Source organism: Mchenga conophoros, linkage group LG1 (genome assembly GCF_057382185.1).
Source record: "Mchenga conophoros isolate Kocher_MC1m ecotype Shallow Benthic linkage group LG1, M_conophoros_male_GT1.1, whole genome shotgun sequence".
NCBI classification, from domain to species: Eukaryota; Metazoa; Chordata; class Actinopteri; order Cichliformes; family Cichlidae; genus Mchenga; species Mchenga conophoros.
Window position 1 is genome coordinate 36,867,716 of NC_140526.1, and position 121,896 is coordinate 36,989,611.

General features: G+C 43.2%; 3 protein-coding genes, 1 long non-coding RNA gene and 1 pseudogene across 5 annotated transcripts; 2 read left to right on the top strand and 3 right to left on the bottom strand.

Moving 5' to 3' along the window:
• The first annotated feature begins 10,218 nt into the window (after positions 1–10,218).
• On the top strand, positions 10,219–12,917 carry LOC146583744 (E3 SUMO-protein ligase ZBED1-like). The gene is made up of 3 exons (XM_085276725.1): positions 10,219–11,567; positions 11,744–11,996; positions 12,169–12,917. Exons 1-3 carry the CDS (start codon positions 10,450–10,452, stop codon positions 12,583–12,585), a joined length of 1,788 nt encoding a protein of 595 aa, XP_085132851.1. The 5' UTR covers positions 10,219–10,449; the 3' UTR covers positions 12,586–12,917.
• Positions 12,918–53,318: 40,401 nt separating this feature from the next.
• c1qtnf4 (C1q and TNF related 4) lies at positions 53,319–108,423 on the top strand. 2 transcript variants are annotated; one of them, XM_085276738.1, is made up of 3 exons: positions 53,319–53,444; positions 102,006–102,367; positions 103,439–108,423. In XM_085276738.1, the coding sequence occupies exons 1-3, from the start codon at positions 53,375–53,377 to the stop codon at positions 104,246–104,248; spliced, it is 1,242 nt and encodes a 413-aa protein (XP_085132864.1). In that variant the 5' UTR covers positions 53,319–53,374; the 3' UTR covers positions 104,249–108,423. The 2 variants fall into 2 exon arrangements, with proteins under 2 accessions (XP_085132864.1, XP_085132869.1); XM_085276743.1 differs by lacking the exon at positions 53,319–53,444 and adding an exon at positions 101,371–101,431.
• On the bottom strand, positions 87,612–88,296 carry LOC146583746 (uncharacterized; annotated as a pseudogene).
• Positions 108,424–109,502: 1,079 nt separating the features above from the next.
• On the bottom strand, positions 109,503–120,835 carry ndufs3 (NADH:ubiquinone oxidoreductase core subunit S3). Its single transcript, XM_085276756.1, has 7 exons — positions 120,704–120,835; positions 120,417–120,482; positions 113,258–113,355; positions 112,424–112,573; positions 110,082–110,207; positions 109,876–109,995; positions 109,503–109,788 (listed from the first exon to the last, which is right to left on the bottom strand). Exons 1-7 carry the CDS (start codon positions 120,756–120,758, stop codon positions 109,618–109,620), a joined length of 786 nt encoding a protein of 261 aa, XP_085132882.1. The 5' UTR covers positions 120,759–120,835; the 3' UTR covers positions 109,503–109,617.
• On the bottom strand, positions 113,628–117,701 carry LOC146583748 (uncharacterized). The gene is made up of 2 exons (XR_014892724.1): positions 117,366–117,701; positions 113,628–116,933 (listed from the first exon to the last, which is right to left on the bottom strand). It is a non-coding gene; the product is annotated as an uncharacterized LOC146583748 (long non-coding RNA).
• Positions 120,836–121,896: the final 1,061 nt, after the last annotated feature.

Consider the following 121,896-nt stretch of genomic DNA (forward strand, 5'->3'; position numbering starts at 1 on the left):
TATCACGTTATCCAAGCTAGAATTGATAAATCGATCATGAAAACCCACCCCTAGTGTTAAGTTTGTTTCCATGCTGTGTTTCATCTGCATTTGGGTGTGTCATGTAATTAATATATATTCTTAATGCTTATTTTCTGATTATATTGTTTTATGTATTTTAATAATACAGGCCTTTATAAACCAGGCCCAGAGGTGACAATAGGACTAGGTCAGAGGGTGACAAGTTGCCCTGGCAACAGACTTTAGAAAGGAGAAGTAAAGAAAAGGGTGAAGTTTAGTGCAGAGCTGCACCGGAAATCTGACACAAAGAAAGAGGAACTGAGTAAACTGAGGGGGTGTGCGTGACGTAGCCGAACTAGACACATACAGATTCATCTTGTGAATTTTTTTAGAGCTGTGGGTCCATGAGAGCGCCCAACAGTTCTCCGTTCCCGGGAATGTCAAAAAAGATCATTTTTTGAGTTAGACCACTTTGAGCCTTGAGTTTTTCTTCACTGCCAAAAGAATGCAAAGAACCGAATTTAATAGTGCATTATTCACACACTCCACACAGTCTGCTTCAACCACACTGTAACATTAGAAGTCTCGAAGTCCTGAAAGAAGACACCACCAAAGTCGGTCGGTTGAGCACAACAGGTTTAACTAAGGTCCTTTGAATTCAAGTTACTTAGACTGGTGTTAACTCATCATGACTGTCATTAAGTTTCCTAGAAACAACATATCTTTCATTAAAGTTAGCTGAAAGGCACTTCTTGCATTCCTTATTGCAGCATGGCTTGACAAGTAGTCGAACAACATTTCTTTTGTTACACCCAAATTTAAAGCTGATTTACTTTTTATTGTGGGTTCTGCGTTTGCACATTTGTGCCTGAAGATTCATTTCTGAGTATCCCAATGACCATCCAGTCGATAGCTGCTAGTCCAGGAGCCAGGGCTCAGCAGCTTTAGATGTCTCTGTCAGGTCTAATCAGTGTGATGGAGCAGAACACAGACAAACAGCACAGTATTATACCACAAAGGTTGCTGCAGCACAAGGAAAACGTCTCTTTAGCAAGTGTATATCGTTTACATCTGCTTAGAAACCATTTCATCTGACGTTTGTGAGATTTTCTGGCAACATAATTGCACTACTGTGCTCAGATAGTCTTTTAACATACTAGTTAAACACATACTTTAGCTGAATGGTGCATAACACTATCATACCATGACATGACACAGGTCAGGAACACAAGAGAGTCTTTATAAATGTCCACAACTGATGTCAGTAAGTTTGGTTTGATGTGATTACACTTAACCATAATCCCTGAGGATAATGATAAAGTGTTTGTCCTCAGCTCTCTGATCTTTGGTTTCTCTCATTGGGTCTGTTTTTTTGTTTTGTTTGTTTACAATATTATGCTTTAAGGTGATATATTGTAAACAGCTGCTATATAAATGAAACTGAATTGAAATAAACAGAACAAACCTAATGATCATACCTGATCAGGCACGTGCACAGACAAACCCCAGGTTCATCCAACCAGCTGCCCTTTAGGCCCTGTGATAAGTGCCTGTATGCAGGACAGCTCTTTGCTGATTTTACTTTAAAGCTTTATATTTAGTTTAAAATTTTGCACATGGTATCAATTCCCAATTGTATTTTTGCAGTTCTGCTAGACCACACGTTTGATCTTTGTTTGGAGCCGCAGTATATCTCAAAATTCCTTTACTGCTGACAGCCAGGTGACAAGTTGTCCAACCTGTCCATGTTTCCCATCATTAGAAAATAATGATATTACTACAACTTGTACAACTTATTATTTTATATATACAAAAACCAGCCTGGTCTTGGAACGTTTTCTCCACCTGCGGGTGCAGCTGCCCGCATCCCATGTGGTACCCCAGATACTCTACCTCCCTGCACACTTCTTCGGGTTGGCTGTGTGCCCCGGTTGCCTCAGGGACTCCAGGACTACGCCATCTGCTCCACATGCTCCGCTCAGGTGTCACTGTGCACTTAGAAAAATAAAGGTGCCAACTGGAACCAAAAGTGGTTCTTTAGACTGATGCCATAGAAGAACCTTTTTTGGTGCCACAAAGAACCTTTCACACAATGGTTCTTTGAAGAACCATTTCTTTCAGTGGTTTATTGAAGAAGCTTTAAAGGTTTAATGGTTTTTCAAAGAACCTTTTTTAAAATGGTTAAAGAACCATTTTTAAAAAAGGTGCTTCAAATGGTTCTTTAAAGAACCATTTTAAATCTTTCAAAATAAAATGTATCATAAATTGAATTTGAGTAGGGTAAAATAAATATTAGCACAGCATAATAATAATAATAATAATAAATTTTATTTATGAGCGCCTTTCAAGTCACCCAAGGACACTTTACAATAGGATAAAACACTTAGTAAAACAATGGCAGAATAAGAACAATAAAATAAAGCACAAGATAAAATGAACAAACAGTGGATTCACAGTGAATATGAAGATTTGAACAGATGAGTTTTGAGTTGGGATTTAAACTGGGGGAGAGAACCAATATTTCTTATTTCAGGGGGCAGAGAATTCCACAACTTGGGAGCAGAGCAGCTGAAAGCTCTGCTTCCCATGGTGGTGAGGCGGAAGGAAGGTACAGTAAGCTGGACAGAAGAATAAGAACGAAGTGAACGGGCAGAACAAGTGGTGGTTAACAGGTCAGAAAGGTAAGAAGGAGCGAGGTTATGAAGGGCCTTGAAGGTGAGCAGAAGAAGTTTGAAAATTATCCGGAATTTCACAGGGAGCCAGTGAAGTTCCTGAAGAACAGGGGTGATATTTTAATGGTTTGTTGCCATTTCGTAGTTACCAAAAGACAAAAAGGCATTTTAACCCTCAGCACAACATCACTACTAATACATGTCACATATTAGTGTTTTAAACAGTGATAATTAAATATATTTGCTATACTATAAATAAATATATATAAATACCATATCTATAGGTAACACAATTAATACATGTATTGTTTAATTGATAAAACATCAGAAAGTGATAAAAACACATTAGAAATAGCAATAGCTTCATAACAGACCAATAAATCAACACATTTTCATTAGCAGATATTTGCATGTTCAGTAAAAATATTTCAACAACAAGCTTTTGATTAAAATGATCAATGAACTTCAGCGTTATGTAAGGTAAGTTTCATGTTGGACTCGTGGTCTCTGACGTATGTATCATATCAAATAAATGTCAAAACATCAAAACAACCCCACACCTGCAGTTGTTTCAGTTTTTCACAGGTGTTTCCTGTCAGCTGGTCAACCTCACTCAGGTGGACATCCATATCAGCCAACCAAAGGACAAGCTCCTCCCTTTGTGCTTCAAATCCCTCCCACTCTGAGACAAGGAGCTGAGAGAGAGATCAAATGTATGCGATTCACAATCAATTCGCAAGAACACATTATAAAAAACAAGTCCAGTTCTTGCCTGATTTCAAGTGAATTCTGAATCAAAACAGGGTAACATAATTCAAACGAGTGTTTGCTGCAAATGTGAGCACAAATCTTCACTTTGTACAAGCCTGCTATTAAAGTTCTCCTCTATGCAGACAATGTTCCTGTTTTCAAGGCACAACTTGGATCTGCTGTACAAATCTTACGGATACACGCTAAATGAAACAATAGTGTGCACGACTCCAGATTCTGATCCCTCATCCTAATATGGTCCCAAAAGGCTCACAAAAAAAAAAAAAAACACATAGCAATAAAGCAAATGTTGAGGCTTCTAAATACAAAGTCCATAAACCAATGGCTGACATCGGTTTTATCATAAGGGTGATAAATATACAACATATGGTCTTAAGACTAAAAGTATAATACAGATTTTAGTCTGAGAGATTTGATGCAGGGCAACCTGCAGATGCCCTATACGTGCCTGCTCTGTGGTTTTCCACAATGTTTTGCACATCACTATTTAATACAGGAAGTAGGTGAACTAAAACAAGTCATCTTTCTTTGTGAGAGGACCATATTAATGAAAGCAAACCTCAATGACATCATAGAGATCCCTAAAGATGCTCCTGCTGCTTCTCTTCCTCCTCATCCTAAGCTGAGCGAGCAACTAGACCGGCTGCACGGGCGATGGGTCCGACATGATGAGCTGGGTTTCAGCACCACTGTCATCCACAGTCACCAATCGTAACACTCTGTCTGCTTGTGATTCGCTTTTATTTGGTTTCAGATCCGACAGTTTCAGTCCACGACCTGCCAGCTTTCTAGCTGTCTCCACCCTCCTCTCTCCAGTACCAATGTCACTGAAGAAGAGCCTGATTACTAAATGGGTTTCAGCTTCACTGCCAGCGTCAGTAGCACTGCCCCTTGAGCCTGTCGCACCATATATCGAATTATAGAATTTATTGGTTTTCTTTTATTATTACCTGATAGTAAAATATAATAAATAATATGTATTGCAATAAATAAAAAACTATGTATGTAAGCGAGTAAATGGTGTGCTACTATAAAGGTGCCTTTATTTTGGTGTCTGTTAGCTGCTGTGTATCTGATTATTCTACATCAACAGGCGTGTGTGTCTAATCCACATTCTGCAAAGGTAAAGCAGCCCTGAGTAGCTCCGTGCTGTGCTGGTCCATATTGAGGCAATCTGTCCTTGTTGCTTGTAATTTACATGGTAACGTGCTGATATTGAGGGAGCCTATCAGAGAACCCCTGCAGAGCAGTGTGGGAGCTCTGCCTTTGCTCGGTAACAGCAGAGATGTGCACACTCTGACCTTGAGATTATCTCTCCTCTTCACCCTCATCTGCTTGCATCTATCAGATTCTCTGCGGAGTAAAAGCTTGATTTTCTTTCTTTTGAAATAGCTGGAGGGCTCTGACATGACTCCATGCAAGTCTATTTTGGATGTTGGTAAAAATTACAGAGAAAGTGAAATTAGGCGTGTGATACATTTGTCACATTGGTAATAACATTTATAAATCCAGAACAAAGACCGAGGCAGCTTGGCAGATAAAATGAGAATGTACCTTAGTTCAGGATGGTGTTGGCACACTGAACCAATTACTACAAAGTGGGATTAATGGATTAGCAAGATTTCAGGCAAAACAAGGTTTTCGGAGTCACAAAGGTGACTCCTTTTACCGTCTAAATTACTGTGAAAACCTATACCAACACATAGCCTGGTCCTGCGTTTCACATTAAAATTGTCTGAACTTTGAATGAAGGACCATGTCATTGCTTTATTCCACTGGAAGAGGCAGTGCATTAAAGTTACCGCAGCACAGTCTGTATGTATTGTCATCATGGGAATTTCCACGTGTTCAGTTGCAGAAAATTGCAAATATATTATAATGATTGGTCTTTATTAGCTGGAAAATCTTATTTATACAGTTGAAACTGCACTGAATGAAATAACAATTAGAACATGTGTTGTAGATGATGTTACACATGTCGTCATTTCCACATCTCCTTCATTAGTATATACGACCATGTGAAACCTGAATGCACTGAGTGGCCCACGATGTGTAGCTGTGTCACATTTTACGTGACAGCTCTAATGTGTAGATGTTTCGCATGACACTATTCTGTCAAGGTAAAGCAGTACTGAGCACACACTCACTGGCAAAAGAAGCGGGGTATCTGATGTCCCCATATTGGCGTTTTTCTGCATCATCACAATAACGCTGGTCTGGGATCAGCATTATAAATGGCCAGTCGTGTTGTTGGTTTGGGAAAAACAAAACAAACAATCATCATTCTAATGAGTTTTTATGATATTCTGACTTTTTGTTTTGGATTTGCAGTTTTGGGAGTTTCACTTTAAACATTATTGTATGTCAGAGGTAAGATTTGGGAAAACCAGTACTACAAAACATCTCCGATAACTAACTAAATGTTTTTTTACATCTAGATTTATTTTTCCTTTAGTTATAACCTCGTATATTATCAAGTTCGGTTTGCTGTATGACACATTTAGGGGACTCGCGTTGTTCACTAATGAGTTTGATAGCATTAGCTAGCTTCTTAGCTAACGTCTCAGCTAATGCTCAGACAAAATCATTGCAATGTTGATCCTGGATCAGTGTTATTATGATGATATAGGAATAACACAGAGATATCAGAGTGGCACAATATTTCCAGCTGTGAATTCAAAAGTTTACCTGTAGTCCTACCAGCAGGTCAGCTTGTACCATGTTGGTGATCATCAGACGGGGACTTCACTCTGTTCAAAGTAGCAGTAAGTGTGATAAATTTTCTCCACTGTACCTGCAGCCACACTGGAAAGCTTAATGAAGGGCTTAATGAAGGACCAACTGATACTAAGGAAATAAATCTCATTAGTCTGGAAAGCTCAATAGTACATTTAACAATTATACGAGTAGGCTTATTGTCAGCAAATTAAAGCGACATGTTGTGGTGTGTTCTGCTCGAATCAGTGGATTCATCTGTGCTCTTTGGCATGTACTTTTTAACAGAATGAGAGGCGGTTGTGTGTCCCATTTGTGGATGTTCATTATCACTCACAGCTACTGGTAATTGTTCAGCCTGTCATTCACACAGTATTTGGGGGCGTCTGATTGTTACAAGGGGCAACACAGCTTATTATGTTAATGCCTGCATGCATTAGCAGTGACTGCATACCCTGACTTGTGTGTACATAACCTACTCTGAAATGTTTTGACTAATTGATATTTAATAAATTGATGTTCTGTCACTTCAGATTTAAGCAGCAGTACTCTGTCCTTAATTAATATGAATTTATTAAGTACTTACAGTTTAATGCAGCGTGATGATGCTGCACTTAATGTCAAAGCAGGTGACTTTTAGCTCGTGATGCATTTCCACTCAAGGTTAGATTTCTTCCCCCCATGCAGTCGAGGTGTTTTATCAAAACGCAGCAGTGTGGAGCACGTAGGTGGCTAACTGCTAACAGCAGGTATTAATAGGTCATCATTTCCTTCTGTCTTGTCATACCGCCGCCTTTTTTAGCTCTCTTGAGAGGAGCTTGTTGTTCAGGGTTTCATACAGTAAGAAAGCTATAAGCTGTTAACTTTCTGCTTGCCTGTTTACTCGTTAAGGAGGAATTCATCCAGATGTGAAGTTTATGTCAAACAGTTCTAGTTGGCATTAGTAAGCATGCTTAGTATGAGCTCTAAAAGGATTCAAAAGGCAGTAAACATAAGCCAGTGTTGTACCTTTTATCCATTTGTATATATATCTAAGGGCTATGAAATGGAAATCTGTCAAAGGGTTTATTTAACATAATGACTCAGTTCCAGTTTCTGAGATGAGTTAAAAATGTACCGTGGTTTCATTCATTCAGTTGGACGATCAACACAAAGATAAACTGTCAAATTCCATCCATCCATCTTCATCCGCTTTATCCGAGGCCGGGTCGCGGGGGCAGCAGCCTAAGCTGTCAATCTCCGGCTCCCTTCTCCCATCACTCGCGAACAAGACCCCGAGATACTTGAACTCCCCCACTTGGGGCAGGAACTCATCCCCGACCCGGAGTGGGCACTCCACCCTTTTCCGGCTGAGAACCATGGCCTCAGATTTGGAGGTGCTGATCCTCATTCCCGCTGCTTCACACTCGGCTGCGAACCGTTCCAGTGCGAGCTGGAGGCCCTCACCCGATGAAGCCAACAGAACCATCAGAGATGAGATTCTGAGGCCACCAAAGCGAAAGCCCTCCGCCACTTGGCTGCGCCTAGAAATCCTGTCCATAAAAATTATGAACAGAACCGGAGACAAAGGGCAGCCCTGGCGGAGCCCATCACCCACCGGTTCGCATTGCCGGCAATAACTGTCAAATTCATTTGTATTTATTTTCTTATCGTCCTAATTCATACACATTTTCTCCAAATAGCTCCTAACTGTTTTCACCTGTTTTCTTAATCCACAAGTAAAGACTTGAAAATGAATTCAACAGATTCTGGAGCTTCTTAAGATGCTCTTAGTCTGAGTGGGTACTCTTCAGTCTCTTGATCTCTTATTTCTAATATCATTTTAATGCTGTTGGAAAATGCCTGGAAAAAGCTCTGTTGTATTCTCAGCTTCTTTACGTACGTATATCATCTATTAGAAACCTGCAGACCAGCAAAGACTTTCCTTCTAGCAAACTCAAAGAGAAGCTCCACACTCCAAACCATATAACCTTTATACCTTTGACACAACAACCCTAACCTCTGCTGGCATGGGAAGAGGAAGAAGTTTTTATTGCCTCCTGTCTCTCCCGTCAAAGCCTGGGCATCCAGAGAGAAACAGCACAAGCAGAAAACCCCGGGGAAATATCAGGACACAACCTGAGAGATGAAAATGGAGAGAGGCAGAGAAAGGTGAGATGAGGCGAGAGACAGAATGTAAATGGCATCGAGAGAGAAAGACTGAAGGTGTGAGATAGGAGAAAGAAAAGGGAGGTTCAAGGAGGAAACAGAAGGCAGGAGAGGGAGGAGGAGAGGTGAGTGGTGATAGCAAAGCAGAGAAATTGCATTTTGATGGAGGCAAATTGAATCAAGTCAGCAGTGAAGACCTCGGGGCAGAGCGACAGATTGAGACGGTCATGTCAGCACGGAGAGATTACTACCGCCTGTGTGTGTGCGCGACGTGATGATTGCCTGCCGTCACAATCATAAAATGTCGCACAAGAACGTTTGTGCACGCACTGTGACAGCAACCCCCTATCATCAGGGTGAATGAGCAGGCACGCACACACACCTATGATAGTAACAGGAGACCAGGGAGACACTCGGAAATAAAAAGGAGTCAAAGACAGGTATATGAGATTGTCTGCTGAAAAGTCATCATCATCATTACACAGCAAGGATGCTGGTGCAAGAGAACTGAGCTCTGGTTTGAGGAAACTTTAAAAAAGCAGTCACACTGAGGAAATCTGTGTCACATTAGTCATCAGCGTGAAATAGAAAACGCATCTACCCGGGTGAGCACACGTGATCTGCTTTCAATTTACACGTCGAGGTTTTAAAATATCACACAAACAGCTTGGTCCACGTGAACGCTTTTCATATTGGACTGTCACGCCCTCTCTCTCTCACCTCCATCAATGTGGCTTTCAAGGCAGCGGCTTGGAGCCCTGTTTAAGTCATTTTAAGTGCAGTGGAAATTTTAAAAGCAGCATCAACCCAGTAATCTTAATGATGTCATGAAAAGTATGAAACTGTCACGGTTCTGGGTCATTTTGACCCAGCATTTTCAGTTTCTTATGTTTTTGGTATTCTTCTGTATTATGATTGATGTCTCATTCTTTAGTTATCCTGTTTTGATTATTATTATAAATCTATGTTTCAGTTTATTCTGGTTTAGGGTTTAGTTCTTAAGTTTTGTTCTTGTGCCGTCATGTTTAGTTTAGTTCTGTGTTTAGTCTTCTCTGCCCGTGTGTTCCCTCTGTGTAAAGTCCGTGTTTCTCAGTCTGCGTCTTTGTGAATTGTTTCCTGGTTTATTTTGAAGGGTTATGTCTGATGTCAGTGTTTCTAGCTTCGCTCCCCCTGACTCGTTACGTCTCATTCCTCCCAGCTGTGTTCCCCTTCTGTCTCTAATTCCTTGATGACTGCCTCGGTGTGTTTCTTTGTGTCAGTGTTGCGTTGTACCATCAGATTTTGCCTGTGTGTTTCCGGTCTCAGCTTTCATTGTTCTGTTCATGTTTTGTTCATTACCAGCAATAAAGCTGTGGTTTTCAGTTGCAATTTTGGCTCCATGAGTCCTGCGTTTGGATCCTCATCTCCGTCTGCCTGCACAGAGAGCCCTGACAGAAGCTGAAGAAGAATGGAGGGAACTAAAACATGTCAACACAGAGGGTGGAGCATGTTAGCAGAGCAGCATCTGTGATGTGTCATCAGCAGACTGAATTAGTGACGTGCGATACATCTGATCTGACACAGAGGAAGAAAATTTAAATCAAAAGTAGTGTTTTTCAAATTATAGCTTTCAGAGTGTTAAATTATGAAGAATTATCATAGAAGAAATACATTTTAAATATTCAAACATTTGATAAATGCATGGTATTGTGTATGAAATATTTTTGAGTCGTATTTTTATAATTTAAAGCCTGCAGTGGCTGTTTTACTGCAAGTATGTTTTAATGATACCTCTCCAGTTTGATTGCTCTACATCTTGACCTGACTAAATCTAGTCTGAATGAATTGTTATGAGGTGATTGCAGGGACGCACATATTACTCCAAGCTAAACTCATACAGCGATTTATTGTAGCATATATTTATGTTAGGGGTGTCAAATTATCGCGTTAATTGCGATTAATTAATTACAATGCTATTTAGCGCGTTATGTTTTTTAATCTCGTTAATCTAATTTTTAATCTCTTGACGTCATTGATTTTGTATGAGAGTTGCTATGTTATAAAATCCGTTTTTATGTGCTGGGCTCCTTGTGCTTGACTTGTTGGGGGTGGAGTCACGTCGTGAGGTCAAGGTGAGAAGTGGTGATTAGCTTACAGTGTGGATATGGAGGCGCATCTGAGAGTTGTTGGCCCAATGAACGGGAAATTTGTATTTCATAAACGCCCCGACGGCACCATTGACAAAGGTAAAGTGGTCTGCCTAGAGTGTAAGAAGGAGTTTGCTTACCACCGAAGCAGCTCAAGTTTGGCCTATCACCTCAACGCAAAGCACCCAGCTGCGAGTGCAGCAACAGCTAGCAGTGAAGACGTTAGCAATATAGCAAGCCAGAGCAAAGCTTTTCGCCAAACAAAACTAGAGAATACCCCTCGTATGAGCAAGTCTGCGACCGACAGGCTGACTAATGTTATTGCCAAGTGGATAGCGATGAACTGTAGGCCGATAAATATAGTAGAGGACGAAGGATTGACAGAGGTGTTGCAAATTGCGTCCAATGACCCGTCATACAAGCCGCCGTGCAGGACTACAGTAACGACCAAAATCAGCAAAATGTACGACGGCGAAAAGAAAAACAAACTTGAGATTTTGGCGGAGGATTCTCCCAACTGTGTTGCTATAACCGGAGATCACTGGACCTCAGCTGGCAACCACAGCTATTTTGGGGTGACTGGACACTTTATTGATAGTGAGTGGAACCTCAACTCATTTGCACTGACCGTCATGAGAACAGAAACCAGGCACTTTGCTGATAAATGCGCCGAACAGTTCCTCAAGGTAGCAAATGACTGGGGTATTGAAAACAAGATATCCACCATTGGCACAGACAGCGCAGCAAACATGCTGGCTGCTATGAGAGCACTTCCATATGAGCACATCGCCTGCAATGCTCACATTCTCCAGAGGACCATCACGGTATGTCTCGATAGCAGTGGTTTTGTCGGTGTACTGGCAAAGTGCCGCAAGATTGTTGGTCATTTTAAACAAAGCCCTGCGAGTACCACAGAACTTAACCAACAACAAGTAGCACTCGGAAAGAAGAGCGATCAACTTATACAGGATGTACCCACCAGGTGGAACTCGACTCTCGCAATGGTCTCACGCCTCCTATGTAACCGAGAGGCTGTCCAGGCTACGTTGGACCAACAGAACCACAGGTTGGTCTTGCCAACCGAAGCTGAGTGGGCGAAACTGCAGAGGCTGGAGCTCCTGCTTGAACCATGCAAGTAAGTTCAAATAAACACCTTCCCATTTTAATTATATAAACTACTGTTACATGTGTAAAATCAAAATTAATGAACATAACAAGGAACTTTTAAGGACAATTAAATTGGAAATCAGTTACACTTTGATTTAAATGAATCCAGCTAGGTTTATTTAGCAAACCTCTGCACCTCTGCAGGTATGTGACAGAGCTGCTGGGTGGTGAGGCCTACGTCTCTTGCTCTGTAGTGCTGCCTGCTTTTCGCCATCTGTACCGTGTCATGGACATTACTGATGATGATCCTGCCTACGTGGTGAAGTTCAAGAATGCCTTCCAGAAGGATCTGGCAGCACGACGAGCTAATGGCAACGAGATATGGTTCGAGGTGGCCACAGCATTGGATCCACGGTTTAAGGATTTGAAATGTCTTCCAAGAGAAAAGAGGGAACAGGTAGGACAATAAGGTTAAGCTGGACTAATGAGTCCAATTCATTATCAAATCAAACTTTTATTTATTATATGGAACACAAAGTTCTTTACAAGATTAAATAAAATTAAAAAAAGCACTTAGTTTTAATCACATTCATTCATTCATTCATTCATTCATTCATTCATTCATTCAGGTGTGGACCATTCTGGAGAATATGCTCCAGGCAGCAGAGCCCAGAAGAGCAGATAGTCTCCAGCCCTCCACAGAGGATGATGGACCAGCTCAGAAGAAGAGGAGGAGCGAACTCCTTCTGGGGTCTGACTCTGACTCAGAAGATGGAATTGAGTCTGGAGAGCTGCAGCGCTACAGAGCAGAACCCAGCATCAGTATTGATGACTGTCCCCTGCAGTGGTGGTATGCTCACTCAGGAGTCTATGAAAAGCTGTCAGTCCTAGCACAAAAGTACCTGGCCTCCCCAGCTACCTCTGTACCCTGTGAGAGACTCTTTAGCCTTGCAGGCCACATAGTGCAAAAGAAAAGGGCAGCCTTGCTTCCAGAAAATGTTACCAGGCTGGTGTGTCTTAGCGACTGGCTGAGGAAGAAAAAATGAGACACATGTGGTCAGCATAGCTGCTGTGTCATTTGTAGCCTACTAGAATAGATTGCTTGATGTTCAGCACTTTTTTTTGTGATGGAAGAATACTTTGATGTGCTAACTTGCAGCACTGCAATGTCAGTTTTATTTTTCATTATCTGAAGCAGAGGAATTTCAGTGCTGTATTGCTCAGAAAAGAGCAACTCTGATGTGCTAACTTGCAGCACTTAATTTATTTGATTTTATTTGTATTTATTTTTCCACTTATTTTACAAAAGAATACAACAGTATGTAAATGGTTGCATCTGTTTAACGTTTGTTAAACAATAAATGACTTTATAAAGTCACTTTCTTTGTTATATCAGTCTTTTGGTCTGCCACAATAAGTTGAGGGCTTTCCTCAGCTATTTTTAGGTGAGATTAAAAAAGAGATTAATTAGATCAATTAATTAAAAATCATAATTAATTAATCTCTATTTTTTTTTAATCTCTTGACAGCACTAATTTATGTCATTACTTTTTTCATAACCATATTTATTAATTTGAACAAATGGGTTTAAAGGATGCGAACAAAAACATAAAACCTAAGTCGCTGAAATAGCTCCACACATGACTCCACTTACAGTTAGCCATTATTGTCAACTGAGTGAGTGAGCACACATGAGCCGTGACGCATTTATACAGCTGTGTTTCACATATCACAGTGACAGGAAGTAGTTCCTACCAATCATTTAGACTACCCAGTGACATTTTTACTTCCCACTGTGTTCCTGTTAATGACACCACATGTCGTAACACAGGGCCACAGCTTCCAGGTCAGACAAATGAAACCAGTGCCTTAAACCAGTATTCTACAGAAACTCTGTGCTGCGAAATGAGTTCAACACACACTTTGTTATCGAGACATCCCAACATTGGGATGATAAGCACTCACATGAAGCTCAACTCACTAAGCTAACCCAGGATTCCCACTGCGCGTTCAACATGAACTGGGTGGTGTCAGCAACATCTGACCAATCCATAAGAGCCTTTCATGCATCCTATGACTGTAAGTGCCAACTTCTCCAATCAGAGACATGATCAGGTGATGTTAAAACAGTCATTTAAAAATCTCTAAAGAACAGGAAAAATATAACAGTTAAATGACCCCCGATTAATGCTGCAGAACACGATTAATCAGGTGATTTAATGCACAGATAAAAATTTTAATTAAATTTAATTTGCAAGGCAGTGCCAGCCCTGTCAGAGAGTCCTCAGGCCACCCTCATGAAGTCTGTTTGTGATTGTTTGATCACAGACATTCACAGCTCGAGCAGTGCTCATCCTGTTCCTCACTGCACAAAGGAGCAGATACCGGTCCTGCTGATGGACCGTCTGTAGCCCTGTCCAGCTGTCCCAGAGTAACTGTCCTGAAATCTCCTTCATGCTCGGTGCTGGCAGACACAGCAAACCTGGCAAACAAGGAACAAAGCTAAGATTGTATATTTACTACCAACGCTCATCAGGAAAAGAAAACACTGCTATTAAAAACTAAAAACATTAGAGCCTCCTACTTGACCCGTCAAGTCTGCGCCATCTTTGAGGAATTGTCATGCTATTTTGGAAAACTGGTCAGTAGGCAATGATTTCACATGCCGGTTTCTACTCTGGAACCTAACTTGCTCTGGATCAAAGGTTCACATCATAAATTACTATGGCGATATAGCCTGATAGGAAGTGAACCACCTTCACGGTAGTGATGTGTCGGTCGCGAACGAAATGGCTCTTAGAGCCGGATCTTTGACGTGAACGACGCAAGCCGACTCCTTATCGCGAGCCGTTGGGGTTTTTTTTTTCTTTCAGTTGCAGATGATAAAGGATTCAGAAAGTTTATTCATGCAGGCCCATGTGACAGAGAATGTGCATCTTCTTTTTGTTTTCATATTTTAGTTTATATTTAATTGTGTTGTGGTTTACAGTGTTTTGTGTTGTTTCGCTTTAAATTTGTTTAAAAGGAAGAAGCTGAAAATTTAAATAGTTAAAAGTTGAAATGTGAATAGTTGTTTTTTGTATTATATGATTTATTTATTACATTTTTATGTGGAGTGAATAAATAAAAGTATATTTACGGTGGCCCCTAGAGACAAAGCACATACAAACTTCAAAACACGTACAAACTTCAAAACACGTACGAACTCTGAAGCACGTACAAACGCCGAAAGAGCCGGCTCTTTTTAGTTAGTCGAGCCGAAAGTACCAGTTCTCTAAAAAGAGCTGGAAATCCCATCACTACTTCACGGTCCAGAGAGCCCAGGGTTACTCCTGACATTACCTGGGTAAAACGTCCTCTCTTGTAGTTCAGACCAAAGACTGTAGAAAACATGGACGACAGCGCCTCCTCCCATTGTGCAAAAATGAAGCCAAAATATCCCGCTTGTGAAGGCTGCCATCTTGCATTTTTGGAGCCAGAGTCTGCGTAGTAGTGACTTGAGGTGGAGCGACTGTGTCACGCTCCCACCCACACACGTGACCGCAAACACGCCCCCCTACACTTTTTACATAGCCCGGCTGCTCCATTATTTTGCTGATGGGTTTACCGCGAGTGACGACTTGTTAAATTAAGGTAAATACAACCACATCTGTCATGGTCCGCGGTGTCTGAGGAGCGGATGGGATGCCCACGCCTATGGGTGTGGCTGTCGTCTTCACACCTGCATCCCATTCCAGGCGATCATCAGGAGGACTATTTAACCCCGCACGGCTGGTTGTTCCACAATTCAATTCAATTCTGGATTTAACAGGAAGCCAATGAAGAACATTGGTGACACAAATGCCACTGTTGTAACAACATTGAAATACTGTGGTAAACCGACGGTCTTACTATAGGGACGTTGAAATGATGTTGATTTTTTGTCATTGATATTTGATCTATTTGTAGTCGACCAGGTGACGACAACAATGTCGAGAAAATGTCTATTTATAGTTGACCATCATTCGGCGCCGGTCACCATCAAAAAGCCATCGATTTGTAGTTGAGCGTTAAATTGCATTGTAACTGAGCGGGTATAAAGTACCGGAGAAAGTAGATTTATTGTTTTTTTCTTATCAATGACTTTGGTCTAGTTCACCAGCTTTAAAAAAATCGCGTCGACGTGCAATTTATGTATAGTTGACCGGAAAATTAAAGCAGCGATCACTTGGACTATTCCGCAGCACCCCTCTCAGTGGTACATCCCTCCAGGTAACCATTGTCTTGTACAGTAGAGCGGGACATTTGATTTACTCTCAGCGGAATTGACCGGAGAAGGCATCAGTTCATGCACTGCACTGGCCTGCACCACGATTAGTATAAGGTAAGAATGAATGACTTTTGTTCTATTCGTTATTTCCACGGTTGCATTTGAATAACAGTAAAAAACTCGTTAATGTACAGTTTCTGACAAAATGGGAGCCCGAAATTGTGTCTACTTTCATCTTACAATCCGGCAACAAATAAATTGCACTGCGAACAAAGTCTATCAACAAAGAAAACATTTTCGTTTCATACTTTTCTGTTATATTCCCTTACAAAGCTAGCTTTAACGCTTCAAGGTTCCTTTGTTCTTGCCGTCGCCTCGGCGCTTGACCCAGACTTTCGCTCTGTAGTTGCTTTTTAGCATAGTACTACAAAAAATTGTAAATCTGTGATATATGATTGATAAACGTAAAGGTAACTGTATAAATCTGTTCAATGACTTCATTACTTTTAATGATTGGAGAGCACCCGCTTCAATTCACACTCAATTCAAACTTTACGTTGCACACTCACCTAACTTTACGTTGCACGCTCACCTACCTTGCATTTGTACCTTTTGCCCACACGTAAACAGCGTTTTCGTTAACTGAAAACTGAGATTTTTAAAGACGCCTGCCAGGGTGGATATTTTCGAAAACTCCGTTTTAGCATTTACGTGTGGACGAGGAAAACGGAGTTGCCTATATACATTTTAAGCTATTATTTATTATTTAGTTCAGTCAATAGATCAAGTTTTGTAGTGACTATGAAATATATTGTAATTATCTGTTTCCTGTTTATCCTAGACAGGGCAAAAAAAGACAAATTTAAAAAAAGATAAAAATGAAAGACTGGTGCATTGTGCAGTTCAGCACTGGTGGTACAGAAATAGTCCCTAGTTCATGGATAAATGGGGAGAAATTGTCATGGCCTCCATATCCTCCGTGAGACACATTCAGGATCCACGACGCAGTAAAGAGGAGAGTTCATCCTGGTGCAACATGGCTCACCTATGCACCAGCCCGGCTTCTCATAAGCCATGGTGGGTATCATCTAGATTGGTGTTGTATAAATGTAACAATAACAAGTTTTTCGTGTCCTAATTTATGTCTGGCCATACATTTTGTTTGTACCTCCAGACACATTTTACGAAGCAGAACGCAGTCTCCAGAGATATCTACGTGAACACTGTGATACGTCTGACCTTCAGTCCGAAGCAGAAACACAGACCAGTCATAAAAGAAAGCACAAGTAAAACTGTTTTATTCACAAACATATCTTTGATTGTTAAGAATTTATGATCTTGTCTTTTGTACATATCTGTGATGCTTGCATACTGCAATATCACCACATAATATAGTCCAAAAAGTGGAAGTTTGTAAACTTTTTAAAAATGCAAAGCCGTGTACACTTGTGCACTTCAAAAATTCCTTGTATACTGTACCTTCTTACATATCTCCGTTCCCTGTGTGTGTTGTTATAAATCAAACTGTATCTTTAGGAAAAAATATGCCAAAAGCACATTTGTAATTATTTTTGACCATTTTTAACTTTTTTCCTTTAGACCAAATCCCCTGTACATGTATACTGACTCAGAGGATGAGCAGCCCACAAAAAAAACAGTTTCCTCAGGCCCCTCGAGTGACAATACCATGTAATAAAATACTGTCTAGTGTCTGTGTACATATCTGTGTGTGACACAAGGAAACTTTTTTGACAAGTTGTCTGTATTCTTAAATACTTAAAAAAAAATTTCTTTTTCTAAACAGCCCTCACCACTCCACAGTCTTCCCCCCCAGCCCACTGACAGCAGGCACCATAATGCTCCCCCAGCTTCCGGCACCTTTCGCCACTCCGGTAGAACACACAAAACGACACAGCTTTGCGATCACCCCAGCATGCAGAATCTGATGTCGAGGCCTTCCCTATAGATGGTATGCTTTTAAAATTGTTTTAAAGCTGAATCACAATGTCATTGTACTCTTATCTTCAAAACACCAATTTTTACTCTTGAATGTCATCTTGTTGTGATTTTTTTTCTGTAGATTCCAGAGACTCTGTGAGGCCACTATTACAAGGCAAGTTCGAAAATCTTGGAATTTCAGATTTTACATGGTATAAATAGTAAATGGCCTATATTTGTACAGTGCTTTAACTAGTCCCTAAGGACCCCAAAGCGCTTTACACATTCAGTCATCCACCCATTCACACACACATTCACACACTGGTACCTAGCAAGCTACATATACAAATATCAAATATGTGTGACAGGCAAAAACTAGCAAACACTTTTAGCAGTTAGAACAACTTATACTTGAATGCAGAATGTTACACCATCACTTATGGATATATTACAGGGAGTGCAGAATTATTAGGCAAGTTGTATTTTTGAGGAATAATTTTATTATTGAACAACAACCATGTTCTCAATGAACCCAAAAAACTCATTAAGCTGAATGTTTTTGGAAGTAGTTTTTAGTTTGTGTTTAGTTTTAGCTATTTTAGGGGGATATCTGTGTGTGCAGGTGACTATTACTGTGCATAATTATTAGGCAACTTAACAAAAATCAAATATATACCCATTTCAATTATTTATTTTTATCAGTGAAACCAATATAACATCTCCACATTCACAAATATACATTTCTGACATTTAAAAACAAAACAAAAACAAATCAGCGACCAATATAGCCACCTTTCTTTGCAAGGACACTCAAAAGCCTGCCATCCATGGATTCTGTCAGTGTTTTGATCTGTTCACCATCAACATTGCGTGCAGCAGCAACCACAGCCTCCCAGACACTGTTCAGAGAGGTGTACTGTTTTCCCTCCTTGTAAATCTCACATTTGATGATGGACCACAGGTTCTCAATGGGGTTCAGATCAGGTGAACAAGGTGGCCATGTCATTAGTTTTTCTTCTTTTATACCCTTTCTTGCCAGCCACGCTGTGGAGTACTTGGACGCGTGTGATGGAGCATTGTCCTGCATGAAAATCATGTTTTTCTTGAAGGATGCAGACTTCTTCCTGTACCACTGCTTGAAGAAGGTGTCTTCCAGAAACTGGCAGTAGGACTGGGAGTTGAGCTTGACTCCATCCTCAACCCGAAAAGGCCCCACAAGCTCATCTTTGATGATACCAACCCAAACCAGTACTCCACCTCCACCTTGCTGGCGTCTGAGTCGGACTGGAGCTCTCTGCCCTTTACCAATCCAGCCACGGGCCCATCCATCTGGCCCATCAAGACTCACTCTCATTTCATCAGTCCATAACACCTTAGAAAAACCAGTCTCGAGATATTTCTTGGCCCAGTCTTGACGTTTCAGCTTGTGTGTCTTGTTCAGTGGTGGTCGTCTTTCAGCCTTTCTTACCTTGGCCATGTCTCTGAGTATTGCACACCTTGTACTTTTGGGCACTCCAGTGATGTTGCAGCTCTGAAATATGGCCAAACTGGTGGCAAGTGGCATCTTGGCAGCTGCACGCTTGACTTTTCTCAGTTCATGGGCAGTTATTTTGCGCCTTGGTTTTTCCACACGCTTCTTGCGACCCTGTTGACTATTTTGAATGAAACGCTTGATTGTTCGATGATCACGCTTCAGAAGCTTTGCAATTTTGAGACTGCTGCATCCCTCTGCAAGATATCTCACTATCTTTGACTTTTCTGAGCCTGTCAAGTCCTTCTTTTGACCCATTTTGCCAAAGGAAAGGACGTTGCCTAATAATTATGCACACCTGATATAGGGTGTTGATGTCATTAGACCACACCCCTTCTCATTACAGCAATGCGCATCACCTAATATGCTTAATTGGTAGTAGGCTTTCGAGCCTATACAGCTTGGAGTAAGACAACATGCATGAAGAGGATGATGTGGACAAAATACTCATTTGCCTAATAATTATGCACTCCCTATAGTTTTTCGCCTCTCACTGCTTAAGCCATTAATCTTTCTAGAATTGTTCTTTGAAACAGATGCAACCTCACAAAAGATGTTAACGATGCTGTCAGACCTGACCAGAGCAGTTAACGAACTCCGTGAGGAGGTCAGAGCCATCCGCCGTCCCTGCTGCAATGAATCGGTAGATGCTGGGGTACTGCCTCTGGATTTGCCCTTGCACAACATTGAGGAGCTAAACAATGCAGAGGCAGCTCTTCAATCACAAGAGGCAAATAAGGCAATGGTAAGTATATAAAGGTTGTGTACACTTTGTAACTATAAAGTGTAATAGCTGTCAGATGTGATTTAAATACATAACAACGGCCTGTTGATTATACACACAAGCACTTGCATACACACTTAAGACATGAGACACGCTAATTCCATCTCTTAAAATGTGTCTATAGGTGAGACGCTTTGCCTTGATTGGAGGGACCACACTGGAGGTGCGAGTCCGCCGCGTAATGGCTTATGCCATTACAAACGAGCTGGCCTCTGTACTCAACTGGGCAGGGAAAAAAACCAAGGACCAGACAGAGCAAAAAAGGGCATTTAAAGATACAGCGCTGTGCAGATGCATATTTGGTAAATTTGACCTTTTGTTGTAGTTTTATGAGCCCAAAGTGAACAGTAAAGGGATCAATTGATCTTTCACATTTCCTATGTCCGGTTTTTGCTATATTACTTTGTCTTTCTTAATAACAAAACTTTCATGTCCGGTTAATCTGGAGATGGAGTCTTTGGTCTTCAGCTTGTTTAGTCCTCGGGTTGTACAGTTTGTGCAGCCCGAGGACCCCATGTTTATTTTGTTTTCAAATGCGGCAGTTTGCAGATTTACGCCTGGTGACTTTCATGTTTATCAGCCTAGGCGTTTACATACTTTCTCCCCGCTGAAGACAGTCAACAAGAGCTTATTCATGTGCTCTAATTCACTTTTTGTGTGTGTGTGTGTGTGTGTGTGTGTGTGTGTGTGTGTGTGTGTGTGTGTGTGTATTTTTGTCCTAGATGGCACAAGCAGTCCAGAAATGGCTCCGATACGCCCCAGATCGTATGGGCGGCGCAGGACGCACATCATCCATCCCCATCCCAGAGTAAAAATTACAAACTTATGTGAAACATAGAAATGTAAATAGGAAACTCTCTTTTAATAAAGTATTTAGCAAACGAAACATGTTTATTGACCTTTTTTTGTTTAGTTTTTTTTCTCTGTTACATCACATGCAATGCTTTCTTATTTTAGGATATTAATATTGACATGATACCTTGTGAGACATTTTTTTTATAAAGGGTGTCCAATTTGAGGAATAAGTACAATTATGTGTTTAGGTGGTTTAAGTATTGATGGAAACATGCAGTAGTTTAGTATTGGTTAAAATACCTATAAAGAAAGGTAGATTTCCAGTCATGATTTAACTGTTGTTTTAATAAAAAGCAACTGTGCAAAAGAGGTGGAAAATCAACACCATAGCTCAATAGTGTTTCAATATCAGAATCTGACATTGTTTCAATGTCAACAGTATTAGAAAATATAACGTTGAATCAATGTCAGGTTTCAACATTGATTCAATATCAAAACCTGACGTTGTTTCAATATTAAAAAAGGATGCAAGAGTGACGTTAGGTCAAGGTCACACCTTAACATTGATTCAATGACATCGCCTGATATTGACTAAACATTGTTTCAATGTTTCCTTGCCAGCTGGGTCTCTCCCTTTTTCTGTTGCAGCCTCCCACGGTCCTGATCAGTGTGTTCCCGAATCGTTTATCTCCCGGTCTCTTTTGTTCTAAAACAGCATGTTTTTCGTTGGTTATTCCGGGGCACCCTTAATTAAGAAATAAAGTTTATTCTGCGTGCATTCCTGCGTATTGTGTTTGCTTCTGGGTCTAGCTTGCGTGTTAGAACTACGGTTCTTGACAACGTCACTGTTATGAAAAAGACACAGATTGCCATCTTATAGTTCTACAACATCTAAAATCACTCTGTTTTTAATTCATTTGCTAGATTAGCGGCTAGCATACGCAATGTGTTGGGGGCTTGTTGCTAGCTAGTTAGCGATGCTACATACCTGTTACTCTAATAGTCTGTGTTATTGAAGGATTCAGGACTCCTTAGGTTTTGTTATCCATTTTTAGACAGCAATGAGATCAGCTTATACGTCCGGTTGCGCTGTAAGATGGCTGCACCGACGAGAGCTCCCAGCCATCTCAGCAAAAATGTTATTATTTATTTTGTACTGCTTTCTATTTCTGTGCGCACAGCACGATCATACACTTGGTATGACAGACAAACGCTTTTGGAGCTACATTTGTCAGCCAGTTCGGACTTTACAGCGGGTTTCGACTCCGTGGACGCTCTGCTGCCTGGGATCCTTTGTTTACCCGCGTGACGTTGAGGGAAAACAAAGAGGGGGAAACGCGCCGGAGTTTTGTGCCGAACGCGACAGAGAAACAGCAAGCCACGTCTGCCCAGCATCCTGCTCGTGAATCTCCAGTCTCTGGACAACAAACTTGACGAGCTGCGTGCACCATTAAACACCAACAAGACATCAGGAACTGCTGCGTTCCGGCCTTCACAGAGACATGGCTGGAGCCCAGCGTCCCTGAGTGCGCCATCACGCCGGATGGATTCACTGTTTACCGGGGAGACCGAACGAAGGACTCAGGCAAGAAAAGGGGAGGAGTGGTGTGCTTTATGGTTAACTCTTTGTGGGCTAGAGATGTGTGTATCTTAAAAACTTACTGCTCTCAGAGCCTCGAGCTACTGACCATTAATCCTGGAGAACCCATGGGGTCAGAGCCGACCCCATTGGTTTTCTAGGGAAACCATGGGGTCAAATTTGACCCCATGGTTTCCCTAGAAAACCAAAGTCAGGCCTTTTTACCTCCCGAGGGAGTTCAGCTCAGTTCTCCTCTCAGCTGTTTACATTCCCCCACACGCTGATAAAGCTACGGCTATGGACGAACTGTATAACATCATTACTGGACTTGAGAACAAAAGTCCAGAAGCTGCCTTTATTGTGCTGGGAGACTTCAACAGAGCCAACATGAAGAAGGTTCTCCCCAAATACTATCAGCACATCTCCTTCCCCACAAGAGGTGATCAAACACTAGACCACTGTTACACTCCATTCAAAGAGTGCTACAAACCCCTCCCTAGCTTTTGGCAAGACAGACCATTGTTCCATACTGCTGCTGCCTGCATACAGACAAAGACTAAAACAGGAAAAACCAGCTTCCAGGGTCCTCTACAAATGGGACAGTGAGGCTGAGGAGGTCCTACAGGACTGCTTTGACACAACTGACTGGCAGATATTTGTGGATGCAGCTGATGGCATATGTGGTACTTTAACCTTTGTACTGTTTTCATCAGGTAATTTTGCAGTTAACATGTGAACATGTTGGATGATCTGTCTGCTGTCACTGAGTGATGCTGAGGTCTGAATCTGAGGGCAGCCCCTGTAATCACAAAGACAACAGAACCATCACAAACTGAAATATAAAGTTTATCTCAAGTCTGAAATAAAGCTGATCCTTCTGTCCTCACACACTCAGAATCTGAAGCTCTTCTCTCACATTTTCAGTTCTACAGTTTAATCCACAGTTACAGATTAATGAGGAGTTACTGAAGTACAAGCTTAAAAAAAAATTGGTGTTACTGTCTTTACACATGTGGAGACTGAAAACATGCTGTTGTTTGCACATATTTAATAATCAGCTCTGCACAGGAGCTGAAGCAGGATGCAGCCTGTTGCTTTTACAGTATAATACTTGTAATAAAAGTACAGTAACAGTAATTAGTGACTGAGCACCCCGGGGAGTTTCTCTTGATTTCTTTAGTCAGGGTAAATTCATTCACCTGCACAGGTTAGCTAAACGAACCCTGACAGCCGAGTCCTCATCTTAGCTAGCTAGGTCTCAGGACCTAGCTAAGGACGGTAGTTACGGATTAGCTTACAAACACGTTTAACTTACCGAAAAAGTGCAGCAGGGCCTCGGGTCCTTCTGTCGGGTAGTCCAGTTTACTGAAGAACACCTCAGGCTGTCAGGTTAAAACAGTCGGTCGTGTTTTTGTAGCGTAAACGCTGGGCGTCCTCTCAGAGCCTACGCTCTATCTGCTATTCCCGAACAGAGATACGCAAGTTTCTCCGTGACTGCAGCTGCCAGTCAAAGCTCTTATGATGACGTTACACCCCAATTTAACATCACCGCGGTAGGAATTAAAAAATTATCTGAGAATTAATTTATTTTAGTCTGACCCCAGTCCCATCCACTAACATGGAGGAGGCGGACCTATACTCCAGCTGACCTATACTGCAGCCAGACACCAGAGGGCGATAGAGACGTTTTGGGTTCATTTTTGGGGAGCTGTTGCGTCGTCCATGTTTTCTACAGTCATTGGCCCTTTCTAAATTCTAAGTACGCGAGTACATACTGACGTGCTTGGCGAGACCGGACTTGCCGAGACCGCACGGGAGTACGGACTTGCCGAGAACACGAGCACGGACTCGCGATTTTTACAATTGGAACACCAGCGTACTTGATGATGTCACAGGTCCGGAGTTTTTACTGCCGTCCCCTCTTAATTTAACTGTGAGTAATATGTTATGAAGCTTAACTTTAATCACAGCCAAACCGGTTTACTCAGGAACAAATAAAACACTGAAATAAACCAAACATTAACATTTAGAAGTGATCTAAGTGACTTATATGTCATGTTTAACCTCAGTAGTGAAATCTCTAATAAAAATAGTGTACATGTACATACGTGTACATACCTTAATAAAAACAAGCAGGTGAGATGTTAGAACGCTTCTATTTTTATTTTAGTGGACACTCAATACAATAGACAGCTACTGGGGTTGTGGGTTTGTTTAACCTGAGTAGTGAAAAGACCGTGGGGGGGTTGAAAATGATATGCTGGGAGTCCGCTGTTCTCGCCGGCTCTAATGATCCTCGACCTCGCTGTCTGCTATGGAGCTGGCGGGTCACAGACGTCTCCGAAAACGTGATTAACACCCAACCTTGGAACTGGAACTTGTGACTCTTTCACACCTTAGCTAGCTACTTTAAGTGCTCACAGCCACCCATAAACTTAGTACAAGTAGGTAAGGTGTTTTCTCACATGCACTGAAGCTCTGACCTTTTCTATAAGTAACCTGACAGAGCTGCACAAATGTCCAGCACAGCTGGATCAGATTAAATGGGCTTTAACCTGATCCAGCTCCCTAAAAGTTTGATTTCCAGTTGCTCCCACTGACACGATCTCAGGCATGCCTAACAATTAGCTGTAAGTGAGGGTTTTCTGTGTTGTGCCTCCTGTTGCGCTATTATTATTCTTCAGCTTCCTGTTGTGTGTTTAATGTCAAAAATATGAATTTTGAATAATATCCAGACTGAATCTGAAGTTTGTGTTTCTGGTCGTGATTCTGCTGATCATTAATTAGCAGATACGTGCGTCTGCACAGGTTCCTGTCATCCAAATATGGTCACTCTTGGCTCTTAAAACAACAATGCTGACGCTTCTTTAAATCTAAAATAAATGGGTGTCAGTGTTTACATTCGTTTTTATACAGTGCATGTCATTCGGTGTTTCACACTAAATGTTGCTCCGAGGAGTCAGCTGTTCACTTCTTTTGGAAACGATATTTTAATTTAAGCCTGTTTTTGTAGCCAAAATCAGTGTCCTATGTAACTCCACTTCAAAACTGATAACCAGCATTAGGATACCTGTAATCTTTAACTGGGCTTTATAGCTCTGCCTGTTGGATGCCCCAGTATACGACGCAGGTCCCATGAAAGGAATGTGGGACCCGCACAGTGTCTGAATATTTAGACGTTCTGCTCATCTCCCTGATGTTTCGTCGTCTACTCGCAGAGCTCAACAATGCATCTGAGACAAATTCTCTTGAAGCAACTGGAGGAAAGTCGAAGAAAGAATCGTTTCTCATTCTGACTCATCCACATCACAGCGTCATCTGCATTTATCATCAGCAACAACAACAAGAGATGGTTTTGTTCTTTCCGCTGTGAGACTGAGCCCACTGTGCAGCTATATTTAGTTTGCCAGCTTGCTCCATAAAAACAGACCTAATGATGAAACTAGGGCAGCCCACAGTGGCAGAGCCCCTTGCAACCTGAAGCAATGCTCTCAGAAACCCTTGATGTTAATAATAACAACAACCCAGAGAACCTGTGCGCTTCATTTATGTACCAGCATTTTCTGCTGTGAAAGGCACTTCTGTGGTTCTGTTCTTTTCCACAGCATGTTTGCAAACAGCAGTTTAATCTAAAGATCTTTCCTTGAATGAGTTTCTAAGAGACAAATGTGAGCAGGATGATGAAATAACACTGCAGAGAGGCCACTGGTTAGTATGCAAACACAGCAACAAAGGTTCGGATGTGGGATGACGCACACCTGGCTGCCATCTGTGTTTTCACAGTGAGGAAGGAAAATACAAGATATAGATCCAAGATTTTGTTTTCAGACTAATTAATAAAAAATCTTCCAGATATAAATAATCAAACATTAAATATAACAAATCACCAGAGCAAATCAAAGACGATTCAAAGCTTCTTTAGCATATTTACATATTTCTGATATTCAGGAAAGTAAAAGACATCCTTCTGGTGACTGTGAAGGCTGAGAGTGCTCGTGGATTGCTGTGATGAAAAATTAAGCAGAGGGAAATTGGGATCTCTTTAATGAAACCAGACTGTTATATCACGGCCACGGAGGAATACTTGGTCATTTACGCGTCAGCCTCTACTCACACTTGCACATATTTCCACAGAGGCATAAGATCCAGGGTGAGGAATTATACTGTAGGCATGCATACACACACACTGCACTGATCATAACACTGCTATCCAACACTGCAGTCGGTAGCCTAGTGATACAGTCACAGTCTGCTTTATGTGACAGAAGTGAAGAAAAACTGAAACTGAATATAAATACTCGTTCTTTACAAAATGTAAAAATGGAGAAAAAACAGTAGATGCATAAGAAAGTCAGCTAACACTAGACCATCTCCTCTGTGATGACTCCAGACATGTTAACAGATAGAAAAAAGCAGCATCCGATTAGGGTCTTGAAAGTGGGGCCTCCCTGCTGCTGCGGAGTCGGGGCAGTCTGCTTCTCTCCACCCCAGGGAAAAGGGTAATACTACCTGGGTCTGGGTGCAGTTTCCCCCTCCAGGGGCAAGGGTACCTAGACCTGGGGTATAGAGTACGCTTGGGGAGTGTGATTGTGTGTACAGTGTCTCTTTATGTCTGTCTCCACGTTGGTTGAGTGTTGAGTAATTGCATATGAGAGCATGAGGGTGGGAATGGATGTTTGTATCTGTGTGTGCCTGTTTGTCTGTGTCCATATGTCAGGTCAGGTCAGACGCCACCTCTCTGGGGACATCTCAGGCCCTCTAAGGTATGGAGGCCTATCTCCCCCCACCACTTCCCCTGCCAGTGGCAGACGCCCTCAGACATCGGTGCATTGGTGGTTCTTTGTGTCCGGGGATGGGCATCCAGGTACACGCCGGCTCACTCCTTGGTGGCTGCTTGTCGGGGCCTGCAGCCTGGGGCTCGCTCGGGCCACTTCCGGGATGGGGTGACCTCAGCCTCTCGGCCTGGGGCTTGGTCACTCAGGCACAGCAGGCTGCCGGCAGAGCTCACGGGCACGTCACTGCAACCCCCCCTGGCTTCTGCTCCGCGGCTGCTGAGTGACCCCTCATCTGGGACTCTCCTCAGCTCTTTCTGGGACAGTGGCGCGGCTGCCCCTCTGTTGGTCTTCCTTGGTCTCTTGTGTTCTGGGGGCCTCTGGATGTCCGGAGTTTTGATCTCCTCCATACCTGCTTCATGCCCTGGTGGACGGGGCTGTGGCTCCCCACACCCTCTAGCAGATCATTACATGTAGGAACCTTTTAAAAACAAGCGCGCTCATGCTCACAGGTGTACACACGGGTGCTCACACACATAAACTACACCCTTTTTGGCTCCTACCTTAAAGCACACTGTGCGCTGTCGATCTTACGTGCTGCACAATAATGTTTAACACTTAGTATTTACTGTTATATTCCCATAGATCATCATGATGTTGTTTATCCCTTGTTAAATGCTTGTTTTCTTTTTTCTTTCTCAACAGGTGATCCAGGTGATTGATATTTGTATTTTTGTCTGCTTATTTTGTTGGTTTTTATTTTTTGCCCTTTATCCCCGTCCCTCTTCTCCGTTGTTTTTTTGTTGTTGTTTTTCCCCTCTTTCTTTCTCCCTTTTCTTTTCCTCATTCAAGTCTGTCCAGTATCTAGCAAGTGAAAATAAAAAATAAAATAAACAATAAAAGGTGAATCAAATAGACCATTACGGCAAGGATGGAATGGTCCATTTGGTAAAGTAAATCCGTTGGGCATCTTTTTTCGCCTTTAGACAATAATTCTGATGGCAAAAGAGCCAAACGGGACAGGCAAAAAAAAAACAAAAACAAAAAGAAATCCCTCGGTTTCAGCCCAGCTGACCTCGTTTTTGGACACACAGTGCACGGGCCTTTGCGATTGCTTAAGGAGAAGTGGTTGTCTGAATCGCATCGGGTGGAGCATAATGTGTTGGATTATGTGTGTGCTTTTAAGGAACGTCTCTCTTGTGCACGTCAGCTGGCCCACGACCATTTGAAGCGAGCCCAGGGCGGCATGAAAGCACGGTTTGACAAGAAATCTGTGGTTCGGATTTTTGCCCTGCGGGAGAAGGTGCTGGTTTTGCTTCCGGTGATTGGGTCCAGGCTTCGAGCTCAATTTTCTGGTCCTTACGAGGTAGATCAGAGAATAAGCAATACTAACTATGTCATGTCTATGTCTTCCTGACCGGAAGCAAAGGTTGCGGGTGTGTCATGTTAATATGCTCAAACGCTATGTGTCTAAAGAGCTTGCCACCTGTGATGTAGTTTGCCCCGTGGTTCAGTGTGTGCTGGGCCGGCTTAGTACCGCCCACAAGACGATGGTTTGATGGAGAAAAATGGTTTTATGCCGGGGGCTTGGTTGAGGAATTCCAAAATGTTGGCAACTTTGGAATCCTCCCTATCTCATTTGCCACCCTCTGCTTGTAGGGATGTCCTAGCTTTAGTGACAGCTCATCAACCTTTGTTCTCTGACCACCCTAGACAAACGTCTGTGCTGTGTCACGACATCACGGTGGAAACTGACAGGCCAATAAAACAGCACGCTTGTCATGTAAACCCCACAAAGCGGAGCTTGATGCAGCAGGAAGTTGAATATCTCATTGAGCATGGTCTTGCCATTCCCAGTCATAGCACGTGGAGCTCGCCCTGTATTCTGGTACCGAAAGCGGACAATATGCCCCGCTTCTGCACAGATTTCCGGAAAGTGAATGATCGTGTTGGTTCTAGTGATGTGCGATACCACAGATTTCCTTTCCGATCTGATACCAAGTAATATTCAGTATTCGACGATACTGATCCGATACCGATACTTTGTACAAAAGCTTATTTTATTTATTGTATCTCAAATTATAGCGTCATAATGATTATATCAGAATCAGAATACTTTATTGATCCCTGGGGGAAATTATTTGGACATCATTATTTGGACATAGGTCATCAGATTACTTGTTCTTATCACTTAATAATGCAGAGTTCATCATATAGAAATAAAAAAACTTGTGCGCTATTTGAACACCTTGCCTGCCTGCAGCACTAAAGGACTCCGTGAGAGACGTCTGTCTCGCCCTAGCAGCACCTGTCCCTGTCCTCCTCTTCAGTTCGTCTCAACATACGCTCGTCATATCCTGTGATATGATTTACTCTGAGGTGTTTGACAAGGTTAGTGATGTTGCCACAACCATACATGCCAACCCTCCTGATTTTTCCGGGAGAATACCGAATTTCAGTGCCCCTCCCGAAAATCTCCCGGAGCCACCATTCTCCCGAATTTCTCCCGATTTTCCAACAAAATTGAAAAACCATATCGCAGAATTCATATCGCGGCCCAGCCAATTTCAGTTTCCAACGGCGGCGGCAGCTACTTAGTTTTAATATCACAACTTTTAACATATTTTCAGGTGAGAATGTAGCTGTGTAAACTTCAAATATCTGAGCCGACCGACACATCGTCTTCAAACCCCCGCGGTCTTTCACTACTCGGGTTAAACATGATATATAAGTCACTTTGATAACTTAAAAATGTTATTGTTTGGCTTTTTCAGTGTTTTATTTGTTCGTGAGTAAATCGGTTTGGCTGAGATTAAAGTTATTAGATTAGATTAAATCGGGAGGGTTCCTCCGGGGTTTTCACACAGCTGAATAAAGGTTAAACAGAAAACTGATTAAACAGAAGAGTTTAAGTCAGCGCCGGTTATATTTTAGACAGCAAGGAGCAGACGGCAGAGTTTCACTCCACCGAGGGAGCTCGTGACATACTACCTGGCTTTCTCTAGACCATGAAGGCCAGGTCCTCAGGCGGAAGCAGCCTCTGAATTTGGACACCCCCGCTGTTTCCGGGCCGGCCAATAATAACGGTGACATTTAACGTATTTTATCCGATAAATAAACACTGTAAAATGTATTTATCACCCCCCAACAGCCCTTTTGAATGTCTTCCTAATTCTGAGGTCTCAAGGTTGGCAAGTATGGCTGCAACACCTCACTTTTTTGCCACATATATCGCAAACCACGTCTCAGCTGTTTGTGGAGGTGAAATACGTCCGCACAATTACGCTCAGCCATTGTTGTGAGCGCGCACGCCAAGGGGCTGCGAGACATTTATACAGCCGTATTTCGCACATGACTATGAAAGGCGGAAGAGGAAGTAGTTCCTTTGAATGTAGAAAATCCGAATGTTATAGTTTCTTTCCACTGTGTTCCTGTTAATGATAAACTACAATTTACCTTAAATTACTAAAATATCGATATTTTAATGTGAGAATCGATTCTAGAACATAAATGATTGGTATCGGAGGAATCGATATTTCAGGATCGATCCGCACATCACTAGTTGGTTCTGCTCAGTATGGGGTACTGGCAGGTTCCATTAACACCTAGAGCTTCGGAGATCTCTGCGTTCGTAACGCCCGATCACTTCCTCCAGTACACAGTGATGCCTTTCGGGTTATGTAATGCGCCCACAACGTTTCAACGCCTTATGCGGCAGGTGCTGTGTGGAGTGACTAAGTGTGAGGCATACTTGGACGGCGTAGTCGTCTATTCCTCCTCGTGGCCTGAACATGTGACAACACTTTCTGAGTTGTTCCAGCGGTTTAGTGATGCCTCCCTCACACTCAACCTTTCTAAATGTAAGTTCGGGAAAGCTACTATTACCTATCTGGGGAAGCAAGTGGGACAAGGGCAGGTACGGCCCGTAACTGCAAAAGTTCAGGCCATTGTTCACTTTCCTGTGCCACAAACCCGGGGCGCTTTGCGTCGGTTTCTGGGCATGGCCGGGTTCTATCGGGGGTTCTGTAAAAACTTTTTGGATGTGGTAAGCCCTTTACCCGACCTCGTTAGCCCCTCGAAGCCTTTTGTGTGGTCTGCTGCATGTCAAACAGCGTTCAGGTCGATCAAAGTGTTGTTGTGTAGTGCGCCGGTGCTTGCAGCACCTGATTTCGGTTGCCTGTTCAAATTGGTTGCCAGCGCATCTGGTGCAGGGGCTGTCTTGCTGCAAGAAAGCAAGCAGGGGATCGACCATCTCGTCTGCTACTTCTCTAAGAAGTTTCATAAACATCAGAGTCATTACAGCACTATCGAGAAAGAGGCTCTTGCCCTGCTATTGGCTCTACAACACTTTAAGGTGTATGTTGGATTGACAGTCAGGTATGTACTGATCACAAGTATGTACTGATCACAATCCACTGGTGTTTCTGTCTCAGATGCATAATTCCAACCAGCGACTGATGCGTTGGTCGCTGCTGCCAGATTTTAACTTGCAGCTTCACTACAAGAAAAGTAAAGATAACGTGCTAGCAGATGCTTTGTCTAGAGCCCTGGAGTTTTCTCCTTGAATTAAATATGTGGTGAAATGTTAATTCTTGGGGTATGGGGGTGTTACAGCTGCCGTCGTGGGCTGGGGTTCTGACATGTAAATGTGAGTGTGCAGGTGCGCCTCCAGGGGTGGTGGATCCCGAAGAGGGTGTGCCAGGATTGGATGCTGCTCTGGAGGTGGAGTATAAGACGGTGCGTTTGAGGACGGCAATCATCCATCCTCAGTTTTACCCCAACTGGCTGGGGCTGCGACATGCCCTGTGTTGTTTTGTGAATCCAGGAGGAAGTAGAGGTGGATCGCCTTTTCAGTTGGGCACAGTTTTCTCATGTTTAGTTAGTCAGGGAGGTAAGTGATTGTTGTTTGGTTATGTTTCTTTGGGGCTAAGTTAGTTTCCTTTTGTTTGTTATTTTGGCGTGGGTCCACCCCGAAGCCTGAGTGACTCCTGTGAAACCCATTTTTGTTTCGTGTCTGTAAATAAACCATTTCATTTTTTTTTTTTTTACAAGTGAATAATAATTAATTTAATTACATTAATTAAATCCCAGAAAACGTGCAGACATACTGAAAAGGAAAGAACAGTAAGAATTCAGCACGAGGCAGCAAAACCACCCGATTTAAAAAGTAAATTTCAGTTTATGTTCTTAAATAATCCTTCTTTACCGGTACCACTTTACTGTACTCAGACTTTTTTTTTTCTTAAATTTTATTTTTGCATTTAAATTAAACATAACATGCTTATACAAAATCAACCAAGAACAATTACTGTTTTTAACATTTGTGAACTTATAAGCATGAAAGGAAAAAAAAAAAGAAAGGAAAAAAGAAGAAAAAGAAGAGGAAGAAAAAAAACAAAAAAAACCCCAAATAAAATAATTCACGCAGAGAGTGAGGCATGAATTATGATCAGTTTTTTTTTTTTTAAGAATTCTAGAAATGGTTGCCAAATCATACAAAAACTCGCCAGTTTCCCCTCTCTATCAAATCTTATCTGCTCCACCCTGGCCACAGACACCATCTCATTAAGCCACCTGTTAAAACACGGGGCCGAAGAAGACCGCCACTGTAAAAGAATAAGTTTCTTTGCAGCCAGCATACCCATTGTAATTATCTGTTTTTGTGAAAAGGAAAAAGATTCGACTGATGCAAATGATCCAAGTATAGCCAATGTACCATCACGTGGTACTTTTTTCCTAAATTGGTTTGAAAACCACATAAAAATCCGGCTCCAAAAAGCATTCAAAACCGGGCAATGCCAAAATAAATGTGCAAGAGAACCTTCACCGACTTTACATCTGTCACATAAGGGGGATACAGAATTATAGATTAAGTTTAATTAATTAAGTTTAAGTTTAGAAAAGTGTAGTCTATGAATGACTTTAAACTGGATTAGTTTATATCTGGCATTTATTGAGCCTTTCTGAATATTGGACAAACAATTTGACCATTGGTCTTCAGACAGAGGGACCCCGAGGTCTTCAGCCCATGTTTTCTTAATTCGGTCGGAATCAACTGGGATTGTAAAGCACTTAACAAACTGAGATATCAAATGTTTAAAATCTGCTTTCCGAATTATATCAAAGTAAGTATAACTTCGTGGCTTCAGTGGAAAGTCTGAAAAGTTTTGTTGAACAAAATTCCTTATTTGAAGATAACGAAAAAAATGTGATTGAGGTAATTGAAACTTTTCTTGAAGTTGAAGGAAGGACATACAGTGGGGCAAAAAAGTATTTAGTCAGCCACCGATTGTGCAAGTTCCCCCACTTAAAATGATGACAGAGGTCAGTAATTTGCACCAGAGGTACACTTCAACTGTGAGAGACAGAATGTGAAAAAAAAATCCATGAATCCACATGGTAGGATTTGTAAAGAATTTATTCGTAAATCAGGGTGGAAAATAAGTATTTGGTCACCTCAAACAAGGAAAATCTCTGGCTCTCACAGACCTGTAACGTCTTCTGTAAGAAGCTTTTCTGTCCCCCACTCGTTACCTGTATGAATGGCACCTGTTTGAACTCATCATCTGTATAAAAGACACCTGTCCACAGCCTCAAACAGTCAGACTCCAAACTCCGCCATGGCCAAGACCAAAGAGCTTTCGAAGGACACCAGGAAAAGTATTGTAGACCTGCACCAGACTGGGAAGAGTGAATCTACAATAGGCAAGCAGCTTGGTGTGAAAAAATCAACTGTGGGAGCAATCATCAGAAAATGGAAGACATACAAGACCACTGATAATCTCCCTCGATCTGGGGCTCCACGCAAGATCTCATCCCATGGGGTCAAAATGATCATGAGAACGGTGAGCAAAGATCCCAGAACCACACGGGGGGACCTGGTGAATGACCTGCAGAGAGCTGGGACCAAAGTAACAAAGGTCACCATCAGTAACACACTACAACGGCAGGGAATCAAATCCCGCAGTGCCAGACGTGTTCCGCTGCTGAAGCCAGTGCATGTCCAGGCCCGTCTGAAGTTTGCCAGAGAGCACATGGATGATACAGCAGAGGATTGGGAGAATGTCATGTGGTCAGATGAAACCAAAGTAGAACTTTTTGGTATAAACTCAACTCGTCGTGTTTGGAGGAAGAAGAATACTGAGTTGCATCCCAAGAACACCATACCTACTGTGAAGCATGGGGGTGGAAACATCATGCTATGGGGCTGTTTTTCTGCCAAGGGGACAGGACGACTGATCCGTGTTAAGGACAGAATGAATGGGGCCATGTATCGTGAGATTTTGAGCCAAAACCTCCTTCCATCAGTGAGAACTTTGAAGATGAAACGAGGCTGGGTCTTCCAACATGACAATGATCCAAAACACACCGCCCGGGCAACAAAGGAGTGGCTCTGTAAGGAGCATTTGAAAGTCCTGGAGTGGCCTAGCCAGTCTCCAGACCTCAACCCCATAGAAAATCTGTGGCGGGAGTTTAAAGTCCGTGTTGCTCGGCGACAGCCCCAAAACATCACTGCTCTCGAGAAGATCTGCATGGAGGAATGGGCCAAAATACCAGCTACTGTGTGTGCAAACCTGGTAAAAACCTATAGTAAACGTTTGACCTCTGTTATTGCCAACAAAGGTTATGTTACAAAGTATTGAGTTGTATTTTTGTTATTGACCAAATACTTATTTTCCACCCTGATTTACGAATAAATTCTTTACAAATCCTACCATGTGGATTCATGGATTTTTTTTTTCACATTCTGTCTCTCACAGTTGAAGTGTACCTCTGGTGCAAATTACTGACCTCTGTCATCATTTTAGGTGGGGGAACTTGCACAATCGGTGGCTGACTAAATACTTTTTTGCCCCACTGTAAATTTGTCATCTGTATATAAGTCCTCAATGTATTTCAATCCCTTTTCCCCCCATTCTAAAACACCCTATCCATTTTACCTGGTTTAAACAAGTAGTTATGTATTATTGGCATTCCTACTGAAAAATCAGGTAGTTTGAGAGATTTCCTGATTTGACTTAATATCTTTAAGGAGTGTTTAACAACAAAATTACAACTGAGCGAATTGTTAAAAGAACCCGTGTTAGAAAACAATAAGACCGGTAATGAGGCTTCAGATACTGTTGCTGCCTCTACCTGGAGCCAGATCGGAAGCTTGTCATGACAATAATCAATAGGCGAACCCCACTGCCAGTGCAATAGAGCTCTTGAATTTGCTGCCCAATAATAATGTCTAAACACAGGGAGACCTAACCCCCCGCAGGAAGTGTTTTTTTGAAGATGAGCCATGGATATCCGAGGGGGTTTTCCTGCCCAAATAAATGAGTGAATCAATGAATCAAGCTGCTTAAAAAATTTAAGTGGCAAATGAATAGGAAGGTTTTGAAAAAGATATAAAAATCATGGCAAAGATACCATTCTAACTGCATTTATTTGACCGATCAGAGACAGAGGAAGCAGTTTCCATTTTCTAATATCTTCTTTGAGCTTATCCAGCATTTCCAGGAAATTCAATTTATAAAGGAGTTTGGGATTTTTAGAGATCTTAAGACCAAGATACAGTGGGGCAAAAAAGTATTTAGTCAGCCACCGATTGTGCAAGTTCCCCCACCTAAAATGATGACAGAGGTCAGTAATTTGCACCAGAGGTACACTTCAACTGTGAGAGACAGAATGTGAAAAAAAAAATCCATGAATTCACATGGTAGGATTTGTAAAGAATTTATTCGTAAATCAGGGTGGAAAATAAGTATTTGGTCAATAACAAAAATACAACTCAATACTTTGTAACATAACCTTTGTTGGCAATAACAGAGGTCAAACGTTTACTATAGGTCTTTACCAGGTTTGCACACACAGTAGCTGGTATTTTGGCCCATTCCTCCATGCAGATCTTCTCGAGAGCAGTGATGTTTTGGGGCTGTCGCCGAGCAACACGGACTTTCAACTCCCGCCACAGATTTTCTATGGGGTTGAGGTCTGGAGACTGGCTAGGCCACTCCAGGACTTTCAAATGCTTCTTACGGAGCCACTCCTTTGTTGCCCGGGCGGTGTGTTTTGGATCATTGTCATGTTGGAAGACCCAGCCTCGTTTCATCTTCAAAGTTCTCACTGATGGAAGAAGGTTTTGGCTCAAAATCTCACGATACATGGCCCCATTCATTCTGTCCTTAACACGGATCAGTCGTCCTGTCCCCTTGGCAGAAAAACAGCCCCATAGCATGATGTTTCCACCCCCATGCTTCACAGTAGGTATGGTGTTCTTGGGATGCAACTCAGTATTCTTCTTCCTCCAATCACGACGAGTTGAGTTTATACCAAAAAGTTCTACTTTGGTTTCATCTGACCACATGACATTCTCCCAATCCTCTGCTGTATCATCCATGTGCTCTCTGGCAAACTTCAGACGGGCCTGGACATGCACTGGCTTCAGCAGCGGTACACGTCTGGCACTGCGGGATTTGATTCCCTGCCGTTGTAGTGTGTTACTGATGGTGACCTTTGTTACTTTGGTCCCAGCTCTCTGCAGGTCATTCACCAGGTCCCCCCGTGTGGTTCTGGGATCTTTGCTCACCGTTCTCATGATCATTTTGACCCCACGGGATGAGATCTTGCGTGGAGCCCCAGATCGAGGGAGATTATCAGTGGTCTTGTACGTCTTCCATTTTCTGATGATTGCTCCTACAGTTGATTTTTTCACACCAAGCTGCTTGCCTATTGTAGATTCACTCTTCCCAGTCTGGTGCAGGTCTACAATACTTTTCCTGGTGTCCTTCGAAAGCTCTTTGGTCTTGGCCATGGCGGCGTTTGGAGTCTGACTGTTTGAGGCTGTGGACAGGTGTCTTTTATACAGATGATGAGTTCAAACAGGTGCCATTCATACAGGTAACGAGTGGGGGACAGAAAAGCTTCTTACAGGTCTGTGAGAGCCAGAGATTTTCCTTGTTTGAGGTGACCAAATACTTATTTTCCACCCTAATTTACGAATAAATTCTTTACAAATCCTACCATGTGAATTCATGGATTTTTTTTTTTCACATTCTGTCTCTCACAGTTGAAGTGTACCTCTGGTGCAAATTACTGACCTCTGTCATCATTTTAAGTGGGGGAACTTGCACAATCGGTGGCTGACTAAATACTTTTTTGCCCCACTGTAGGTAAAAGACGTAGTTACTAATTTGAATGGGAGTGAGCTGAGGAACTTTGGGCATAGATTATCTGTTATTGGCATAAATTCAGATTTATCCCAATTGATCATATATCCTGATAATTTCCCAAAGTGTTTAATACAATTTAAAAGATTAGGGAGTGAGATTTCTGGTTTGGAAAGGCAGATCAGTAAGTCATCTGCATACATGTTAACAAGACTTTCCACATTCCCAAATTTAACTCCCTGTATACCTGGGTGGTTTCTTATGTTAATGGCTAGGGGCTCCAGGGCTATATCAAAAAGAAGCGGTGAGAGGGGATCCCCCTGTCTCACCCCGCGTTGTAATTGAAAGGGAGAGGATTTATCTGCATTAGTGAGAATACAGGACACCGGACACAGATAAATCATTTTAATCCAATCCCTAAAGTACTCCCCAAAACCAAATTGTTTTAGAGTCTCAAATATATAAGACCATTCAATCTGATCAAACGCTTTTTGAGCGTCCAGAGAAAGTACTGCTGTTTTAACCTCTTTTCCATAACCTGAGTAAATTGTATTTAATAATAAACGGACATTATTAAATGACCATCTACCAGGGATAAAACCTGTTTGATTAGGATGTATAATTGTTGAAATATGTTTACTCAATCTTGTAGCTAAGATTTTGGTTATGATTTTATGATCACAATTTAAAAGAGCAATGGGTCTATAATTTGCTGGATTGCCTTCCTCCTTTCCAGTTTTATGAAGCAAACAAATATTTGCCTCGTAAAGTGAAAACCATTTCATATTTTAACTTATGGTGTGATGTGCTGCTTGGGGTCGAGCAGGGGATGGACCATCTGCCCAAAGCATAATCTGAAAGGCAAACATTGTGTTTACAGTGCGTATAAAACAGTTTTAGTTTTGTTTTTCCCTTTCATTACAGTTGTTTTAATAACCTCTCCATCTGGATAGTGTTAAAGCCTGGCCACTGTTTAAAGTTTTATCTCCTTTAATTCTGTTCACTGGACATCTTGGTCATCTTTGTGTTATTGGTATCTTTTGAAAACATTTTAATGGAACTGTCTGACAAGTGATATGTCACAGTGTGCTGTAACGTTTGAGCGTAAGTGGTGAGAGAAATTCCCCACTGTACTTAGTGTGCAACTATAATAAGCTAATTAGCACCACACCAACCCATACCATTTGTGGATACAGCTTTGCTCACATTAGCTTAGTATACCAACCTTTGGTCTACATGTAGTCACAGAAAAACCTTGTCAAAACCATCTCCAGCACAAACCCATAGGTGTTGTCACACTATGATGTAAGCATACCATCTGTCTAGAGAATAGAGACTATGTGCACCTTACCATATGCTACTTTCGGTGGGGAAACTCCTGTAGGGCGCTTCGTTTCCGGTGTGATATTCGCGTCTTGTTTACGGTCAGGTTTTCCAAAAAAAGTAAACCAAATGGACGACTCAAGCGGCGATTTAAATTTCTCAAGATGTCTTGGGCATTTACCAAATATATCTGTAGATGATGTTCATCGACTTGTCGATAGTTTTCCCTCGCACCTCAGAGCAGAAGAGAGAAAGGGTTGAAATTTCTCAGCATATACAGTTATGTTCTAAAAATAACCAGCGATAGGTGAAATCTGCGAAGTAGCCAACTTTATTTTTTACAATTATTTTAGATGTTTTAAGGCTGTAAAACCCGTCACTACACACTGCTAGTGATCGATGTAGCGATTCTGTACTGTACAGGAGAGCACGGCACAGCACAGAGGAGCTCGACAATGATCTACAGCCGATCGGGACGCAGAACACAATGCGCTTTAAAAAACACGGCGAAACAGCGAAGCTGCAAAAGGTGAACCGCGTTATAGCGAAGGACCACTGTAATTGTGAAGATACAGTAAGTCACAACATACCCTTCGTAAATACTAACATATAGAGACCCTTGCCAGCAATCATTCATGTATTTTTTATATCCTGTGGCTTTTTTTAACGGTTTGTTGACATGCTGTGTAGGTGTGTACTGATATCGACATAACTGGGAAACATCTGTCTCTGACTATTGTTCACCTTTAGTTTGAATGCTGAACATTTGCCTGTTTAAATCATAAGAACTGTCACAATACAGAGATGTGCTTCTGAATGTGGACGATGTGTCTTCTGCATGGTGAATGGTGAGTGTTCCCACCCTCTGCTCTTTGTAATTTAACGTAATCTTTCCGTTTTCGTATTTTGAGCATGATTTTTGAGTCCACCTTCGCAGTAGCAATTGACTGCAAAATAAAGCTACCGGAAATGTACAACCCTACATCCGGTCTTAACACAGGAAGTTATCATTGTCTTGTGTACAGGGTCTATAAAACATAAACTCTTAATGTTAAATGCTATGAAGTTATTCCTATCTATCATTACACACATAACATCCGTCCATCCACTCGCTTCTTCTTTTCAGGGTCGCCGGAGCCTATCCCAGCTGGCATAGGGCGAGAGACAGGGTACACCCTGGACAGGTCGCCAGTCTGTCGCAGGGCTAACATACAGAGACATTTACTCGCGCAGTCACACCTATTTTGATTGATTAAATTTTTGATTAATTTGGATTAATCAATTAACCTGTCCCCACAAACTGCATGTCTTTGGACAGTGGTAAGAAGCCAGGGTACCCGGAGGGACCCCACACAAACATGGGGAGAACATGCAAACCCCACACAGAAAGCCTGCTGCCTGATGGTGGAATTGAACTCATTACCTTCGTGCTGTGCGGCAACAGTGCTAACCACCATGCTGCCCATCATACACATACCTTTGTTATAAAATGGTGTGTGGATATGATGAAAACTATAAATGTTGAGGTTATACGTGACACTCACTATACAGTCATTGCATTACAGTTTCAATTTTCTTACACAAACAGTAAAGAGGACTCATATTCAGTTCAGCTTTCACTTATTGACTTTTCTGCACTCAACCTATATTAGATGTCTTTTAAATCATAACACAGACAGAATAGAGTTGTCTTTCACTTGGCAATATTTTTCCTTACCAGCCATTTTCCCTTTGTTTTTCTCATCTTATTGATTCCTCACACACTCCCTCTTATATGTTACCTCCCTCTTATATATGCATCTATACATCTCTTTGTTCTGTCTGTCTTTCTGGGCGCTGCACAGCAGTAACAAAGCATAATATTAGGGAGGATGAAGATGTCATGGCGGGCTTATCCTTGTATCTCTATTTCCACAGATGAAACAGAACGTTGTTATTAAACAAGGTTGCCTAGAGCTGCCTACGCACCGTGTCACCTGAAATATCCCCATATCCTCTACTTTTAAATTCTGCACTTTAAAGAGTTGACATTTCAAAGTTTTTTGTGAAGCTGTTCTCTAATTAACACCAGTGAAGACGACTCTGACATTCACGCACTGAGCCAACAGAAACACAAGCTCCCTCTTTCCTGCACTGACAGTCAGAGAGGCCATCTCTCCACATTGCTCAAGTACAACATGTTGTAGGTTAATTGGCTGATCCCAGGTGGATGGAGTGATTGATGACCATGAAGAAGCAGAGAGGGACTGAGTAACAGACCGACACCGATGCAGAGTATGGCAGTTGGGGGAAAGAGAAAATTGGGGGACACTGAGACTAATTTAGCATCCTTCCCATCATTACCTGATAGCTGGGGGTGGGTCATTAGCTGAGCCTGTCCTATATGCTGGCTTCATGGTGCAGGATGAGGAACACCTGCTGAAGGTGGCAGATGGCAGATACAAAGAGCCCTGAAATAGACACAGTCAGGAGGGGACTGGTTCACATGATTGAGCTCTTGTTCCATTTCCTGTTGTTGGTTTATGTGTAGAAAACTAAAAGGACAGATTTATTTCTTTTCATTTTTAATGGAAAGACTGGCATTTAAGATGTGGCTCAAATTGTTGCAAAATTAGATGCAAAAGAAAATGCATATAAACGGCTGTATATAAACCACTAGCTTTCTGTGGTAGGAACAATGGCAATAATGTACATTTTGGCATCCTTTTTGAAAATTGCTTTGAAATAAAATGTCAGCTGCTTGACATTTTTATTTCAATAGATTGTTGTAATTTTCACCTTGATTGTCTCATTTTTATCCCTTCCCCTCCCCAAAAGTAAAATATGACGCAACACAAAGGTTTTGAAGTTAGCTTTGTTAAAAGATCCAAGATTGTTATGAAGAGTGTGTCAGACTGAGACAGGCAGTAAAAGCATTAAATCAAAAAAGATGAAAAGAGTTTAAGCTGCTCTAATTTAGGCTCAACAAATACAGGAGAACGTGACGAAGTGAAGGTGTCAAAGCTCTCATTTGTTTTTTCTTTTTGTAAACTCATTACACCGAAGCTTTAAGCATTAAAGTTGTTACTTTGTGTTAAAACATCATTCAATAAAGACTATTTTATAAATTAAACCTTTTCTTTGTAACTATATAAGATAGCTTACTCAACAACTCAACAGCCTAAGAAAGGAGTGCGTGTGCAATGCATTCAGCACACACATAAATGACTGTATTTACTTGCATTAAGTCTAATATGTAGTTGCAGCTGACAACATTAGCATTTACTGCGTCTTCCAGAAACCATTAGACATGACCTCTCCCAAACATTTTTGTTTTTGTTTTGTTTTGGGATTTTTTGTAAAGCTTAGGAGTAAGTGCTTAAAAGGATCATTCCAGTGTCTGTTTCCCATTAATGTGGCTGCTGTGGCTCTCTAGGTCATGGTAATTTTACTCTCTCTGTCTCCATTGTAGAGATTGAAAAGGCTTCCTTGATGTTAGAAAAAATTACCATTGAAAGCGGGTAATTTATTTGTTTACTTTCCATCAGACTTTAAAACAAACATGAAAAGTGATTTACATTAATATTGTGCCTTCTGGAAAAGCTGCAGGAAGCTCGTGCTGTTTGTTCTGATGAAAAAAAGAAAAGCTCACATTATACAACTTACCTTGTCTATATTGGAGCATGCGTCTGTGTGTCTGGGGCTTTTTGACCCTCAGCCCCTGTGGGACGTGGTCATTGAGGGAGGGGCTCTCCACTGGATGCTGCATGTGGGTACTTGTTGGTTCAGTGGCACGTGGCTGCATGTTGTGGCGTTGTCAGGAGGGGGGGCTCTGCCGATGTTTGGGGGTCTGAAGCCATGGGACCTGTTCTTGGCTCGTACCAGGGTGGCCAGCCTCTAGCAGGGTAGCAGCCCATTGCCTCTGGTAAGTCCTTTAGCTTAGCTCCTGCCCTGCAGAAGCCTATCGTAAAAAGAAGAATTCATGGCGTACAAAAAAATATAATTTTTTTGTTTATTTTGTAGTGTACTCAACCTCAGTGAGAAAATCTACATCTTGCAGCTATTTTCTTTGTTTTTTTAACCATTCAGCCATAAAAGACTGATGGGGTTTTCTCATCACCTGATCGATGGGCAGTGTTAAATACCCCAATTCTTTGATCTTTGGGCTGAAGGAAGAACAACACTCGGTGTATAAATGACAAAAGCATTACAAAATTCCGGACGGGAGATGTGCATAGAGAGGGTCACAGCAGATCTGTCATGATCCTGGGTCCTTTTGACCCAGCGTTTTGTGTTTTCTCTTCGCAATTTTGGTTCTGTTCTCTAATTGGTGTTTACCCTGTTTTCCCCCCCGTGTGTTCCTGTTTTATTGTGAAGGTCTGCGTCTTATGTGAGTGTTTTCAGTTTGCCTCCCTGGTCTCGTCATGTTAATCACTCCCAGCTGTGTCTCCCACCTGTGTGTAATCTCCCTGTGTTCTGAGTGTATTTAAGTTGTATTTTCTGTCTCAGTAATCGCTGATTCGTCTGTGTTGTTTCCCCTCGGTCTCCCTGCGTCTTCCCGTATGTATTTCCCCGGACCTCCCTGCATCCTCGTTTCTGGTTTGTGTTATTAGTTTTACCCAGTTTAGGTTTTCCTGTTTCATGGTACCCACACCATTGCTGTTTGTATTTTCGGTTGTCAAATAAACACTCATCTGCACCAGAGCTGCCGCATTTTGGGTCCTATTTCATATTCCACACGGCTTGCCCCGGCAAACCGTGACAAAATCTGGACGTGTCTCACAGTTACACAGACTAATAGCTTCTCTCCCGCTAAACAAATACAGGCCATTTACCATTTATACCTCAGCAGGATAATGCATCATAAAACAGTGTGCACGGCCCCGCCTGCATTCATAGCCGCTGTCATCACAGTCATCCCTCGGTTCTTACGCTCTTCACCTCGCTGAGAACACCTCTGCTGAGTTGGGCTAGCTAGCTGCTGCTAGTTAGCTCCGTTGTCTGCCGACTTGAACTTAGCTTAACTGCCCCTGTTGGTGTTAGCCTCCACCGCGCAGTTGGTGTGTAGGCTGCCTGCGGAGCGCTAATTTCAAGTTTCCCCGTGCAGCGTTTTGCTTTGTGTTTTGGAATGGACTCCAAACCGAAGCGAGCAAAGCAGAAATCTTCTCTTCGCCCCTGTCCTCAGGGATGCGGTTTGTCTTTGCACGACAGCGACCAGCACGATGCCTGTCCTGTCTGCCTGGAGATCGTCCACGCTAGGAGAGCGTTGACGATGATGACGTACTGGACATCGGCCTGGACATCCATGGTTTGTCGGAGGATGAGCAGGAGAGCTCATTGTCGGCCCAATGTACCGCTGCTGCTGCGCCGGTCGGCCACGGTGACACCTCTCTTTTCTCCCTGTTTCATCGTGCTGCTGAGAAGCTGCAGGTGGACTGGCCCTCTCCTCCGCCAGCTCAGCCATGTGGTGAATTGAGAAAAGGATCCAAGATGCAGGCACTGACTGGGGTGCGAGTGAATGTTTATTTGCAGAGGTGATAAGCTGACAAAAATAGGAGGAGCAGAGCAGGGAGTAAACCAATCTAAACTGGGGAAAACTAAAGAACTCAACTTAAACCAAACACGCACGGGAGGAGGAACAAAATACACAATGAAAGATGGCGGAGAGACGCAGACTGAACACCGGGTTACACAGAATGATGCAGAGTCCAAAAAGGCCCAGACGGACAAGTTCAGGGGGCCGACCCGGAGGCCGACAGCGCCAGAGGCCAAAACAGTTCAGTTCCGGGGGCCGACCGTGTGAAAGGCAGCGGCAGTGGGGCAGGTCCAGAGGCCAGCCACGCAGTAGGCAGTGGCATGGAAACAGTTCTGGGGCCGACCGTGCGGACGGCAACAGCGGCATAAAAGAAGTTCTGGGGGCCGACCGTGCGGACGGCAACAGCGGCATGAAAGCAGTTCTGGGGGCCGACCGTGCGGACGGCAACAGCGGCATGAAAGCAGTTCTGGGGGCTGACCGTGCGGACGGCAACAGCGGCATGAAAGCAGTTCTGGGGGCCGACCGTGCTCACGACAGTGGTGGCAACAATGCAAGTCCGGAGGCCGGCCACGGTGGCGAAGATGCCCAACATGCGGCCTGGCAGATGACCGACGATGTTGAGGCGGCAGCTGGGGACCAGAAGGCTGCGTGGCCCCCCAGTACCAGGTGAGAAGGAGGCTGGACCAGACGAGGCAGAAGCAGAGGCTGGACCAGACGAGGCTGGACCAGACGAGGCAGAAGCCGAAGCTGAACCAGGCGGCGTGGGTGAAGCTGAAGCTGGACAAGGCGACGGCTGGACCAGGCGGAGGCGAAGCCGAAGCTGAACCAGGCGGCGTGGGTGAAGCTGAAGCTGGACAAGGCGACGGCGTGGGTGAAGCTGAAGCTGGACCAGGCGACGGCGTGGGTGAAGCTGAAGCTGGACCAGGCGACGGCGTGGGTGAAGCTGAAGCTGGAGCTGGCGACGGCGTGGGTGAGGCTGAAGCTGGACCAGGCGACGGCGTGGGTGAAGCTGAAGCTGGACCAGGCGACGGCGTGGGTGAAGCTGAAGCCGGACCAGGCAAAGCTGAGGCAGAGGCTGGACCAGGTGAAGCTGATGAAGCTGATGAGGAGGCTGCTGCGGACGAGGATGATGAGACTGCAGCTGGCGAGGATGATGAGTCTTGGGGCTGGACGGGCTCCTCGGGCCCTCCAGCTGACGAGGCAGGAAGCTGGCTAGGTTCTCCTGAACCTCCAGCTGACGAATCTTGGGGCTGGACGGGCTCCTCGGGCCCTCCAGCTGACGAGGCAGGAAGCTGGCTAGGTTCTCCTGAACCTCCAGCTGACAAGGCAGGAAGCTGGACGGGCTCCTCGGGCCCTCCAGCTGATGAGGCAGGAAGCTGGACGGGCTCCTCGGGCCCCCCAGCGAAGACAGTCTCAGAACCAGTGGGCACTGGTGGGCACTCTCACTATGAACAGCCCCAGAAAACACAGTCTCAGAAGCACCAGCGTCCTTAAAACTCACCACAGATGGTCGCACAGGAGTCCCTGAATCCGGCTGTGGGGTGAAGCGCCGGTGGCGCGAACGTTGCTTCCCCACCACTGACGGCTCCGACGGGCAGGGCAAAACCTCCGGCGGGTCGGGCCGTGAAACCTCCGGTGGGTGAAGCTGAGACGGCTGCTTCGGGACGGTCGTAGTCCACTGTTGCTGGGCAGAACCCGCCACTTCCTGAGCTTGCACTGCCTCCCGGGCTTTATGCAGCTCAGAGATTAAATCCGTAAATCCCCTGACCTGGTGGAGATAGGGATTTCCATCCAGAATAGCCTCAATGGCATTTAACCCCACAACCTTCGCTCGTGCGTTGGAGGTGTGGGTTACCCAGTCCGCCAGGCGTAGGGCGCGTGTGAGGTCGCTCTCCCCGGTCGAGGCCGCTGGATCCATCTTGTGGTCGCGTCGTACTGTCACGGCTGCACAGCAGTCATGTGGTGAATTGAGAAAAGGATCCAAGATGCAGGCACTGACTGGGGTGTGAGTGAATGTTTATTTGCAGAGGTGATAAGGTGACAAAAACAGGAGGAGCAGAGCGGGGAGTAAACCAATCTAAACTGGGGAAAACTAAAGAACTCAACTTAAACCAAACAAAATACACAATGAAAGATGGCGGAGAGACGCAGACTGAACACCGGGTTACACAGAATGATGCAGACGGACATGGAGTTAAACAGACGACACGACAGAGAGCACAGGAAAACACAGGGCTTAAATACACGGGGAGGAATCACGGAATGGGCCAAAGGAGGGAGACACAGCTGGGAGCAATTAGGCTAACGAGACAGGGGAGCGGTAAAACTGAACACACTGACATGAAACATGAACTTTCAGAATAAAACAGGAAACTAACAGACACAGAGAACCAGACAGGACACTGAACTTGACAGGCAGACTCATGAGCAGACACAATAACACCATGGACAGACAGAGGGAACACAGAGAAGTGGGAGCAGGCAGGCAAAGAACAGAAACCTAACAAATGGCAAAATCACAACAGAATACACACTCGGAATGAACAAAAGCATAAGGAAACACAAAACACTGAGTCCTCAGACTCAGGACCATGACAGTCGCGGTTCGCGGGGTTTTTCCTCCCACCGGAGCCTGCAACGGCCAAAAACTGCCTTCCCATGTTCCCAGACTTTCTCTGCGAGCTAACAGCATCATGGGACAAACCTCTGTCTACCCGCGTCACTATGGACAGTACATGGAATTGGACGGCGCCGAGGGGGCTGGCCTAGCTAACCCACCCCCTATGGAGCCGTCTCTGGCTGCTTATCTGGCCCCGTCCCATAACCATGGTGTCGGCGGCCCCGCAACTCCGCAACTCTGCCTGCTTCGCAGCTGGAGAAGATTTATCGAGCTCAGGCCGGCACTGCTCGCGCCATGAGCTCTGTCACCATGCTCCAGACGTACCAGGCAATGTGCCTGGCAGAGGTCGGATCGCTGGTTCTTGATGACAGCCCGCTGGCACCTCTTACCTTAACGAGGTCAGAGTCGCCACAGATTACATCCTCTGTGCGTCTCGCGGTGCAGCGCTCTCCCTGGGCAGAGGGATGACTTCGACAGTAGTGGCGCAGAGGCACCTGTGGCTAACCCTCTCTGACGTCCCGGATAGGGACAGGGCGGTATATCTAGACGCACCAGTGTCTGCAGCTGGGTTATTCGGACATTCACTTGAAGCCATTCAGGCTAGATTCGATCTGAGGAAGAAGCAGACGGAAGCTCTGCGCAACATCATCCCCAGACGTCAGCCCAAGCCCACAGCTAGCTCTCACAGGCCCGCCGCTCCTCTGCCGACTGGCAAGAGACCGGCGCCCACTGCTGAAGTGGGTGTTCCGCCAGCGAGAGCACATCCTCCGGCCCGAGCTCCACGCCAGTCGGCCTGGAGCAAAGGCCCACCCTCGGGACCCGACGCCCAGGAGGAAGAAGCCTCAGCCCTCCTAGCTGTGGTTTCGAGTGGAGAGGGGGTCCAGCAGCAGGGAGACGCTGTTTTTACCCCTCTGTTGCCGCACAAGAGGTGCCGCTTAAGTTCTGTTCAGGTTGTCAGCCCCAGAAGGCGCTGCACTTTCCTAACACTGTCTCCCAAGCACAAAACCCCTGCACACAAAATGCCTCATGCCTGTTCAGGTGTGTTAAATGTTCAGGTGACCACATCGAGTGTTCCCGCTGTTTTTCATTGTTGTGCCCCAGAAAAGGTGCCTCCAACAAAATGTATAAATGTACATTTTACAATTTTACAATCAATAAAGAGTGTTGTTTATTCTCAAACAATCACAAATGCTCAGCGTGCAGGCAGAATGAGCCAGTTCAGGCAGGTGATGCAGTCCCCTGCAGACACACTGGGGGGCGACAACGCCCCGCCGACGGTGCTGCAGGTCAGCTGGCTGGCTGCTCACTTCCCTCCGTGGCATGCTTGCGCCCCCTCTCCGTGCGTGCTGTGAACCATTGCCATGGGTTACCGGTTGCAGTTCCGGGTCAAGCCGCCTTGTTTCCAAAGAGTCGTAAACACGACTTTCAACACCGAGGCGGCCATGATAGGAAACAAAGGCGCTATTGCAGAAAAGAGCAATACGAGTGGTCCCCGTTCGGAGACAGACAAAGGTTGGCTTCTGCCAAGTCTTGCATGCCATTCCATCCTGACAGGTAGGTGTGAAAGCGATAGAGGTTCCACAGAAGACTGTCTTCCAGAGCTCAAGTTCGTCATTACTGGGGTCGGAGCTTGGGTTCTCTGGCCATGTATCAGGACTGTTGAGCAGAAAGGGGGGTCCATTAGACCACCAATTAGGCACTTTGAGCTCGGCCAGAGCCTTCCCTCTTGTCAGGTCATCCGCTGGGTTACTCTCTGAGTCTATGTAGCGCCAGGTACAGTGTTCCGTCAACTCCTGTATCTCAGCTACCCTGGCTCCTACAAAAACCTTGTTGCGGCAGGACTGTGAGCTCAACCAAGTGAGAACAGTGGTCGAATCAGACCACAGGACTGTTCTTTCAATCGCTGAGGTGAGTTCCCTATTCAGGGTACTGGCCAGCTGCGCTGCCAGCAAAGCTTCGCAGAGCTCGAGGCGGGGAATAGAGAGAGCTTGTTTGGGGGCTACACAGGATCGAGCTAGGATGAAGGTGAAGGGAACTTGCCCATCCTGTTCTACAGTCCTCATATAAGACACCTCTCCATAAGCTTTCTCAGAAGCATCTGCCAAAATGTGCACCTCACGGATGGCCCCCTTTGAGTTAGCACTGGCAGGAACATAGGCACGTGGGAAGGTAAGGTGAGGTAAAAACTGAAGTTCCGCCTCCCAGTCAGACAAAGCTTGCAGGAGGGTGGAGGGGAGATTCGAGTCGTCCCAACCATGCTTCTTATCCCATAGCTGCCTGAGGAGGAGCTTGGCCTGAGTGGTGAAGGGTAACAGATAGCCCAAAGGGTCGTACTATGAGGCTAGGACTCTATAGATGTTTCTGAGGGTTGGCATCTCATAGGACACGGGCATGTGCTTATACCCCAAGGAGTCGGTATTCCAGTCCAAGCTGAGCCCGAGCGTGGTCTCTAGCGGGTTGGATTTGTCCTCATCTAGCCACAGATCCAGACTCTGTGATCTAGCTTCTGGAGGCAAATGGCTCAGGACACTTGGATCATTACAAGCCCACTGACGTAGCTCAAAGCCGATTTCAGCAACTCTCTTAGCCAATCCACCAGATCTCTAGCTTCTTCCGGTGAGCGTAGTGTAATAAGCTACTTTTCTGACACAGTAATTAGATAAGTATTTTAACAATATTGACTAAGTAATTAGTAATTAGTAATTAATTACTTTTTTAAAGTAACTTACCCAACACTGCACCATAGTGATGGAAATTTATAAGGCTGCTATTTCTTTGTGTCAAGCTGATCTTACTGAAAGAAAAGCTCCATATAGTCTTACTTCGTCTACTTTGTTTTTCTTTCAAAAAACATGCAGACTGCTACGATGCTGTCTGTACTGTTGTTTGACCACTTTACAAAGGTAAATAAAATGCATAAAGAAATGCACCTCAGTTTATTTCAGATTTCCATAACAAGGTTGGTCGCAAAAGTAAGACCCCCATGGATGATTGGATCTTGAGTCAAAGATGGAAAGTGAATGATCATTCTGGAAAAATGCACTAACAGCCCCTACCTTGCAAAGATAAGGGACAAAGAGAGATGACCTTTTGGATCCCACACAGCCTCCACTGGGGTCTTCGGGATTGAATCACATTGTCCTCCATTGTGATTGGGGCCATGGGCTTGTTTCGTTACTTCACACTAAAGCAACTAGCTTGTCACAATGTCACTCTAAGCCAGTGGTTCCCAAACTTTTTTTGCTAGGCCCCCCTTTGTTCGCCCCCCGCGCACAAACACATCCTCCAACCACACACACCTATTTTGCTCCATTGCGGTTTATTTCACACCTCAAACATTTAGTAAACAATTAAGCAAATACAAGTAATCTGCAATAAATTACAGGTAGTAATAAAATAAACTACTAACTCTGTTACGCTACGTCCACACCTACACGGGTGATTTTGAAAACGCAGCTGTTTCGTCCACACGTAAACGGCGTTTCGAATCACCGAAAACTGAGATTTTTTTAAAACTCCTTTTTTGCGTTTCCGTGTGGACGAGGAATACAGAGTTCAACACGCAACGTCAAAGGTAAGTGCCTTTTTTCACGTCAGCTGTGCGCCACGTTATTGTTTACATGAGATGAATTGCAGAATGGCAGATAGACACAAAATACTGTTAATCTGACTATCTGCAGGTTTTACACACTTACATACACACACGCAGTTACTGTCCCTCCATTTAGAAAGGCAGATGCTCACGGTGTAATTATTTTACCTGTAGTTATTTTTTTCCTGTGTAATAATATTCAACACTGCTATCAATACATTTTTCCAAAAATGCCTCTCTGTGCAAAATGGGTTCAAAAACATAAACAACTGTGGGATACTGTTTGTCCATGTTTTGAACCAAGGGAACAAATCGTGGCAGGATCAGCCTGATGTTATTTGTATCCCGCTGTAACTTTACTGTATAAAGAGCTAATATCTCCAAAATGTCAGGAGTAGTTAGTCATTATGAGAAGTGTTTGTGAACTAAAAATCAAGAATGTTGGGATACTGTTTGTCCGTGATTTGAACAGCCCAGCACGTGCTCCTGACTAAGGGAAAACCAATTATGCAGGGGAGAGCTACCTTGGCACTTGTGCAGGTGAAGCCAAAGGGAAGATATGCTTCACCATATTTTCTAGTCTTTGGCTTAGAATGAAGTTGGTTTGGAAACATATTCAGCGATGCGTCATCTCCTGCTTTGCGTTTGTGTAGGTGCCCCGTGCTAGCAGTGTCCAAGCCTTTTTTCATACCACGCCCCCCTGCAATGGCTCTGCCCCCCCCCCCCCCCCCAAGGGGCGGGCCCCACACTTTGGGAAGGTCTGCTCTAAGCTTACTCACAAGATCGGCTGCCTTGAAGGCAAAAGGCTGTTACCCTTCTTCTAATTTTAGCTTCTGTCAGACCACAAGCTGGTCTCTGAGTCCAATCAAGGATCCTGAGCTTGGAAGCAGTGGGCAGCCATAGACATCATAGTTACAGTATTAATTGGTTATGGTTTTAGAAGCGTGGTTGGAGACATTCGAGGCTGTCTCAGTAACACAAGCCTCTCTAATGTTTCAAACAGTCAGACAAGATGAAAAAGAAGGCCTTTTCTGTCATGGTCCCTGTGCTCCGCTGGTCAATCCTCTATTGGGCAGGGCCGGCCCGTGGCATAGGCCGTATAGGCAAATGCTAAGGGCGCTGTCCATCAGGGGGCGCCACGCCAGTGCCACAAATGTTGGGAAAAAAAAAAAAGTTGGTACTATTATTTCTAAATACAAAAAATAATCCCACGTTAATTAAAATGCAAAGTAAAGCTTATTTAATAGAAATATTATTTGTTACAACATTACACTACACTGCTGATGTAGGGGGGCGCCACCTAAAATCTTGCCTAGGGCGCCAGATTGGTTAGGGCCGTTTCTGCTATTGGGCAATATGTTTGTGGTTTGTTTGCTCTCTCGCTCTCGCTCTCTCTCTCTCTCACTCTCTCTCTCTCTCGCCACGGCGATGCTCACTGCGGGCTCCCGCTGCTGGCCCACACACCTGCTCATCACCACACCAGCCGCTGATCCCAGCTGATTACTGCACTACTTAGATGGCGAGTCTGCACTAGTCTTCGCTGGATCGTTAAGCTATCAGTGTCAGTTAGACTTGTGTTTCTGCTAACCTGTACTTTGAGAATTTCTTATAATTATCCTTCTAACCCGACGTTTTGTGTGTAGATCGTTTTTGGAACCCGATGCGGAGAGGAGTGATTGAGGGGGAACGTTTTTGTACAGAAAGTATGGAACACCCTTCTCCCAACCCTGATTCCCAAGGACCCTGGCGACCCGGACCCGTTTCCCCTGCACGTTGTATATAGCCACTTGGTGTATGTGTTCACTGTAAATAAACGCACTGTCCTTCGCTTAAAGGAAAACCCTGGCCTGTGCCTGAGTCTCTTTCGGAAACCTTATCATTTTCAAACAGTTCTAGACCTCAAAAAACCCCAAAGACTCAATGAAGACAACAATATGGTGAGCTGACACCAGTTCTTGAAAAGCACAAACAAACTGGAGCTTATTTATTCAGTTGTTTGCTAACACCACAGTCTTTCTAGTTTTTCTGCGGTTATGTGTGAAAAGTTACAAGAATTTCAGAAACGCTCTGTCAGTGTCATCCTGAGCTTTGGTCCATTCACACTCATTTACCTTCAAAGTGGGTTGCATGTGTACTGCCTGACATTAGATCTGCGTGGCCTCAATGCCCACTCTTTTAGTTCTATATACGCGTATTGGCCAGTTTGCCGAGAAGCGTCCAGGAAGATGGAGAGCAACAGAGCACGGCAGCCTGCCAAAGGCTGACCGAGAAAAGCGAAAGCACAGGAGGGATTTAGTCAAGTGCTCATTTAAATATGAGTGAGCAACAGACTGTGGAATTTGAATGAGATTATAAAGGGAGACGGGTAGGATGAATTTCAATTTGAGAGCATTACACGTATTCTCTGTGTGTCTCTTCATCCCACTACCCCCGCGCCTTACCCACCATCCTCCCAGAGGTGAGAAAATAACTCCCAACAAAGAAGCGGGAGGGAGGAAGTTGGCAGCGCTGTCGCCAAATAGCGAAGCCCAACGGTTGTTATGGCACGGAGACTCCTCCCCTCCCATTATCTGTGAACATACACACAAACACGCACACACCAGAAAACACAGGTGGGAACACATACACACGCACGCACACACACACAGACTAGGATCTAGGTTAACAGAGCATCATATCCGAGTGCATCTCTCCAGCACTGCAGTGGTACGCATTGCACCTCATCTAAAAGCTCTTTATCAAATTATAGCCTCCAATAGCAATATAGCCGTAGAATATATACATATATATGTACAAAGACAACATGAGCAGCAGCAGGTTGATGGAAGGCACTGAAGTAGGGAGAAAAAGACAGATGGAGAAAACACAGTGAGATACAGGGAAAAAAGAGCAAAAAGGGAAAGCCGGGAGGGTGGGAGAGCAGACTGCGAGAGAGAGAGAGAGAGAGAGAGAGTGAGGGGGGGAGGTTTATCCAGCAGCGCTGATGAGACAGAAGTTTCAGCTCTGTGCGTTGTACACGGCCAGGACAGAAGAGACCTTCCGCATACATACAGGTGAGACAGCTCACTTCTTCTTCCCCTCTGAAGCACGGCTTGTAGCCTTTGTGCATGCTGAAACGTAATGCAGACATTCAGGTGCAACAGAGAATGCTAGGAACTTGGTGCTGGGAGCGCAGCCTAAGTTGTGAGTGTGCTGGCATTCATCGAGCGCATCACTCGGGGTTCAGCAGATGTCCCGAGAGACAAACAAGACAACCAGTCCAGAATGTGCTCTGATTTTTCTGATAAGTAATTTCCCAGATGAGCTCAAAAAGCAAGGGGCAGCGTAAGTGTTGGTGTGATGTTAATGGATGCTTTAAGTGTTGCTTGCTGTGTAAGTGCTGGGAGAAAAGAGCTATACTGCCTTCAGTGCGCATTCAGCAGTCATGCCGCGTCTGAGCAGCATGCATTATTTATCTGCACTGATCTCCAGAAACAGTGACACCTCACAAAAGCAGAGGGTGTAATGCATATAATGTCTATATAATGTCACATGTGGCAGCTGGGCTGATATAATGCACTGTGGGAATGCGAGCAGAGGGACAACCTGCAGCTTGCATATGTTTAGCTGAGCTACAGTTGCTTTGTCTTGTTTGTAACATCTTGCCACGGTGGGTTGCAGTGTGGCAAAGACAGCATGCGTGGATATCCTATGGTTTATTTATCTGCCATTATCTGCGGCAGAGATACAGGAGAGCAGAAGGAGGCTGTGAATTAGGCTGAGGAGATGAGATCTCTCTTATCTTAAGATGGGTTTTCTGCACAAAGGCGGTTGACTCCTTTTGTCTGCAGATACAATATCTTAATCCGCATCAGTGTAACATACGGCTGCGGCGGGCTACAGATTGATCCTCGTGCTCAGTGTGTGTGCAGATTACACATTTGTCAGGGACATATGCTGGTGTTATTTACAGCATCTGTGTGTGTGTGTGTGTGTGTGTGTGTGTGTGTGTGTGTGTGTGTGTGCCTGCATCCAGCTGCTTCTGCCTTCTTTTATTGAGGAGCTCTTGATGTCGTGAGAGCAAACAAAGAAACCTAGAGTTATGAGATATAAAAATATACACACTGCCAGCGCAATAAATTGACAAGTAAAGAATTGTCTCAACCAAACACAGCCCGGAGGGAGGGAGCATCAAGCGGTTGAGGAAAGTTTCAAGCTTGTTGCTTTGCAGTAGATTGCAGCTGTAAATGGTGTCGTTTTACCTGTTGTACGGTTTTACCATACAGGCAGAGCCTTCAGTTTTCAGGCCCCTCTTCTCTGGAACCAGTTTCCTGTTTGGATTCAGGAGACAGACACTATCTCTACTTTTAAGATTATTCATTACTAAGATTATTCTCTCACCCCAGCATGTCACAGCAGATGGCCCCGCCCCTCCGTGAGCCTGGTTCTGCCGGAGGTTTCTTCCTGTTAAAAGGGAGTTTTTCCTTCCCACTGTTGCCAAAGTGCTTGCTCATAGGGGGTCATATGATTGTTGGGTTTTTCTCTGTATTTAGTTTTGTAGGATCTACCTTACCATATAAAGCGCCTTGAGACGACTGTTGTTGTGATTTGGTGCTATATAAATAAAATAAAATTGAATTGCTGTATTAAGTCGACCATCCTTTTGACATCATACACTCTATGCAGACGATAGATGTAGCCACATGACATTACGCACTGGTTTGTGGACTTTTTGCTTTTTGGCTGCTGCTTTATCTGTGTCATGATCATGAAACACAAAAGCATGTGTTTCTTAGGATGCTTAACAAAGAAGTAAAACCAGCAGCTTAACAAGTTCTTTGGCTTAAGCAACCAAGTTTTATTCAAGTGAGCCCTTTTTTTCATAATAAATACAAGCCTGTAGCATTTAGTGACAATAGCATATGAAGACTGTAGCTTGAGGCGACTGCATTTACGTACTTCTGAGGATGATGTTTGGGGTTTTAACAGACAGACTGAGATTAAAATAGTTGCAGCTACACAACCCTAAAGCTTCTGTAAATAACATTTAATCTTCTGCATTCCTGCACCAAACAGTCAGCCTGTCTTGTTCATTTGTGCTGACGACCTTGGATTGGAAATCAACTTGTTGCATGCAATATTGTTGCATATTCAACACTAACAGCGTGGTTTGTATGAGTGTGTGAGAGCGAAAAGGCCGGTAACCCCTCTCAAATATTCAAAAAGAAAAAGCTCGAATGCTTGAAAAACAGGGCAAAGATTTATTCAAGTTGAAGCCATGCTGTTCTCAGTCAGTCTCCTTTTTGTCATGCTTTAATTCTCATTTAGAAAGGGCTCACTCTGCTGCTCACTGCTCCAACTGTGACAGGTGCAGCTTTTCCCAAAGGAATGCCTTCTGATGGGAGCTTTAAAAAAAATCTATATCAATGCATTCTTTTTTTCTGGATTTCTCCTGACACATGAAGGGTATAGGAAAGAAAAACAGTGGTCCATCTTTTCATTGACCACATCTACACATAGTTCAGGCGTTCAGTGTTAAAAGGCACTGAAGGCATAAAGAGCCGATCACTACAGATCCAGATCCATCATGATGTTACTGAGGTGTGACTCACTTTAAAAAGAAAACAGCAGAAATGCAGTTTACTTGTACTCGTGCTAGAGAGTTTTCTTTGTTTTCTTTGTATTACTGTGGGGTCTTTACTTTACACCTTGAGAGAACTGTTGTTGTGATTTAGCATTAGATTGATAAATTGAAGTCAATCATTTGCAGAAAAATACTGTATTTATCAAAGCCAACATAAATTATACTTTTTTTGTTGTCCTTTAATCATAGTTTAAAATCTCATAATCACATATAATTTAATATTAATCACACAATTACTGAGCAGTAAGCATCACTATTTTTATCCTTGGAAAATAAAAACACTTAGATGAACCAGAGATCACAAAAATAGATAATAAGATACTTTCTGTGTTTTTGTGCTTAATGGTATTTAACTAAGACACCTGAGTGATGTATGAGCAACTAATTATGTGAGCAACCTTCTCCAAGTCATCTGGGGTAGCAGTGTTTGATCTTTGAAACATCACAGCAAACACAACATTTCAGTTTGGAAATAGTTTGTGCAAATCCAAGCTCAACCACGAGACATTGCTTTTTTTTATTTGTCATGAATTGAAGAGAACAGCTTTGGGGGACATTAAGGCCACCGTCACAAAGAGACCAGCTGGCAACCTGCTGTCAGCTTGTCAAGAATGAGGGAGGTTGCTTGGTGTCACTAGGTGAAATCAGTCACAAAGAAGTATTTGCCACTGTATTGAAAACCTCATTGTAATTGCTGTGGTTGCTAGCAGATTAGTATGGTCACGTGTAATTTATGAGAGAGTTGCCAACACGTGCAAACACTTGTTAACGATTTGGTAAGCAGCAGTGAAACGGGAAACAGAGACCAACCATCTGTAAAGAAAACACCTTTGAAAAGTGGTGGTTTCAACAGAAAGGCACACATTTTATTTTGAAGGTGAACGCTCTCCATTCCTGATTTAGATTTTTCAAATTTCACTACTTGTCTGTGGTTATTTGGCAATTTGCAGACAACTTGTCATCTTCTATACAAACTACAGGCAACCACAGCAATCCAAGGAGTCACGAGTCCCCTGTGTTATTGAGGCTTACCAGGCTATAGTGTGACATTACGGCTGCCAGCACCTTCCAAATAAAACTGAATGTGGAATATTTGCAAGAGCCACTTCAGTCACTGATTGCCCATCTGTAAGCACCAACCAGAATACTCAAAGCAGGTGGAGATCTGTTTGTTCAGAGCTTGCCAATCTTGAAAGCACAACATGCATCCCACGCAGGAAAAAGTAACTACTAAGCCAATTACACGAGATTTTGACCAACAGCAGGTGAGCATGTTGTGGAACAGTGGAAGTGTGAATGCAAAGCATGATGTGAGAAGCACACAAGGAAAAAAGAGAGAAGCACTCCCAAAATAAGCCCCAAGAAGAGGAAAGTGACAGTACTGCAGCAGAGGATGTCTTTGAGTTGTACCGCGTCATCATCTGACAATCCCTCTGTTGCTGCACTAATCTGTCTCCAGCAACATCCTGACGATATCTCACACACACACACACACACACACACACACACACACACACACACACACACACACACACAGTTCACTCCACCCTGAACCCTTTCATACTTTCCCCAAAGCACAGTCCCCACCCCGAATGGAAAACAATCCATCTGTGGATTCTTCTGTTGTGATTATACAGGTTCACAATGCTTCAATGCTTTTGTTTCCTCACTTTCTCAGGCCATGGAAAAAGACTTTCGGACTGCCTCGAAGAGATTCTAGCAAACCATCAGGCAATTCAGGAGGGGAAAGCGGTGCTTTACCTCCACTGTGTATAGTGCGGGTGGAGTGCTGCTGACTTCGACTGAGAAAATTGTCAGGCGGTGGAAGGAAGGAATACACACCTCTATTGCGTGGAGATCAGGGGCAGTACCCTGGATTGGCAGACCAGGGTGGTGGTTCCCATCTTTAAGAAAGGGGACCCGGTGTGTGTTCCAACTACAGGGGAATCACACTCCTCAGCCTCCCTGGGAAAGACTATGCCGGGGTGCTGGAAAGGAGAGTTTGTCTGCTAGTCGAAACCTCGGATTCAGGAGGAACAATGCGGTCTTCGTCCTGGTCGTGGAACACTGGATCAGCTCTTTATCCTCTCGAGGATACTTGAGGGGACATGGCCCAACCAGTCTACATGTGTTTTGTGGACTTGGAGAAGGCATTCGATCGTGTCCCTTGGGGTGTCCTGTCGGGGGTGCTCCAGGAGTATGGGGTGACTGGCCCATTGCTACGGGCCATTCAGTCCTTATACAACCGTTGCATAGCCGGCAATAAGTCGAACTTGTTCCTGGTGGGTCAGCCAGGGCAGCCCTTTATCACAGATTCTGTTCATAATTTGTATGGACAGAATTTCAAGGCGTAGCCAAGTGGCAGAAGGCTTTCACTTTGGTGGTCTCAGGATATCATCTCTGCTTTTCGCAGATGATGTGGTTCTGTTGGCTTCATCAGGTGATGGCCTCCAGCTCACCTTGAATAGTTCGCAGCCGAGTGTGACGCAGCTGGAAATGAGAATCAGCACCTCCAAATCTGAGGCCATGGTCTTCAGGCGGAAAAGAGTGTAGTGCCCACTCCGGGTCAGGGACGAGACCCTGCCCCAAGTGAAGGAGTTTAAGTATCTCTGGGTCTTGTTTGCGAGTGATGGGAGAAGGGAGCGGGAGATCGACAGACGGATTGGTGCGGCGGCCACAGTGATGCGGATGCTGTACCGGTCTGTTGTGTTGAAGAGAGAGCTGAGAGTAAAAGCGAAGCTTTCAGTTGACCAGTCGATCTACGTCCCTACCCTCACCTATGGTCACGAGCTGTGGGTAGTGACCAAAAGAACGAGATCGCGAATAAAAGCGGCAGAAATGGGCTTCCTCCGATGGGTGGCCGGCCTCTCCCTTGGAGATAGGGTGAGAAGTTTGCCCATCCGGGAGGGGCTCAGAGTAGAGCTGCTGCTCCTCCACATCAAAAGGAGCCAGTTGAGGTGGTTCGGGCATCTGACAAGGAGGCCTCCAGGTATGTCCCACCATGAGGAGGCCCCGGGGCAGACCCAGGACATGCTGGAGAGATTACACCTCTCGGCTGGCCTGGGAACGCCTTGGTGTCCCCCCGGATAAGCTGGAGGAGTTTGCTGAGGAGACGGAGGTCTGGGCTTCTCTGCTTTGGCTGCTGCCCCCGCGACCTGGCCCCGGATAAGCGGAAGAAAATGAAAGAAAGTATACTTTATTGATCCCCATGGGGAAAGTCCTCTCTGCATTTAACCCATTCACTCAGTGAAGCAGTGGGCAGCCATTGGGCACCCGGGGAGCAGTGTGTAGGGATGGTACTTTGCTCAGGGGTACCTCAGGGTAGCCGTTCAGTGGATTCGAACCACCAACCTTCCGATCATGGGGCCACCACTACCTACTGAGCTATCCCTGCCGCAGTGGATGGATAGATGGATGGGTGAAATAAGTTATCCCACACTGAACAGTGTGCATGCTGTCAAATGCAAGCTGTCTTTAGAACAACTTTCAGTCCAGTTTCCAGAAATTCAACAGTCAGCACAAGTAAACATGACTCACTGCATTGTGTTTGTTTATGACCATCAAGCATTACACAGTGAGCTACCAACGTACAATCATGCAGTAAATGATGGGATGGGAATGACGGGAGTGAAAACTGGGTAAAGAGACACTGGTGCTGGTGCAGGTGTAGAGTCAGAAGGGTAAAACAAATAAACAGCAAGGACAGAAGCTGTAAATGGACTGGTTCTTAAGCAGAACTTTCCTCTCTGGTTAAGCACTCAAAGTGCTTCATTCAACTTGTCTTAGTCACATTCATACAAGCGCTTTTTTCCAACATCTAAGTGCTTTCTGTCTAACACTCACACACTCCAGTGAATGCATCAGGGGCAGCTCAGGGTTCAGAGTTTTGGTGAAGCATGCAGACTGAAGCAGCCAGGGATCAAAATACCAACCACCCAATTAGCAGATGACCTGCTGTGACCCTCAGCCACCCCAAACTGTGGTATGAGAAGAAGATTGATGCCCATCTACAAACTTTGTCAAACAGAAGTTCACAGACCAAATTTAGCACCACTTACTACAGGATAAAAACAAACTAGCAGCCACTGCTGGTTTTTACAGTGGCTCTTTAGGGACAGCACAGCTGCTCTTTCAGCTGGTGCGCCTCTTTTAGCCAACTGAAATATCTTTGTTCAAAATTTTAAAAATCTTAAGGAGACTTTTATTATCGCAACTCAGAAATACCAGGAAGGATATAGTCTGGGGTAAAAATAATTGTTTTCACAAGCAGAACAACTCATCTCTGTGCAGGTTGCCAAGAGATGAGTGGAAAAATTGAGTCACTAATCCAACTTAAGGTGGAAATAGGTGAGAGCATGGGCTGGTGCTAAATATAGTAAGCCCAGATGATTAATACTACTGACTTTGGATTCTTCGTCCATGAGGTTGAATTTCAATGTCACAAAGTTTACACAGCAGAATGAAGTGTGATCTCTTTATTGACCCGTGTTGTGGTATATAACCAAAGTGGTAGCTAAACGTGATGTGGACACCAAACTGACTGGACAAACACGACTCAGGATCAGCAGGTTCATCGCTTTCAGCGTGTTTAGAATTTAGTTCAAGAAATGCTTGCATAATCAATTCAATTCAATTTTATTTACACAGCACCAAATCAGAACAACAGTCACCTCAAGGCACTTTATATTGTAAGGTAGACCCTACAATAACACATGCAGAGAAAAACCCAACAATCATATGACCCCCTATGAGCAAGCACTTTGGCAACAGTGGGAAGGAAAAACTCCCTTTTAACAGGAAGAAACCTCTGGCAGAACCAGGCTCAGGGAGGGCGGGGCCATCTGCTGTGACTGCTGCAAGCTCACTAAGCCGCTAGCAAGTCTCTGGACTCTTCTGCTGCTTTCATTGTCTATTGTATACAGATGCATTTTCAGTTTGTAGAGAGGATGTGATCAGTCAGCACCGTGGATGTTTGATACACTCACTATTTAAGATACCATGGATTACACACCTCCGTTTATGATAGAAAGGGAACTGGATCAAACTCAAATAAGCATGACAAAGTTGGATATTTCTTAAGCATTAAACAAACGGACCAAAAATAAGTGGGTGGAGATTTCTAACTATATGCTTAGAAGTTCTTTGATTCTGAAGATGTGTCCTGCTAGTCTTAGATCATTAAACCCGTCCTGGTGGGCTGGAAACATCCTCCTGTGCTAATTATTCACCTTCCTCACAAGACCATAACAGCTGACCACAAATTGCAGGATAGTTTGCGACGGGAAGTTTGTTGGTGTTTAAATCTTACTGAAATCTAAACCAGCTCCTTACCTGACTACCATCTGTTTCTTCAACCCCTGTAATCGCACATATAATGGGCCGAGGCAGCAGTCAGCTCACTCCCACTGCTGCTTCACTTGTACCTCGTATGTCACTGATGAATCGAACCTCGCCATGTTTTCTGGCAAGAAACTAGGCTGCTGCCACAGCTGATATTCTCCTTGCTTTCTCTCTCTATTCCTTCTCTCTTTCTGTTTCTTTAGCAGGTGAATTGACAGGATTGAGAGAGCAGTGTTTCTGCTTTGGGTTTTCTTTGTACTCAGACACTGGCAGGAAAAAGAAGACACTTACAGGATGGATTAGAGTTCATAGAAATTGATCTCTTCTGTTGTTTGCTAGGGCTGACAAGCTTGGCTTACACCTCCAACTCTTTTTTTCTCTTTCATATTGGATCTGTCAGTTCTCTCTCTTTGTCTTTCCATCTTTCTTTCCATCCCTGCCATGCATCCCATCCCCAGGCTGGTCCGTGTGTCTACAGTTGAGCAGGCAGCTGACAGCTTGGTGACAAGTGCTGAGGAAGGGAGGAGGAAAAGCAGTGAAGGGAAGGAGGGAGGGAGAAGGATTAATGAGAGGGGCAGAAGCAGCAGAGGTCTGCCACTGCACCTCCAGATAACAACCCCCCAATTCTCTTTGATATGAGGCCCAGGTCGCCAGGCTGCTCCATCAGGCTGCTCCATCAGTTTGTATTTTTGAGGAAGGGTTGGGCTCTTATTATACCTTCCTCCCTTTATTTTCTTTGTGCATTTTAAAAGGGAGGAAAAGAGGAACCAGTGTAGGGTGGTGCCAAACCTCCGAAGAATAAAAAGCCAAAAGTAGAACTGAAAAAAACACCTTTGGGAAAGGACAAGAGGAAAGAAACTGGTTATCCACCCAAAGCACGTTCCCCCTGCTGTGCTGATAAATAGAGGATGGTGTACAAGAGGAACTGCATGATGTCTCAGCAGTGAGAGGTTGGCAAATACAACATGGGAAATGTCTAAACAACTCGACTACTAAATCAAAACTTTAATACAACAGATACAGACACACTGAGACTTGATATATATATTTGGCAATTACACTCCGATGATCCATCATGGGAGAACTGAATCCCAGCACTGATAGGCTTTAGGACACCTCCCCGGAGTCTGAGGCTTAGATGGAGCTATGACTGAGGTATCTGTGAGTTCGAGATGGGGGGAACGAATGAGTCTGAAAGGGACAATAATGGACACTTAAACCAAACAATGGGAGGCTCATTGGGTCAAAGAAGGTAGAAGGAAGATGATAGGACAAGAGTAATGATGTCAGACAACGTGAGAATTGATATATAAACATGTTTCTACACATGATATAGAAACATGTATAAATCATAGGTTTTAAAAGATGGATGTAACTTCTGGTTCTAAGAAGATTTAGGTACCTTAATCTTAATCTTTAGGAACCTATTCCTAATTAATACCTTAATCCTACAGTCCTTCCAGTGACCAGCAGGGGCAGCTCCTCATCCCAATCCTCTTGATGCAAAAAGAGTCTGATTGTATAGAAGTCTATGGGGAAGCGTCTCTAATGCTAACTTATCTATGACTTCAGTCAAGATTTTAATTGTGAGTTTGTGGTCTCTGTTCTTAGTTTCAAGTCTCATTTAATATGATATGATGTTCATTTTGTAATTTTTCCTCATTTATAATAATAAATTAAACACTAAACATGGAGTGATTTGGAGTGTGGCTATCTTCTGATTGATAAGTACCTCACTAATCAAATTAATGAGTGTTGTCATTCTGGCTACATCCATCTTTTCTATTCAGTCTGGGGTATAAATACATTCACATTCATTGTTTGTTTGTTTTTTCAAAGCTTTAATTTAAGCATATGTTTTTACTGCTCTGGGATTTATGCTCCCTCACTGGTCAGGAGCTGAGCTGTATGCACAGGGCAGTTTTCAGATGGGGGGGAGCAATGAAAGGACCTGTTGAAACAAACAGACCTTGTGATGAAACACTTTGCATATTCCTGCAGAAAACAAAATCCACCAATAGGCTTTATTTTTTATGTAAATAGCAAAGAACCTAATCCAGCCCTCCAGCTTTTCACTTTCATATAAACTTTACATGGATTTCCATAATACTGCTGTAGATAACGATGTGAAAACAAGGCACACATAAATCCCAATGAACCCGACCCTCTGACGTCGTAATGCCCCTCATGATCAGGGCTCTTGTGTGTGTCCTGCCCTTTGGCAGCATACTCTGTTTAAAGTTGAAGACATTTACTGTAGCACCAAAATATAATATCAAGTACCTCATTTACACTTAATTCAAATCTAACATGGCAGTGAACTGTGCCACATGTTTGGTAGAGCAGCAGATAATGTTAAGCTCTGAGTCATTCTTAGATAATCTGCCGTAGCTCCTCAGATAAAACATTACATTACAATAAAGATGTGCACATATCACCCAGAGGTTAAGCTGCAGGGATACAGATTTAATCAATGGGACTTTTCCTAACTGGTAATAAATTAATTTTGTAAGTCAAAATATTTACAATGAATTACCCAGTCCCAGTACACTCCCTTATTTAGATTTGTATGTACTGATGGTGGACGTGATGTTTGTTTGTTACATGAAAGCTCCAGATAACATTACCAACTATTGTGCTCATGCTTGGATTCACATTTGATTACAATTTGATTAAAATGTATATCTTAAGAGAATTTTGGAGCAACAGAAATTGCTCAAGTCATGTAAACTTGCACTATTTTATAATCTGCTACTAGAAGATTACGGCATGTCAGCTGAATGGAGCTGGTAGCTTTCAGTGTTTGAATGCAGATAATGCTTTAATAAGACAAGTCTTATAAATAACGACCCTAGACATCTTCTCAGAATGTGTTTAAGGACAATGAAATCCAGAGACATATTTGAATCCTTCATTTTACACTTTGTCAGATAGCTGTTGCAATAACTGTTTTAGTTAAAAAGCAGAAAGTCCTGCTTCTCAGCCTGGTTTAGAAGACAGAGTGAATTAGAAGCATTACAAATCTATAAAGGTGACTTTGAGGGCAACAGAAGGTTTTTTAGCTCAGACTCGGGTGTTACCTGTCATCATCCTGTCCAAGAGCTTCAGACTCATCTGGGATTTTGTCTGCACACTTCTGATTATACGACCTGTGTAACGCAGACATCAGTGGGGATGCTAAAAACAATCTTCTACAGTAGAAATCTTTGATCCAGTCCCAAAGGGCATAATCATTCAGGATCACCCCGTGACTCTTATTTCTTCTCCTGGGGCTGCTCCTTGTGATAATGGACATAATCATAACACTAGACTGAACACTTTGATGTCCATCCTCAGTCCCAGTCTACATTTTGATATTGACTTCTAGTCAGAGGTGTGAACTTTCCTATCCACCCTCCCTCAGAAGCCTGTGCTTTGATTTTGCCCTCCCAGCAGGTAGAGCCGAGGGAGGCGGCTTCACAACATCAGTCGCAGCCTGCTGCCTTCATGGGAAACAGAGCAGACAGTATTGGTCATTATGGAGGCCTTTATGTGCTTTTCACAGAGTATAAGGGCGAGCACGGGCATGCATGTGCAAAATTATTATCATCAAGCTAACTGGAGGACGTACAGGGTAAGATGGGCGTTGAGTGTTCTTTGGTGGAACAAAAAAAGAACCAGGTAACATGTATACTGGTTTTTATGCTTTTTCAGAGCAGGAATGTTACTGGGACTTAATATGTACGTCCTGTACTGTGGATAACTCTATTGACCTTCATATCAACCCGTGGTAAAATCTGATGATGACAGGTACTGTGGATAAACTACTGCACATTTCTGTGTAAAATGCAAGTTAAAAAGTAGAATGCATCAGTTCTGTTTGTCCCGATTTAAAATGTGATGTGTTGCTTTTTGGTTCAAACTGTAAATAGAAACAATGCAGTAATTGTTTTGTTTTTTTTTGTTTTTTTGTTTTTTTGTTTTTTGTTTTTTTGTCCCGTTTGGATCTTTAGCCATCAGAATTGTTGTCTTAAGGCCAAGAAAGATGCCAAGCGGATTTATTTTACCAAGTGGATCATCATGGCCTTGCCATATTGGTCCATTTGATTGACCTTTATTATAATTATGAATTTATTTTATTTTCAGTTGCTACAAACGGGACAGACATGACTGGGGGATAGGACAGGGAGAAAGAATGAAAGAAAGAGAGGGAGAGAAAGAAAGAAAACCAGAGGGGAGAAGAGACGGTGAGAAAGTGGGGAAGAAAGAAAGAAAGAAAAACAAACAAACAAACAAACAAAACACCTGGGTCACCTGTATGGAGAAAAAAAACAGAGAAAGCAAACAAAGAGCAACATAATAAAAAAAACGGCACCATCACAATAAACTAGCTAGCAGTAGATATCAGTAGATACTAAATAATAAACGATATTGTGCAGCACGCAAGATAGACAGCGCACAATGTGCTTTGAGGCAGCAGCCAAGAAAGCTGTAGTCCGCGTCTGTGAATACCCGTGTGTACACCTGTGTGCATACCTGTGTGGATCAGCATGCTTGCATTCCAAAGGTTTCTCCATGTAACGATCTGCTAGGGAGTGTGGGGAGCCACAGCCCCGTCCTCCAGGGTATGAAGCAGGTATGGAGGAGATCGAAACTCCAGACATCCAGAGGCCCCCAGAACACAAGAGACCAAGGAAGACCAACAGAGGGGCAGCCGCGCCACTGTCCCAGTAAGAGCTGAGGAGAGTCCCAGATGAGGGCTCACTCAGCAGCCGCGGAGCAGAAGCCAGGGGGAGCCAGGCTCCAGGCCCCGATAAGCGGCCGCCAAGGAATGAGCCGGTGTGTACCCGGACGCCCACCCCCAGACACAAAGAACCACCAACGCACCGACACCTGAGGGAGTCCGCCACTGGCAGGGGAAGTGGTGGTAGGGGGAGATAGGCCTCCAAACCTTGGAGGGCCTGAGATGTCCCCAGAGAGGTGGCGTCTGATACCCAACCTGACATATAGACACAGATATACAGGCACACACAGACACAAACATCCATTCCCACCCTCATGCTCTCATATGCACTTACTCCACACTCAACCAACGTACACACGATCACACTCCCCAAGCGTACTCTACGAACCGGGTCTAGGTACCCTTGCCCCTGGAGGGGGGAATTGCACCCAGACCCAGGTGCACAATGCAGCAATTAAAACATGAGCCGCATTTTGCACGAGCGTTGGGTTTTCTTTTTCAGCCGTGGTAGCAGTAACTTCACTCTGCTGTTACCACTACAGTTGTTTCAGTTTAACCGCATAATACAGATCAAGGTCAGACGGGAAACTGCTGAAATGCATTCTGAGAAAGTACATAATCACAAACCTGTGTAGAGAAAGGTGACTGAGGGGAGGAACATTGTGTCGTGCGCTCTTTATTCTAAATGATGAATATGGAGCATGTGGTTATGCCAACTGACCGTAAGCTTTAAGTTTAGATTTAACTTCATCAACCGTGTACAAACGGTCTTTTTTATACTTGGTAAAAAAAACTGCACATTTGTTTTTTTGTGTACAACCCGATCCTGTTATATGCAACTTATCACATTATAATCATCTTGGATTTCTGACAACTTAATGCTCTTTGAAACATTTTAGAAGGAAATATGTTTTTAATTTATGCTGAGCTTTTAGCACTTTTTGTTTTGAACTCACCGGTCACTCTTGGTAATCATCTAAATAAGTCAATCATCGGCAGAAAACTACAAGGATTTGGAACAATCAAAAATCTCACTGCTGCTTCCAAGCAGTCCTTCCTGCTGATGCCATGGAGACTACTCGCTGCACATCCTACCCATTCATCTCGTGCATCCATACAGATTTCACTGGATTTCCAGTGGCCTCATTTATCTGTAGCTAGCAGTACAGAAGCAAAGCAGGCATATAAGCTATGTTTTTAAAATTAGCAGGTCATTTCAAATGTCAACAAATATGGCCTGAAACAGACTATCAACTGGATTTTGAAACACAAACTGTTAGCTAGCTATCGGTCCATTTGCTGTATTTGAGATCAATCTCTGAGATGGCGAGAGTGACAACACAGAAAATCCAGTCTCAAAATTATATCCGCTCTCTCATTAAGCACTTTATCCAGCTCTTCTGACCAAGGTGTTCCCAAGCCAGAGGTGTAATCTGTCCAGCGTTTCTGAGTATGCCTCATCCCAGGAGGACATACCTGGATTACCTCGCACAGGAGATGCCCAGGATGTATACTGATGCCTGCACTACATCATCTCACTCCTTTAACGTGGAGGAGTGGTCCCTCCTAAGTGACCACAGCTAAGGCTGAGCCTAGCCACCTTTAGTATCCATGATCTCATTCTTTAATCCGTAGGTCATGAACCAAGACCTGAAGATACTTAAAGTCACGAACCATGGCCCTTGGCAGGTGTTGCTGAATTTCTCTTGTTAGTTTGTATTGCTACTTTTATTTTACAATAGATTGTTTTTTAAGTAATAAAAAAAGAAATTTAAAGGTTGTGTTAGAAAGTAAGCATAGACTAAACATGGTAGGTTGCAGTATTATGTCAGAATTTACAGAATTTACAGTAACATGCTCTGCACTGTTAGAATAACCCAGCGTAGGAGTTACTAATGTGAAATTTAGCTGATGGTGCCTTTTAGTGTAACTAACCAAAGTCCACCTGAGACCAGCTTTATTCTGGCAGGGTTTGGGAAGCAGTGGTGAAAACATCTGTCTATATGCAGTTAGCCAAATCAGTCCTTCTGGAAACAAACTGGGTAGCCATCTTGAAACACCGCCTGGGAGTTATTTTAGAAGAATTGACTTTAATTTAAATTTCAACACCAATTTCTCCCTTAGATTTTTATTTGAAAATTTTAGTACCATTCTCTTACAATGTCTCTTGATAAATGAACAAAAGCACTAAATCTCCAGGTTAGCAGCAGCACTGGTTATCCCATCATAGCCACAAACAAACGTGCAATGCTGCTTTCAGTACAAATTATGAGACTTATTTATAAGTTAGTAACTTTTTGCACTATCTCTAGCTAAATCCTTAAAGCTGAATACTTGCTGTAGGTTGGTGCCCGGGTCATGGTCAGAGCATTTTACAGAGAGCTTTTTTGGTGAAAATGGTTATAGCGCAACTGAAACACGGTGAGGGGAGGAAGATTTAACCAAAACACTAAAACTTTGGGATGAAGGGCTGAAAACAGTGCACTAAAATTCCACAAGGTGGAAGGAAGCTGCAGATTCAACACTTCACGGTTTCCAGTGTGTTATTGAAAGAAAGCACCTCTGGTACTCTCAAAGATGAAAGGCTTCATTTTGATTGTACTATGTGCTTTGAAACACAATGAAATCATCGATCTTAATGTGCTATGTTGATAAAAATGACTCTCTGAAACTGATGACAGTGATATTGCTTTAATGTGCAGTAAAGACAGCTGATGAGATCACACATGAAATAAGCTGATAGACTGTTACCAGAAATAAGCACGACGCCCGTTCCTATTGTCCCGCAGCATCTTATATTCCTGCTCATTTACGGCATCCAATGAGCATCCGTACCACTAAACACAAAGTGTCGTGCATGCTGCTCTCCGCTCAGCAGCCGTTGGATTTGGATCGGCTCTCACTGACTCTGTCTGTGTGGCTTTCAAGGTTGCGTGCTGCAGTTCCAGTCAAAGTCATTTTCAAAGGAGCTTTTGTACTCAGATGCCAGTGGGAGAGGAGGAATCAGCAGCCTGCACCCCTGTGTGTTTAAAGGACAGGAGGAGGGAGCCGGTCTTGAGCTGGAACTTCATGTTTGCTCCAGCTCATGAAGCAAAACATGTTTCATCTGTTAAGAATGGGTAAACATGTCAGCAAATGGCAAATTATGCCTTTGGTTCCCATTTTTCAGGCTTTTGCCATTTAAACATGGCAGCTTACTATATGGATGTTTTTTTAGCTGAAACGTTTGTGAGATAAACCATGTGTCACATTTTCGGTTTTGAATTTACTTTGGATAAGAAACTGTCAAAAGCATTAACCAGCTTTGTTTCAAAGAGTGTGATGAAACAAAGCCTGATCCTGATTACTTTAGTCATTACACAGCCTACAGACTGCAACCATCAGTCAACCTCTGCTCCCAGGGAAAATATGTATTCTCCAAATGGGTGTAACTATTTGCTGGAAGTTGTTGTGAAATCAGTTGCTAAAGCCCGAGGATTAGAGACCAGTAAGGCCCCAGTAACCATCGATTGCTGGGGAAAAGTGTGTATTCCACGACAAATTGTTTGCTGAAGGTTGATAGGTGTTGCTAAAGTGAAACTGGCTGCAAAGAGACATACGGTGCTGCACCAACAGCATGAAATTGCTTTGGTTGCTTGGTTGGTTCCATGCAAACTCGAAGCAATGATCTGCTGGTGACCAAAGCAGGCGCAAGGACATTTTTGATATGGCATCATCGTCGTCAAAAACCTCCAGCAACCACTCCACAAGTGACTATTTTTCCATCGCAGTCATAAGTTTCCAGACAATTTCTAAGCCTGTGTGGTTCACAGGACATTTAACATATGATAATATGTAAAACTCCCACTTTAGAGGTGTTTTGTATTGGTTACCTACATGATGTTAACAATATTTTGCAGTGTATGTGCTTAGTTTCATACCTAAGAATAAACATGTGTCATCAACTCCCTCAGAACGTAGCCAAAGCTCACCAGTCAAGGAGACGGTGTTATGAATTTTTCAACAGGTATTATAATATAAATTTGAATATATTTTTTTTTATTTGAATCAGCATTTGAAACAACAGTAGGGGCTTACAACCATCAAAACACAGTGGAGCCTTTATCATGGTTTGCAGTATTGGGAGGTTACTTTTAAAATGTATTCCACTACAGATTACAGATTACATGCCCCAAAATGTATTTTGTAACGTATTCCGTCACGTTACTCAATGAGAGTAACGTATTCTGAATACTTTGGATCACTTAATATATTATCATGCTTTTTACAACTACATGAATGTACTATTGCTGTGTGATTTATTACTATTACTGAAGACTACTCGTCATACCAACTAGATGTTTAAATCTTAATATAAATGAGTAACAGTAGGTGGACATTAGGTAAAGCTGCACTTTCTGCAGCGATCTCGTATAGAAAACTATTCGGCGCGTATATAAAACAGGTCCGCGGCTCCGAACCGTAGTAAAGGGACCTCTGGCTAATACGTCGAGTTCACGGTTTGCCCCTCTGGGGCGGGGGTACCCGGACCTGGGATATAGAGTATGTTTGGGGAGTGTGAATGTGTGTACAGTGTCTATTTGTGTCTGTCTCCACGTCGGGTGAGTGCCGAGTATTTGTTTGTGTATATGGGGGTGGGAATGCACGTTTGTGTCTGCGTGCGCCTGTTCATCTGTGTCTATATGTCAGCTTGGGTTTTAGACTCCACCTCTCTGGGAACATCTCAGGCTCTCCAAGGTATGGAGGCCTTTCTTCCCTCACCACACTCCCAGTGGCTGATGCCCTCCGACGTTGGTGTGTTGGTGGTTCTTGGTGTCTGGGGCTGGGTGCTCATGTATGTACCGGCTCACTCCTGGTGGCCGATTGGTGGTGCCTGGCGCCTGTGGCCCGGCTGGGCCCCTTCCGAGGGCCTGAGGCCCGGTCCTGTCTGGCACAGCTGGCTGCCAGCAGAGCCCGCGGGCACGTCACTGCAACCCCCTCTGGCCTCTGCTCCGTGGCTGCTGGGTGACCTCTCGTTTGAGGCTCTCCTCAGCTCTTCCCAGGAGGGTGGCACGGTTGCCCCCTGGTGGTCCTCCTTCGGTCCTCGTATTCTGGGGCCTCTGGATGTCTGGGGCCTGGATATCCTCCATACCTGCTTCATGCCCTGGGGGATGGGGCTTTGGCTCCCCACACTCCCTAGCAGATCGTTACATGGAGAAACCTTTTTGAATACAAGCGTGCTGATCCACACAGGCGTACACACGGGTGTTCACAGACATAAACTACACCTTTCTTGGCTGCTACCTCAAAGCACATTGTGCGCTGTCTATCTTGCGTACTGCACAATAACATGTAATATTTAGCATCTACTGTTATCTACTGTTAGCTAGTTTATTGTGATGGTGTTGTATTTATTAAATTCAATTCAATTCAATTTTATTTATATAGCGCCAAATCACAACAAAAGTCATCTCAAGGCGCTTCATAGATACAGAGAAAAACCCAACAATCATATGACCCCCTATGAGCAAGCGCTTTGGCAACAGTGGGAAGGAAAAACTCCCTTTTAACAGGAAGAAACCTCCGGCAGAACCAGGCTCAGGGAGGGGCGGGGCCATCTGCTGTGATTGGTTGTGGTGAGAGAAGGAAGACAGGATAAAGACATGCTGTGGAAGAGAGACAGAGGTTAATAACAGATATGATTCAATGCAGAGAGGTCTGTTAACACATAGTGAGTGAGAAAGGTGACTGGAAAGGAAAAACTCAATGCATCATGGGAATCCCCCGGCAGCCTACGTCTATTGCAGCATAACTAAGGGTGGATTCAGGGTCACCTGGTCCAGCCCTAACTATATGCTTTAGCAAAAAGGAAAGTTTGAAGCCTAATCTTAAAAGTAGAGATAGTGTCTGTCTCCTGAATCCAAACTGGAAGCTGGTTCCACAGAAGAGGGGCCTGAAAGCTGAAGGCTCTGCCTCCCATTCTACTTTTAAATACACTAGGAACAACAAGTAGGTCTGCAGTGTGAGAGCAAAGTGCTTTAATAGGGTGATATGGTACTACAAGGTCATTAAGATAAGATGGGGCCTGATTATTTAAGACCTTGTATGTGAGGAGCAGGATTTTGAATTCAATTCTGGATTTAACAGGAAGCCAATGAAGGGAAGCCAATACAGGAGAAATCTGCTCTCTCTTCCAAGTCCCTGTCAGGACTCTTGCTGCAGCATTTTGGATTAGCTGAAGGCTTTTCAGCGAGTTTTTAGGACATCCTGATAATAATGAATTACAGTCGTCCAGCCTGGAAGTAATAAATGCATGAACTAGTTTTTCAGCGTCACTCTGAGACAGGATACTTCTAACTTTAGAGATGTTGCACAAATCGAAGAAAGCAGTGTTACTGGAGGCCAAGGTAATGCCATCCAGAGTAAGAGTCTGGTTAGATACCATATTTCTAAGATTTTCAGGTCCGAGTACAATAACCTCAGTTTGATCTGAATGAAGAAGCAGAAAGTTAGCGGCCATCCAGGTCTTTATGTCTTTAAGACATTCCTGCAGTTTAACTAATTGGTGTGTGTTGTCTGGCTTCATGGACAGATAGAGCTGGGTGTCATCTGCATTGCAGTGAACATTTATGCTATGTCTTCTAATGATGCTGCCTAAGGGAAGCATGTATAATGTAAACAGAATTGGTCCTAGCACTGAACCCTGTGGAACTCCATAATTAACCTCAGTGTGTGAAGAGGACTCTCCATTTACATGAACAGATTGGAGTCTATTAGATAGATATGATACAAACCACTGCAGCGCAGTACCTGTAATACCTACAGCATGTTCTAATCGCTCTAATAGGATATTATGGTCGACAGTATTGAACGCTGACTGAGGTCTAGCAGGACAAGCACAGAGATGAGTCCACTGTCAGAGGCCATAAGAAGATCATTTGTAACCTTCACTAAAGCTGTTTCTGTGCTGTGATGAGCTCTGAAACCGACTGAAACTCTTCAAATAAGCCATTCCTCTGCAGATGATCTGTTAGCTGTTTGACAACTACTCTTTCAAGGATTTTTGATATGAAAGGAAGGTTGGAGATTGGCCTATAATTAGCTAAGACTGCTGGGTCTAGAGATGCTTTTTGAGTAAAGGTTTAACTACAGCCACCTTGAAGGCCTGTGGTACATAGCCGATTATTAGAGATAGGTTGATCATATTTAAGATCGAAGAATTAATTAATGGCAGGACTTCTTTGAGCAGTTTTGTAGGAATGGGGTCTAAAATGGTTTGGAGGAAGTAATTATTGAAGTTAACTCAGAAAGATCAATTGGAGAAAATGAGTCTAACTTAACATCAATGGTACTGAAAGTAGCTGTAGATAATATTACATCTGTGGGATGATTATTGGTAATTTTTTCTGTAATGATAAAAATTTTATTTGTGAAGAAGTTCATGAAGTCATTACTAGTTAACGTTAAAGGGATGGTTGGCTCAACAGTGTTCTGACTGTTTGTCAGCCTGGCTACAGAGCTGAAGAGAAACCTGGGGTTGTTCTTATTTGCTTCAATCAGTGATGAATAGTAAGATGTTCTGGCTTTGCGGAGGGCTTTCTTATAAAGCAACAAACTATTTCTCCAGGCTAAATGATGATCCTCTAAATTTGTGACACGCCATTTCCGCTCCAGCTTATGAGTCATCTGCTTTAGGCTACGTGTTACTTCTGATTTGAGACCTTAGTTTTCACCGGAGCTACAGTATCCAGAGTCGTACGTAGTGAAGAGGTAAAATTATTAACCAGATAATCGAGCTCTGTTGGGGTAGCGTTCAGATAGCTGCTCTGCTCTGAGTTGATACAGGGCAATGAAGATGATAACAGTGGGTGGATTATATTCTTAAACTTAGTTACAGCGCTTTCAGAAAGACATCTACTTTGATAAAGTCTACTCTCCACTGCTGTGTAATCAATTATTGTAAATGTAAATGTTATCAGGAAATGATCAGACAGGAGAGGGTTTTCAGGAAACACTGTTAAATGTTCAGTTTCTATGCCATATGTTAAAACAAGATCTAGAGCAGGGGTGTCAAACTCAAATACACAGTGGGCCGAAATTCAAAACTGGAACAAAGTCGCGGGCTAACGTTAATATTTATTGAAATATATTTATTCCTCCAGATATAAGAATGAATCTTTTCTTATGGACTCAAACACGTTTTGCTGAAAAACTGAATATGGAACAAGCAAAGCTTAATACTAAACAATATATATATTAGCTGTATAATACCAGTAGGCCAGCTCTAATAGTAATTTGGCCTGCGGGCCAGAGTTTGGCACCTATGATCTAGAGTGTGATTAACCCTTTAAGACCTACCATAGAACCAAGTCCGCCAGAGCTTATATTATATTTTTACATGCTGTGGAGCCATTTTTGGGAGCATTTCAAGTTGCTATACATCAATACAACCATTATAGCCCAGATTTTAATAATATGTATTCATTAAGTGCATAGTAATTACATAAATTGCAAAAAAGTGCAATAAACTACAAAAAAATTGAAAATCGTTTTTGATTTTTTTAACATATATTTGTAGTTAGAGAAATTTAAGAGGCTTATCCCTCAAAACTGTAAATACAAAAAAGTTGCACAAAATAGTTTCCCACCACAGGAAATTTATTTTGAGTGTCTTCATAGTTTTATTTTTGAAATACACCAATTTTTATACACTGCAGGAAAAACGAAAATAAATATTATACTGCAAATTTGCAAAAAAGCAGCATATGCATCAAAATAAACTATTTCCAGCAGTGCAATATGAGTCCTAAGCATCCCAGAAACGACACAGAAAGTCATAAAGTCAAACATAACTTTTAAAAAGAGCAGTATAGGCCCTGAGGCCCTGATCGCAAAAAAGACTACATTTCCGCGAAAATGACGTCACTTCCGGTTTCGGCCAGGTAATGGCAGAAATGCAAAAGTTCGCGCTGACGTCTATTCCAACGTAGGAAGTGTTTTGAACAGCTGATCGGACCGGCAAAGCGTGTTTCTGGAATATTATGTTTTTGTTCCTGCAAGCGCTTTTTATGCAGTTTTTGCAAAGCTTTATGTGGAAGGAAACCGTGACCTAGGACAAGCTGATGGCACAATATGTAAGTACAACTCCTCCGGTTTCATATGCAAAAAAAATTTTTGCGCTAGCTTACGTGGTTGCAGTGCTACCAGGATTTAAAAATAGTTACGCATAACAGAGCGTTCCCGCTCCGATCGGCTCTAAAGGGTTAAAGTGGGTGGGTTCTTTTACATTTTGAGAGAAGCCAATTGAGTCTAATAACAGATTAAATGCCATGTTGAGGCTGTCATTTTTAGCATCTACATTGATGTTAAAATCACCCACAATAATTATTTTATCTGAGCTGAGCACTAAATTAGATATAAAGTCTGAGAAATCAGACAGAAACTCTGTGTAAGGACGATAGATGATAACAAGTAAGACTGGTTTCTGAGTTTTACACAAGGCTAAGCATCAGGCTTTCAAATGAATTAAAAGTCTGTCTGGGTCTTTGGTTGATTAATAGGCTGGTGTGAAAAATTGCTGCCACACCGCCCCCTCGGCCTGTGCTTCGAGATTTCTGGTAGTTAGAATGACTCGGGGGTGTTGATTCATTTAAGATAACATAATCATCCTGCTGCAACCAGGTTTCTGTAAGGCAGAGTAAATTGATTTGTTGATCAATTATTAAGTCTAACAGAGACTTGGAGGAGAGAGACCTAATATTTAATAATCCACATTTCACTGTTTTACTCTTTGGTTCAGATGTGGATACTGTATTGTTCTTTCTTTGTGATTGTTTATGTTTAAGTTGTTTGTTGCTGGTTTTTAGTTTTTTTTTTTTGTCTGTTTGGAAGCTGACATAGTCTCTATGGGGATGGGTTTTTGGGGGGGTAGCAGGAGGAGAGAAGCTGCAGAGAGGCGTGTAAGACTGCAACTCTGCTTCCTGGTCCCAACTCTGGATAGTCATATTATGGGGGGTTTAATAAATTTGTCCATATTTCTAGAAATGAGAGCTGCTCCATCCAAAGTGGGATGGATGCCGTCTCTCCTAACAAGACCAGGTTTCCTCCAGAAGGTTTGCCAATTATCTATGAAGCCCACATCGTTTCTGGGACACCACTCAGACAGCCAGCAATTTAAGGAGAACATGCGGCTAAACATGTCACTCCTGGTCTGACTGGGAAGGGGACCACAGAAAACTACAGAGTCCGACATTGTTTTGGCAAAGTTGCACACCGATTCAATATTGATTTTAGTGACCTCCGATTGGCGTACCCGGGTGTCATTACTACCGACGTGAATTATGATTTTACTGAATTAGGTATTTATTATGTTGCTCTTTTCTGTTTGTTTTCTCTTCTGTTTTTTCTTATCTCCATACAGGTGATCCAAGTGTTTTGTTTGTTTTTCTTTTTTTTCTTCCACCCTTTCTCACCATCTCTTCTCCCCTCTATTTTTCTTTCTCTCTCTCTCTCTTTCTTTCATTCTTTCTCCCTGTCCTATCCCCCAGTCATGTCTGTCCCGTCTGTAACAACCGAAAATCTAATCAAATAAATACATAATTATAATAAAGGTCAATCAAATGGACCAATATGGCAAGGCCGTGATGATCCACTTGATAAAGTAAATCTTTCTTGGCCTTCAGACAACAATTCTGATGGCTAAAGATCCAAACGGGAAAGGCAAAAAAACCCAAAAAAAACCCCACATATCGTTAGCTTCATAGCATAATTGCCTAAGTCATTTGACTAAGTCAATGACTTAGGCACTTATGCTATGAAGCTAACGATATACATATACACACATGCATAAACTGATGGTTTGGTAGTGTGGCGTTGGGGGTCTTCTGAAAACTGTTGGAATTATCAGTGTCACATTTTGACCATAATGCAACAACATCTGGAAAGCATCTGATTGGCAACAGCTTCATTTTTTAGTTTGTCGTTGATCCCAAACACACTGAAAATTCAGTAAAAGCATACGTTGGTAGAAAAATGGAACACTTTAAGTCAAATATTGGCCCCCCAGAGTGTGTGTGAATGTGTGTGCACACATGTGTGATGAGAGATACTTTTGTTTTGTTTTTTTTCTCTTGCTTTCACAGAGCAAAAGCAGTTGTACTGGCCTATACAATGCAACAATAGTTCTCTGTGTGGCTTTGATCTAATGAAGAATAGTGTGTGCGTGTGTGTGTGTGTGTGTGTGTGTGTGTGTGTGTGTGTGTGTGTGTGTGTGTGTGTGTGTGTGTGTGTGGTGGGGGTGGGTGTATCAGAAAGAGAGCGCTATTGCTCAGAGGAAAGCAAAAGCTGGGTTACACAATGAGACTGAATCAGCTGCTTATATCTTCGTTTTTGCTGAACCAAAGGTCTTGCCATAGAAATTGAACCATGCTGTTTTAAAGAGTGATAGCACGGCTATTATTAGAACAGTTACAGTTACTAACATCACATTCACATCAGAGCACTGGCTAGTAAACATGATGAAAATGAAGGTTTCTACCATCACTGCACATTGGTGTAAAAGCTAAAGGTCGAAGGGAGCAGCTGGCCTCAGTGATAGTTATTACCAACATGAAAAGGGAAATGAAAATTAATTTGGGAGTAGAGACTATGTCTGCATTATGGTATGAAATATTAAAATGCAGGTTTGCATTTGTCCACACCTAGGGACGCATGCAGACAACCAGCTAACCCTGTGAATAATCACAAGGACAGAAAAGTACATACACTTTGTTTTCATAGGCTTTATGCAGCCATGCGTACACGCTGTTACTGTGAAGTACTAAAAGTGCATTTCTTCTATCGTCTTTAGCAGCAAGTGGAAGCAGACCGTCTCATTTTTCATCATTTGCATACAGAATCACTGTTTGCTCCACAAGTTATTTGACAATAATTTTTTAATAAGACAATATCAAAGTAGACATGCAATTTTACAGACTGTGAAACTGAGAGAGTCACAGGAGAAGTGGGTGAAATGTGCTTTTGTTGTTGAGAACAGAAGAAAAGCTACTGAGGAACAACAAATGTGATGGAGGCGATCGATCCTTTAAGTTCAGGGTACAGAACGCTGCTGCAAGGAAAAAATAGACTTTAAAAAATAAGCTCAAATCACAGAAGAAGAGTCAATAATTACAGGTAACAGAAAGAGCTGTAGATAGATGTGTTCATAAACATGCAATATAACAACAATACATGGTTGTAGTTTCACTGTCCTTTATAAAGCTTATTTATGTGTTAGAAAGCATGTGCATGGTCTATGTGTGTCATTTATACATGTGGCCAAAGCACTACAGATTATTTCTGCAAATGATGCAATCTGATGGAGGACAAGGGTTTGTTAAGAGCTTGTTTGCTGCCTGTTGTTGTTGGAAATGGGGCTGATAAAAAACACTTGGACTAAGCTGTAGAATAAGCTGCCATTAAACCAAAACACTGAGCTAGAAGAGGCTAAAAGCCTACACATATCTGCACAGCTGGGTAAAATCTGTAAGGTCTTTTTACAGAATCCCTGAAGTCAGTTTATTCAGTGCTATACAGTACTTTTGTCTGTTTGTGCCAGGATAACAGGTTATAGAGTAAAGTCTTCCCTTTCCCTGATTTACTTAGCAGACTAAATATTGCAAATCTTTCACATTTACTAAGCAGTGTCATCAGAAAGCCAGAACATTTTAGAAAATTAAGATATCTGATTTTATGATACTGGCTGTTAACTTCATGTCAATGTACATGTAATCTACATGTAGGTCCAAACAATCTTAGACAATGACACAGTTAATTTGAAATCACACAGTGCGTGTGTGACTGAAGTACAGACTTTAAGCTTTAATTTGAGGTGCAAACAAAAGTATTGCATTAATTGTTTCACAGTCATTTTTATACGCATGCCTTCATATTCAAAGGCTCAAGAGAAATTGATAAAGCTGTTTTATGGTCAGGTCAGTTTCCTCATAAGTCCATGAAAAATTCAGCAGAAATAAAGTCTTGAGTTGATTCCAAGAGTTGCATTTTATTTGGTCTATCTTCACTGGAACTCTCAGTTTGACTGTCAAAGACACGTGGATGCAAATGAGGAAGACTGAAACAAACAACAAAATCAGAGTAAGAGTAAAAACATTCGCATTGTCCAAATCACCATCTAACAAAGTCAGAACATTCATGAATAGATCGCTGCATCACTGCCAAGTCTACAATGAAGAGACACATTCATACAGTAAATGAAAATAAAAAGGGTTTGCAGTGGTGCAAAGCACTGGTTACACTGACAAATGGGAATTCCATTAAAACAAAAAAGGCCACACAGGTCTGGAATAAAGTTCTTTGGACAGAAGAAAGTAAAATGAACTTAGATTAACCAGAATGATGGGAAGAGAAAAGTCTGGAGAAGAAGAGAAATAGCTCATGAGGTAAAACATACCATACCAGTGTTGTGGGATGGGCATGCAAACGCCTGCCAGTGAAACTGTGTCACTAGTGTTTATTGATGATGTGAGTGCTGATAAAAGCAGCAGGATCAGTTTGAATCTGCTCAGATTTGGCCAAATGCTGCAAAATCAATCGGACAGCACTTCACAGTCCAAATGTATCCAAATGGATAGTAGCTCAAGGAGTACTGCAAAGAAACTGGATGTTCATCAACAGCCAGGTCAGGCAGATGCTGGAGATAAAACTGAAGGCAGAGAGAGCCATGAACAGACACAGTGGGACTGAAAGCGGCTGCAGTACAGAGGCAAATGACCAGAAATGCGTCCACAAATGTAAACTGCAGCTACACTTTAATGTCAGTCTTTTTTGGCTTTGTCTTGTTTACAGTTGTAAAAAAAAAACTGAGCCATGGAGGAAAAAAGACTGTGCTCATATTGGTCAGTTCACACAAAAGAGACAGAACCATGATGACTCAAGAGGATTTTAACGTGCCAGTCCTTCTGTCACAATGATGTGAAATGTCTCAGATGCATTGGTTTGGTTCCATTATTAAACACCATGAGAAATAAAATGCTGAACTGTTGAGCACAAAATTTGTTCTTTTTTTGTTCCTGTCCTACACGTTCTCAGCTTCAGTCATCGTCCTTAGATTAGCTGAGGAAATCTTAGCTGAGGGTTAAATGGGAGACGATGGCGCTGCAGTTTGTGGACAGCAGCAGCAGGAAAAATGAAAACATATTAACAGGTTCTCTTAAAGGTAATATGAACTAGTCATCCTGAGCCAGCTGGAGAAAGCTGGAGAATGGCTGTTTTGCTTCAGTCTGTAGGCTAATGTGTCTGTTATCACCTCGAGCAGATGGCTCAGCATGGAAGAGAGAGATTCACACATGCACGCACAAATAAACCAACTCTTCCCTGCACATCCACAAAAACACTCTGAAGTATGTTTGTCATACACATGTACAGCAGCGCAAAAATAAACGTGAAAAAATTCCCCCCAGAAACCAAATATTCTGTCCACTACTGACATTTATTCATTTCTGAGTGACAAGAGGGTAACGGAAATGATTTAAAGGTTTGCTGGGAATCTGCATAAAAATATAACCACAAAAATATTCTAATGGAGGGGAAAAGGTCATATTAAAGCTGGTCGGTATAAGCAGTGTGTCTGTAGTGTCTGTAACATTCCTCTGTAGATTAAACCATGCACATGCCGAGGTGACAAAGTTGCACTGCAAAATAAAACTTGGTGTGTGACCTTCAACATATTTCTTTTTCAGCAAGCTCCAACTAGTGCCAAAGTATCCTGTCACATGCTGTATAACTTATGTATACAGTGTATTTAGTGTTTGACCAGATTATTTATGTTTGAGAAAGAAAAAAAGACAATTTAATCATCCTGAAACAAGATACTGTGACATATACAGTAGAATATAGACATAAAGTCATATACAGGGAGGGAAATAATAATTTGAACCCCTGCTGACTTTGTGTGTTTTTCCACTTATAAAGAAATCAAGAGTTTATGTTATGATCATTTCATTTTAATGGAGAGAGACAGAATTCCAAAGCCAACATAACGTAATACTTGGTGGAGAAACCCGTGTTGGCAAGAACAGCAGTAAGATGTTTCTTCTTGTAGCTGGTCAACAGGTTTGCACATATCGCAGGAGGGATTTTGGCCCAGTCCTCTTTACAGAAACTCACTAAATCCTTTAAGGTTTCTTGGCTGCCAATTCGATGTTCAGATCCCTCCACAGATTTCCTACAGGTTGGAAGTAGACTGGTTTGGCCACTCCAAGAACTTAATGTGCCTCTTCAAAGCCACTCCTTTGTTGGCTTGGTGGTATATTTTGGGTTGCTGTTATGCTGAATCCTCAAATGTTCTGGCTGAGGGAAAGAGCTTCCTGTGCAAGATTTTGTGGTACCTAATACCATCAACTGGCCCCACAATGCATTGAAGTCATCCTGAACCCTTAGCAGAAAAACAGCCCCAAAGCATAATGCTTCCACCTCCATGCTTGACTCTTTGGGTCATACTCAGCATTTCCTTTCCTCCAACCATAGCAGGTCAAGTTGATGACATTTTATATAAGCATTGGAAATTTCTTCTGTTTCACACCAAGACTTGTTGCCTTCTCAGTAAGCCTCGTGCTGATGATCTTATACTGTAACCCATTCCAGCCTTGTGCAGCTCTGGGCACAAAGCCAGTCTGTGGGATCCCACATTCTGGCTAGGTTGTAGGGGAGCAAGCACTTTTGTACGGTGGCCCCTAGAGACAAAGCACGTACAAACTCCAAAGCACGTACAAATTCCAAAACACGTGCAAACCCCAAAACACAACGGAAGTGCTCCAGGACCCTAGGTGCAATGTTGAGCTTTTGTTACCTAGTGGCTACACAAGCCAGCAAGTACCAACGACCAGATTTGGTGTGTGGTAGTAACAGGTAAATTACCATCCATCCATCCATTCGCTTCCGCTTCTCCTTTTCAGGGTCGTGGGGGGCGCTGGAGCCTATCCCAGCTCTCATAGGGCGAGAGGCGGGGTACACCCTGGACAGGTCGCCAGTCTGTCGCAGGGCCAACACACAGGGACAGACAACCATTCGCGCTCACATTCACTCGCACATTCACACCTAATGGCAATTTGGATTTTCCAATTAACCTATCCCCACAAGCTGCATGTCTTTGGACGGTGGGAGGAAGCCGGAGTACCCGGAGGAAACCCACACAAACACGGGGAGAACATGCAAACTCCACACAGAAAGACCCCGGCCTGATGTTGGAATTGAACTCAGGACCTTCTTGCTGTGCGGCAACAGTGCTAACCACCGTGCCACCGTGCCACCGACAAAAAATTGGTTAAGGGTTCCCCGAGCTTTCACGCCCCTCATGTTCTTCATGTGCCCACCATTAGAAGCATGCCTATGGAAAAAGTGCGCCGGCACACAGTGCAGTGCGCTTTATAGGTGTTATCGTGCACTTTCCCAGCCAGGTGTTTTCCTTTTCCCATTCCTCCCTGTACTTTTGCAGCCTTTTTTTTTTCTTTCTCTGAGCGAACAAACATTGCTGCTCTAATGCTGGGCTTACACTGTGCGATTTTTGGCCCATTTTGAGCCGATTTTTGAGTCGTGCGGCCGATTTGGTGATCGGCCCGATTTTGGCCTTCATCGTGCATCGTGTAGTATACGTGGGGTAACGAGAAGCGATTAACACCTCACGACCAGCTCCCGATCATCAATCGCTCGTGAGGGTGTCACCACAGCCGCTCACACTGCTCACGCGCAAACACGTAAACGTCGGTGAAAAAGACGGAGCAGCACGGCTGTGCAGCGTGTGATCTGGACACAAGCGATGGAGGCACAACTTGTAGAACTTTGGAAAGCTCACCCGAGCCTTTTCAATGTGGCATCACAAAATTATCACGACCACAACAACCGTGAAAATAGTTGGATTTACATTGCTGCTTTATCACAGCTGCCTGATCAATGCTTTTCATTAGCAATTTAGCAAAGTTGATGGTGGTGGTGTGCGTGTCTGTGTGAGTGAAAGACAGAGAGGGAGAGAGCGACAGATTTTCTGTTATAACCTTCATTTTATGGACGCACAGTGTGAGCTCTCAGGTCGCATCAGAGCATCGGGCGGTATAGTGTGAGACCCTGCATCGTGACCTACCAACTTCTAACCCCTGCGAGTCAATCGCGCAGTTTGAAAATCGCACAGTGTCTGCCCAGCTTTAGGTGTACTGTCAACCGAGACTTGCACCGCAGTGTCGGCATTTGTTTCCCTGTTGGCCATGCTTCTTGTTGTGGTCATCTGTTGTCTTCCAGTATTTTCTCCGCAAGCGACCTTTCCTCGACCAATGAGATGAGCGGTAATCTGAATTGTCATACTCGAATTGTCATAAGTGTGCTGTCAGCTCATTGGTCACAAAGCAGGAGAGGGGCTGGGAATTATGTTTTCAAACAAAGTGTTAATTCCATTAACATTTATAGACTACTTTTGATTCTCACTGTATTACGGGACAAAGTGCGTCCCTTATTAGCTCAATACGGTACGTGTACTTTTGTTTCTAAATACGGGACGATTCCGTTTTTTAAGGGACGGTTGGCAATCCTAGGCTCCCCAGACCCTCCAGCTGGCGAGGCAGGATGCTGGCTGGGTTCTCCTGAACCCCCAGTTGATGTAGACGGCGGCATGGAAGCTGCTGGGTGCTGGGCTGGCTCACCTGAGCCAGCAGCGGAAGCCGATGCAGGACCAGCAGGTATGGAGGCCCCCTGCAAAACTGAGAGCGTGGCAGCAGGGTGCGCCAACAGCTGAGCTGCTAAGCGTACAGGGAGCTGAGCTGCTACTTGTGCAAGTAAAAGCGCATGTGACTGATCTAGAGGCAAAACTAGAGATTGAGCAGGTGGCTGAACTGTGGCCTGCGCCAAGGACTGAGGCATAATCATGCAGAGAGAGAGAGCAGGTGAAAAACAGTCCATAGTGCCCACAATCTGTAAACAAGCGGCCATGAAATTAGTAGTGTTAATGATCACTGATCCTGAGCCAGCAGTCTTTACGTTCTCAGAGTCTGAGGCAGTCTTAATTGGCTTAAAGGCAAATGGTCCAGTCTCTTCAGACACAGAAGAATTCAGCATAGGCTGGTTGAATTCAATCAATGACAGTTCCTTAAAGTTCAGAGGGGCTGGTCCAGCCACACGAAAAACAAGGATCACAACCTGGCACACAAAAACATGACTTAGACCTTTATGGTGAGGCTCGAGGACAAACATTAAATACTCAGGTATGTATCTGGTTAATGACAACAGAATGATAGTGGTAAGTGGTACATTTAGATTGTATGGAGAAATGGGTGCAGATAACGCTGCGCTAGAATCCTTAATGAAAAGAGATGACTTTTCAGATTGTGACTGGGTGGTAACACTGTTATCCCAACATGAAACCTCGTCTAGTGATGAGTTTACAGAGCCAGAGAAGACAGACATCACGTTAACTCTGGGAGGGGATAACAGAAGTTCACTAACAGTTAGATTGGACTCCCCACTTTCAGCCATGATCACCTGATTGGAGGTGACAGTGCTGGAGTTAAACAGTTCAGAAGCATCCTGCTTAATATTCAGAGGAAAACAGATTTCAGGTTGAGTAATGTTACCGCTTGGATTTCTATGATCTGAATTCGTGTTGTTGTCAGTGAGTTTCATAGTGAGTCTTTGACCAGCATCTATAGTTTTCAGTTCTTTGCACACAACAGCAGGCAATACCTTATCACTTGTCACTTCACACACGGTCTGTTCACACTTTAATTCAGGACTGGCCACCTCTGAAATGTCTTTACTTGCTATGAAAGCAGAGGGGCCTGGAGGAGAAGAAACACAGTCTCTGAAGACAGGCTCCAAAAGAGGGTGTGGCTAGGGAACCAATCAGTTCTGGTACATTGAAATCTTTATTTTGAACAAGATCCCCAAACATGACTTTCTCCAGTGACTCAGTAACACCATCATTAGCTTCTTGAAGTGGCTCTGGGGTGAGCAGAGCAGACACAGGAAGGGAGGCATCGGTCACACATAGTTCAGTCTGTGATGGAACCCTTGGCACAACATATGTCGCAGAAGAAAGCACCTCCACCCCACCGCCCACACTATTCACATTATGATCTGTGAAAGTCTCTTTTAGTCTAAGTGCAGCATCAGAGGACTTTACAGGAGTACTAGAATTGTTCACAATTGTTTTAGAAACAAAATCTCCTGTCTGTGGCTTGGTTAGCGGCGCATTACTTACCGTATTTTCACGACCATAAGACGCACTGTACTAAAAGGCGCAGTCTCAGTTATGTGTGCCATTACTGTATTTAACACACACATAAGGCGCACTGGATCATAGGGCACATACAAGTACCGTATGCGTATTTAAAAATAAAGCGGGAGCAAACCTGAGTTCGGTACCTTACTCACATTTTTATTACCAGTAATCGTCATCATCAACAACACACAAGCATACAAGTGTGCGTATTTAAAAATAAAGCAGGAGCAAAACAAAGTTTGGTACTCACATTTTTATCATCAATCAAACCCATCGAAGTCCTCATCCTCTGTGTCTGAATTGAACAGCTGCGCTAAATCTCCATCAAACATGCCAGGTTCACTTTCTTCACTGTCAGAGTCACTTTCTGTGCCGTGCGGCTCCTCGGAAATGATGCCGGCTTTTGCGAAAGCTCGAACAACAGTGCCAGCAGACATGTTAGCCCAAGCATCTACAATCCATTCGCAAATTGTGGCGTAACTCGCCCGGCGCTGCCTTCCACTCTTGGTGAAACTGTGGTCTCCATCGGTCATCCATCGCTCCCAGGCCGCTCGCAGCCTTACTTTGAACGGGCGGTTCACACCGATGTCCAGCGGTTGGAATTCCTTTGTCAGGCCTCCCGGAATGACAGCAAGCTCACAGTTCATTTGTTTCACTAGTTTTTTCACATCGGCTGTGAGATGGGCACGCATAGAGTCACAGATTAAGAGCGATGGTGATGCGTGGAAAAAACCACCTGGTCTCCTTACATACACCTCCCTCAGCCACTCTTTCATCATTTCCTCATCCATCCAGCCCTTTTCATTTGCCTTAATGATGATTCCTGCTGGAAACTTCTCTTTAGGAAAAGTCTTTCTCTTAAAAATCTCCATAGGCGGCAGTTTCTGTCCATTAGCATGGCAGCCAAGCACAACAGTAAAAGAAGACTTTTCGTGCCCCGTTGTGCGTATCGCTACCGTGCTGGTCCCCTTCTTCTCCACAGTGCGACTCACCGGGATGTCAAAAGTGAGCGGGACCTCGTCCATGTTTGTGATGTGGCTGGGCTGGATGTTTTTGTCGCCGATGTGTTTGCTGCAGTAGGAGCGGAAGATGGCCAGCTTTTCCTTATAATCCGCTGGAAGTTGCTGCGCTACCGTAGTCCCGGTCCTGATGGAAAAATGGCACCGTTTCATAAAAAGTGAAAGTGAAACTGCTTTTAGCCGAATGGTGACCGTCGAAACGCTTCTCCCGCTCGTTCTTTGCTCGATGATCCACCGCTCGAGTCTTTCCTCCAACTCGGGCCACCTCGCCTTATGTCCGCGGAAACTCAGCTGCGTTTTCTTGACCTGCCGGAGCTTGTTTTCTAGCTTCCTCCATTTGCGAACCATCGATTCGTTAATCTTAAATTCTCTCGCCGCTGCTCGATTTCCATGTTCCTCCGCGTAGCTGATGGCCTTCAGTTTAAACTGTGCTTCATAAGCGTGTCTCTTTGCCATTTTCAGGGTTGCGCCCACACTTCACCCTTTAGCGTTCTCATGGTGTTCTCTACTACGTCCTCCTTACAACACACAGGGCGCACTGCGCTATAGGGCGCGCCGTACTTTTTGAAGAAAATCTAAGACTTTTAAGTGCGCCTTATGGTCGTGAAAATACGGTAGCTGAAACTCAGCACTGTCTAACTCTGAACAAACGTCTTCACAAACAGGAGGACACATGACACAGGATTCCCCGTCAGCGCAGCAGCTGAGCCGTCAATCTCCTGTTTGGAAGGGCGTGACAAAAACACAGGCTGAAACTCTCCAGTGCTGGAATTCACAGTCTGTGTGGGTCTTACTCCTTGTGCATAGAAGCCAGACGAACAGACCACACCATTCTCAGTACTACAGTCGGCCATCTTCACACTATGAGTCTCTTTTAACTTGGACTCTTGAATCTGTAATTCTGAATCTAGTTCATCTTCTAATGTTTCAACGAAGACTGGTGATGAAAGACTGCATTCACTCACCTCCAGTCGTTGCGCAGCGCGACGGCGACACGAACGCCGTTTCTTCTTGATGGTGGTTTCCAATGAACCAGACAGCGGTTCCTCATGCACCATTGCAGAGGCTGGGGAACTAGGTGCTGACAGAGCGGTAGGGGAGAGTTTCTGGCAGCTCAGGGGGCCCCTGAGAGCCAGGCAAGTTCCCCGGAAAATCTTGTCATAGTTAGGAGTGAACCACGGCTTCCACCGGAGCTCTTCCCCTAGTTGAGCGCATGCAGCGCACTGCCGCTCCTCGAGGTTGAAATCCATGACCTCCACAGCATCCTTGTGCTGCTCAGTGGAGGCAAGACATGCCGTAGCAATGCACGACGGCGACGTGAACGCCGCTTCCTCTTTGAAGCGGCCGTGGACAAAACTTGAATTTCCCCTCGTCCTCCAACCACATCCGTGCCAGATAGGAAACAGGAGATGAGTAGTCCGATTGAGGCGGCGAAGGTGAGTGGCCGGTCCGAAGCGGGGCGACACGAAAATGAGCCAGGGCTTCCAACGGAGCTCTTCCTCCCGAAAGGCTCGTAACACCTGCTGCCGCTCATCGTCACCAAAATTGATGGCCTCCACCACCTCTGTGCAGCTTGACTGTGGCGGAGATGAGGAAGCCGATGAATGGTGAGACGCTGGCAGAGCAGTGGCGAGCTTCAGCATTCCAACTCTGACTGCCTCTGGCTCACGAGGCAGCGGCGACGACACCCGTTTACGGGGTGAATTCGTGGGTGCTGCTGCGGCTTTCAACACTCTCTAAGCCAGCGATGGGTGCGAAGCTCCTCCTTCAGGGCGGCCAGAGAGTCGAATGCCTCAAAAAGCTGGGGAAACTGCCGGAGCTGCGACAGGATGGCGTCTATAGCCGCCAACACAGTGGACACCACTCTGGGGTCCATGCACCCGCAGATGCGTGTCATGAGCTGGCTGATCCGCTGCAGCTCCTCCCCCATCTCATCTGGACTGTCCGCTGGGTCTGACATGGTCAGGTCGTGCTGTCACGGCGGGGTGCGCCGGTGTGTAGATGAGGTAGACCCAAAAGCAGATACAGTGAAGACAGAACTAAGTCCAAAAATAAAGCGAGCCTTTGTTGTGGCTGATGGCATGAGAACAACTCTAGAGACACACTGAAACTGGGAAAACTAAGGGGACTAAGAACACTGTGTAAACTAAATGACAATGACACTCTGTGAAAGAACTATGAAAAACTATGAACACAGAGTAACTAGGAATGCTATGAAATACAGTGAAACAATGAGGGAAAACTATTAAATCTGTGGTGAGGATAACACACAACCTGACAAAGAACAGTAAGAGACAAAGGACTTAAATATACACATAAGGTGATCAGGGGGAGTGGAGACACATGAGGAAACAGCTGACTAGGATGAACATAATGATGCACAGGAAATGTAAACCAAAACACAAAGACATGGAAACTGGACTTTCATAATAAACAGGAAAACATGATAAGAAGCAGGCATGACACAAACTTGACAACATTAACCAGGCAGGCAAGAAACATGACCAATAACACACAATAAACAACATGGGGAACTTTACATGTTGTAAAGTTCCCCATGTTGACACAAAGAAATTAAGAAACAAAGGACTAATAGCAACCTAGAAATTGACTGGATGAGCTAAACTGAAACTAGAACACAAATTAATACAAAATGACACATTAACAACCCACACACTGGCTCCCATGACCCAGTACCGTGACAGACTCATTAATGTTGAATTCTCTGGCAGCTGCTCTATTCCCATGTTGTTGCAGTATATTAATGACTAACCTCGTATTGTGGATGAATAATCTCAGTTGTTCTCCTGACTGAAGTTTGGTCCGTTTACAGCATCCTGCCATGCGATTGCATTTGTCCCTAACCATCGGGAACCCTCAGGCTAACTTTTATCAAGGGGAAAAAAGTTAGCGTTCATCCTCCAGCTTCACTGTGTTTATGCTATGCTAACATAACTGTGTCGCTAGCCACCACGTAGCACATCATTATATACCAGCTAGCCCAACTTCGGTAACCCTACAAACGTCACTGCTGTTTAGTTTTCTGTCTTCATTTATGTTGGAAGTGATAGCAGAGCTGTACGTTTGAAATTTTCAGAAATCTCTCACTCAGAACATGTTATATCATGATTAGGTGGAAACTAGTGAGCTAACTTCCTGCTAACTTCTAACTCAGTGAAATGTAATAAATTCCTTTTTCATGGATGCCTGGATGTTAAACTTAATTGTTTCACCTGGTAAAGCAGCAACGCTGATGATTTTATTAAAGATGAAAGAATTTCAGACTTTGGGACCTGAAGCGGATGGAGTTTAGGACCCAGATTATTCCGCGAGGCTCCTGACTACGGTAGCCGTAATGCTCCAACAATCCATCAAGCGGTGCGGCTTTGTAGCTTACCAACATTTTTTGACAGATATTTGACCACATAAAATCAGTTCGAGGTCAGTAAGGACAACCAGAATTCATACATAAGGCACACTGTCGATTTTTGAGAAAATAAAAGGATTTTAAGTGCACCTTATTGTCTGAAAAATATTGTAATATTTCCTGGGCCCTGTGGTTGATATTCTGCCTCTCTCCATTAAAATGAGACAACCATATAGATTACAGGCTGTTCCCTTCTTTGTAAGTGAGCACACTTACTGATTCAGGGCATGAAAGGATTATTTCCCCCACTGTTCATATAACCTTAACCACATTATATAGGGCAGAAACAAGCATGATTCAGATGTGTGAACCCACATGTGCACAAAAATATAACTTTAATCAGCACACACAGATAAATTCACACTCGCAGTCACACATTTCTTCTAATACACACCACCAACAACCCACGCAGCAGAGACTACACAAAAACGCACACCACCACCCACATGACAAAGTTATATAGGCCACATGAGCACGCATGCACAAACACACACACTATTACTGTATTTTAAATCCCCAGTAACCACTCAACAGCTAGATCCACTCCAAGAAATTCTGCCAGATTTGTTCATCGTTCTTCTCTTTCTCCACCTTTCCTCCATTTTCTCTCCCTCCTCTTGTCCTCCTTCTCTCTCCCATCTCAATCGTCAGGTATCGATCTGTTTCCAGGGAGGAGAAATCAGCCCTTCTCCTCCCTCTATTTTTAGACGCGGGGCATATCTCGGGGAGAACCACAACACGAGAGAAAATGGACTAGAAGCACCAACTCTACTGACAACACAAGATGGTGCTTAATCTGATGGCGAGCTGATATTAGAAAAGAATAAAGACAAAGCTCGTAAAGCAATGAACCTGCCAAGGATTCGCTGTCTCTGAGGACATTTGGTTCACTGCGGTGCAATCCATGACACCACACTGATATGCATTTGTAGTATTTTAACTAACTTCTACAAGAGAAATTCTCTGTGAGACTCTTTTAAAATCCTCTCTACAAACTCAAAAATGCATGAAGGTCAATCTAAGAATAAGGCTGGTTTTGAAATCCCCCACAGGCTGACCTTTGGAGACAAAGAGGAGTTTGGCTCACATGTTTCTGCTGTCTGAAAAACACACAGATATTTCTGTGTGTTCCTCAGTGTCTCTGCTTAATCTGTGGATCACAGAGAGTGTAGATATTAGAAATCACATGGTGAAAAAACTATTATTCAACTGAGTATGATAGCTTATGATTTTACCTCTACAAACAATCATTATGGCCTTTTAAGAACAAACACAGATGAGTATTTAAAATCCCTTTGAATCCATCACATCTGTGCAAGCCCGTTTTATTTTCAACCCCATCGAACAACAAGATGAGACTTTTTGAGTAAAGCTACTTAGATTTGGGGAAACAATTTGTTCAGGGAGGCCATGAAATCAAGCTCAGCTGATTCTTTCTCTAACTGCTCTGCCTATAGTTGCTTACACCAACAAGCCACTTTGCAACCCACCTTAACCCAGTTCCTACTTTGATGACTTAAATTGAATGAATATCTTATCAGTTTTCACCAATGCCTACTATCAGTTTGGGGATCTTGGAGTTTTTCTTCTCCACCTCTCGCTCCATGTATGCACATATTGGCAAATACAAATGACTGCAGATGGTGGTTTTCTTGGCTAATGCACAAATCTCTGAATCTCTTGGGAAGATGGATGCCTTTTCAAATGCAGGATGCTTTGTGTTTTGTGTTTTAGCCATCAGAAAATACAGCAGCTCTGTAACACTCATGCTGTGTATACAGTGAACAGACACACAACCAGCTCTGTGCTGCTGCTTTATCACTCAGCTGAGTGGTGGGGAGTCCCGTACAGACAGTGATTGATCCCCTCTAGGATCAGAGCTCTTTTGATAAGATTGCTGCGACTGTCACTGAGGCATGCAACCTTTCATCTTCTGTGATAATGTTGATTTTCCAGCAAGGTGAAGGACTTGGAGTTAAACTGGCAGAACACAACAGTGCAAAAGCACATGATTCATACTCCATGTATTTTATGGCAAATACATTAATTACACAACTTGCTTTTGTAGTTAACCAAATGCCAAGAAGGTGGAAAACATTCATTAGGAAAAGAAGTTTCAAAAAATCTTCTGTCTGTATTTTGTCGTAGACTGTACAAAATACAGCTGGAGCCTCCACAGCTGCAAAATGAACTTTGACTCTTCCGCTACCATCTGCACTGTGTTTACTGTAACGGAAAGAAGAGGTGAGGTAATCCTGTACCTCCAGCACATTTGGTGTGTTGATGTTCAGTTGCAAATAGTTGAACACACACTAGTCTACCACTCTCAGGTATTCTGAAAGCTCATCCGGTATCCGGTAGCTGCAGATCCTGTTCTGAATATGAGATGCCACTGCCTATGTGTACAGGGGGCAGAGTGAAAAGGGAATAAGACACAGTTCCTTGCAGTGGCCGTCCAAACTTCTGTGTCTGACACAGTTTTAAATGTGAATGTGCTAGCGTACAGTAATCTGTGTTTAACGCAGTTCTGACCAGTGAGGAAATATCTCAGCTATAAGTGTTTCATGTTCTGCATCTGCGTTAAAAATCCAAGTTTATGCTTTTATTTTGATACATATAAGAAAACTATTCTGGAGGTCTTCAAAACAACACTCTGAAAGGATTAAGAGGTGTATCAATGTGCAGGACAGTCATTCAGGACCAGTGTTGGGTAAGTTACTTTAAAAAAGTAATTAATTACTAATTACTAATTACTTAGTCAATATTGTATTTAAAATACTTATCTAATTACTGTGTCAGAAAAGTAACTTAATTACTAAATAAGTAATTTAACTAAATACTTCTTAAAATCCCTATAAACCTTGAATGGGCAAACAATAGAAATTAAACTCTTTAAATAATAAATACATTTTTTTAAAGACGGAGACTCTACAGTACGCAGCGGTAGCATCTCTTCCACAATGTAGCCCGCAATCATTTTTTAAGCTCACCTTCAGACGCTTTCTGTGCTGCTGAAGTAAAATCACGTTTTGCCTGCTTAGCAGGAGTTGTCGCGGTGTTATCCATGGATGATGAACAAGGATCACTCAGAAGTGTTCGTCTATGCTCTCGTGTCAGGTGCTTCAGTAGATTACTCGTGCTATTAACAGCGGCCGATAGTTTTTTCTCCCCAAGACATAGCTTACATTTTACTGTAATGTTCTTGTCTGCTTGTTTCAGAAAAGTGAAGAGATGGGAATATGTCCATTTCATAAAACAGCCACTCACTTCAGCCGAGTCCGACATCTTCCGCTTTAGAATACGACTATGCAGCAAACTGGTGCGAAATGACGCGCAGCTGCACTACAGCGGTGTTAAAGCAGCAGAGCTTACTTCTACGTTGTAAGTACATTGTAAGTAACTGTAATTAAAATACCTAAAAATGAACAGTAATTAGTTACTCTACTTTTTCAGTGGAAAAGTAATTTAATTACAGTACGCATTACACCCAACACTGTTCAGGACATTTTGAAATGTGCTGAAGACACTGGAGAAATCAAAGAGCATCATTTGGACAGCCCCTCCTGTCCTGTCCAGATGGATGTAGGCACGGTGGATTAGGTGTATCGCGGCAGCGCCAACTCATACATCCGGTTGGTTGGCGAACTGAGTAATGAATCAGTCCCCATGGATTTTCCCAGAACATGTTTCCTGGCACTTTGAAACAGCTAGTACTGACACGGATATTTGCATACCATGGAGTTTAAGAACTCACCGAATATCTGGACAACTACAGATAAACTACTGAGCAGTCTGAAGGCAAGACAAAAGAGGCAGTTTGATGGCAGCATTTACATGTTTGTTTGTTTGTTTTTTGCTTATTGTAATTTGTTTTTCATGTGTTCAGTTCCACCTGATTCTACAGTGTATGTAAACACAGCTCTGGCCTACTTCTGTTGTTGCCCTGAGACAAAAAGCCAGAAAACACAAACAGTATTTAAGGGGAATGAGGGTAGGAGATGTTTTACTCCAGTACATAGTAAATCCTCTGGCACATGGAAGAACAGACGTCTTTTGTTAAAAGGAACATATCCAGGACTCACTGGGACCATAACGGGATCTCCCAGTCTGCTCAGACTACTCAGTATTCCCCTCAGAAGAAGCTGCTGGACTCGTAAGCTGTTCAAAAAGGGAATTCTGGCTTCAGCCCAGTTAAATATAGAAATCGACGTATGAACAGACATTTGGAGATAAGTAACTAGTAAAAAGAAATAGTAAATAAGATTCATGGCAGTCAAATTCATTAGCTGATACATTTCCTCATATTATATCTGTCACAGCTGATGTTAGTCTGATGGCTTCCCTCAGTCTCTGTATTGGCCATCACAGCCGAGTGCTAGCAGTCACATTAAGTTAACATATGGTTTTATTTGCAGGAGGGTTAAACAGAGCTGTTGTCCTCTTGAAACAAGAGTACACTCCAACGAGGTAATTAACTTGTGAAGCTGTTGAGCTTCAAGAATAACAAAAATATATTTCAGTAACATAACACTAAAGTAATTTCCACAAATTATTAATTTATTGTTACAGGTTTGGTTTCAGAACATATACACATCTATATTATGATCCAATAACTTATTGAACTTACACTTCTGACTGATAGATAACAAATTGCCTGTGACTTGGAGCCTATTTAATATTAGCAGCTTCACCAATTCTGCACAGTCTGTCTCGGCCTGTGGGGAAGCAAGAAATTAGAAACACAATTAACAGCAGAGTGAACAAATATGAAAGTCAGCTATCCCGTGATGACTGAGCCTCTGCAGGCAGCAGCCCCTATCTTCAGGCGTTTTGTTGCCAGATGGCAGATAACTCGTATCTGAGCCAATACTTCATCTTACTTGCAGTGCTTATTGTTTACAGACCTCTGGGCTTGCGGTACTTACATTAGTATTATTTATTTTTAACCTTCATACATTATGTCATTTTATTACTGCAGTAATCACCGGACACCCTGCTACTGAGTAAAACTACAACAACTAATCAAATGTCGTGGTATGCTACTCATCATGCTGTATAGCAAATGTTAGCATGCTACCATGCTCAGGCAGTTAACATGCTTAAAGGGGCTTTTGGCCAACAGGGATTACTGTGCTAGCACCACTGTGTTGTCCATATGACCGTCATACACTTTTACATGACAGAAACAGCAGTAGGTCTACTTTAACATCGATGTGTTAGCATAATCAGTGAACATATGTTAGCATATGTTCAGCTCAAAGTAGTGCTTTGCAGCATTGTTAGCTACACCTCAGTACAGCTAGCATAGCCATTTAGTGTTTTTCTGTTTGTTTCTGGTTAAAATGAAGAATATTCACTGCAGCACACACTGAGCAGCACATAGTCAAACACACTCAGTGTGTAACAGATATTGTTGTGTTATGCATACTAAAAAAGCTTGTACAATCAGATAATTGTAACCACACAATTACAATGCTCCGCGCATAATAATGTTAACACTAAACTTCAAGAAAGTCAGCCAAAGAGAAATATGCACCTGAGGTGCATTTTAACTATAGAACTGTGCAGGGCACTAGAAAGAGGCTCGTTAGTTAAATTTTTTGAAAAAGTATCACCATGTACTCTTTATTCTTGAATGGACTTACTCAGCTCCATCCCGTTCTGTTGCTTCGCTCTGTGCTTTACTCCCATGGGTGCTCATTATGGAGGAAGTTTGTTTGATCTGTTCTTTTATTACTGTTTGAACCCGAAGCGTCTCTCTGCGGAGAATCAACATGACTAGTTAAAACTGCTGCCATTACATAGACAAACACTATTTTTTTAATGTAAGGTGCCATTATGTGAACAAGACTAACTACTGCATCATCTGCTTTTTTAAGACTGTTATGATTCATAAAGGAAAATTATGATATCTGCAGCACTATTTGCTTTCTCAGAAAAGATTTCTCTCTCTGCTGCAATGGGACGAGTAATCACACAGAAGTGATCAGTTTTGCCTCGGTGCCTTAAGTACAATTAACCACTATAATTAGTTTCCATTTAAAGAGGTCGATTTAGTATAGCCATACAAGAAGAACATTTAGTTTCACCAGTAAATAACTTTCAAAGATTACAAGTTATAGAGAACCATATAATATACAACACTTTGCACATTAGATGAGGTAAGACGCCACAATGCCGGTTTGTCATGAGAACAAATTCTAATCAATAACAGCCAGTAAAAATCCCAGCAGAACAAAATATACGGACCTATTTCCTGCTTCATATAAGTTATATACACCGATCAGCCATAACATCATGATTTCATGCATGTGAAGTGAATAACGCTGATTATCTCTTCATTCTCTTCAACATCGGCTGCAGACTCACCCACCCCCACTGCTGCTGTTCCACCTCTGACACCTCAGACACTTCACACCTCCTCTATTCACCCTGCTCACTCCCCCCCACCCCCAACAACAGCATCCAATACACACTCAACACAAGGCTCCAGCCTGTCTCTCTCAACCACCCAGGTTAGGAGGGAACTGAGGAGGATTAATGGCAAGAAGGCAGTGGGCCCAGATGGCATCAGCTCGAGGGTCGTCAGGTCCTGCGCGGACCAACTGTGTGGGGTGATGGAGCACCTCTTCAACCTGAGCCTGAGGTTGGGAAGAGTCCCACAGCTCTGGAAAACCTCCTGTGTTGTACCAGTGCCAAAGACTTCACGCCCCAAGGACCTCAACAGCTACAGGCCGGTGGCTCTGACATCCCACCTGATGAAGACCCTGGAGCGGTTGGTCCTGGCTCAGCTTCGGCGCCTAACAAGCTCATCACTGGACCCACTTCAGTTTGCCTACCAGCCTGGCATTGGCGCGGATGATGCCGTCATTCACCTCCTACATCGTTCCCTCGCTCACCTGGAGACCGCTGGAAGCACTGTGAGAATCATGTTCTTTGATTTCTCCAGTGCCTTCAACACTATTCTTCCCTCGGTTCTGAAGGACAAGCTGGAGAACTCTGGAGTGGACCATCACCTCACTACCTGGATTTTGGACTACCTCACCGACCGACCACAGTATGTGAGGACTCAGGGCTGTGTGTCGGACAGGGTCGTCTGCAGTACGGGGGCCCCACAGGGAACGGTTCTGGCTCCGTTCCTCTTCACCATCTACACTGCAGACTTCTCCCACAATTCCACCCAGTGCTTCCTGCAGAAGTTCTCTGATGACTCTGCAATAGTCGGCCTCATCACTGATGGGGACGACAAGGAGTACAGAGGACTGACTCAAGACTTTGTGGACTGGTGCCAGCTGAACTACCTCCAGATCAACGCCAGTAAAACCAAGGAGCTGGTGGTAGACTTCCGCAGGCACAAGCATTCTCCACTGCAACCACTGAACATCCAGGGTATGGACATTGAGGCTGTGGACAGCTACAGGTACCTTGGTGTTCATCTGAACAACAGACTGGACTGGACTCATAACTCAGACGCCCTCTACAGGAAAGGGCAGAGCAGGCTGTACCTGCTGCGGAGACTCAGGTCGTTTGGGGTGGAGAGCCCACTCCTGAAGACCTTCTATGACTCTGTGGTGGCTTCTGCTATCTTTTATGGTGTGGTCTGCTGGGGCGGCAGCATCTCTGCTGGGGACAGGAAGAGACTGAACAGGGTGATCCGAAGGGCCAGCTCTGTTCTAGGATGCCCTCTGGACCCAGTGGAGGTGGTGAGTGACAGGAGAATGGCGGCTAAGCTGTCATCCCTGTTGGACAACGTCTCCCACCCCATGCAGCAGACTGTGACAGCACTGAGCAGCTCCTTCAGTGGGAGACTGCAGCACCCACGGTGTGGGACGGAGAGATTTCGCAGGTCTTTCCTCCCCACTGCTGTCAGACTCCACAACAAAGACTTTAACTGAACAAACACACACATCCACACATGTGCAATAACACTAAGTGCAATAATCTTTTCTGGCATCGTTGTATTTTTACTCAGTTGTATATAGCATTCGTATTCTATTTTTATCTTATTGTATATTTTTATTCTATTTTATTCTACTGTATATAGTATATTATTTTATTCTATTCTGTACAGCTGTGTACTGTATTTATTCTTATTGTATTCTAATTTTTGCGTCATAACTTTTGCACTGTCCACTTCCTGCTGTGACAAAACAAATTTCCCACGTGTGGGACTAATAAAGGTTATCTTATCTTATCTTATCTTATTCTGTTCCCTTCTGTTGGGGAGGACATGACCTTTGTGTCCTCAAAGTTAATGTGTTAGAAAACTGGACAAGCTTAAGGAGTCAAAACGTTATCCCCAGTCAGTGTGTGTGCTGTGTACATGCAGCCTGTATGTATGAACCTGTTTTAAGTCTTATAGTTTCCACTTTTCTCACCAGTTAGGCATGCAAACCTGTTACACTACTGCAAAAGTGTTGCACAAAGTAATGGTGTGTTTACTGTGTTTGGTTTGACAGTGAATGTTAGTCTGTGCGTCTAAGCTTGTGCATTTAACCCAAGTAAAAACATGCAGTTCATAAAACCATTTCCAAAAGAACAAGAACACTGTGTAAGAGTGTAAATTAAAACATAATGCAGTGGAATATAATGTGACCAAAAGTGTGTGAGACTCTAAGAATGATAGTCTGGCCCTCGGGTGGAACTGTACTAAAGGGATTCTGTCATGGAAATCTCTGCATGGGCTCAGGAACACTTCTAGAAATCACTGTCTATGTTTGCCCACAAATCTGCATCATGCATGTGTGAGCACTGCTGAAACACTGCTGCCGTCTCTGCGCCAAACTGTAAGCTGACTGGAGCAAAGTGGAAAACTGTTCTGTGGTCACACACTTTTTTATTATTTTGCGTTATCTGGACTGAAGAGGAGATGGACAGTTTATAATCAGTACAAGTTCAGCAGCCTTCATCTGTGATGATAATCAGGTGTGTTAGTGCCTGTGGAACTGGATCTGGAGAGGCAGCATCAATGCTAAAGGTACATACAGCCTTGTCTATGTCAGCAGGACAAAGACAAAAACTGCACACTGCAATTTTTACAACAGCATGGCGGGGTAACTGAGCTGCCTGCAGCCCAGACCGTTCACCAATAAAAAATATTTGGAGCATTATGAAATGAAAGACACGGCAAAGAAGATCCAGTCAAGAATCAGAAAAGAACGAGTCGACATTCGTCTCCCAAAAGCAGCCGGTATCCCTGATTTTCCCAGATGTTTACGGACTGTCGTCAGTAGAAGGGATGCTACATGTTCGTAAACATGGCCCAGCTTCAGATGTGTTGCTGTCAACAAAATCAAAAGCACCTATTTTCTAACTGAAATGGTACATTTTCTCAATTGAAACATTTGATTTGCTGTCTGTGTTCTACTGTAAATAAAATCTTTGCATTCTGTTTCTATTTGTATTTTCCACAGCATGCCAGCTTTCTGCAGTTGTGATGCTGAACATATGTGCAATGCTGTCGTCTGGGTTGGTAGGCAGATTAGCCTTGTCAGGTCACCAGTAAAAGATCCATCATAAAATATGATATAAAAATATGCAGACATTTGGTTTAACAAAATAAGCAGCATCCAGAAGTCCAGAGTGCCTTCCTCTGCAAAAATAACCTGTGAGACGGGAGAAACCTGCAGTGTGGTCGGGAAATGTTACTCACTTTTAATTTGTCTTGTAAGATACACTGCACTCAATTTCTTCATGGAGCAGGACCGTCAGTCATTCCAGTTCAAACTGACCTTGACCTAACCTAACAGTTACCATGGAAACCACAGCCAAATCTAGAGGAAACTTTACAACAATGCTGCAAACTAACCAGCTCCACATCCTGCACTTATATAATCTGTCAACATTTGCAAAATAAAACAATAACTGAGATATGTCACAGTGTAAAAAATGAATCTGACAGTATGGATTAACCACTTATCTCTAAATGTTTCATTTAATGAGTTTCATGTTTATTGTTTTATGTTTTTATCAGCTATAGTGTTTAAAATAAATGAATGGTACCTACGTGAGGGCCTGGGAGGGAGTATAACACCAGAACCTTAAGAGCACAGCAGCACCCTCGCTATGAGAGCATTCACAGCTACAGTACAGAGAGCCAGTAGCAGCATCAGGTGACTCAAGTATTGATTTTTGGGGGGGGGGAAGTGTGTGACAGGGTTTATGACTATATAAACCTTCTGATACCTCACTGTCACTTGTCATAAAACTCCACCGTCTGCTCACAATTTGAATTAGAGTTCAGATTCTTCTGATTGTGTGAAATACTGAAGCATATTGTTGACACAACTGCATCTAATTTTCTTCATATTCTCTAACGTTCTGCATTGTTTGTTTTGTGAGTGGATGGTTGTTATATGTAATAAGTCCAAATGTAAAACTAAGGTGGTGATCATGTATTTGCTGTGCTGAACATGGAGACCACTCCCCCGAGTCTCTGCTCCTTACATGTTAAGCCTCGTCCTTTTGTTCTGACAAGCTTTCAGAGCCCTGCAGCTCCACCTGTGTGTGTGTGTGTGTGTGTGTGTGTGTGTGTGTGTGTGTGTGTGTGTGTGTGTGTGTGTGTGTGTGTGTGTGTGTGTGTCTACTTCCTGTTGGTTCACTGGGGGAGGACAATAAGACAATGAAAGCGCTTGTCGCTGCTAATAAAGAACACAATACCTCCTTTACTGAGCACGAACTGCTTGAGTGATTCAAACCCTGCTCTGGGACTGCGTGTTTTTCTTTCATTGAAAAGCTTTTTTTGTTGTCGTTTTTGATGTGCAAATGTGTAGTTGCTCCACTGTATGGGGGTCGGGTTTGTCCAGTGTGGTTCTAATGTTGATACAAATATGTGCCTCCACTGTGCAAATGACAGATGTGGCTAAAATGACTGCACGGTCTGTCATGACCAGGAAGGGGCAGCTTCTCTGACTGCAGAAGAAAACCTGATTGTAATGAAGTCGACAAGAAAGTGATGCTTTGGCTTCTCCAGGTTTGTCCACTTATTACAGTAACAGTGTTACTGAAGGCAAGATTATATTTATTTTGTAAATTATAAAGGATAAAAACACAGGGTGTGATTCAGAGCTTGTGTCAGGCAGTCGTGCTGTGACAGACGAGTTGCTACCATATGAGAGTGAAGTGTTCCTCAGCTTCTAAGACAGGCCAAAAATTCGGCTTGGTTTTTAAAACTGATCTAGATGGCAGTAGACAAAAAGCTCAGCTTGATGGAGCAATGTCATCTTTCATATGCAGTAAATGGCCTTTGCTTAACAGTTGAAGCTCAGTTATTTATTATTGTCCATAATTCTCTACGATGGACATTTTTGTCAGGTGATGTTTTGAGTTGGTGCTAAATTTCAGGAAGTTTCTGCTGGTTCAAGTGTGCCGACAACACTGACTCAGTGAGAGTAGCTCAGGTACATCCAGGAGGTCAGTGACTGCCTCAAGGGCAGTGACAGCAGCAAAGCAAGGCTGCGACAGCACGTAAGCAGCATCCATCCATTTACAGGTGTGTGTGTGCGTGTGTGTGTGTGTGTGTGTGTGTGTGTGTGTGTGTGTGTGTGTGTGTGTGTGTGTGTGTGTGTGCATTCACATTCACATCTTTGGGCAGTTTAGGATCACCAATTATCTGAATCCTACCAACTACGTGTCTCTGAGATGAGGGATGGAGAGAGAACTCACACAGGTACGAGGCAAACACTTTCAGGTGTGAGGCAGTGGTGTTAGCCACCACGTTACTGTGTTGCCATGGTGATGATTAAGAAACCATCGACAGAAAAAAACTAGTCCAACTCTTCTCCACAGAAATGGGTTCTGGTTTATCTCCATTTATCTCCATGTGCTAGTTCACTATGAGCATTGGTATATCAAATCATGTGAAGGGGACGAATACGATGCTGTGGAAATTAATGAAACAACCGTTACAAATGTTCCAGCCACTAAGCAGCAAGATAAATGAACACAAGGCTTCAGGCAGCTGGAGCTGATGTGCTGTTTAAGCAGATTGAACACAACAGGGTTATTTATTAAATCCCACTCGGAATCATGGAGTAAGACAAGGCAGCAAGGGAAATTCCATATCCTAACTTCCCTGTCACGTATTGATTATACACTGCTGTTTGCCAAGTGATCCATGGAAACCTTTCTATGATAGACTGTCACAAAAACCGCAGCTAGGACTGAAACTCTGAGATGTGTGACTGAAACTTTGCAAACCTGTATTTGAGGTAAACGTGTCCCTTCTTTCTTTCTGTCTACAGATAAGATGCTGCTCCCAGCCGGCCTGTTGATTGTCCTGCTGTGCCTGAGTCACATGGGCAGTGCGTGGGGTTTCGCCCGTCTGCTTGATGATGTAGAGCTGCGCTCAGCTTTCTCGGTCGCTCGCACCAGCAGCATGGAAGGTGGACCAAAGATGACGGTAACCTTTGACGGTGTTTACGTCAACATCGGTGGGGACTTTGATGCCAAGTCTGGTCTGTTCCGCTGTCGTATCCCTGGAGCCTACTACTTTTCCTTCACCGTGGGAAAGTTTCCACATAAGGACCTGTCTGTGATGCTGATGAAAAACAGGAATGAGGTGCAGGCCATTGTGTATGAAGAAAATGCAGGGGAGGAGAGGAAGGTACGCTTCAGAGCTTCAATCTTATTTGTTTTTATGTACAGAAAGCTGCTAGCGGCCAAATCTTATAATCCAGTAGTGCTTTACATGTTCAGCAGGTATTACTGGTTAGGATTACTACACTTGGAGGATGAGACTGACCTAAACTTTTATCCCCTTGTCAAAGTGGGTAATAAACACCCCGGTATCTCTCTCTTGTCAGTGACTGAGCGGAAATGCACCAAGCCCTAATACACCTCTGCTTATTATAATAAAGTGACTGTTTTTTAACTTTGGAGCCTGCTTCAGGTTTTTATGGAAGTGAGCTCCAGCTCCACAGTTAGTACTTTGACTGGCCACAACATTAAATAATCTACCTTACATTGTGCTTATACACACAGCTGGCCCAGCAGGACACGGTTAAAGAAGCTCCGAGTGCAGATCTGTCAGGCACTGGGACTTTGGGACTTTGCTTTGTGAAGTGAAATTCCTGACACTGAGAACTGTACTGAAGGTGTCCTGGGCTAAGATCCCCCAGCATGAATCTGTTGTGTTTTTTAGTGCTCAGTCAGAATCAAGAAGACTGGGTCAGGGTCTCTGGCTCTGTTTCATGTGCCTCAGCTGTCCTGAGGGCACGCTCTCCTACTGGGTGAGCCATGCACACCTTCTGGTATATTCCAGTGGCATGCACATGAATGTCAGACCCAGAGGTTTCCCAGCAGATCATTGCATTTCATGCACATTTAAAAAATGCAAAAGCTTCTAATCTAATCAAGCTACCAGATTTCCCAAAATATGGAACTTCAATAACCTTTAAACAGGCCCCGGCACTTTATAGAGACATCTTATAATTGATTGAATCAATCTCTCTCGATGTGTGTTTTTTCTCCCCATATTTACAGCGCTCTTTTATGATGTCAGAGGTTGTGGTAGCACTCACAGAGGGTGTGTTTGTGTGGGGATGGGAATGAGATCAGATCAGAGCGGATTATTCCGTCCAATGAAAGGCTGTGTGACAGGATCATGTGTTTGTTGTTGATGTGAAACAGGCCTCGGTATGACTACACCGGCATAACAGTCTGCATCATTCCTCAGGTGCAGAGCCAGAGTGTCATGTTGCAGCTGGAGTTCGGGGACACTGTCTGGCTCCGTCTCCATGGCGACCCTCGCTACGCGCTGTACAGCAACACCGGACACTACACCACCTTCAATGGTTACCTTGTGTACCCCGATGTCTACGGCTACCAAACGCACCACCATCACCACCAGCAGCACGCCGACTCCGAGCAGCCACTGCAAGACAACATCCCACTGCCGAGCGACAACCAGGCCACGGATCATGTCAGACCCGGAATGACGGATGGGGAGAAGGAGCCGCAAATGAAAGAGGAAGAAGAGGAGGAGGAGGAGGACGAAGAGGATGACCAGAGATCTGCTTTCTCGGTGGGGCGCACCCAAAGCATTGTGGGCGTGAACCAACTGGGCATGCCGCAACACCAGCCGGTGAGCTTCGACACTGCATTTGTTAACATAGGGGAAGACTTCAACGTGACAGAGGGAGTGTTCACCTGCCGCATTCCCGGGGCGTACTATTTCTCTTTCAACGTGGGCAAGATGCCACAGAAGACACTGTCCGTCAAACTGATGAAGAACCGCCTGGAAGTGCAAGCGATGATCTATGACGATAGCCAAGGTGAGAAAGCTCTGCAAAGCCAGAGTTTGATGCTGTCACTTAAACCAGGGGACACAGTCTGGCTCTACTCCCACCAGAGAGATGGATTCGGTGCCTACAGCAACCACGCCAAGTACATCACTTTTACCGGCTTCCTGGTATACCCAGATTTTCCTGCTGCCGCCACCACCAATACTGCCACCAGCCAATCATATGCAGACAAGAAACCCTAGCTGCAGCACCTTGACTAGGCACCGAACATTTCTGGAGGAATTCATATAAGATGGAAAAGTCTCAGATTTCACAGAAAGTACTGGGGAGCTGTACTCCAAATGAATGCTGCTTTGTGGCTGTCTTTCTGCTTCATATGAATTCCTTCACAAAGTCACAGCGACCCGGACTGAGTGCAGCGCTTACAACAAAATCAATGTTCAGCCAGTGGCTTCCCAGGATATGATGTTGGCAGATGTGAATATTTAACTCTTTAATGAAAGTTCAGTGGTTATCACCCACTCACTCCTGTGTTAGCTCATCAGTTAGCGTCCATGTCTTTTATACAGCTCAAAAACAGAGTGGGATTCAGAAATGCTCTGTGATATACTGTTAATGATTATTATATGATTGGATGGATATTGGGACAATATGGTGGAATGCTAAGGTGGAATGCTAGCAAGCTAACTTCTAAGTTGGGCAACAAAGATAGGTTAGCGAGCTGCATGTGCGGTCACAGATATCTGATAATTAATGCCAGCTGTTAGAAAGTCACTCACAAACACTGAATCCAAGGCGGTGCAATAAACACAGCAAGTTATTTTTTTAGACAGCAGCAATGAAAATGCCCCAAAAGACAGTTTCACTTCTCGCTATAAAGACAAAGATAAAAAACTGAACCTAACTCTACACCTGCGTATTTCTGCTGCACTGAAACTGAGTTGTTTCCGTTGTCAGGCCCAAGTGGCTCATAGATTTGGCTTTGTTAGCTTCTTTTTTAGACGAGGCTGCTGCTCGTTGCCGCTTGATGACATTAAGTTGTTGACAAATAAACACATATGTTACTTGCCAACTACATTGCTAGATTAAGTGATTAAATGAGGCGACTTTAGTTAAAGTGTTATATGATTATTTAATGTTGACAGTTGGCCGGTGCGTACCACAGTACATCGTCCTTGTAAAGTCTTTATATTTGATTGCATTTTGAACATAAGATCTTGCTCTGAAGAGAAACTTGTAAGCATGTTTTGATAAATGTGCAGTAAACGTCCTGTGTAATGTACTGCAGAATTATAAGGGAAGGGTTAAACTGCAAAACGATGTACTTAATTCCATTACATTGAGCAAAATGAAAATTCAAACTGCATGCACACTTCAGTCTGACCTGTAGACATAAAGCTGTGGTAGATAATCACTGAATTTTTCATTTTTTTGAGCAAAATATTCCTCCAAGTGCATTTGTTACCCTCGTCCAAGGTGTTTCTGCTTGTAAAGTGTCTTTACTTTCTTTGTCTATAGAGGCATGTAAATTGATATGAAATTTGTGTGTTTTGTGTCAAAATTAGTCTTTTTTTTTTTTTAAAGTTTGGTGTTTCTCGCCCAAATATCAGCCGCAGGAGGAGCAGAGCGCGACGGGAACAAACTGACGTAGCTGTAGAAATGTGCAGACTCCATATCCATCCGACTGTTGACCACATGCCACCTCTGAGCCTGCAGGGATCTGGACCTTAATTTGATTTCTAATTCTAGCGGCACTTAATTCATGTCTTCAGAACCACTGTGGGGAAAATGTAATTGCTTCTCCCGGCAGCTATAATATGCATGTCTGTTTAATTTCACGCCGCAGGGGAAACGATGATGCTGTTCAAGTTGTGATGAACCTTGACTTTATGAAATCACCTTCTCTGTTGGAAAGGCAACATGTGAAATCATACTTCACTTTTACTGAACATTTACATTTTTATTACAGTTAACTGGCTATAAATTCACAGGAATGAGGTTCTCATATAACCAACGATCAAAACCAGGGGTGTCCACCTCCAGGCCTCGAAGGCCGGTGTCCTGCAGGATTTAGATCTCACCCTGGGTCAGTACACCTGAATCACATGATTAGTTCATTCCCAGGCCTCTGGAGAACTTCAGGACATGTTGAGGAGGTCATTTAGCCATTTGAATCAGCTGTGTTGGATCAAGGACACATCGAAAACATCCAGGACACCTGCCCTCGAGGCCTGGAGGTGGACACCCCTGATCTAAACACACCAGTGTATAAAAAATGCAAACCTGCTTCCTGAAGACTAAAATAACAAATCAACATTAGTTTCATTAATCAGTATTTTGGTGGTACTGACAGCATAAATGGCTGTGCAATTATAAAAGGTTGCCCAGTGTCGAACCCACACTGAATTATTATCCCATTTTGCTTAACAGCTCACTCTCACAGCAAACAACAGAGTCTGTGCTCGTGTGCATTTAACCCAACACAGTTTCCTCAATAGAGGAAATAGAGACTGACTGGCATTCATCAGGTGGAGAGAAGTGGTGCTCCACCTGAGCAGTGGTGGTGTTCATGTACATCTGCTGCAGGTGCAGCTGCTTTTGTGTCCAACCAGACACTACAGTCCAATCACTTCCAAAATCCCTCTTTTATTATTTGGATAAGCAGAATCTTTCAAATCAAGGCAAATATTCTGCCTAAATTCAAGCAAACTTTTTTTTTTAATTGTTAGAGGAGTCAACAAATTAAACGTGAAGAAAAAAGATAGAAAGCTTTTGTCCCCTAGCAACAAAATCTGTTATTAGTATCAAAAGTTAAAAAGGCCATTAACAAAACATTTCACATTAAATACCAGAGGCCTTGACTTTGCTTTCTTTTAGCTTTTATCAGATCGCTCAAGATATAATTTTCCTCTTGTAAAGCTGTGGGTGGAGAAGTTCACACTTAAATAAGACATAAGCTATGATGTCCACATCATAACCAGCGAATCAGAGATCTCGGACAACTGCCGATCCTGAGCCACACAGAAAAATCTCTATTAATTAATTAGCCCAGGAAACTTGTGTATAAACACTTCCTCTTGCTCCAGTGAAGTGCATTCAGACTGAAGCACCACAGCAGGGGTAATGATCGCGTGGGTAGCCACGCTTCAGTTGGCAGGCTGAATGGCAGTGAATGTTGCAGCCAATACACGTAACTCCTAAAATAATCCAAACAGCCACGCTATTAATAAACTAGATGCCCGTTAACCACGCTGCGGTCCTGCCAGTTTTACCGGCCCTTGGAGCGCCGCAATGGTGAAAAATTCATTGGAAGGAAACATAAACAGTGGGCTGGTGCAAAGTCATTTGGACTGATTAGGAAAAAATACAAGCTGCATTATAAGAAGCATGCAACCCTTCATGTATCCCTGAATTCTGACTATCCCTCATCTGGCAGTAATGTGATTAATTGCTAAAATTAAGAGCAGAAATTTCTAACCACACACACCGTGGCAAAGGAGGAGACAGAAATGAGAGTGTGCAGCAGCAGGAAGTTACATCAAATGGACCAAGGTCTTTAAAACTGGGCTTTAAAATTATGAAAACCTGAAGAGATAAACCTGAAAATGTTCCTAAACGACAGCGTTAGAGTAGTGGAAAGTAAAAAGAAAAGTCTTTGCTTCATTGTCACATCTTTTGGGCACAGGAGAAATGATTTTGCACCAGCTGATCTCCGGCTTCAGGTGGCTCCACATTCACAGTCTCACTAATCCACAATTTCCTGTCCTTTACGGGCTGCACTCACTTCTGAGAAATTCAGAAAAATATGCCTTTTTTTTTAACAGTATGAAATTACACTGTGAGCGTGGCTCATTGCAGATATATTCTGTCACAGTCTAACACTCAGTGAGGAGGAGTGCACACAGGTGGAACGCCTCAGTTCAGCTTTCAGAACCGTGACCAGTCTGCAAAGGTGTCCAGAAATCCTGCACCAAACTCGTGTGATGCATGCATTTAAGTGAAATACATGAAAAAGATACTTTGTCACGATTGCAGAGCAGCTTCACAGACCCACTCGATGCCTGCTGTGTACTTTTCTTGATTAGTGACTTATCTGTATAGTAACTGACGATATGTTGGATGTTTCGGGTCTGTGCTTCTCTGTTTCTGATAATCCCCAATGGAAGACTGTGTATTAGTAAATATGTGGCACAGACATGGGTCGAAATGTGCTCGCTTTCTGGAACAGCATCATTTTACTCGGCATGATTGAAACTGAAACTGTGACCCTGCTTATGGGGAAAGAGGGCTCAGTTTGACCCACAGCCTGTCTGCAGTAGTCTGCCTCACGTTGACTCTTTAAAGTGTTTCGAGTATTTTTTATTTGTAAAATGAATGCTTCAATGAAGATGTTTGACAAAATAAAAAATAAACAAAGGTTTGAGTGTCCTTCTGACTGCGATGAAAGACATTCCAGCTTTATATTCAGTGCTGCAGCGCCACCTGCTGGCTAAATTTAGTGTTTGAAATTTGAAAAGACTTCAGTGGTCACAAACAAAAAGTTTGTTTCATGTTTGGCTTTCACGTTAGCCATAGTTTAAAACGTCTGGTTTCATTTTTTCGGTTGTGTGTTTGTGTGTGTGTTGGGGGGGGGGGGGGGGGGTGGGGTATGAAGTTCATAACAGACACTGCAATGTAAAAACTATAATCACAGTCACATGAACATCCTAGCCTCGGTAAACATTTGGAGACAACTTTGACCAACCACACAGACTTTTTCACTCACTCACAGTTTGTTAGTTTTCTCTTTTATCAACTTGCTAAAGCTGCTGCCTCGGTAGGAACAGTTTATTTGGGGCCCATAATACACAGCGTCCCCCAGTTTAGTTACCTCGGGTTGGTCCCTTATTTCCCCTTATTCAGCACAGATTTGATGCTGGATGCCTTCGTGTCAGGAACACATCGGGAACAGAAGGATGCTGCGTCATTTGTTAGAAATTAACATTTTCTACCTACCCAGGGCTGAATTTAAGAAAACTCTGAAAATCAAAGGGAAGGAAATGCAGCACGTTAGCTCATTTTGCCAAAAGAACAATTCTGAAACTCAAATAGTGTCAGTAGTTTGTATGGCCCCCATGTGGTTGCATGCATGCCTGACAATGTTGGGACATGCTCCTAATGAGACAACCGATGGAGTGATTCCTCCCAGACCAAAACCAGTGAAAAAACACAGAAGTTGAGGTCAGCAACTGAGGTGCCAAAATTTTTGTTTTTTTTCCTTTTTGTTTGAATTCCCCCAGGTCGATATTCTGCTGCTCATGATTCCAACATGAATGTAAATTCTTTAAGGACTTATTTTGAAAAATTAAACAAAATAAGGCTTTGTGCATTATTGGGTTTACTTTTAAAAACATTTTCCCAGTTTATGGTGAAAGTGACAGGTCTGTACCCCTCTGTCAAATCCTTTCAGATACTTTTTTCATCAACTGGAAGAAAAAAAAGCCACAATATTCCAGATGTTTTACTAGTATCTTTATTTACATAAATATCAGGATTGCTGGGGGGTTGGACTCCCAGAATAACACAAAAACAAAACATGGTGATGAAGATGTGGAGGCTAAACAAGAGGACGTCACTTCTTCTCAGGGGCCTTTTCACCAGCCTCCAGCTTGGGTGCATCCTCTTTGGGATCTCGGTAGGCGGGGAACACCTCCCAGGGCGTGTTTAAATCAAACTTCCTAAACTCCTGCGCCAGCTCCACAGGCTCCGCCACCACACGTTTCAACTCATCGTCATAACGAACCTGCAGAGGGAGGCATGCTTCGGGTCAGATTCCTTCCCGTCTCTCACATTGCTGGAGTTGAATAAAGTGGACTCAAAGTAAACTCACCTCCACATATCCCGACAGAGGGAAGTCCTTCCTGAAGGGGTGACCCTCGAAGCCATAGTCTGTCAGGATCCGCCTCAGGTCGGGATGGTTGGCAAAGAAAACTCCAAACATGTCCCACACCTGTGGTAATACAGCTTTGCTCTCAGTTTGTCTGTAATGTTAGTATAAACCACTGCTGAGTTTCACAAGTGCAGCGGGCAACTCACCTCCCTCTCGTACCAGTTAGCGGCCATGTGGACGGGGACAGCGGAGTCAACCGGTGTTAACTCATCGGTGTAGGTCTTGACGCGGATACGGGAGTTGTAACGCAGTGAGAGCAGGTTGTACACAATCTGTAGACCAGCACACACAGTGAGTCAGAGTACTATAGTACACAATCAATGCATAAATTAGACTACCTAATGTCCCACCACAGCCCTTCTCTTGGACTGAGTCTGGACATGATTCTTTTCAGCTCTTCTGTTACAGATCGGTTGGTTTGCTGTGATCCTGTTACATGACCTAATGTCACCAGGCTTTAGCTCTCAGAGAGATGGCCTCATATTTGACTTATATTTGAACCCCCCTCAGTATGCAGAGCAATGCCCCTAAATGACTCAAGGTCCAAACAGGCCTTGGCCTTCCTGGTGCCGCCCCTGTGACCCAGCTCCAGATAAGTGGAAGAAAATGGTTCGCTGGATGAAGGTTAGAGCCTGAGCATTTAATATTAAACTGAAAATTTTTATTATATTATATTATACTATATTATATTATATTATACTATACATATTTATTATATATTATGTGTGGTTTTTGGTGCTTTGGAAAACTGTACAAAATGACCAAAACACAATAATAAATACAATTATTATTGAACGTGGTGGCAGAAGTATTTTTAAAGGTTTATGGTAAAATGTCCTAATGCAGACAGGCTCTATGATGCACAGTCAGAGGGACTACTCCATTTGTTAAAGAAGTACAAAGTAATTCAGGAACAAATGTTGATAAATCACAGATGCTGCTGTGAAACGTCTTGAAGCACAGATTGGTGCAGACGCTCGGTTGATAAATGAGCCGCAACATTGCAGAAATCTCCAGGCTGTCATCAGGTTTATCATTGAACATGCTAACTGAGCCCTGCACACTTTGAGATGCAGTGTTTGGGTTTATTCCAGATTCCCGGAGCGTTGCCTGTTCTGACCTTGAGGTACATTTGTCTGTCTTGAATGCTTTCCACTTTTTTATAATTCTTCTTTCTTTCTCATTGTAGAATAATGGACTGATGAGCATAAATAATTGCTTCTTTATCAGTGCTTATCTTTCCTCCTTGGCTGGCCGTGCTGATGATCAATTAACCCTTTAAAACCTACCATAGCACCAAATCCGCCAGAGCTTACTTTATATTTTTACATGCTGTGGAGCCATTTTTGGGAGCATTTCAAGTTGCTATACATCAATACAACTGTTATAGCCCAGATTGTAATAATATGTATGCATTAAGTCCATAGTAACTACATAATAGTTTATTTAAAAAAAATTGCAATAAATTACAAAAAAAATAAATAGAAAATCGTTTGTTTTTTTTACATATATTTCTACTTTAAGAGGTTTATCCCTCAAAACTTTAAATACAAAAAAGTTGCAAAAAATAGTTTCCAACAACTGAAAATTTATTTTGAGTGTCTTCATAGTTTTATTTTTCAGATACACCAATTTTTATAAACTGCAGAAAAAACGAAAAACAATCCTACAATGCACATTTGCAAAGAAAACAGCATGTGCATCAAAATAAACTATTTCCAGCAGTGCAATTTGAGTTCTAAGCATCACAGAAACTATTCAGAAAAGCTTAAAGTCAAACATGACTTTTAAAAACACCAGTATAGGCTTATAAGGCCTACAAGTAAAAAACTAAATTTTCCGTAAAAATGACATCACTTCCGGTTACGGGCAGGTAATGGCGGACATGCGATAGTTCACGCTGACGTCTATTTCAATGTAGGAAGTGTTATGAACAGCTGATCGGATCGGCAAAGCGTTTCTGGGATATTATGTTTTTGTTCCTGCAAGTGCTTTTTATGCAATTTTTGCAAAGCTTTATGTGGAAGGAAACCGTGACCGAGGACAAGCTGATGGCATCAGATGTAAGTACAACTCCTCTGGTTTCATATGCAAAAATCATTATTGCGCTAGCTTACGTGGTTCCAGTTCTACGGGGATTTAAAAATAGTTATGCAAAACGGAGCGTGCCCGCGCTGACCGGCTTTAAAGGGTTAATCAAATGCATTGATTACCAGCACCAGGCTCTACTTTCCCTCATAATTCCTATCAAAGCATTAATTGTAGACTTGGTCTTTCACGCACCAAATTTTGGATACATTTTTGTTAAACAAATAATGACATAGTGTAACATGTTATATGTTGTTGTTCACCTGCACTGAGAGTTCTACTTTCTTGTAACCATGGCTACACAGGCATGCACCTGCAGATAGGATGCTTAAATCCTTGCCTCTCTTAGCAATAACCTCAGGCAGCTCACGGTTCAGTCAGTTCCAGTTTATCTCTGTACCTCAAAACGGTTCTGTCGTGTCGGGATGTCGACAGCTGTCAAGTCAGTCATGTTCCTGAACTGAGCATTGGTGTGGTCCCTCAGGAAGGTCAGCACAGGGATGACTCCATCAGGATGGATCATCACCTCCAGCTCATTGTAGCAGGTCACCTACACACATGAACACAGTCTTTTAGGCCCTGCTGCAGGTTTCTGAATCTAAACATGCATTCATCCATTCTCTTCCTTTTTCAAATCAGAGTAAATCCAAACATCCATCCATCCATTCGCTTCCGCTTATCCTTTTCAGGGTCGCGGGGGGTGCTGGAGCCTATCCCAGCTGTCATGGGGCTGGAGGCGGGGTACACCCTGGACAGGTCGCCAGTTTGTCGCAGGGCCAACACACAGGGACAGACAACCATTCGCACTCACATTCCCTCACACATTCAAACCTAGTGGCAATTTGGATTATCCAATTAACCTATCCCCACAAGTTGCATATCTTTGGACAGTGGGAGGAAGCCGGAGTACCCGGAGTGAACCCACGCAAACACGGGCAGAACATGCAAACTCCACACAGAAAGACCCTGGCCTGATGGTGGAATTGAACTCAGGACCTTCTTGCTGTGCGGCAACAGTGCTAACCACCGTGCCACCGTGCTGCCTAAATCCAAACATAATAAGTCTAATTACAGTTTTAAAATATTTACTCAGGTCTTGATTAGTAACGGCACCAACACATTGATGGCTTTTCACAATAACTGTGAAAAACCATCAATGTGCTATCTCGGTCAGCAGCAGGATTTGCAACAGAAGAGTGTACGTGCTCCCACTGTGATGTGAATATGAACTGACCTGGACCTGCTGAATATATTTGGGCATCATCTCTGCCACATACTCCCCAAACGCTGCCAGCTGGTTGTGAGCGACAGCATCCTTGGGCCTGACGGTGGCTGCAAAGAGCAGAGGAGACGACACCGTAAATTCACCACGACAGACGCTTCAGGCTGTGTAACATTTGACCAGAGTCACAGGCGCTGGGGCCGTTTGATATAACGATAGACATCGGATGACGATATAAAAACATCTATCGTTTCATTTATGAAGCGCCTTGAGGCGACTTTTGTTGTGATTTGGCACTATATAAATAAAATTGAATTGAATTTTACGATATCGTTTGTATCGTTTTGATGGCCACTGTAGTGACTATATTCATTTCTTAAAGTTCTCTCTTTCTTTTATATTTAATATAACCACACTACGGACGGACAAGCGCCTGTTTTTATGCTTTGTTGTTAGCAACAACGACGGTAAAACCATTGCATGTCCGCTTGTTTATTTTCCACATAAACCTTTCACAATAAAGCTCAAGGTCCTATTGAGACTTTTCAAAATAAACTGAATCACGTGAAAGAGGATGCAAAAAAGAGCCGTCAGGTGCTAAAAAATAAACCTTAGACTCCAACGTTTGAACAGGCTGGCTGGCGGCAGAGCTCACAGGCACGTCACTGCAACCCCCCCTGGCTTCTGCTCCGCGGCTGCTGAGTGAGCCCTCATCTGGGACTCTCCTCAGCTCTTTCTGGGACAGTGGCGCGGCTGCCCCTCTGTTGGTCTTCCTTGGTCTCTTGTGTTCTGGGGGCCTCTGGATGTCTGGAGTTTTGATCTCCTCCATACCTGCTTCATGCCCTGGAGGACGGGGCTGTGGCCCCCCCACACCCTCTAGCAGATTATTACATGAAGGAACCTTTTAAAAAACAAAAAACAAGCGCGTCCATGCTCACAGGTGTACACACGGGTGATCACACCCACAAACTACACCCTTTTTGGCTCCTACCTCAAAGCACACTGTGTTCTGTTGATCTTATATGCTGCACAATAATGTTTAATATTTAGTATTTACTGTTATATTCCCATATATCATCGTGATGTTGTTTATTATGTTGCTCTCGTTTTCTTCTGCTCGTTTTCTTTTTTCTTTCTCAACAGGTGATTGATATATGTATTTTTTTTCTGCTTATTTAGTTGTTTTTTTGCCCTTCATCCCCGTCCCTCTTCTCTGCTGTTTATTCCCTTTCTTCCTTTCTCCCTTTTCTTTTCCTCATTCAAGTCTGTCCCGTATCTAGCAAGTGAAAATAAACATTAGGACTAATAGCTGTTAAATGTACAGTTACAACTTATGTCTAAAAATGTATAGTTTCATTTTTAGACATAAGACTCCAGGTACACGACGTGCAGCTGGAAACACTTCACGCAAGTCAAGCTGCCCGAGATTCACAGAATTTTCAGAAAATGTTAAATTTTTGTGATTTATATCTTTATTGGGACGATAGATGTCTCATATTGGAATATGAGATTTTGGTCATATCGCACAGCCCTAACAGATGAAAAAATGCTTTTGTTTTTCTAATACAACTGATTGTCTTGCTGATGTGCTGAAGACTCTCCTGAGCATTAAGGAAACACGGATTCAGATTTTTCCCGGTTCCAATCTGATTACAAGACCTGGGTTTAAGGTTCTGCCAACACCAATCGCTGATCCGATACCAGTGTTGAAATAATAAAGTCACTGTGAGGGACAGTTTGGGAATCAGTGCTAATAACTTCAGGGTCAATGACGGTACGGCTGGGCCTTATCATACCGTTCACAGTAATACTGGTATAATGTTGGGCAACAATAAGAAAATGAAATATTGCGGTAGAATATGGGTAAAACGCGCACGCGCAGTGTCTTTGTTTACATATGCACATGGCGGAAAAAGCACAGCGGCGACGGAGAATGAGAAGAGCGAAAGTGGATCGTTGAATGAAACGGATGAACCGAGAACTGGTTTGTAAAAATGCTGCAACTTCAGTGGTGTGGAACTGGTTTGGCTTTCGTACGTTAGATACACAACAAAGCACTATTTTTGGTAGCACATGCTAGCGGGACGTCGTTATTACCGTGTTTTTTGGAAAATACGGCACACTTAAAATCAATGCTTTGATTTTTCTGAAAATCGACACTGCCCCTTATAGTCCCGTGTGCTTTATGTATGAATTCTGGTTGTGTTTACTGACCTCGAAACGATTTTATGTGGTACACGTAGAGCTGGGCGATATGAGATTTTTTCATATCACGATATGTTTTTTTCATTTCAGGCGATAACGATATCTATCACGATATGAGCCAAATAACTATATTTGTAAGATTTAAATGTGCCGTTGCTCACAAGTAAAATGTGAAATAATCAGCAGCTTGTTTTTATTTAAATATTTATTTCCCATAATAAGTTCAACAGGGTAGATGTACTTAAGGAACATGAGACTTTTTCAGATAAATAAAGGCAAATATTGCAAACTACACAAAAGACAGCCGCTAAAGCGTTTAAGTTTCAAAATAGAACAAATGAAACAGACTAAATTGTCAATTCCACTTAGAAACAAAATATTAATTCTAAAAATAAATCTTAGTTTGTTTTACAGAAGAACAGACAAAACTGACTAACTTTTGTCAATATCAAATAAACTGAGAACTAAAAGGAAATTCTCAATCTCTCCTTGTTGTATAGCTTAGCTTTTCAAACAGTTTTAACAGTTACTTTAGTCTGACAAAAGCCGAATGATGAATTAGCGCTTCCAGTCAGAGACTGAGGCTACGTCCACACGTACACGGGTATTTTTGAAAACGGAGATTTTCCGTTTTCGTTTTAAAAAATAATCCCGTCCACACATAAAGGCAGAAATGAAGGAAAACGCTGCTATGAACATGCCAAAGCAGCAGGTGGCGCTAGATTCCTAACCGTGCAGAAATGTTGGCCAATCAGAAGTCTAGAAGCCTCGGTGGGAAAAAGTAAACAAAGCTGGGGCATAGAAGCAGAACCGAGTCGTATGTGTGGAGGGACAGTAACTGTGTGTATATGTAAGCATTTAAACACTGCAGAGAGTAGAATTAACAGTAACAGTATTGTAGAAATTCATTTCACCGAAACAATAACGTGGCGCACAGTGTGACGCATGCACCAGTTTATTGTATTTCCAGACTTGCTTTCGGCACAATTTACAGTGCACGCTACTCTATTTTTTGTCAGACTTGAAATAGCCGAAATACCTTCACACTACGGAACTTCTATGGCTCTTCCGTTCGACAATCTCTCCGGCATTGGAACCATCATCTGTTTTCTCTTCGGTCACGCTCGGTTGATTTTTCTAGTCGGCACACTCATTTCCTCCATTATGCGCTGGCTCCATTACCCGCTGGCTGCTTCCCAAACAAACACACGTGCGGCTTGGCACTATATATTAGGGCTGCCACAAACGATTATTTTGATAGTCGACTAGTCACCGATTATTTATGCGATTAGTCGACTAATCAGATCATCATCCACTGGACGTAAAACTACAGCTTATTGCACCAGCAGCATCTGCTCTTATATAACTATCATTAGCTTACAGCTTTAAGTGTTTAAGGTGCTAACTAAAAATAAAGACAAGATGATAGTTTATTCAATTTTAATGAAATTTGCAGATTGTTTCGGTGAAGTTTAATAAACTCCTTGCTATCTAAAATATAACAGGACAACGGAGTATATTCTCCAGCATCTCACACTTTTGATAATCAGCTGTCTGCTTGACGTTTATTCAGCTGTGTAAAAACTATAACTTTAATCTCAGACAAACCGATTTACTCAGGAACAAATAAAATACAAAAAAAAAAAAGCCAAACAACAACATTTTTAATTTATCTAAGTGACTCATATATATTTAACCTGAGTAGCGAAAGACGGCGGTGGGTTAGAAAACAATTTGCCGGGAGTCCGGTGTTCTCACCGCGCTAGTGACCTAGCCCCCGGCTAGCTATCGAGCTGGTGGGTAACAGACGTCTCCGAAAACGTCGGAGCGCTTTTGAAAATATGTGGTGTCCTGATAAACTGAGCCGATATTTGAGGTTTACACAGCTACATTCTCGCCTGAAAATACGTTAAACGTTTATTTTGTGACCCAGAAAGAATAATAAGAGTAATATTAAAACTAACTAGCTGCCGCCATTGTTGGAAACTAAGCTGGGCCGCGCTATGATTTCTGGGACACAGCTGCTTCTTCTTCTTCTTCGGGGTTTAACGGCAGCTGGCATCCTTGTACATGCAGTGCTGCCATCTTCTGTTTCAGTCCGTTATTACACTCTTAAAACCTGCTACTTATTCCTGCGTCTTTTGGGATCTTACAAAGCTTCAAACGACGCGTCGACTATTAAATCAGTCGTCGACGATTTTGATAGTCGACGTAATCGTGACTAGTCGACAAATCGTTGCACCCCTAATATATATATATATATATATATATATATATATATATATATATATATATATATATTAGGGGTGCAACGATATTCGTATCGATATTGAACCGTTCGATACAGTGCTTTCGGTTCGGTACGCATGTGTATCGAACAATACAACATTTGTAATTTATTTTATCAATTTTCCTTCTGACGATGCTGTCTGTGTTGAGCGCTCAGTGAATCTGTGTTCGACTACTCCGCCTAGGCTGCACTGTCGAGCGCAGATCCACTGAGCGCTCAACACAGACAGCATAGTCAGAAGGAAGAGCGCAGGGCAAGCTAGCGAGACAGAAGTTAAGCTCTCCTTGCAACAGGCAAATTGAACGTCATTCAGATCTGGCGTTTGGAATTATTTTGGTTTTCATGTGACGTATGACCCTGAAGGTAAGCGAGTCATGGACTAAAGTAAAACAGTATGTTGGATGTGCCATGCAATGCTCAATTACATTGGTGTGAACTAGTGTGTTAGCGCAGTTAGCTCGTTAACGTGTTGGCCGTCTAGCCCCATGCACGGAGTGATCGGCGGTAGCTCGTTAACGGAGATTTGCCGTGTTGTGGCGTTAAGGTCATTTCAACGAGATTAACCTGAAAGCACTAGTGGGAACACAACGAATATGACTGCACATTTACGCCGACATCATCCTAGTGCAAAGACAAGTGGAAGCAGACAAAAAAAAGCAAGCATGCTACTAACTTTAGCCGAGTCATTTAGACAGCTGTTAGCACATGATTCTCCTTATGCTGCTGAGAATATAGCCCAGAAGAAGCGGATAGTATAGCTTTTATTTTGGAAAGAGCCATTTCTCTGTAATAAACTCTCTTTTCCAAAGATGAGTGATTCCTCAATCAGATACAGGGCTTGCAATATCGCTAGCCCGACGTCCCGGAGCTAGCGATTTTTTCAGTTGGGCTACCAAAATCTATCTCTTCCCTGCCCGTCGGGCTATTGTAGGAAAAATATATGTCAATGCTTCTGCATTCTTTCGGAAATGTAGCTGGGTAATTATGTCATTGGCATCGGTGAGCCACTGTCAATATGTGACATATTGAAATCGCGTTTGAATTTGCGCTTGTTTTTTTGCTTTCACTTTGCAATCGTGCGAACTGTGTATAGAGAGCGACAGCACTGATCTGTGAGTGATGATAATTTGTGCACCAATTCCTCTGACATCGTCTTATTAATCGTTAGCTTACTATGCAAACATGACAAGTGAAATCTCCCGCAGCTTAAACATGTGAGAGGTTGATCGCGCAGAGAATCGCTGAGCTTATGTGAGTGCGCGTGTAAAAGCATTTCAGTTCTGCTGAGCCAAATAAGACAGGTCAGGGTGAAGAAGTGACAGCCAAATAAAAGCTTACCACAAAACGGAGAAGATATGACAAATCAGACTATAAGGCAAAAAGAAAGTGCAGCTTTATGGTTTCATGGACAAAAGAATTTCTGTGGCTGCAATATGATGAGCTAAATAACCAGGGCTGCACATAAGTGGTCCGCAGGTGCGCATTCGCTGTCAAAATAAAAAACACGCACAAGGGTTAGGGTTAAATTTAAAAACTGTACTTTTGAGTTAAAATATATATTTATAATTTTAATAAATGACAAATTAAAAATGCATGAACATTTTTTTGTATCGAAAAAATATCGAACCGTGACACCAAAGTATCGAACCGAACCGTGAATTTTGTGTATCGTTGCACCCCTAATATATATATATATATATATATATATATATATATATATATATATATATATATATATATAGAGAGAGAGAGAGAGAGAGAGAGAGAGAGAGAGAGAGAGAGAGAGAGAGATAAAAATAAATATATGTGTGTGTGTGTGTGTGTGTGTATTCTTATGTTCTGGGACTAAATGTTGTTTCATTCAATTATCATTTTAAAAAAAACAAAACTGAAGCACAATGACTTTATGAACAAATGTAAATAAAAGTCCATGTATAGCCTTAACATAGCAAAGAATATAAAATGTCAAAGCCAATCATGCCCCTCATTAGCAAATTGTAAAGATAAAGGAAACATCGTGAGTCATTACTGGGACTCCCCTCCCTAAGGACGATTCAGCACAGATGTTTCAGCCCAAAGATCAGACTTCAAGAAGCGGCACACTAAGCCAGCAGCTGTGCTACATACATGCGGTGTCGCCTCTTTGTTGCCAACTTTGTGCACCAGAGAGTTTTTTTTCTCATTCATCTGACACGCGCACAAAGTCACGAAAGTCTTTTACTGTTGGGAAAACACTAAATTTTCATTTGATGTATGTAGTGCTTTATCTGATAGGTCGAGCTTTGTGTGTCTGTCAGCAGACAAAATAACATCACAACAGTCACAAACACAGCAGCTTTCACTGTGGACCCCACTCCATGTGCTGTTACATATATGTGGACCCTCTGGATATTTTTAAAGCACCTGTCAGTGTTTAAAAAAAAGTCTGATGTTTTTAGTTGTTGCTGTGTAATGTTAGTACCGGGGACAAAAACAACCCGTCAATGCAACCATGTCCGTAGGTACAAACAATGATTTGCTGCTCCATACTCCCACAGTAACGTCCTGTTAACTAGTTGAGTTAAAACAATTCTAACTCTGGGGTTCTCAGCTATTAGTGACAGCTATTAGTCCTAATGTCAAACAGCTCGGTGGTTCAGCGGCACTACCCTGCACGATGAGTTAGTGTGTACTCACGTCTGGTCTCGGTGCTGGAGCCCTGCAGTCTGGTCTGCTGCTGCAGGAGACACGAAGTCCTCGCAACTGAGGAGGGACAGACAGAAAGGATCAATCACAGAGGTACTGACGAGTGAATCCGCACTGCTACACAAGAGCTGGCTAAAGGTAGCATTAGCTAGCTCGAAGGTCAAACACGGAGCATTTGACAGCTGAAGACGACACTGTATTGGTAGCACGCAAACGGACGCAGGCTAAAACGAATCACTGCAATCTACAGCCTGTATATGGATTTCTAGTTAACGTACTGTTAAAACTCCTTCCAAGACCTCCGCGGACAAACCGTACCAACGACGCCGCCATGTTGGCTCTCTCAAGTTTCCTCTTCGGGCCGAGAGCTGACTATCAGCGGCCAGTCGCCCCCTCGTGGACGGGAAGACAAATGTCACTCAATGTAAGATAAGATAAGATAAGATAGAACTTTATTAATCCCTCGGGTGGGTTCCTCTGGGAAATTCGACTTCCAAAAAAAGCACAGCAACGACCGAAGTTACAGTTACAGAATTGTTATATATATATATATATATATATATATATACACACACACACACACACACACACACACACACACACACACACACACACACACACATATATAAATACAGAGACAAATATAAATAAAGTATACAAAGGGGATAAATAGAATAAATAGGAATAAAAAATAAAAATACAAGTGAATTGCACATTTCAAGTATTGAGTCTATTGCACTGTTGACTATTTACAAAAAGTATTGCACAAGGTATTGTACAGTGAGGTGAAGAGGCACTACAGCTTAGTTGTTCCCCCCTCCTTTGTCCTCCTGTTTCCTGTTTCCCCTCCCTCTCCCCTCCAGAGAGGAGTTAAACAGTCTGATGGCGTGTGGGACAAAGGAGTTTTTAAGTCTGTTAGTTCTTGTCTTGGGGAGAAGCAACCTGTCACTGAACAGACTCTTCTGATTGTTTATGGCCGTGTGCAGAGGATGCCCAGCATTGTCCATAATGTCCATCAGTTTCTTTAATGTCATTTTCTCTGCCACTGTCACCAGAGTGTCCAGCTTCATGCCGACCACAGAGCTAGCCTTCCTGATCAGTTTCTCCAGCCTGGATGAGTCCCTCTTTGCTGTGCTGCTCCCCCAGCACACCACAGCATGTACTCCAGCAACCACCGACTGGTAAAACATCCTCAGGAGCTTCCTGCAGATGTTAAAAGACCTCAGCCTCCTGAGGAAGTACAGTCGGCTTTGGGCTTTTTTATACAGGTGCTCTGTGTTGCATGACCAGTCCAGTTTATTGTCCACCCACAGCCCGAGGTACTTGTACTTGTTGACCACCTCCACCTCCTCCCCCTCTATCTGAACTGGCAGTGGACCTTCTCTGGACCTCCCGAAGTCCACAACCAGTTCCTTAGTCTTTGAGGTGTTGAGTTGCAGGTGGTTTGTGTGACTCCATGCGACAAAGTTCC

Coding starts and splice junctions, on each gene's coding strand:
- LOC146583744 (XM_085276725.1), top strand. CDS start 10,450: ATGGAGGCGCATCTGAGAGTTGTTGGCCCAATGAACGGGAAATTTGTA. Junction 11,568..11,743: donor CTCCTGCTTGAACCATGCAA/GTAAGTTCAAAT, acceptor GCACCTCTGCAG/GTATGTGACAGAGCTGCTGG. Junction 11,997..12,168: donor CAAGAGAAAAGAGGGAACAG/GTAGGACAATAA, acceptor TCATTCATTCAG/GTGTGGACCATTCTGGAGAA.
- c1qtnf4 (XM_085276738.1), top strand. CDS start 53,375: ATGAGACAGAAGTTTCAGCTCTGTGCGTTGTACACGGCCAGGACAGAA. Junction 53,445..102,005: donor GACCTTCCGCATACATACAG/GTGAGACAGCTC, acceptor TTCTGTCTACAG/ATAAGATGCTGCTCCCAGCC. Junction 102,368..103,438: donor ATGCAGGGGAGGAGAGGAAG/GTACGCTTCAGA, acceptor ATCATTCCTCAG/GTGCAGAGCCAGAGTGTCAT.
- ndufs3 (XM_085276756.1), bottom strand. CDS start 120,758: ATGGCGGCGTCGTTGGTACGGTTTGTCCGCGGAGGTCTTGGAAGGAGT. Junction 110,208..112,423: donor CACGACAGAACCGTTTTGAG/GTACAGAGATAA, acceptor GCTGGTCTACAG/ATTGTGTACAACCTGCTCTC. Junction 109,996..110,081: donor CTAACTGGTACGAGAGGGAG/GTGAGTTGCCCG, acceptor GTATTACCACAG/GTGTGGGACATGTTTGGAGT.